The sequence below is a fragment of the Accipiter gentilis genome, chromosome 14 (genome assembly GCF_929443795.1).
Source record: "Accipiter gentilis chromosome 14, bAccGen1.1, whole genome shotgun sequence".
Taxonomy (NCBI): domain Eukaryota; kingdom Metazoa; phylum Chordata; class Aves; order Accipitriformes; family Accipitridae; genus Astur; species Astur gentilis.
Genome location: NC_064893.1, coordinates 33,925,535 through 34,048,665, shown reverse-complemented (window position 1 = coordinate 34,048,665; position 123,131 = coordinate 33,925,535). Strand labels below are relative to the sequence as shown.

The window sequence follows — 123,131 nt, the reverse complement described above, 5'->3', positions numbered from 1 at the left end:
AGCAACAGATTTCCAAGTAAGCAGACAGCACTTTGACTTGCTCCATGTGACAGAGCATAGATCTCTACTGGCAACTCTGGAATTCCCTGCCACTGATCACAGGTAAGATTGACCATACTTCTGTGCTCACACACGAACCCTGCAAAGCACAGACTGCACAGAAGCACCAAGAAAGCAGTGGCTTGAAAGCACTTCTTCCCTGAATTTTCCTGAAGTCCTTGTCTGCAGCTGCTGTACCACAAACAATGCTGGACCCTGCACGGAACACATGAGAAAGTGGTAAGAAAGAACTCCTTCTGGCAGCTGAGGGGGGCTGGTGACACATCAGCTGGGAGAGTTTGCCAGGTGTCTGCCATTTTTGCATGAAGGAGGAGCAGGGAGCAGCACTGGACAAGAGCCAGAGCATCTTTCCTGGTGTGACCAACCCTTCCCTCTGGCTAGCAGTCTGTGGTACAGCAGGAGTGACAAACCTGGCAGGAGCTGCTAGCGAGAGGGGAGGGGAGGGAGAGCAGGGCGGTCATGGCTACTTTCTGGCAGGAGGTGATGGGGAGCTCTCAGGCACCCCTGTGTCTACCCCTCCCAGCACCGAACTCACCAGGGAGGAGGATGAGGCCAGGAAGAGGAAATCTTGGTAAACAGTTTTTATGTTGTAATTACAGGAACTGTGGAGAGAGAACCTCAGTGCTAGTGAGCCAGGGAGAATTTTTCTTGGAGAAGGCAAATTTCTCTCCCATGTTGGGAGTCCTGTTTCTTTCTGATATTTCTTTAGTCGTTCATGTCATGGCTCTTCAGTCTGAGTAGTTTTACAAATGTGTTGTGGAGATGAAAGCACCAGGGAAAGCCGCTCAGGATCAAGTTGGAAAAGCTTTTAACTTTCAACTCCTTACAGACAAAGGCACACGGAGGGAGGGGGGGGAGTGCAAAGACTGGGAAAAGGAAGAGGAAGGAGCAAAAAGAGATAAGGAGAACAGATGAGTGAAAGGGACAGAGCAGGGAAGACAAATCACAAGAGAAGGAACAAGTCACTAGCAGAAAGAAAGGGAAAGATAGGGAGAGAACAAAGCAAAGGGGCCTGGAGCTCAACGAGATGGGGAGAGTATATCAGAATAAGGGAAGAGTGCTGCAAGTAGAGGAGAGCTAGGAAATACAAAAGAGCTATTTGAATGCTGGGATAAAGCAATGATGGGAATAAGAGGAAAGGAGAAGCCAGATGAGGACTAAATTCCCATGGAGATAAAGGGGATGGCAGCAAAGTCAAAGGATGACACATCCATCCTCCTGTCACTGAGAATACAAGACATGACATGAAAGTGACATGTCAACTTTTGAGAGCGGCTGCAGGATGGAGCTGTGGAGGCTGCGTTCAGTGCTGGCGCATGTGGGGAGTCGTGCTCACAAAGGGAGCGATCATGTCACAGGTGGTCCTCGTTCTCCTGCTTCGCATCCTCCGTCACCCCTTCCCCACAGTGCATGGGGCAGCTGCTGGCCTGTCCTACTGTGTGACCTGGGCATACCCTGAAGCACTGCCGACTTCAGGTCTCACGGAAGGACTGTCAGGACTGTCGTAATGTGCCTTGTTACAGTGCTCTCTGGGGCTCGTTTGGGAGCTGGGCTGGAGCAGGTCTGGCTGGCCTTACTGGCACCCTGCAGGGCAGCAGCAAGAGGGCATAGCATCAGAGGATCATGGAATCATAGAATGGTGTGGGCTGGAAGGGACCTCTAAAGGCCATCTAGTCCAACCCCCCTGCAATGAGCAGGGACATCTTCAACCAGATTAGGCCCGGACCAGCTGTGAGATGGGGATGGGGTGATGGAAGGAGAGACAAACCTTCCCTGGCTCCACGGTAAGGGGGTCTTAGCAAAAACAGATTGGAAAAGGGCACAACAAGCGCGGGAACCATCTCCACCCAGTACCACACCAGCTTATTGGATACTTTCTGCCAGGTGGGCTCAGCTCCATCTGCGCTGCCACCGCACTGTGAGAGACAGCCTCTTGGCTGTCCCAGGGAAAGGATCTGGGTGTTCCCAGTGCCTGTGTCAGTGTTGGCACAAGAGCCCAGCAGCTGTCCTAGGGCTAGATTGGCACTGAGCAAGGTCTCTGTTTGCAGACAGTGTTAGTGGTGGAGCAGCTGTACTCCAGGCTTTGCTCCTTTCCCTACAAGAGCAGCAGGGACAAGTGGGATCTACTTTGGCAGCAGTGCTTGCAGCTGGGAGGTTTCTCGCTCTCACACTGGGATTGAGGACATTTCTAGATGCTTCCATGTCTGAAGGGGCTGGTATGGAGTATTTCCTAGGTCTTCTTCAGGGCCCCATTGGCCTTTGAGGGTGGGAGTCATGCAGTTATATGAGGATGGGAAGCCTTGTACGAACCGGTGCAAATGTGGGGAGGAGAGCTGCCGGAGCCTGCTGCTGCTGGATCTGTGCCCTGTTCATCTCTTGGTCCTGGAAAGGAGTCGTCACTCCTGGATTCATGCTGTGATTATAAACCACTCTCTTTTGCTTTCCATCCGCCTCTCCCTGACCTGCAGGCCACCTGCCTGTGCAGGAAGCAGCAGACCCAGGTGGTCTGTGGGTAACCTGCTGCTGGGTTACCACTGGCTGTCGGCCCCTTACTGGCCAAGCAGAGGATTTGTTTGCCATGTGCAAGGTGCTGCACACGTGGAGCAACAGGGCATTCCCTTCTCCGGTGTTCCCTCGTGTTCCTTCCAGGGCCGAACTCCAAGGCCCAATACCAGAGATTGCTGTGGAAGCAGGAGAGCATTTTTCTCCAGGTAAGATGTGAGACCCTGGACAGTGGAGACTGGAAAATGTCCCACTGGGGGCTGTTTGCCCGAGTTGTGGCTAAACCACGATCAGATTTATCTGTCCCAAAATAATATTGCAGCCTCACCAGCCTTGAGCTTCTTCCCCGCTCCCACCTTCCACCTGTCCTGATCGTGCCCAGAGTGGTCTGTAAACGTGGCACTCTGCTGTGGATCCTGCTGGTATGTGACTTTCTACTGCAGGCGGCGAGCTGTGCGGCCGTTCCTGCCCCTGCAACCCCTGAGTGCTGCTGAGCCTGGATGGCGCCTGCCACACTTCAAGCAGGGCTCTGGAAGAAGCACCTGAGACCTGAGGTGGGTGCTGAGGATGCCGGCTGCCATGGCCGCCCCGGTGCACATCAGGAGGGGGTCGGCCAGCCCCAGCCCCAGCCCCAGCGGTGCCCAAAGCCCCTCCCGGAGCTCCTGCCAGGCGGCCACCGGGCCCTCGGGATCTGGCCCCATTCAGGGGCTGGGGAAGGGCGGGCTGGGGTCTCCCTGACCTGCCGGATGCCCCGGCCACCCCCGCCCAGTGCTGCGCTCCCATGCGCAGAGTTTGTGCGTCCTCAGCCCCGGGCGCCGCCCGGCGTTGGCGCTCGGAGGAGCCGGGCCGGGCCCCGGGGAGGCAAGGGCTGCCCCCCCGCCGCCAGCACCGCCGCTCGCTCCCTGCCGAGGGCCCCCGGGCAGGCACGGTACCGGGGTCGGCGGAGGCGACGCGGGTGCCCGGGGCGGGGCACCGTAGGGCCGCTGGCACCGCGGGGCGGGGGAGAGGGTCCGCGTTGCGGGCAGCGCCATCCCGCCCTCCCGGGGGGCCGCGGCGGCCCGCGGGGGGCCGGGGGCGGCAGCCGTCGCCGGGGCCGGGCGGGTCCCGAGGGCACGGGTGGGGCAGGGCCCTGGCGCCGGGTCCCGAGGCGCGGAGCGGGCCGGTCCCCGCGGCGGGGTCCCCCGGGCCGGCGACCGCGGCCGGTCTCCAGTGGAGGGTCCCCGGGGCCGGCCGCCCCGGGGCCGGCGGTCCCGGGCGGGGACCCGGCGCTGCATTCTCAGAGTCTCCAGCAGAGGCTGGGCTGGGCTGGGCTGGGCAGGGCTGGCGGGGAAGGAGGGAAGGCAGGGAGCGAAGGCAGCGAGGGGGAGGAAGGCGGCTCTCGCCGCACATGCATCCCCAGCCACACACCCCGCCGCCCGCGCCCCGCCTCGCGCCGTGCCCGCCCGGTGCCAGCAGCCGGCTCCGCTCGCCGCCGCCGCCGCCCGCCGCGCCGAGGCTGCGATCGGCTCCGGGCCGGGCTGCCGGAGCTGCGATCGGCTCCGGGCCGGGCTGCCGGGCGCCGCGATCCGCTCCGGGCCGGGCTGCCGGGCGCCGCGATCCCGCTCCCTGCCCGGCTGCCGGGGCTGCGATCGGCTCCGGGCCGCGCTGCCGGGGCGCTCCGCTCTCTGCCCGCGCCGCCGGGGCGCCCCGCTCCGGGCCGGGGCGCCGCGCTGCCCGGGTGCCGCGCAGGATGCCGCGGGAGGCCGAGCGCCCCGCGCGGGGGGGCCGCCGCGGCCGCCGCCCCAGGTAAGAGCCGGCGCGGGCGGCGGGGCGCGGCGGGGCGGGCGCGGCGGGGGAGCCCAACTTCGCCGTCCCTCGCCGCGCCGCAAACTTTGCTGCCGCTCGGCGGGGCCGCGGCCGGCGCTCCCCGCAGGTGAGTGCGGGCTCGGCCCTGCCTCCGGCCGCCCCGGGACCGCGGGGCTGCGGCCGGGGTCGCCGCCACCTCGGGCCGCGCAGCCCCGGCACGGCGGGGCGCCGCGGAACTCGCGCCGGGGCGGGAGCGCTGGGTCGCTTCGCGGCGCTGGGGGGGGCGGGTGGAGCCGGAGGTTTTGTGCCCCTTCGGGCATCGCTGCCAGGGCGCCCAGCGCGGTGGTCCCCGGGGCTCCGGCGCCGGCTCTGTCAGCAGCGGGGTTTCAGCGTAGCCTTCAGTGAAAGCGCTCGGGGGCTTCAGGAGCCGCAGCTCCTTTTTAAACCGGTGGTCTCGTGAAACATCTTCTTTGGGCTGCTTCCTAGCCAAGAGCCGTCTCCCCGCTTTTCTTGCTGAGACCGGAGCCCTTCGCGCTAGCTACCACGGGGGCTTTGCCTGGGGATGTGTGTGAACGTGCAGCCGAGACGCCCGAGGAGTCCTGCCCCAGTCCTTTTAGCAGGCAGGGTAACATCTCTCTTTACAGAGCCACGTTTTTCTAACAACAAACTAAAAATAACTGTGCTAAAACTAGCACTTTCCTCATTTAAAATGTGGTTCCCAAATGGCTGTGCACAGGCCGCCTGGGAGCAAGTGCTGCAGCCACGTCTGCTCCTTCTGCGTGCCCAGCTACAGCAGCTCGTCCAGGCCCAGAGCTGCCATGCCAAGTGCATCTTGCAGAGCGTCCTGGGAGCACATCCTGTGGCAGCCAGGCTCCTGCGGTCGCTCGCGGTGCCAGCAGGGGAAGGAGGGATGCAATAGGTGCCTCTTTTCTTTTTTTGTTTGATTTCTGACAGCTGTAACATCCCTTACAGTCTGCGGAGATCTATGTTGTCTTTTCTTCTAACCTCATTTTATGCGTGAACAAGACCAGTTACAGGGATGATGGTGTAGACAGCAGCAAGGAGAGACAGGCTCAAGAGTTCAGGCATAAGTTCATAAGACAGTGCAGTGCATCTCAGGGAAGACTTTGGACCTGAGAGACCTAAGAAGAGTCGCTCCACCAGAGCTCTGGTTCTCCACAGCTTGCTTGCATGGCCTGAGGAAATAAATGGAGAGATGTGCCTCTCTGTCCCTGCTATTAGGCTGGTACTATGCTGTTAAAATACCACAGTTTGCAACGACAGCCAATACCATAGTCTTGAACGCCACCAAGGAAATCTCAGATGATCACTGTTTCTTTGGGACCTGTTTCTATCTCTTCAGAGTACCTAATGTTCAAAGAATGGCTGAAGCCTGCAGTCTCTGTACTTGTAGATCTTGTGCCCAGCTCAGACAGAGCCCGGGCTTTGCCAGGTTTTCCCTTATGAGGCCGGTGGATGCTCTCCACCTCTCGCATGAGCACTGGGCAACGAGTATTTGCAGCAAACAATTATCGGGGTTGGAGGTCATGATCCTGGTACATCAGTTTTCAAATGCTGAAAATAAATTGGTTCTCTGGCTTTGGGTATCACATAGCAGGGGGAAATGGAAACAAGAATCTGAAAGGGTTTTCCTGTGCTGATACTATGTTTGTTTGTGTTCAAGGCCAAAGGGTGGTTCTGCTGCTCATTGATGAAATCCCTGAAAATGTTGACAGTACCCTGAGTGTAGCACAGGGTAGAGCCCACTGAAATCTGAATGAGCTGGCCCAGATTCTGTACTGACTTTTGTATCACGTACATATCTCTGCTCCCGTGAGGTGGGGGTCAGAGCAAATGAGGTTTGGTCTCTGTATGAAATGCTGGTTGCTGAATAATACAATGTTGAAATTGGTGGGCTTGTGAAAGAAAAAGTATGTGCTGTTTCATGGGTAAAAAGAGCCAGCTTTGTTCCTGCCTAAAAAAAAAAAAAAAAAAGATGCCCTTTGCTTTTTGGTGCATTGACACTTTATAATATGATATGGTGATTTCATACCTAGGACAGAGAAGTGGCTAGTGAAACAAGGTCGATTTTTAAACTCTTTTTCAAAAGAAGCTAGCAGGTCTCCAGAAAAAAAAAAATATGAAAAGGTTGTCAGTGCGTTAAAAATAACAGTTAAAATCCTATTTTTCCTAGCTCTGTATCAAATAATATGATATTTTCATGATTTAAAATGCAATATCATATTTGAAAAATCCATAGTTCCTTGCTTGTGTGTAAGGATTCTCAGAATAGGGTCATAATTTACTGTTTGTTGTATATATTGTCCAATAAGCTTTGGGGGGTTTTTGCACTTTGAAAATGATATTGAGCTAGCAGGCTTTTTTCCTAGCAAATTTTACTTTTGTGCTTCTAATCAGCGGCCCATAGTAGTAAAATTTGGTAGCAAATATTGTGGGGGACAGGTTTGTTTGCTTGAAACCCCTTTTGCTAACCATGGACTTTATTTTGTTAGAAGGATTAGATTGTTCGTGGAAGCTTTGAAATAAAACCGGACTTCAGGTGGGATTTGATCTGATGTTATATTCCTTTAAAGTATAATTACATATTTTTCAAATAATTCTTTTTATATTTTGAAAGCCCATATTTGGAAAGTAAAGAAAAACAGACTGAAGGAGAAATAGTGTGGTGATACTTGTGTTCTTTTGACATCATGTCGCTAAACAGTATTTGTACATAAGAACACAACCGTGTATGAATTTGTGTTGTTATCTTTTAACCATGTGGTTATGCAACTGTGTTTGGGTTTACAAGCAATGACACTTCTCTGCAGATAAGTCCATACATATCCTGAGGCACGGGCCATTTTGAGTGATCTGCTTTTTTGAAAAATTACATGTAAAGATTAGGTGGGCGTGAGTCCCAACAAGATTCCTTGCCTGAGGTGGTAGGTGGACATGGTGTACAGTGCCTTGCTGTTCACTGGATCTCTTTTGTCTCTACCACCAGTTTATTCCATGGCATTCCTTTGCAGGGAAGGATGGCCGATGGGGAGGGATGTAATCAGCTTTGCCTCAGACCGTTTGTAGCCCTGAGAGCATCCTGCCCTGCACCTTAGCACCTGCCAGCTGTTTGCTCTCCAGCTAGCAGGGCTCCCCCATTTTACCTTGTCCTTGGGTGATGTCTGCCTGTGGCCGTGCCCTGGGCTGCAGGTGGGGGTGCAGAGTTCTGCCCCTTGGATTTGGCTACTGAGCATTTGCAGGGCTCATGCCTGCATGTTCCTGTGAGCCATGTTGCTCATGAAGCACAGTCCCTGCCCAGCAGAAAAGCTGGGTCTTTGTGGCTGGGTCTGGGCAGCAATATTGCTGTCTATCAGCCTTCCCTGCTCCCGTGCAGACCTGGTATATGGGGAGCTCATTGCAGGGGTTTGGACTGGGACTCACCCGTGCCCAGTACCTGCTCAGCCTTGTGAGGCATCTGTGTCTGCAGTTGCATTCAGTTTGTGGGTTAGTTTCTGCTTCAGAGAGCTGTGGAGGGGCTTTCTGTTCCTGCCGGTAGCCACTGCAGAGACCCATCCTCCCAGTTCACAATTTCTTTTTCATTTAATCATCACTTTTTATTATTTGCAAAGTCCATAAAAAGAATACAGCACATTACAGTAATTTTAAGTCTTATCCTTTCCAACAACCCTGTTTTCAGAGACTAGTCCAGACTTTACTTTAGTCTGGCTCTGTCTCTCCTTCATTTTTCTTTCTTTTCATTGTCTTCTGTGCCGCAGCTGAGAGGAGGTAGCTGTGTTATACTGTTGGGGAAGGGTTGTTGGATAGCACTTTAGTGCTGATTCTACAGTGCAGTGGCTGGGTGGCAAAAGCAGATGTCTTCTTCAGCAATCTCTGCCTTTCCTAATCCCACAAAGCCAGCTGGGATACCTGCAGAGTGTGTAGGTTCTTTTCTTGTGGAAGCTGTGGGTCCTCTTCTTGGTGATGCTGTTCCTCTGATCCTCCTGCTGTGTGGTTGAGTTCTCCCTGCAAATGGATGTCTCCGCCTCCTTGACAGTATTACGACACCTTCTCTTTTTTCCTTTGAGGGCCTGTGGGACGCTGTGGGCATTGGCATGTGGTAGGTGGCAGCTGGGTGTAGAGCCCACTGCAGAGCTCCCTTTGCTATTAACATTACCTGGTGCACGTAAGGCAAATGGGCATAGACAACACTACTAGGAGGTGGGACTGTGAGGAGAGACCGTTCACAGTGCATGGGTTGGTCTGGGGCTGCCTGTGCCTCAGTGGGCTGGGCATGGCTTTTATCTCTAAACTTTGGGTTTCAGAGTGCCTGCTCTGCCGCCTCCTCGCCAAGCTGACCCAGCCTCCCTACCGGTGCCTGGCTGCCCTGCTCCAGCGCAGGGAAGGGCTGTGGTGGTCAGTGTGCGCACTGGTACCACCTGCGGATAGAGGCAGCCCCGGTGCTGTCAGGCAGTTCTCCCCAGAGGTCCTATAAGGCCTCTTTGAGCAAAAGGTGGAAGGCAGACCCCGCTAAGCTGAGGCCCCTGCATTGTTCTTCTTTAGAGTGGGGGTAGTTGTGCAGTTGGGTGTAGGAAAGGCAGCCAGCCCCAAGCTGGTCCATCTGTGTTCCAGCCCAAGGGCCAGGTTTGGACTGGATCATTCCCTGCTGCTAAACCTACAAGCAGTGCTGAAAATCAAGGTGCTTTTCAGGAAGTGTCTCCTTTCTCCCATCTCAGGATAGCTCACTAAACACAGGTGAAGGTTATAATACTCATTGCAACCTAATGACATTTTTTCAGCAAATGGCAGCACTTCTCTGGATTCCCAGTGCTGCCCTGCTTCTCTTGTCTGTGAGAAATCTGCACTTGCCTCCTCTCTGCCCCATTCTGCTGCCCTGCTTTTACTCACTTCCTTGCCCCTCACTGTGGCTCTGGCAGTCCCATCGATGAGCCTGGAACAATAAGACCAACAGAGCTCGTTCAGTTCCGACTCTCCTCAGTGCTACACTTCCTAATTTCAGATCTCTTGTGAGAGAGCTATGCCTTAGCTCACAGGCTGCAGGACTGAGACTCTGGGCAAAAGTGCCTATTAACACTACTATCAAACTGTTGTGTGCAGGGTCTGCTCCACAAACAGAGAGCAACCTTGCCTGTCTCACACACTCTGTCACTGCTGTCATCTGTGCTGAATTTGACCCCAACTAGCTGATGATAGAAGCTGTGGGTGCAATGGAAGTGATGCTGGGCCTGGTGTTTGTCAGCAACAGCCATGAATCCACAGCTGCCCTGTCGAAGCATTTAGTCAGGTGCTTACCAAGCAGAGCTGAGAGCATCCTGTCCCTGGTTTGGGAAGCAGCATGTCAGGGCCAGCCACTGCATAGGGTGAAGTGGTCCTGCACTCCGGCTACAGCAGTTGTGTGAGCCTTGCTGATTGGGAAGTCCTTCTAGGGAATCACGAAAGCAGAACTGTTTGTCTAGTACCCTTTTGCAGATACCCCATACCCCTCTTTGTTGCTCCTCCCTGGTGCAGTACTCCAGAAAATACCAAGGGAAAGGAGACAGGATCACTCCTCTTTACTTGCTGACATTGCCTCACTCAACATTGCCACTTCAGGTGGGTTTTTGTTAATCTCTTCCTAATTAACTGTAGCTGGTGGCATTAACAACTGCAGGTGACTTGAAGCTTGAGGCCCTCGACTCACCTGAAGCTGTTGATGGCCAGAAGCTTTCTGCAGCCAATGATGGGATGTGAAGGGAGTCGCCATAGAAACATCCTGGGCAATAAATGGAGCCTCAAAAGCTTTGAACTCCTTTTAGCAGAAGCCTATGTATGGATGTGGGTACAGACAGGTAGTGGTGTGCATGTGGATGGAGAAAGGTGCGTACACCCACCAGAGCAAGGATGTGCGGCAATTTGAAGCAGCGGCTGCAGGAGCAAGCACAGGCTTTAAACACTGCTTTGGTAAGCTAGTGTTTCCCTGAGGTTTTGATTGCAAAACTGAGTCGGAGCAGGAGTGTGTGATAGGGTTGTGGTACTGGTCTGGCAGGAGAGAGCTCATTCTTGCAGGTGAGCTGTATCCAGTACCTCACAGCACACAGTCCTTCTTGTACGCTGCAGCTGCAGGCTTGTGGCGGCAGCTAGGGAAGCCTTGTCCCTCAGCGCTGTGCGCAGCAGCACCTGGGAACCCAGCACAGCCTCTGCAGGCGGCAGCCATCCGTCTTTTGTCCTCCTTCTGGACCACTGCTGCCCTTCCTTGTGGTTTGGCACTTGGGAGCTGCGTGCAGGCAGACCCCAGCTTAGGGAGGCTCTGAGACCCCATGCCCGCTCAAGAGGCACTGGAGTCGGGTGCCCTGGGGTGCACATCCTCCACCCCCGGACCCCGTCCTGGGCCTGCTCCCCTCAGTACCCCCCCGCTGCCGTCCCTGGCAGAGCCTGGATTCCCCTTGCTGGCTGTTCACTCGCAGGTGGCTTGGGGGCTGCAAGCTGGTGGGGGAGACTGGACTTCCTGATCACAGGCTGCGGGGCAGATTGCTCCTCTGGGTCTAAGTCCCCACGCGGGGCAGAGTCAGGAAGGACAGGTAAAGGTTTGGCTGTTCCAGAGGCTTAGAAGCTCTTATGGTCTGGCCATCCCAGGACAGAAGGGTGCTGGGAGCCCTGGGCCCGGCTCCTGTTGCAGCAGCCTCCTCCTGCTGTAGGATGGCTGTTCCCCTTCTGTGGGGTGCCCTGTGTAAGACAGTAGTAGCTTCTCTGCATGCCTGGGGATGTTGTGCTCCCTTCTCCAGTCCTGCTTCCTTGCATCTCTCTCTGTCACAGTGGGATTATCTCCCTCGGCTCCTACTGCAGCTGCTTCCTGGAATCCCAAATCCCCAAAATGCTGTTTCTCCAGTAATCCTTGTCATTAAAAGTGGCTCCTAAGCTCAGAGCACCTCCTCCTCTCTGCAGCCAGCACCCTGTCACCCTCTCTGGAGAGGAACAGTTTGAGATGATCCCATACTAAAAGTGAGCAAATGAGCTTGGTAACTTGGGACAGGACACTGTTGTTGTCGCCCCCCCCCCCCCCCCCCCCGGCCCCCAAAACCTGGTACCAAACTCCAGAGTTACCCTTGGCCTTGAATCCTTCTGGATTTTCACTATTATTTTTTTTAACAGCATGAAAAAGCTTTTTCTCCTGTTGTTAGGGCCCTGACAAGGCACGTGGCTGTTGGTGACAGTGTTGTGTATGTGTGGGAGAGGGAATTGTTTCCCCTGTCACTGGAGAAGGTCGAGGACATGCAGGTGAGGAGTTCCTTCAGGAGTTGGACTTTACCAGCTTTCTGAGCTTGGCTGCCTTCCCACTTATGAAATACAGCTGAACCTTTTGATGGCAGGCGGGTAGGAATAGCTGAGCATCAGCAGAGTCCTTAAGAAATTACATCCCTGCTTAAACTTTTAAAAGTCAGCTGAACACCCGTTTGCTACAGCCCTCCTGGACTGTTCACCAATGGCATGATATTTTTTGCAATAGAACTCCTGCTCCAGTAATACCATCCAAAGTCAGGGCGCACCTTCACCCTCCCGACACGGGAGCTGGGGAATCTTCCCGTGCCAGATCTTGGACTCACCGCGGCGGTGCCCGCCGCCGAGGTCAGCTCTGCCCGCCGGCTGGTGCGCAGCCGGGCTGTGGACCCCAGGGCCTGGCCCCGAGCCCTGGGCGCCTGCAGCAGCCGTGGGCTGGCAGCCACTGGGCAGGGGTCCAGCTTCTCCCTCGGTTTTGGGTGTGGGGCTCCTCCTGGGGCCGCGTGCCGGCAGAGGGAGCCATGCATCCTCGTTTCATATGCACAGCCTGACATGCCAATTAACGAATTAATTTGAAAGGTGCTGTGAGAGATGAGATTAGAGCCGGGATCCTCCAGTGGGCAATGGCTCACCTAGCCTCACCGAGGCTGAGAAGTGACCGTGTCCTTCCCAAATCCCTCCTCTCTGCGTTGCCACCCAAGTTCATCTCTCGGGCGAGCCCTTGGGCGGGTTTGGTCTGGCCCAGCTTCTGGTGGCCGTGCAAGACACGAACAGCCTCTGTGGCAGGTATGGCGGAGGTTGATGCCAGTGCCTTGGTCCGCTGGGTGTGCGGGCAGCGGGCAAGCCGCAGGCACGCAATGGACCAGGGTTGCAACTGTGAGCCTCAGCGGACCGTGGGATGAGTGGCCAGGGACTGTGGCTGACCCCGCAGGTGTAGACGTGGCCTTGCTTTGCCTTGCCCAGGACTTGGCAATGCGTTAACTAAGGCAGACAAGAGGTTGTGAGCTGGAGCTGGCGTTGTGAAATCTGACATCATTAGTCCTGCCTAGAGGACTGACTGTTGTGCTGGCAGACGATGCTGCTCCCTTCCTTGGTGCCACAAAGCGACTGGGGCATGAAGTAAAATGCAAGCACTGAACCTTCCCCAGCTGGAGTAGCAACCACAGGTGAGCATTTATGGATTTTGTCTGAAAAAGCTGTTTACATTTTTGTGCAATGGGAGACTCGTGTCTGGCTGGGAAGGATGCTGGAACCATCAGTTCAGGCTTGAATTGGTTTTGCACCTAGAGTGCTGATGTGCTTTGGTGAATTGGAGATGGGTGGTGTGGTGCTCCACTGGGAGGTGATGGCTGGGTGAGCTGGTGGTGCTGGGCTGCTCCAGGACAAGAGATGTGAGCTAACATCATTGGACTGAGAGGCTCAAAGCACTGTGCAAGGAGAGTGGCAGCTTTTCACTGTGCCGTGGCTACTGCTTTCTGGTTAATGCATTCGGAACAGAGTCGGTCTGACTTCATCTGTTCTGGCAGTGAACACAGCAGCACCATGCTGCCGTGTGTTTTGGGACTTGTGGGTTAACCCTGTCAACCAGCTGAGCACCATGCAGCAACTTGCTCATTCCCTTACTCCCAAGTGGGGCAGGGGAAGAGGAAAGGAAGAGTAAAAGCAAGAAAACTTGTGTGTCGAGCTAAAGACAGTTTAATAAATGAAGGAGAAGTGGAAGAGAGAAAACAAAACAAGGGATGCAAAGGCAAACACTCACTGCCTTCCATGGGTAGACTGATGCCCAGCCAGTTCCTGAACAAAAGGTGGCTAACCCCCCCCAAGCTCCCTCCTCTCCCTTTTTATTGCTGAGCATGACGTTAGATGGCATGGGATATCTCTTCGGTTAGTTTGGGTCATCTGCCTGGTTGTGTCCCCTCCCAACCTCGTGTGCACCCCCAATCTATTTACTAGGGGGGCATAGTGAGAAACAGAGAAGGCCTTGATACCGTGCAAACACTGTTTGGCAATAGCTAAAACATTAGTGTGTTATCAGCGTTGTTTTGGTCACAAATCTAAAACACAGCACCATATGAGCTGCTATGAAGCAAATTAACTCTATCCCAGCCAGACACAGTACAGGGACTGTTAAACACCTTCTGTTGCTTGCCCCTTTGGGGTGCCTGCACTGTAGGAAGGTGCCTGGCGCCCTTTGCAAAAGAGCCCTTGTTACAGCTGGGCAGTGCAGTGGGAGATGTGGCCTCTGTTCTGTGGATCTGATGGCAAAGGCATGCTCAAACTGTCCTGGACAGAGGCATGCCACTCTGCGATGCTGCCAGGCATGTTTTTTGTTGTGAGAAGCTAGAGACTACTGAGTGCTGGAAAGCAAGCCTCATGGAGCAGGGCGGCATGTGTGCAGCGAGCTGCTAGCTCAGCTGGTGTAAATTAGCCTCAGTCCATCACAGTGGTGGAGTTGGCAGGACAGGATCTGACCTGTGACTGCTCTGGGGCTGTGGCTGCTGCTGACTATCTCCCTTCAGTTCCTGGGCACAGGCTGCAGTCAGATTTGTTGCTTCTAGGGAGGTCTTTTCCAAACCTTAGGCTGTCCCAGAACCAGAAAATCCTGCAGCTGAGTCTGTGTTGCTTAAACCAAGCACTGTCCTGGTTGAGAAAAGCTGCTGTGAAATAGAAATGAGAGGGCGGGACCATGAAGCACAAGGCTGGAAGGCCTTTTCTTTAAACCACAGTTGAGCTGGGCTTAGGCAGAGGTAGGACACAATGTCTGGTCCTGGCTTCCACAAGGCGGCACGTGCGTTTCCCTTGTGAGTGATCAAAGGCTGGTACTGAGACTCATCTCTATCTTTTTTTATATCTAGTCCATCACTGTGCTATCTGGTGCCTCCCAAGTATATTTAGAAATAGCAATGACAGTTTTTCTTTCTCCTTTTCTAGCTGGTGCGTGAAGTGTTTGATAAGTTTATATGTTTTATATGTTTTTGTGTGAGAGGTCTATCTGTGCCTCTGTGCACCAAGATGAAGAAAGCTGTCTCATGAGCTAATGCTTTTGGTGCACCCCACCATGGGGGCTGAGGACTGCAAAGACGCAGTGCTTGTGTCTGGCTCAGTCCTGCTCAGGGCAGCTGTGTCTTGTTATTCTGTTTCTGAATCACAGTGACTGCATGTTCAGGTGTGAATTTTGGTGTCAATTCACTGTGATGTCTGATGGGAGAGGTGAGTGGCAAGACGTGTACAGCTCTGAGTCCAGCATGGGGGAGAATGGCTTTTTGGCTGGACACCGCTTGTCTGTGGATACCCAAACTCTGCCTGAGGCTGCTGCCAGCCCAGCAGCCTGAGAAGGGTGGCTGTTTGGAGGGGAGGACACGAAGGAGCACGTTTGTCTGCATTGCAGTTCTACCAGTTGACTTCAGCCCAGTTGGATTCAGCCAGCCCAATGTTTACCTCCCGTGGTGTTAGGAGTGACGGGGGCCTGCAGCCTGGTGTGGCAGCATGCAGGGGAATAGCACAGCACGGCTGGAGTAAGGGTGCATGTGCAATTCGGGATTTCAGCGCTTTTGCATCTGGCTGCTTGGGTTGGGGATGGTGGACTCTGGATGGACGTGTTCCTGCTTGAGCACACACTAGGGACTTTGGGGCTACGTGCATGAGTTCTAATGTGATTGTCATCAAATGAGCTAGAGAGGAGTGTGGAGAGGGAGGAGGAAGTGAAACAGCCCAGCAAATAAGGGGAGAGACAGCCAAGGGTCTGCAATGTAGTGATAGAGCAGGTTGCAAATGGACAAGGTGTGTGAGGATGACAAAACCAGAGAAAGCCATGACTGCATGTGGGAAAGTGGGAGTTGTCTGTGTATGTATGTGCTGCCAGTTCTCCCCCTCTCAAGCATGGAATGGCTTTGGGGAAAGGGTGGGCAGTCCTGGTGGGGGTACTCGGAGCCAACTTCTTTCCATTTTTTTGGTAGTAAAGATCTTTCGCTGTCACCAATAGCGAGTGGCTGTTGGGCTGTGTGCTGGATGGAGAGAATTGGGTCACAGGAGTCCTGCGTGTGCATTGGGGCATTCTAGGGGAGGCCCCTTGCTGAAGCAGTGTGAGGCTGCAAACGTGCAGTGGGTCTGAAGGACTTGGAGCTGCAAGTGACTGCACCTGCCGGTGTGGGTTTCCGTGCCCCCTCCTGTGCGCACGCATACTCACGTGTTCCAGCACGATCCTACTTGCTCACGTGTATGCGTCTCTCTCCTTGGCTCTATTCTTTCACGTGCACTTTGTCCATTTGCTTTTCTGTCCTCCCTGTTGCTACTGTAATCTCTCTCTCTCTTCCTCCCTTTGTTCCCTGGGCTGCTTTGCTGCCTCTTACTTCACCATGTCCCTCTTTATTCCTTTTGATAATAGTAACATTAGAACCTACATACAAGGCCCCAAGGTCCCTGCTTTGTGCAGATACATCAGGAAAGACCCTTCAAAGCCTGTGTGCTGGAGAGAGAAGTTTCTCATAGTCTCGCTATTGCCAGGACTGGCAGAGGCAAAGGGCTTGATTGTGAAATATGACCTGTACAAAACCCCACACTGTGTCCTGTGTCCATCCTGGAATGTCAGAAGTGAAGATGCTAGTCTTGTTTGATGGAGTTTTACACCAAAGCCCTGAACCCTTATGTCTGATTGAGGAATGGGTCAATTAATCTCCCTTTATCGCTTGTGCTGAGCAGAGTGGTGTTCCCGGAGCTCCCAGTCTGTCCCTTCCTCATTGTGCCATTGGTTTGGTAGTAACATTAAAGTGAAGCTACTTGCCGATTCTGTTCTAGTCTGCTGTGTTCACGTGCTTCAAGCTTTCAGAAATGTTCTCCTCTTCAACTGCAATTTGCACATTTGGCCTCTGCTGAGAGCTGATGCTTCAATGGGATGCTGAAGTCTGGTGGTTGGAAAGCAGTGTTTCTAGAGACACACTGAAGCGGTCTTGTTTTGCTATGTGGTGCCAGCTACATTTCTGTTGCTTAAAGGTCCTATGTAGCTGCTGGATGCTGGTCCACAGTCTGCAAATACAACACTGGAGGGGGTGGAGGAGGAATCAAAATATTTTTTTTTTACCTGACAAAGTGGTTGGAGTTTCTTGCAGAGGGAAGGCTAGTACTGTATCTGGCTTGCAGAATCATATCAAGAAACCTGGGGTGATCTTGTTGATTTGTCATAAGGACATGGCTCTGCTGTGCTAGTCCATCATGATATCAACAATTCAGACTCTAGCTAGGGAAGGACTCTGAAATCAGGAGACAGATTTAACATTTTAATTTTTTTCCTCTTATAGTCCTCCAAGAAAAGTGCATCCTGTCTGTAGTGGTCTCTTTCAGCTTTGTTCAGCCACACTCCACGGTTTTCTGATGCTTGCTTCCACTTTGGTGCTCTCATCGGTGAACCTTTTGTTATGCCTGTGTCGGTGCGTGTGTCCTGAATCTCCTTGCTGAGAACTGGATTTGGGAAAGAGCAAGCAGCAGGCGGTAAAACCAAAAGCCATCACCTGCTCCTGGAGCTTGCTGCTGTCTGCAGCCCTTTTGATTTACACACGGCAAAGGTCACTGAAGCAACAGGCCATTTTGGCATGTTTGCTTACCCTGTGCATTGGTTTTGAGCAGCATGACCTGTATGTGGTGTCATTACTCAAGAACAGTAAAATGAAGCTGGGGGTGGGTTGTAGCAGCAGGACCCTCAGTTCTCATCTCTCTGCAGTAAAGGGCAGGAAGGCCATAAAGCCCATGCCAGCCTCTTCCTGGGCACTCTTGGCCACTGTGGAGCCTTTTTGCTTGCATTTATGTTGGTAGCTGTATTGGGACTGGCCACCAGCAGGACCATCTCCTCCTTTCTTTGGCCAAAGTGGCTCGGAGAGCCTGAACACCCTTTCCAAGGAGAAACTTGGTCTCTCTTTTGAGCCACAGACCTGGGGGATGATGTCATTTGCTGACACAGCAGCAGCATTGGCAACTCTGTGTCCTAGGCATGAAGATTTTGAGAATCCAGACTGGGAGCGCCTGTATGTCAGTGCTGGCAGCAGATGGCAAAGCAGGGGGCTCCCACAGTAGGAGGCCAAGGCCCCTCTTGATGAGGTGTCTAGTCCCATCCCAGGGTCATCACCCTGGGAATGGGTGGTTTGTCTTTCTGCACCGTTGGCTGTTGCTGCCCTTAGATCTGCTCATGGAATTTAGAGGTCTCATCTGCTCTGGGCTGCTATGTACCTGCCTGCAGCTCGCAGGACAGACCCCAATAGCTGAAGGTGGAGGACGACAGTGATTCCTCCCTGGACAAGGCATGCTAGTGAAAAATAAACTGGATCTGGCCAGGTAAAGTCTTTGAATGGCACCTACAAGTACTGACAGGGCTGCTCTGTGATGGCTGCATCTCCAAGGGTCTGTGTCCCTTTGGACTCAGCCAGGAGTTGTTTGCAATGTGGAGGAGAGCGGCAGGCATAATTCGGCTTGTGGGGAGTATGTGAGAAATGTGATGGAGCTGGCAGAGTAGGGAAAGCCTGTGTCTGGCTGGTACAGGCATATTCCCTGAGCAGACAGGACAGAAATGGAGCAGGGCCTTGTCACCTGTTGTAGCGTTTACTGGTGTGTGTGGGAAGAGCCAGGATCTGCCCTTCCTTAAGGGGAGGCAGAGGACCCGCAGCACTCCTCGCCTCTGTGCACAGGGGAAGGCAGTGGGGCTGGCGTGCCTCTCTTCAAACTGTCCCATCGCTCCTGGTCTGCAAACTCTCTTCCGCTTGCTAGTTAATATTAGTATTCAGTTTGTGGAACGGGCTATGCAATTAACACAAAGGTACAGTCATTCATTCTGACTGGAGGACTCAAGGGATCAGATGTACTGGGGATAGGAAGCGGAGGCTTTCTGCTGGGAAAGAATGTCACAGCACAGCGGACACAGAAATGAAAAGCTATTAATAATGATCCCGGAACTTCACTTCCATCAGCTGTTTATTTAAAGGTGCTCCGTATTCAAAGCCTCCTGATTTATGTGGGCAATAACACTCACAGTCCTGGGATCACTTTTTTAAGCAAGGCTAATGGGGTGAAACCATCATACTGCGACAGTAGAGATCAAGCTGGGAAAATGATACTGGAGAGAAAAATAAACTATTGCCTAGATTATCGAGGAGCTATGCTGGGCTGGGAGTTGGTGTGAGCTCCCTGCTCTTCCAGCATTTATTAAGGCTTTTACTTCCTTTCTTCTTGTTCTTTGTGAACAGAATTTACTGGGCATGGAAGGATATAAAAATTTGATTCTACCGGACAGGATGCTAAAAGCTTCTGGTTTTGCATTCAAGTGAAGTTTTGTCTGTAGTGCAGCCATGTGTAGCCGTTCTGTCACACAAGGTCCCGGAGCAGACAGCCTCCCTGTCCTTGTCTCCAGGGGTTCCCACCGTGACCCAGCCCTGCTCCTGAGGGACTGGGACCTCCAGGGAAAGGGGGTTCTGCCCTCTTCTGTCCCTTGCTTGGTTTTTGCTTGCCCAGCTGTGGTATCAGGGTACCTGCCTTCAGCTGTGTGCCTGGAGGGGTAGAGGTGAAATGTTCAGGGCTATGGCAAGGAGGGGGAGAAGGGGCCGCTCTCTTCTGGAGGAAGGCCGCTTTCCATGCGGATTCTCTTCACGGGACTGTTTGCCCCGGCACTGACAGCGAGGACTGCTTGGTGGGGCCATGAGAGCTGGGCAAGCACTGACCTGGCTGATTTGGCACAAGCTTGTGATGTTTACCTCTTTCTGCAGCAGGGAGGTTGGGTTGTGAGTGCAAGAAGGGCTTGGGGTGGGAGGAGTTGTGAGAATGCTGTGCCAGTTTCTTCTGAATCTGCCAAGCGAGCCTTTGGGAGACAGTAGTTGGTTTCCCCAGGTCGCTCTGGACACAGTGTGCAGAAGGAGTGCCAAAAGTTGGCCATCCGGAGTATACCTGATTTTGTGGTATCTGCAAGGGAGTGAGCAGCTTTTGACAAAACCTGCCTGTTTTTCCTGGGGAAGTGAAATAGCACTTAACGCTGCCAAGCTGTGGTGCTGGCAGTCGTGGTTTGTGTTGCTCTGGACAGGGTCTGACTCCTGGGACACGACTCCAAGTGCTGTGCATCATCAGAAGCTAGTAGTGGTGATGTAATTAGTAGAATGAAGCAAACGATTCCGAATTAATAATGCATCTGTCATTAATGATCAAATGTGACATTTAGCCTATTGCTGTTGTCTGCAAGTTGCCTACAAGGAGGTTGTAATCTTCTGGTCTGTCATAGGCTGGAGAAAGCCTTTTTTTCTACAGCTCATTGGTGAACAGCGTGCTATGGGAATTGCTCGCTTAGAGTCCTAGCCCATCTGCTCCAGCGTGTAGGTCTCTGGTCCAGCAAGAAGGTCACATTCCTCCTGGTAGTGCTTTGTGAGGCGGAGGTGGGCTTTGCTTTGAGTCTCTACCTGGCTGACCATCCAGAGAACCTTTTGGGTCTGTGAAGCTCTGGTGCCCTCTCTCAAGAGCACCTGCACGTTACTGGCCTGTTTCTGCCCAAACTGCATCCTTAGACACCCAAGGAGGGACCTAGCAGGGCTCTGATCGCCTGGGGCAGCCCCAAGGGGTGTGCAGTGGCTCAGTTCTTGCTGTGCTCCTCTTAGAGACGCAGACTTTCAAACAGACTTGGCCAAAATGTGCTACCTGTGTAGGAGACTCAGCTACCAGGGATTTCTGCCAATTGTGGTGGATTTTTCTGAGCAGCGCTGCATCTTAGCAAAGCATATTTGCTTCCTGTTTGGGGGATGAGGCTGTGCAACATTCAGCTTCAGGTTCCTGAATTTCTGTGGTATCAAGATTCCTTCCTTTCTCCGCAGAGTGTTTGCTCAGGAATTTCTGGAGAGCAGGAGGGCCTGTGTTTAGGCAGGACAGTATTGCTCAGGTGGTGGTGGTTGATGGTGATGACAGTGCATTTGGGAGTGATGTGTGCTGGTGTGGTGCGCTGGCTGCGGCATCGATGCTACAGGGGCAAGTCTGGTAGCCTGGGTGGCTGAGGAGTGCAGATGCAGAGCAGTGGTTTTTGGCAGGGTGTTGTTGCAGAAATAATTTTCTTATCCATTATACTATCTTGTTTCTAATTCCTATTTAATGAGCTCCTCTGAAAATAAGAAAATCATTGTAACAGTTTTCTTAAGTGTGAAAGATCAGTCTGAAATTGGCATTAAAGAGACTAATTACTCTCATTCTTCCACCTTTCTGACAGCTGTTTAGTGCTGCAGACCTTGTCCTGAAGTGCCAAGGAAGCCACTTGCCTCTTGAGGCTGCTTTTGGCCTAAGGTACCTGTAACAGAAAGTTGGTGCCTGCTTCTAATCTGGGCTGTGCACAACTTGATCATCCTGTTACAGAGGAAAAATACTGCTAAAGCTGCAGGTGTGAGACCTGTGGTGCAACTCCCCCAGGTCTTGCCCTGCTTTTCACTGCTCTCTTGTCCTCCCTCGTGACCTCCCCACTTCAGTGTGGGTCATCCTATGCTGACTTGGTCTTAGTCTCAAAATGAGTGTGCTGCCACAGGGAGAGACTTCCTTGGTCTCACACATTCTGTAAAGAGGGATAACACGCCTCCTATCATGAGGACTGAGAGATTTCTGGGAACAAAATTGCCAAATGTATAGGGAAGAAGAGTGAGCAGCAGCGAGACCTTCCTGAAAGTGACATGTGCCTGCGATAGTATTTATTTAACCAGAGGACTGAGTCTGAGCCTGACCTTGAACCCTGAGCAGCAAATTGAAGGAAGTTTCTTTGAACCCTTCTGGCTCAGTAGAATACCCACTTGTTATTCTCTGTAGGAGTTTGGGGAGACTTTCATGAGAGGTGGAAAGTTGCAGACAGGAAGCTGTGAACATCTTCAATTTTCCATTTAATCACACAATATTGAATGATAAATAATTCATGCATCTGCCAAACATTTGCTTAAAAGAACCCAATTCCCTCCACATTTGTCAAAGTGTAAGAATTCCATTTTGGTTTGGGTTTTTTTTTTTTTTTTTTTAATTTTAATCTATCCTTTGACTCCTATCCAGATGCCCACTCGTCTGGGCTATCAACTTTGATTCCACTTGCCCTGTTTTGGGCAGTCCAGTGCTCAAGCCTTTCCTTTCTTGTCACTTCTGCTGTCCTCCGAGGCCCAAAGAAGTGGCAGCTGGCAAGAGGGAGAGTGACGGTGGTCCCTGTGTGTCCCTGGGCTGTGCCACGGGGACCAGCGCTGGTGGTCATGGTGGAGGCTTGTGGGTGTTCTCTGCCCTGCTGTGTGGGAGCATTTCTGGCTCCTCATGAGGTAGTGGGGCATAAAAGATGCGAGGCTGTTGGGAATGCAACTTCTGACTGCACAGGGTGTTTGTCAGGGGCTGACTTTCAGATGGGGCTATCTATCCGGATCGTGAAATTAAAGACCTGCTCTGAGCTCTGGAGCTTTTTCTCCACAGCAGGAAGAGAACTCTGTCCATCCCAGCAGTTGTGACAGAGATGCTGTGATGGCTGCAGACATCTTCCCCGTAATCAGCACCGCTCACCCTTGGCCTGTGGGGGCAAAGGATCTCTGATGCTTGCTCTGCCAGTGGTGCCAAGCCTAGAGCAAGGCTGTGCAGGGAGCGTGGTGGCTGGGTCAATATCTGTTGCTGCAGGCAGGCATTGGAGGAGCAGCAATGTCGCCTTGTCCTTCTGCCCAGCTAGAGATAGGGTCTTCTTTATGTGCTCTCTTTCAGCTTCACATGGGTGTTAGTGCCAGCTTGGCACTGACTTCAGTTCCTGTTTGGCCAGTCCCCTGGCTCAGTCCAGTTCTTCAGAAGTTTCTCGCAATAGCCTTGACTAAGATAATCTCCTGTCATTTATGGATTTTGCTTCCTACATGGGGTCCCTTGTCATTTTCTGCCAGGTCATGGCTGAACTCATTGCTTGTTTTTTCCCTTTCAGTTTTTGTATCAGCTTTGGATTTGTGGCGATGGGTCTTCTCTTTTTTGTTTGGTTGGTTTTTTGTGTCTCCCGTCTCATTTTTTTGTCTCCCCTCAGCTGTTGAGAACTCTGATTCTTCTGCCTCTGTTAATGATTCTGTTCACAAGCCTTTGAGAAGCTGGACGGATATGTCGTGTTTCCTTTCTCTGCTGAAGCAATTGGTGGGTCCTAGGATGCACAGCGCTTAGCAGCGTACAGCTTTCTTATGCAAAGGAAAGACTAGCCATGCCCTGTCAGATCTGAGTGCTCAAGTGCTTTGTTTTGCTTTTTTTGCTAGCACTTCAGGCAGTTTGTCAGGTTCCCAGGAGAGAGTGACTCGTCTGCTATCCATTGAATCATCCCTTGGGATCAGCCTTCTCTCTCCCATTGGATCAGAGATGCCAGCACTCCTGATGTGTGGGGCTCAGTGGGATGGCAGCAGGGGTTTGTGCTGCAGGTGTTTTGCTCTACGCCAGCATGTGTCCAGCTGTGCCAGTGCTGATGGGTCTACCCTGAGCTGCTGGATACCCAGGCTTCAGTACTGCATCAAATCGGCAGAGAGGGATGAAGAGGCCAGTGCCTGCTGGTGCTGTGCTGTCGCTTGGGTGTCAGAGGTTCTGCCTCTGGACCTGACTGGGGATCCGTGAGGCTAGGGAGACTTCCCCTCTGGGGAGCAGGAGGGAAACACCTTCTGCTAGTGCTCCTTTGAAGCTGTGCTGAGTGTTGCATGCATAACTGCAGCAAGCAGGATCCTGAGGGGAGCAACGGGAATGTCGAAGGAGCAGGAGGGACTGGCGTGGGGCTAGCAGAGCTGGTGTGTAACGGATGGGCTGTGCAAGCACTTGCAGTCCCTCTGCTGAACGGCAGGAAGGGACCTGGTGCGTTCAAGAGCTCAGAGCGTGAAAGCTGGAAAGGGGAAACCACAAATGGCATAGAGCAGTGGCTGCTGTCTCTGGGGTCACGCAGTTCCTAGGCTCTGGATGTGGACAGCAATCCTCTCTGGGGCTGTGATTTCTCCCATCTATCTTACTTGCCTTCTTGGCACTCAGAGGCAGAGTTTGTGCAAGCTCAGCTGGGACAGCAGTTTGTCCTGGAGGCCGATTGTTCTGCCTGGTTAGTCAGAGCCTCCTGAGACCTGTGGTCAGCTGGCTCCTTGTCTGGGGATTGGTACAGATGTGCTGGCTTTGCTGGTGCAGCTTGCTTTGCCCGATGTGACTAGCTGCGCTGCAGCCTGCAGAGGTGTTAGGTGCAGAGCAGCTCCATGCTTTCTTGGCTTGGAGGTGGTTTCTCCCAGGCCTGGCAGAGGGAATAGCATATGTATTCAGGGCCACAGGAAGATGCCTTTGCTTCCACCTCCCCTCAGAGATTGTTTTTAAAGGCAAATTAAAAGTATTGTGTTCACGTAGACAAGGCATGAAAATTCCATATTTGGAAAAGAATTGCTGCAGAGCGAGACCGTTATGGCTGTAAAACCCTCTTCCCTAAGGCATGCTTTGAGATTTTCTTTGCAATTAAAATTTCTTTGAAACTTGGACCAAAGAAGATTTGGAGGAAAAAAATCTCCTGAACTTTGAAAATACTTTTTTCTAAACAATGCTTGTATGAGAGCTTTAACAAATACTGTTCCTCCCAGTGTGTCTGATAGCAGAAAGTAACTGAACATGAGAAGTCAAGAGGTTGTGAATAGCTCCTGCTCTGACAGTTGTTATACTCTTCTATTAGAATTTCTCAAGGCAGCATCAAAGGGGACAATAATTAAACTTAAAGCGACTTAAAAAGAAAGGATAAAATGGATGTTTAGTCATACAGTCCTGAGCATTGTGTAGGTAGAAATTCCTCTGGAAAAACTTTACCTGGACTGTGCGCAAGTTTATCTAAGAAGAAAAGCAGAGGAAGAAGTCCCCTGCTGGGAGAGTAATTCCAAGGAAACAGAAAAAAGAAACCCAGAGATTTACTTCAAGAACAAGCATGACTAAACTTTTGCTAAGTATAATGGGCTTTCTGCCCTGTCGTCAAAGCTGAGGCTAGGGTGACATTAGTGAGAAAACTTGATTTTATCATTATCTGCCTGTCTTCTGTGCTCTGTATCAGGGCTGAAGACTTGCTGAAAGGCAGATTGCTATCAAACATTGCTTTGCACAGTCTGGACCTGCACTTGGGATGTGTTCGTCCAGTAACTGTGGTTACACAAGCCTTTCACTGCATAAGTAAAAATAAAAGTAACTTAAATATCCTCTTTCAAAAGCCTCTACAGTTTTGAATCCCTTGGCCACTTATCACCAGCATTTGTACACACTGTGATGCTATGTGCCATCCAGGTCAATATCTCTAGCCCTCTCTCACTTGATTGGCAAAATGCATTTCAGCAGAGGGATGCTATGGGGTTTCCAGAGCTTGCAGTGGCGAAAATCTGTCTAGCTTGCAGTTGCTCTCTGTAGCATCACGGTTTTCTGACATGTTGTCCAGCTTTCTTTTATCTGAATGTTGGGCCTTAAATGCCACATCGCTGATGGGATCTGCTATGGAATGGGAACTTGCAGTGCAGTGGCTATGATGGTAATCTGTCTTGATGTGAGCAGGCATCCCACACCTTTGCTCTCGCCAGTGCTAACGTCCCTTACAGAATTAGCAGTGCGTGTTAACATATTCCAGCCAAAGGCACTTGTTTGTGGTGGCTGTGGGTACTGCAGGGGTGCAGAGGGAATTGGAGCAGCAGCCAGGTTGTGGTGTTGGTCCCTAGTGTTTTAAATGTGCAGAGCATTCCCTGTACGCCTGGGGCTGGATGCCCTGACTGTTCCATTGCCCAGCCAAAAGGGGTAATCATAAAATGCCTCTTGGATGCTAGGAAGGAGTTGTGGGAAGTTATGGGGATATAGGTGGGTGTTTGGCTGTGGTGCAGCGGTCCAGTGTTGGTGTGGTACTGAGGCGTGTTGTCAGAGGCAGCCTGTGGGATGCTGGATGCCTGCATGTGATATATTTGCCATGTGGCCTAGTCTGGAGTTGATAGTATTCTTACGTCCAGCAAGATTGCCTCCTCCCTCGTCTCTAGATTTCAAGGAGAAGTTCATAAAAGAAAAAAAAGTATCTTTGCCTCATCTTGTCTTACAATATCCAGTAGAGAAAGTGAGCTCCAGAGAGCCTGAGTTCATGTCTTAGCCCTAGGCCTGGAGATTATGAACCATCTTCAAGGTTTGCAGCAGCCTTGCCATGCTTGTATTACCTCCATACAGCAGATACTGGAAGCATGCTCTAGCCAGCCTGTTCCTTTTCCCAGGAAGGGGAGCATTAAGTGGATTTGAATTCTGTTTAACAGGAGGAGACGTGGTTACACACCGTGTGCTGCATTGTAGGCAGTATTAGAGAAGAATTGCTGTTGAAGTAATTGCAGGCTTTTTGCTGCCCCGTTTCGCAGCAAGGTCTGTCTGAGGCTGGGCTGTCATGCCGCCCACGCTCTTGGGTGCGAGGCAGGTGGGCTCCCTGTGGATGCAGACTCTAAGCTGGCGCTAGCGTGGTCCCCAGAGCTGCTGTTTTGCTTGCACGTGGCCTCAGCTGTTCCCTTACGGCTGATGCAGCTGGCACGTGTGGATGGTGTTTACCAGTTACTGGGTAAACCCAGTGTTTACCCTCTGAGCTCTCGGGTAAAGGCACATTGGGGTCAGGAGGTGCTAGGCAGAGAATGGAGGGGCCTGGCTGGTGCTAGAGGTCTGCCCTGCTATTCGGAGAGGGTCTCCAGGTAGACTTGCATGTTTGGGGAAGGAGCTGGTGTGAAGCTGTGCTCTTCTTGCTGCTCCAACAGCAAGGCATGTCTGGCTGCTTGCTGGGGAGCCTAGCAGGAGCTTTTGTCCATGTGACTGCTGTCCTGGGCCGTCTCCAAAGATGCTGTAGTCCTGCCTGTTGGAAGCAGCACTGCTAACTGCTGACAAGGTTGTGTCATACATCTCCAACCTGCCTCTTGCCTCTCCCCGTGCTCTTCTCTCCACCCTCCCTGTGTAGTAGCTACGCTCAGTGCCAAAGCTGACAGAACAGTGCTGGACCAACGTGGCTTCCTCATGACTGCGGTGAGAGATACCAGCTCCAGACCAACGAGGTAGATCTTGGGATGCAGGCACGCCACAGCTCTTCCCCAGCCCCCTTTGTCATTGCGTGGTCTGCCCTTGGGAAGCCAGGGGAGAGCGCAGTGTGAGGAGCAACTGTCCAGCAGCACGAGTCCACAAGCTCCCAGTTTTCAGCTGTGAGGTTGGGCTTCTGCATGCAAGTGCTGGAAGCGACTGCTAGCCCCTCCCTGGAGGCCATCCCTATTGTGCTGCTGTTTGCTCCTTCCTTGTCTTTGTTGGATAATGGGGCTGGAGCACGGTAACTGGTACTCCCAGTTTGAACTCATTCGGCAGATAGCTAACTGAGCAATGAGGGCCATGTCCAGGACCATGGGGGTCAGGACTGAGCCATTGTCTCTGGTCAGTGACCTTCCTGCAGCAGCCTCCATTTCCTTGTGTCCTTTGGGGTGTGGGTATGCCATGGAAAAGCAGGAGAAGGTCCAAGCTTTAGGGAGCTCCTGTCTTATGCTTGGTATGCCTTCTGTGGGTCTGCCTTCCCAAGGGTGGCACAAGCAGCGCCTTACTCTTGCCTTACTCCTCAGCAGCTTTTGTAGCATCCTTGTGGCCATTCCGAACAGACGGAGCAGTCCTGATGCTCATGCTGGTAGTTCATGTGACTCTGCTGGGAGGTGCTAAGAAACCAAGGCAGTGCATCCAGGCCTGCATTAGCTTGGGCGGCAAGCTGGGGTTGACAAGGGAGAGCTCTCCTGTTCTGTTGCATCTTTTGTAGCTGATGGGGAGCTCTGCATTTTCTGCTGATTATAAGGGCTTGTCTCAGAGGAACAGTACTGGCGTGGCAGTCCTCCCAATAGACCTGCAGGCACAGGGAGCGCTGCCTGAGCTCCCAGGGTGCTCGTCTGGCCTCTGGTTGGGTTCACCCCTCCCTGGTCTCCTGGGGTACCACTGCCCTGACTCTGGGACTGCAGCAGTGTTGGGCAATAGTATAGTCTGGAGGTATAGGACTGTAATGTATTGGGCAGTGCTATCTTTGTGTGCTGTTGCCTGCGTCTTCCCCCTCCCCCTTCCTGCTTTCTCCTGCATCAGCCTGCATTTGTAAAATGAAATAAATATTGACATGGACGGGATGCTATTCAATTTGTCCTGATCACTGGGCTGCGGTGAGTTCTGACAGAGCACAGTGTAAAACATAAGCTCAGGATGTAATTTCTACTGTCAACATGATGTACAGTATGGCTGTGCCAAACACACACCGACAAACTGCACAAGCTCTTGGGGGGGGTGGGGGCGAGTTGTACTGATAATTGGAAAGTGGGGATGACAGCCACAGGAGAGAGGGCATCACCCTGGACCTGGGGTTGTGTGAGAGTCTGGGGCTTCACTGAATGCATGAAAGCCTGCCTGGCACAGCAAGGGCCTGGGCACTCTGCCATGTGGGTGCATGCGTGCTGTGCACCTGCAGCAGCATGCTGTTGCCTGTTTGGGATGCTGTGCTGCAGGCTGGTTCTGGCTGCAACGGCAGCAGCTCCCACTAGTTATTTATGGCTCCGCTGCTCACGTGTGGCAGAGAGAAGTGGCGCTTCCAGCTGTTGCTGAAAGGTCTTCAATAACACAGGGAAATAAACGCTGTGCTAGTCTTGGTTCCTGTGCACGGGACATTCTGTGGTACTTTGCAGCCCTGGGGTACTTTGAACCCTGCTGCAGTGTGTGCAGGCTGCCGCAAGGGCACAAGCAGGACTTGGGTGGGGCTCTTGGGTCTGCTGCCTCTGGAAGAGGTCTGTGATGTGACAGCCAGAAACCGTGCACACCAAGATGAGACATGACGCTGACCCTAGCTGTGGCCTGAATCTGTGACAGAAGAGAAACAGGCTGAGAATTTATGGGTGGAGAAGAATCCAGACTGTGGCAATGAACCTTGCCACAGATGTGTCTCTGGGTCGGTGTTTCTAGGTCGCTCTGGGTACTAAAGGCTGGAGCTCGCAATAGGTTGTATGGATGGGCTTTGCAGTCTGGGACCCGAGTGTCTTAGAGGTGCATCGAGGCAAACTGGGTTACACCACCTCCATTGCTGCCCACAGAGCCAGAGCATGCAAACAGCTCAGCTGAGCGTAGCTGAACTTTGGACATGTGAGACAGCCACCAGCAAACCACATCAGTCCGGATGTAGCAGTAAGATGAGAAGTCTGTTAAATGTAAAAAGCAGCATAATGTCTGAGACTCTAAACACAAGGTTGTGGTTCCCACAGCAACGGCAGCCCAGCCCATGCGTGCTCAGCGGGACTCTCCTTTCCGTGGCAGTAGCTGCTCTGTGGAGTGCTCAGATGCAACAGGACTGAGCAAGTTGCCTTGGGAACTGTGGGCCAGCTTGCCTGCCAGCCGGGGAGCAGCTCTGCTGGAGCTGTGCTCGCCCACTGCGGCATCTTTTGCCCTTGCTTCCTCTTCTCTACCTTGCTTTAGTGTGTGCATTTAAATTGTTGCTTTTACCGGTTTATTGATACTGTTTAGGGTTTAGCTGCTTCTGTTTGTATGCTGTAACTCTAGCAAGACTGAAAGAGGCAGCACAGTGCCTGTCCATCCCTGCCTGCACGTAGGGCTAGCTCCAGTATGTGGCTTGGGTAGTCAGGTCATGGAGGAAATCGGCAGCTTGCAGCTGCCACTCATGTGAAATGGTGCGATGAGGGGAATGCGGATGGCTCCTACTGCCCTCACAGAGCCAGTGTCGGTGCTGTCTGCCAGCTGCGTGCCCTGAGCACTGTGCGCTGGGGACAGCCGGGGCCATGTGCTGCCATCCCGCCAGCTTGGTCAGGGCCCTTGGATGCTGATGTTACCTGTAGTGCCTGGACTTGCACCATTGGGCTGGCTTTCCTTCAGCCTCCCTACGCGTTCAGGAGGTCTTCAGTGGTTGCAGAACTGCTCTTTGGCAGTGGCATTGCTGCCTTGTCGGGTTGCTGGCAGGGCTTTATAAACCAGCGTGGAGTAGCCTGGATGGCAAGGAGAGGGTGCCGGGGTGGGTGGAGTGGGAGACGTTAGCAGCTGGTGACTGCCTCTCCCCAAGGCTCTGCTTATGTGGTAGTCTTTGAGAACATGTGCAAATGGACTATTTAAGTTCTCTTTCCAGCAGTTGCATTTACCAGGTACAACCCATTTGTACTCGGACTTTGGACACATGTGGAGGCATTGCCTGCAAAAGTGCTGCAGAGTGGCAAGGGCAGAGATGCTGGACAGAATGTTCTTCCCACAATTACTGTTTGCCCTGGGTGCTGGCCTGAAGCTCTTGCTCTGGCACAGCTTGTGCTGTTCAGTTTATTGACATCTGTCACTATGTGGGGAACTTACTCCAAAATAGCCACAAATTTCCCAGATGTGAGAAATTGGAGAGATGCTGTTTGTGGCAGTGGTGCGCTATATCTTGTTACACATCTTCTATATATCTATGTAAGCGTGATAAAACAGGTTTGTACGTGTCCTGTTATTGTCATCATGAGTGTCTTGCTCTGAAGTCTGCTGCAGGTGGGGCAGCCTCAGCTCTGCTGCTCCAGAGCAAGGACCTTTTATTTCTGTGTTTGATCAATGAAGGCTGCAGTTACCTTACCCTGTGAGATTCCTGACAGTGGGAAGGAACAACTCAGTCTGTCACCCATCTACAGGTCATCTCGCTTCCCTAGGTACAGTCCCTGATGTTAAATATTTTGATGTTTGATGATAGGGGTTCTCGCCAGATTGGCAAGAGTAGCTGGCCCTTCAGGAGCAGTGGCAGGAATGGCTTCTATGTGGGGAGGCCTGACTGCAAGAGGGAGTCATGCTATTGCCAACGACCTTACGTGGTTGGTGCGGAGATGTCTTAATGACAAATGGTCTGGCAGAGAAGACGGGTGGGGATCAATGTTAGTGCTTCTGTACCGTGATTGCTAACATAAAAATACACTGGAGACCCTGTGTTCCTTGGAGCATGAAGTGCACAGGACTTGCACACGTGACAGCTGACGTGCATGTGTGCATGGAATATAGCACGTGTATATTGAGAGGAAAACATAAGTGTACACCCAAATGAGGGACAAATATGGACAAAAGAGGGTGCCAGTGTGTATGAGTGCAGTTAGCTGTGCATGGGATGGAAAATGAGTGTGAGCCCTTGTGTGTGAGTAGATTTGTGCATGTTGCATGATGCACTACTTGTGAACCATAGGCAGTGTGGAATGATGCCTAGCACCAATGCCCCATGTTTCTCAGGAAATGTTTGTCCAGACAGGCAAATGCAGAAATGACAGTGCAGCTCACTGGATACTTTGGGAAACTGCCCCGTTGGTGCAGTCACACTGGGGGAATGGCAAGTGCAGGGAAGAGCTAGGGAAATACTTGCGAGCTGCCCCTGCTCTGAACTGCTGGGGCTATTTAGAATCATGCTGGGGGCTGTGCAGAGCACAGTCCAGCTCCCCTTCTTTAGGGAGTAGATGGATATCTAGTCCAGGATCGTCCTCCATTCCATTCATCCTCTTTCTCCCTCCTATTTAGAGTAACAGATGACAGGAGATTATTTCTGCAAACCGGTGAAGATGTGCATGTTTCATGAATAGTTCTGGCTGTGGCTGGTGTCGCAGAGCTCCGGTGGAAGCTCAGCATGTTGGTGCAGAGAGAGATGGATGCTGCATACCCCTCCCCACCTCCTGATCAGGCCTCTTCTCCCCAGGTGCTCACTGAATGCAGTCTACCCTTGGCCACAGGTCTCATGTGTTTATCCTTAGTGCCTTGCGGGTGGCTTGAAGCTTACTCCAGAGCCCTTTCGTAAACTGTTAGCTTTTAAAGTCAGCCAGGTGGTGAGTCCTTGAACAGATGCTTTTCTCCTAGCCCATGGCTGCAGAAGTGAGATGCCAGGAAAACTTCTGCCAGGAAGACCAGCACCAGTGGCTGGACAGCCAGCACATCCCACTGTCAGGCACTGGCATCCCCTGGCATGACTCTCGCCTGTGCATGCAGGACTGGTGCGGTCTGGCCCTCTGCAGGCAGCAACAGCTGTGCAGCGCCAGGGGTGCTGCCTACACATCTCCCACCAGCACTGGCAGCGATGACCCCCCCCAGCAGCATACCTCGCTCCCCTTGGCAACCAGGGCAGTGTGGAGAGGAGATGCCTTTGACAGCGGGGCTCCTTGGTCTCGGAGTCCCTGCTGGAGCAAATGTCCATAGTGAAGAGAGTGCTGCAGCTTGCTGCCCTCCCTTCTGGGGTACCTGCTCTAGCAGGACCTGCAGGACTGGGCTCTGCTGTGGGGAACCTGGGGCAGGACAGGGTGGGAGATACTGACCAAGGCTGCACGGGCAGCGTGGGGGGGCATGGAGCCCTGCTCTCACACCAGCACTGACACCTTGGCCTTTTCCAGGCTCCTGGGGATGCTGCCAGCTGCCCTGTACCTCCCTGCGTGAGCCAGCAGAGGATGGAAGTGACCGGCATCAGCTGGGCAAAGGACCCTTCGCCAGGTGCTGGGATGTCATCCCCCTGAAGATGGGAGTTACAAACGGGCTTGTGAACCGCACGTGCGGCACAGGCGCCTGTGCTGCCAGACCCTTTGCGCAGTAGTCCAGGGCCGCCGTGGGACAGGCAGACATTGGCCACAGCAGCTCGTCCTGTTAACTCCTCTGTGAAACCGCACGTGGAAAAGCTTCCCTTCTCTTCCCCCAGATGATGGTTGTGGGTGCCCGTGCCCTGCACACCGCTGTGGAGCTCCATGCCTGCTGGCAGGGTGGGCGGCAGGCTGTGCTTGACCCTGCTCCCCAGTGAGACCAGCGGCAGCTGAGCACGGAGCCGTGCAGCTCTGTCCCCAGGGACAAATGCCAGCTGCCAGACTCTTCTCCGGAGACCCAGGAACAGCCTGCGAGGCACCAGCACTGGCTGCTCCCGTGCTAGCAGCGGGCAGTCCGGGACGCCTGTTGTTACAGATGTGACTGGAGCCTGCTGGGACAGGAGTGCTCCAGCTGCAGGACACAGCGCTCAGCAGGGATGGGGATGCTCTGCATTGACCGGTGAGCCCCACGCTGCTGGTGTGGACTTTCCTCCTCCTTTTCCCTAAAGGATGCTAGCTGCCTATCCAAAAGCTACTGCTCATGCAGTCTCCTAGAGTGCCATGGCGAAGGATCTGCAGGGCTTCTCGTGGACCATGCTGCTGCTGTTCTGCGCCATCCAGGAGCTGGGGGCCTGGGCCATGCACACTGCAGTGGAGGGTGCTGGCCTAGGGCAGCCAGGGGACCCTGCGCTGCTGGCTGGCGGGCGAGTGAAGCGTGGCTGGGTCTGGAATCAATTCTTTGTGGTGGAGGAGTACACAGGCACGGAGCCGCTGTATGTGGGGAAGGTAAGGTAACCCTGTGTCTCCATGGGGCTGGCCAAGCCAGTGGCAGAGCAGGGCATGCTGGCAGCACGGTCGAGCCTGGTGGGGGGAAAGAGGGCCTGCATGAAGGTTGCTCATGGGGGCCTGGTTAGAGAAGTACTCTATGGACTGGGATGGCAGGAGCCCGGGCCCTCCTGGGGGGTTGTGAGGTTAATGTGCTCCCAGAGACTCTAGGGCAGGAGCACGCCAAAATTCACGTCTATGTTCTTCCAGTCGTGTGCTGGGTTCCCTTGGTGTTTGGGGAGCGTGCAAGAAGGGGTGCAGCTTTGGGTGTTGCAGAGGCTGTGGGGAGGGCTCAGCCCCATCTCTGTGGGGGAGGACCTGCTGGGCTGGAGCAGATGTGCAGGGCAGGCATCTGCTCGTGCTGGTCCCTGCCATGACTCGGGAGCCAAAGTGCTGCTGTAGCACCAAGGTCTCGACCCAGCAGTTGCTGCTGTAGGTGCAACCCCGACTTCCCGACGATGGTCCATCCCTGGCCTGTAGCCCTTTCAGCATGGGGATAACGTGGTGGGTTTTGTTTCCTGGCCCCTCCCTGTGGCTCCCTCCTGGTCCTGGAAGGACTGTGCTCTGTTGGACCCGCGGGCTACAGCGGCTGTTGCCAAGCTGATTATCTCTGGGGTTGGGGGCTGGCAGAGATGTCCTACTCTAGCGGTGGCACAGAAATCCTGCTCTTGTTTGTGGCCAGAGCGAGGTTGTTGCAGGATTTATGTATCTCAGGCTGGCCTGCATAGGGTGGTGTGGAAGGTCCTTGGTGTGGGTATGCAGGGCTTGGAGGGACCCTAAGGCCCAGCACTGGTGATAGAGCTTTCCTGGGGATTTCCAGGAGCTGTGCCCATCAGGCCAGTACTGTGGGCACTCCTGGGTGCCAGCTGGGAGCTGCACTGTGTTAGTAAGCTGCTCCCAGGGCCAGATCCTTGCTGGGCTTTGTAGAGGCAGCAGCACCAATGAACTTGCAGGGAGAGGTACTGGGAGGCTTCAGGCTTGTTGTAACCGGTGCATCCTGCTCTGCTGTGAGAAGGTATGATCGTGGTCACTGGAGCACGCTGGTCTCCCTGTGCTGGAAGAGCCCTGATCTCTCTCCGGCAGTCTCCCCTCTCTGCGAGGGGGTGGCTATCCGTGCTGTCCTGGCTCTTGCCATTGCTTGCGCACCCTGTGGAGAGGAGCGCCGGCAAACCTGGAGCTGCTGGCAGATAACAGTGCCTTGCTGGGCAGGACTGGGTCTGTCCTTGGGAACTTGCTGTTTTGCTGGTGTGTGACCTGGGGTGCAGGGAGGCTGGACGTGGACCTCTGCTCCCTCCACTCCTGGTGCCCTGAGGCTGAAGGAGCATTTCGCCTTGGGGTTGCTGGGCTTTGTCCTTTTCTGGGAGCTGTGGAGGAGATGCCCTGTGGCTCCCACGTGTCGGGAGGATGTGCTATTTGTATACCTATGAAGGCAGTGCTAGCTGTTGGGACCAGTCAAAGGAGTATGCTGTAAGCCAGCTAGAGCCGCTCCTGGGGCATGGGCTCTTCTCAAAGGAAAATGCCCAAGAGCTCATGCAGCAGGGCTGTCTGATGGCCTCAGCCGTCTGGTCATGAGCATAGAGGAGGCTTGAAAATGGGCTTCCTGGCTAGGGGCCAGCTGGGATTTCAGTGGTGATTTGTGTCCATTTCAGCAGACACTCGAAAGCCGCACTCCTCCGCCACGATGCTCAATGCAGTTACAGCTAATTCACAGCTCCCCTGGGAAGTGACTCGAAGCATCAGGCCCTGTCAAACTCCAGAGGTAGCCTAGCAACCGCCTCATCTCCAAAACGAACCCAGGAACCTACAACTAACCCATTTTACAGCCCCTTTCCACATCATTCACCGCATCACCCAGCCCGCTCAGAATAAACAGCCAGGCTGCGCTGAAATCCGTTCCCCACAAATATTGCTCCCGAGGGCTGAAAGGAACCTGGGGCCAGGCTTTTTCCCTGGGGCTGGGACAAGATGGGGTGCCCACCTGGAGCTGCCAGGGCTGGGGTGGCCCCCAGCTGCCCAGGGCAGTGTGCTGGCCCTCCTGGCACAGCCTGTGGGTCCGGGAGCCTTCCCACGCGGGGGACCCGTGGCTCCCTGTGGTGTAGCTGGGGCTTGCCCTCTGTGGATGCCTCTTACACACCTATGTGTGCTTTTTGAAGGGCCGATACCATTTCCATAAAATCTGGGTTCTCTAGCTAATCCTTCTTCTGAACTGTAATTTCCCCTGAGGCTGCTGTCAGTTTGATGTGGATTTCTTTGGGTTTTTTAAATAGAATTATGGGGTCAGCACTAGTTACAAACTTCTGCATGTGGACAGATCTATTTTAGATAGAGGAGAGGATTAAAGGGAAAAAAGCAGATTTAATTAAGTTGCTAATATTTAAAGAAAATTGATGAACTTGGGTTTTATGAGTTGGAGCAAACAGAGTGCGCCTTTATTATGGGCTAGTTTTTATTTGATTTTCTTTCTTTTCCAGCCCCAGAGTCATTTTTTATTTGTGTATCTGTGCTTTCTGTTTAATCACTTTTAATAAGGAATGTGCACCTCTGTTCACATTTAATTTTGATTTAATTATTAGTAAGTAATTAATGGTTTTGTAAAATTCCTGGTTGTAGCCTTTTAGGACAAGAAAACTATTTTCCTGTTTAACATGCTGAACATATCAGCCTTTTGTCCACCTTCTGGATGGCCCTGGCTGCTGTGGACCCTCTTGTCCCTGGCTGGAGGAACTGAGCTGCGGGTGGGGGATTCCCTCTGCTCTTGGGGTGCAGTGCTGCGGGTGGCCCCCCGGGCTGGTGGGAGCTGGGGGGAAGGTGCAGTGGGGCCCCAGGGCTGGCATAGGTCTGCGCTGTGCCAGGGTTGCCCAACTTTGCTTGCCTGCTGTGGCCGGTGGCAATGGGGGTCCCCAAACCTGCGTGGGAGCGTGGTGCTCCCTGAGCCTGCCTGCTGTCATGGCATGGCCGGGCAGGAGAGAGCATCCCTGGGATGTGGTCTGGGCCTGTGGCATCTCCCCTCAGATGTCTGTACTCTGTTATCCAGCCCTCCCCCATTAGTTGTTGTTTAGCCAAGCAGCACAGATTTAGCTCTTTTAATCTTCCCTTGTAAATCAATCTCTACAGCCCCTTGAGCCCAGGCTCCATTTTTCTTCCTAGCGTTCCAGTTTGCAGGGATGCTGGTGTCTGCTCCGAGCAGTCAGCGATGAGTAAATATGTAAAGAGGATGTGCTGAGAGCGCAGTGTGGTTCTGGGAAGAGGTGCTGGGTGGTTTATCTCTGGCCTAATTATTAATCATGAGTCTGGTGTTCAGCAGAAAAATGCAGGTTTCTGTTACCTGTGCTGAACAGACCAGGTGCACCTTTTTCGCTCTGAAAAGCTTGATCTCTAGCAGAGTAGTAGTGAACATTAGGGAGAGGATTATAAAGTGGAGGGGGCAGCAAGGTCTCCAGCAGCCAGTGGGGAGGGCTGGGGCAGGATCGCCAGGGCAGGATGCTCCTGCAGACCAGGGCAGACCACCCCTGCAGGCACTTTCGAAGAGGTGCTGCCCTAGCAGATCTGTGGCCAAGCCACTGCAGTGGTCTCGGAGCACTGCTGGGCTCACAGCCCAGCTTGCTAGCTGAGTAAAGGTCTCCTTCCCAGGCAAGCCTTGGGAGATGTTTCAACATGGGCAGTAATGTGTGAATGTTGTGTAAAATGCATTGAATTGTCTAACGTGTGGGCCCCTCACTCATGAAATAAATATATAAACTGTATCTAACAAGACAAATATAATGAAGGCGTCATAAAAAAGGGGCAGCTCTGGTATAAATTCTTGCTGGTAGAGCTGTATGTCTGAAAGGTGGATTATAGAACTGCAGTTTGGAAGATTGAATGGCCCATAAACATTTTCATATTTCATTAGCCGATTAATGGACGGCTTTTTTCTTTTTGGGGGGGACACACATGACTTTGCTGATTCTAAGCAGAAATTGTAGGAAGCAAATGAAAGCAGCTGATGAAACCTTTCCGGGGGCCTGTCCCGTTATGGATTGTCCCAATTAATGCCCGTGCTGCTCTCTGTCAAGATGCATTCTGCCTGTCCAGTTACTGTTAATAGATTTCTCATAAGTGGCTGGATTGTAAAAACCTCATAACTCAGTTTAATGCCACCGATAAAATTATCTCTGGACGTCTGGCCTGGATTCCAGTCAGCTCCTGATCTGTGGGGAGCTGCTGTTTACCCTTTCTTTTCCTAATTTCAAATAGTGTCTTAATTAGAAAATGAAGCGGAGATTGCCTACAAAAGCATCTTCCACAGGGTCTGTTTTTCATCCTGAACATGGGCCTGATTTGCCACATTCTCCTGCAGGCTTTGCTCAGGTTGGGGGCTCTGGGTGTGATGTTGTGGTGGGTTGACTCCCCTGTTACCTTGCTACATAAAGCCAATACAGATGTGCAGCGAGTACATGAGCTCTCGGGCAGGGAGACTTGCTAGCACCGACTGCCCAGAAAATGGAGGGTGGCTGTGGCTGGGACAGAGCAGGCAGATGAGGATGGGCTTTGGGCAGCTGGCTGGGTAGATGGGGACAGATGCTGGTGGTGAGCTGCCTTTACACCCCAGTCTGCTGTGCGGCTTGGGAGAGGTGATCCAACGCTGCCAGGGACCTGGGTCCTTGCCCACAGGGAAGCCTCTTTTTTTGGAGTGCTGTTGAATTGTCCTTCCCTTTTCCATCATCTCCTAACCTCGTAGTGGTGGGGTTTGTCCCTTGGTTTGTGGTGTGGGTGGGTGCTGGCAGGATTTGTGATCTGCCGAGCGTATGGTGGCATAGGCAGGACTGAAGTTCCAGTTTATTGGGCCTTCCTCCATGCACAGGTATTGTTCGGTAGTGCTCTGTGCCGCTCTCCGGTCCAGCAGTAGCAGAGGGAACAGATGGGCATCATGCAGTGTCCATGGGCACCTTGTGCAGGGGCTCCACAGCCATGCAGTCTCAGCCGTGGGGGCACAAGCATGGCCCCAGCCTGCTCCCACCCTCTCCCTCTTTCCCTGGCAGATCCACTCGGACTCGGATGAGGGGGACGGCTCCATCAAGTACACTATCTCCGGGGAGGGCGCAGGGACTATCTTCCTCATCGATGAGATCACAGGTGACATCCATGCCACCGAGCGCCTGGACCGGGAGCAGAAAACCTTCTACACGCTGCGGGCCCAGGCCCGCGACCGGCAGACGGACCAGCTGCTGGAGCCTGAGTCAGAGTTCATCATCAAGGTGCAGGACATCAACGACAGTGAGCCACGCTTCCTGGAGGGGCCCTACATCGGCAGTGTGGCTGAGCTGTCCCCCATCGGTAGGTCTCCTGGGTGGGAGGAGGTGGGTTGGGAAACCTGCGCCTCTCTCCTGTCAAACCTTGAGCCTGCTGTACCCTGCAAAACTGCCTGCAAATCCCAGGGATTCCAGCTGAGATCAGAGCTAGGGAGCCAAAAGGGAAAAATAAATAAGGTGGCTTAAGGAAAACAAGTGAATAAATCCTCTGAGCTGATTGCCAGCCTGTGGCTGAGCGCTCAGTCTCAGCCCTAAGCCGTGCCCTGGAGACAGGTCGTGGCGGTCCCAGCTGCCTGCTGTGCATTTACCCTGGTTTTGCACAGCCCCCTCGCTCCCAAATGCTGGGGGGGATGGACTGAGCCCTTGCATGCTGGGGGGCTCACGGCTGCCTGTGGTTCAGATTAGCTTGAGTGGTGTTTCCCTCTGGCTGCCTGTGCCCCAGCTCCTCCTCAGGCCATCCTCTGTGATTCTTTGCTGCTCTCCAGAGCCCTGTGGCTGCCCAGCCATCCCCCTGTGCATCTGCACGCAGCACTGCTGAGCCCCTCTCACCCGGCTTCTGGCCTTCCTGTGAGGGACCAGGCGTTGCTGGCTGAGATTGGGGAATTCACGTCCCCTGTGACAGGAGTATGGCATCCCTGAGTTACCGTTAGCCTGCCCATCCCCTTGCCACCAGGCATCTTTTAAGTCCATAGGTGATCAGCTTTGCTGAAGTGCTGATGGCCAGGCTGGGACGTGTGCCAGGAGGCTGCATGAGTCCATCCCCGCAGGCGTGGCAGAGCAGGGCAGTGAGCTTTGCGCTCACCTGAGCATCAGGAGGGGAACAGGGACGTGATGCGTGAGCTGCAGTATTGCTGCCCTCGCTCTCTGTGCTGGCCCAATGGTGGGTTGCCATGCTGCTGAGCACAGCTCGAGTCCAGGGAGAGTGGCTGGCTTGCTGCACTGCCCAGAATGTCACACCGTTCCTCATCTGCATTGGGCTATCTGTTATCCCCCATTGACTAGCCAGAGCGCGTAGCAGATTGCGCCTGCCGGCATGTGCTGCGAGCAGGGGACTATAAATCACTGTTCTCCAACGGCTGCATCAAGGTAGAAGACAGCCTGCAAAAGACTGACATCAAAGATAAGGCAGGTCCCCAACATTGTCAGCAAGGGATGAGTCAGCAAGGGGGAGAGTGACAGTGCCAGGAAGGCAGTGAGCTCCTGGAGGGAGAGCACCGGGGGCCGCAGGGGGGGTCCAGGGCTGGGGGACCAGGGCTGAGCTGCAGGAGGGGCTCGGCAGGTCAGGCGAAACACCGGGTGCTGCTGGGCTTGTGCAGGCTGAAGAGGCTGGCTGGCTGAAGAGGCATCCTGGAAGCGGAGTACAGGGGATGGTGCTCGGGTCTGTGCTGCCTCAGGACAGAGCTGTGGCTCTCCACGGTTAATGTGCAGTATATGGTGAGACTGGTGCATGGCCTCCAGCAGATACAGATGTGCAGGAACTGCCCACACCAGAGGAGCTGCTGCTGCCTGGATTTCTGTTGACGGATGGAGAACAAGCTCTCCTGAGGCATCCAAGCTCTCCTTCCTCTTCCATTTACCTGCACAAATCCTTTCCCGAGTCAGAGAGTGACCCCTTGAACTACAGCCATGTGCTCCTGGAGAAATGAAAGACAACACGTGGGCAGCAAAGCAGGAGGCATCCTGTTCCCAAAGGGAAGAAAGAAATTAAATTAATCTATTTTGCTTGAACAACATTTAAAAAGGAAGGAATTCTCGACTCTGAGTATTAGACAAGGATCCCAGTTCTTTGAAAATCACTAACAATTATGGAGCTGCCTGATCAGACTGATGTGAACAAGACATATCAAAGGAGACAGTTTCTATGAGAAATTGGAGATCAGAGGGAGAAAGAAACACTGTTTCACAACATGAAAGGAGGCGATTCCTGCAAATTAAAATACTCAGAAGTTTAAAGTAAAGAGAAGTGCTGTGAATGGCGTGGGCTGTGCTTCCAAGCTGCATGCTCAGAGTGGGGAGCTGGAGCCAAGAGCCTGTTCTGCTTCCCAGGCTGATGTCTCTCTGCCTGCGACAGCTTTGGAGCTTTCTGTAGCCTGGCCAGCCCAGGGAGCGTAAGGGCTCCTCTGTAGCAGCCTAGCCCCGGAGATGGCCCAGCTAACAGGGTAGGGAGAGCTCCACACAGCATCAAGCGGTACTGCCGCATGGTCCCCTGCAGTATGAATGCAGAGCTGGAGGGTACCCACATGCTGCTGCTGCTCCAAGTCCCCAGGTCCCTCCCAGTTCTCCCGCAGCTTACCAATGCTTTGCCCAGGAACAGATAGCACAAAGGACAGGATGGACACATCCTGGGAAAGCATAAGCAAGCAAGCCTGAGAAGTAGCTTTCCCCTCAACCCTCTGGGGTTCAGCAGCTGCCCTGCTCCTCCACTGTGGCCCTGGTGTGGACACAGAGGGAGATGGGGCTGGTCATAGACCCGGTGTGTGAAGTTCAGCTCCTGCTGCTGTAGGAAGGGCTGAGGATGCGGGACATGGGATGCTGCCTGGGCCAGGGAGGTGAAGTTCAGGACTTTCTTATGGGAAATACCCTGCCAGGGTATTTGTGTGGGAGTGCTCCTTTTGTGGCATCAAGGCGAGATGCAGCTGTGATCACGGCCTTTTCTGTGATTGCTGTTGGTAGTGATGTTTGCTGTCTCTGAGCTGGACAGATAATCTCCCCTAGACCTGAGGGGTATTTTTATGAGAGTGAATGGGGAGCATGCCTTGCTGCCTTCCTGAGTGTGGATGGAGGTGATCCTCTGTACTGGCCAAGCAGGGGCAGGAAGGCTGGGCAGCTTGGGGAGAACTTGGATTGGCTATTAATACATCAAGGTGAAGGTCAAAGCCTGGGGACCTGCTGGCAAACATGCCTGGTCTTGGCTCCATTTGGGTGCAGATGTTTTCCTGGATCACCAGTGTTTCGGTTCAGCTGTGCTCTCTGCTGGGGAAGGGGCTGGGTTGGGGCCACCCCAGGGGGCAAGGCTACTCTCCAGCTTGGAGCTTGTTTGTAGGGAGCTGCTCATTCCCTGTCTCTGCTGCTCTGCAGCCCAGCCTGAAAAATGAAGGGTGGCCTCCTCCTCCCTCCTCTCGTGCTCCTGCCTTCCCAGACCTTGCTGGGGTTTGTGCTTGGGGCCGCCCAAGTGGGTGGTTTTTCTTCTCACTCATGGCAGCTATCAGCTGCAGCTCTCCATTCCCTGCCAAAAGCATAGTCCCAGCTCCCGGAGGTGCGTACCTTCCTGGGGCATAAAGAGGAATAAAACAAATACGGTCAGATCCGCTCTGTGACAGCAGGAGCAGATCAAAGGACATTATTTGCATAATGAAGGAGTACTAATTGGGAGGGAAAGTCATTTGATTTCCTAGTGTCTAAGAGGGAATAACAAATGAGAGAACTGCACAAACTCTCACAGAGTAGCTGGGAGTGCTTTGCAACACACCTGCCCCTTGCTCTGAGCTGGGGCCAGGACAGCACATTTTGTAGTGTCAGCATACCTGCTGCTTGAGACTCTAAGACTAAGTTGGGATGGACTACAGGTCTCTTTGTTCCAGGATCTTGTCTTGACAGTGGCCAAAGTGGATGCTTACAGAAGAGGAGGAACAGCGCACACAGCATGTGAGATGCTCCTCTTAATATTCTCCTAGCCAGCAACCAGTTTCAGCTTGGGGATTTCTTCAGCTGTGGGTGGTTTCTGTGGGTTTAGCCAGCTTCAGCCTCTGTCTTCCATGCACTCATCCAGACTCACTGTAAACCTCTGCAAAGGGAAAGGAAAAGGGGTTGCTATTGCTATGTGATGGATCTAAAATGGCAGATGCAAGATGGTCAGGAAGGCCAGAGTCTGGGATTTGTAAGGGGCAGAGGTGGTGCTTGAGCGGAGGTGGCCCAGAGAGCCAGGCTGAGCATGTGCTATGCCCCTGGAGAAGTCTGTGTTTTCTACACACAGAGCACAGACCTGAGGCTGGCGCTGAGCTCCTGCACTTAGAGGAAGCACATCTGAAATGGAAGCTGACCCAACAGTTTTACCTGGGCCCCCTTGGCATGGCAGGACCAGCTGTGAGAGCAGACTTCACATGACTTATCTTTAGAAAGCTTATCTGGTCTGGGGCTGCTGGAGCATCAGGAGAAAGAGCACAGCTGCTAAGGACCGTTTTGCAGACCGCCGGGCTCAGAGCCATGGAATGGCGCTGTCGGGGCGCAGAGGAGGCAGGTTTGACCTGGTGCTGTGTGAGGCTGGCAGGGAGGGCAGCTGGAGCTGCAGCGGGGCAGAGGGCTCTCCCTGCTCAGCCCCGCGGAGGGAGCAGAGCCTTGTCCTGCCTCAGGGCTGGCAGCAGCTGCTGGGTGTGATGCGCTGGTTCCACCTGGGCTGAAGAAGGCAGGGGCTGGTGGTGCTGCCTGGGACTGTTTCTGCTAACTCTCCCTGTGCCTGCCACCAGCTCAGGACAGCCGACTGCCACGCATGCACGTGAGCTAGCCAAGGAGCAGTCCGTCTGCAGGACAGGGGCCTGAGCGGCAAACCCTGTTGCAGCCCCTCTGCTGTCCTGTCACCTCAAGAAGAAACTGGGGGCTAAGAGCTTGCAGGCTGCTCTCTGTTGGTACCTGAAGCTCGGCCTCTGTGAGTACCCTAGTGCAGATCGCTCCAAAATGCCTGAGTTGAGCAGAGTCTAGTACCAAAGGAAGAGACCTGCGGAAGAAGGTAGGGTGGGACCCAGCTAACTGCCTGGGAACTGCAGGAGCTTCACCTTGTAACAGGAGATGCTAAAATTAGCTGTATTTTGGGCTCCTTTCCTGAGCTCCCTGGGGTCTGCTTAACAGCTGTCTGCTGCGCACAGGCATGAGCCCAAATCCAGCACACAGTGCCTCCTGCAAGACAACTCTGTTGGTTGCACAGAGTGTGTGTTGCTGCCCAGAGCTTGCTTCTGGGCTGTTTGGGGAGCATGCAGAGCCTGGAGTGAGGGACATGCTGGGAAATGTGCATCCTTTCATCAGAACATCACTCCTTGGTGCATTTTGCACTCCTTCTTTCTCTGTGTAGTACCAAGTCCAGATTAGAGATGATTTGGCTGTAAAGACGGAAACTTGGGGTCAAGCCCTGACTCTAGCACAAAGCTGGCTGAATGCAGAAGTAATTATTGTGAAGAGAAATTGTTTAATCTCCACACTGGAAGCAGAGAAAAATACTTTAACATGCAGCCAGAACACTTGCAGGCAGTCTGATCTCTTTTTTTTTTTTTTTTTTTCCTTGATAGGAAGTGCTCAAAACACTTGTGTGCATCTGGAAGCTGTTGGGGCAGCAAGTAGCTGGGAGCTGGGGCTTGCCCTGCCTGTTGGTCCTCAGTAAGACCACCTCTTCCCCTTCCCCACTGCACTCTTGGTCGCTGTGCAAGCCCTGAGCCCTCTGCCCTGCACATCTGAGCACCTGCTACACCCTCTCATCCAGTCTGCATGTGCTAAGCCCCACAGGGAACCTGTGCCCCCTAATTTAATGCTTTGGTTTGCTCCCCAAGACACCACGTTCACCTGCTTGGCGCCAGGGGCTGGGGTGCAATGGGTTTCTCTGGCCAGACACCCTAAAGGATGTTTCCATAGTCGTGTTTGAACAATTCCACCACAGCCAGGTTAGCTCCCTCGGGCTTGTCCTGTGGGGCGAGGGCTGTGCAGTAAATCTCCTCTGGGTCGGATTTGGCTTTCTACCAACTCAGGATGTTTCTGAGATTGCAAGAAACTCACTTCTGCTCCAGTAATTTTCAAGCTCTGGTTTATTTTCTTCCCTGATGTCCTGCCTGCTTGTTTCTGGAGTGCATCAGCCACAGCGTGTGTTGGGGCAAGACGAAAGCTGTAAATTGCATTGTTTATAAAATCTTAGCTGCCCCCTGCCCCCACAGCAACCAGGTCCCTGAGATGGGAGTGCTGCACTCTGGCATCAGTCCAGGGCGTGTGGCTTTGCATGACAAAGCTCTCCTCTCGGGGTCCTTTATATTCTGCAGGGCTGAACTGACCATGTGCTGTCCTGGAGCTGGCTGGATCTCCACAGAAAGGTGCTCTAAGCAGGGGTAGAGAGTTGTCCTTTGGGCTCAGTCTGAGCTGGCGGTGCAGGCTGCATCCCCAGAGCTGGTCTGGAGAGCGGCTGGAAGCTCCTACCCCTACCAGGGAAGGATGAAGGCTGCCATGAGGATAGGCAAATTTAGCAAGCGTTGGCTTTTCCTGCTACCCGTTTGCCTCTTTGCAGGCCTGGAGCCTGGCTGTACTTCTGTCCCTGGGGAAGTGACAGGTCCTGTCGGCTTGCTTGTGGATTCAGCACAGGGCCTCTTTACTCTTGGATGTGTTTAGAGTTTGCCTGTCAACATTTCTTTTAGCTAAACGTGTTTGGAGCGAGTGGCATAGTAAGTGGTCTGGAGCCATTAGCTTTCTGTGTGCAGGCGGATGACGCCTCCCAGGATGGCTGAAACTGGCCCCAGAGGCTCTGGGTCCTGCAGGGAAGGTGGTGACGGATGCTAGGACAGGCCTGCATTAGTATTCCAGAGGCGTTCTGCAGAGCCCTGTCCATCCGAGCCAAGGCACTCGGGGCTGAGCTGCTGTTTGCCAGGCCAGCCGCGAGGACCGCTCTGCGTGGCAGCGTGCCGTGGCGAGGGCAGCTGCAGGGGGCTGCTCTCTGCGCTCACGGCCGCAGCAGGAAAGAACCTTGAGGAGAAACAGCTCCTTCGCCCCCCCCAGCTCTGGGGGGCATCGCCAGGTGCCTTTCGGTGCTGGGTGCCGGCGGCCACTCTCTGCGCTGCTGATCCCGGCTCCATGCTGGGCGCAGCAGAGACGGGATTAATCTCCCTGGCCTGCGGAGTGGAGGGCTGGCTGATGTCCCTGGCAGGTTTCCAGGACGGCTCAGGGTGCAGGATGGGGACAGCCCAGGCAGGGCTTGTGGAGCTGGAGGATGGCTGGTGGCCAAGGTCTGTGTCCCCTCCCGCACCCAGCCTGTGGGCACTGGGTCAGCTGGGTGCTCTGCGGCCCCAGCATGGGCTGTGGGGGAGGATAGCTCTGGAAGGGAGGGTCTTGGCCCCCCTTTCCTATAGGGGAAATGCAGTTCGTTTGATCTGCTGTGCCAGATCGCATCTTTGCAGCAGGAGAGTAAGAGATGGACTCGACTTGTTAATTTTTATGTAAAATTGTTGGTTTCCTCTGGTTCTGTGGGGTTAGCTGGCCTGGGGAGGAACTGAGGTCTTTATCTTGTTTTACATGTCTAATTATCTCTCTGGATATATAAGTTCAGGCTTCCTGGTTATGGGAGCTGGGTTATGCAGTATGTGATGGATGTTTACATTTTATTTATTGTATCTTTTATGGCTAAGGCACATGCCAGAAAACTAAACAAAAGCCATACATGCTGTAGTTGCTGTGAGCAGTGCCATGCTTGGAGAGAAGGTACTAATGTCAGAGCAGGGGTGGGAGCCGGTGTTCCTAGGCTTGTCTCCGCAGGAAGGAGGGGATCAGGTTTAGCTAGAATTCAAGACAGAGAGGGGGAGGGAGGGGTGGAAAAGTGGTGAGTGGGGGTTAAGAGAAGATGCTGGAAAGTTGGACTCCTAGGTTCCTGATATCCTATAGGTGACCTTGAGCAGGCTGCTTGCATCTTTGCAGACTAGAAGTCAAGGCACAAAGCGGGGTTCACGTTCCCTAGCTGCCTGTTGTTGCTCTTCTGTTAATGAGATGCTATGGGAGCAGGTGAGGACAGGCAGAACCTTCATCACCTTCAGGGTTGCTGGCTGCAGCATAAGGGCAATATGCCATGATCCTGCTGCCTCTGAGCTGAAGGTGCCTTGCTGCAGTGCTGCTCATGCTGCTTGGTTTCCTCCTGCACTAGTGGAAAGTGCTGGCCCCAAACGTAAGGCTCATGTCTGGGACCTGGCAGCCTGGATCTGCCACCCCACAGTCCTGTTCCTCCAGCGCTTGGGAGCACCCAGCAGCCGGAGGCAGCCCTGTGGGCCAGGAGTCCTCTGTGCTGCCTCTGGAAAACTGAGAGCAGCAACCCACCTGGCTTGTCCAGGGCTTGGCTTAAAATGGAGAAACAAAACCCACCTCTGGGTGGGCATGGATCCTGTCTTCCCATTAGACACTGGCACTGATGCAGTTTTGCAATGTTTGGGTAAATTCTGGAACACAAGGAGTATAGCTGTTTGTCTGAGAGAGATGGATTAGCTTGTGAATTATACAATTGAGTGAATGCATCTGGGGAGAAGCAGCATCAGATGCAGAGCCTGATGCAAACTTTTACTGGCTAGCCCCCCTCTTTAATGATCACTGGGCTGGCACCTGTGGGGTGACAGCACTGAGATGGCTGGGATGGAGGGTCATGGCATAGTCCTTGGGGCACCAGCTCTGTCTGCATGCATGCAGTCCTGACACAGGTTATACTGTATACAGGGCAAGTGCAGGCAAATAACTCTGGGTTCGTGTACATGTGGGTGACTTCTTGATCTCCTAACCCTTTGCCTCTGAGGTGCCTAGGCAAGACCGAGTGGTTCTTGGAGTGTGGGGTGTTTGTGCAAGGTCAACAGGTTCTGCCTGTGGTGATAATGGGTGCAGAAGTGGGTGCTGCTGTGGACACTGGGCATGGACTCTCAGCTGGTTGCTGCCAGGCTGGGCACAGAAGGAGCCCTACCTGTTGCCAGGGAAAGGTGCTGCTCTTTGTGATTCTCGGGCTTTGGCACCTCTAGCATCCCTAGCAGGGCTTCTCTGCTGCAGCTGGGAGAGGGATGCTTGGAGACCCCGGTGCCATGTACTTTGACTTCTCTGATCACTTCCTTCTCAGCTTTCTGAGCAGAAGCTTCCCAAGGGAACATGCCAGAGTGCCCAAGGGGATGTGCAGGTGCTAGTGTGGGGTGATCTCCTTTGGTCATATGTGGTGAAAGAGTTGTGTGATGGCACGCAGGGGCAGGAGGAGGCAGGACAGACCCTTTCAAAGAAACACAGCAATAGTATTTCTTAAACAGTTGTTTGTGAGGCAGGGAGGCACTGTCGCTGTGGTGTAATCTGGACATGGCTGGCAGGGATGCACCTTAACTTCACTGGAGACAGCAAAGCATAAATAAGTCGACTTGAACTAGCTTGTTGCTGAAGACCGATGAGGGGGATTCTCATGTTATCAGCAGAACTGCAGCTCTAAGAAGACGGCCAGGGAGAATGAAAAGCAACCATGGTAACTGCTCATTTTCTTCAGTGAACACCCTTTCCAGGAGATCAGAAGCAAACTGGACTGGGGGGAGCACGTGCATCCTAGCTGCTCACAGCAGCATTGCTATTTCTGCTGTCTTGTCTTCTGCCTGAATCCAGGCTGGGTTGGTGCAGAAGCACCCTGGCTGCATGGCGTGCCTGCAAGCTGTGGGCTTGTGGTCTTCTGACAAGGGAAGAGGAAGGCACCATGGAGTGGAGCTCCTCATCCTCGATCAGGATGGTTCCAGCTCCATTTCTGCCCACTGTGATGTGGGAACAGAGGCTGCTTCTGGCTTTGTGTGTACCTCTGTTTAGGAATGTAATGGGTCTAGACTCAGATGCTGACAGCTAGCAGTAAGCCTGGCTCTGGGTTATTTCCTGACATGGGTCTAGCCAAGACCACCCTGTGAGATTGTCTTTGCAGCATGTGGATGGATGCGCTGCAGAACAGAAGGGTTTCTGGACCAGAGTGTGGTACCTCTCGTCCTCGGCTGGTGGCACAGCAGCCCTAAAGAGGTGTGCGAAGCAGAGCAGAACTGCTGGATGCAGCAGTGTGAGCTGTGAAATGCTCTCTCCTGGCCCTTTCGGTTTGGGCTGGTCTTGTGCCCTGGAGTCACCTCTGAAGCAAAACCTACCTTTTAAGTGTGTATTGGGTTTGCATTGCAAGGTTTTGGTGGCAGGGGGGGCTACAGGGGTGGCTTCTGTGAGGAGCTGCTAGAAGCTTCCTCTGTGTCTGATAAGAGCCAGTGCCAGCTGGCTCCAAGACAGACCCGCCACTGGCCAAGGCCAAGCCAAGCAGCGACGGTGGTAGTGCCTCTGGGATAACATTAAGAAGAAGAAAAAGTTGCTGTGCAACAAGAAAACTGCAGCCAGAGAGAGGAGTGAGAATATGTGAGAGAAACAACTCTGCAGACACCAAGGTCAGTGAAGAAGGACGGGGAGGACATGCTCCAGGCGTCGGAGCAGAGGTTCCCCTGCAGCCCGTGGTGAGCTGTCCCCCTGCAGCCCATGGAGGTCCACGGTGGAGCAGGCATCCAACTGCAGCCCTGAGGAGATAGATGCCCAAAGGAAGCTGTGACCCCATGGGAAGCCTGCACTGGAGCAGGCTCCTGGCAGGACCTGTGGACCCATGGAGAGAGGAGCCCACACTGGAGCAGGTTTGCTGGCAGGACTTGTGACCCCATGGGGGAACCCACATTGGAGCAGTCTGTGCCTGAAGGACTGCAGCCCATGGAAGGGACCCACGCTGGAGCAGTTTGTGAAGAACTGCAGCCTGTGAGAAGGACCCAAAGGCGGGGGAGGAGTGATAGAGTGGCTTTGGTGGGCACCTGGCATCCAGCCAGGGTCAACCCACCACAGACTGCAATCATTGCTGAGGGATCTTGTCCATTATAAAGGCTTCTCTACCACCCTTGTCAGCTCTTGGCCCTGGCAGTATCTTGCAGCAGGGAGTTTCCCATTTGGTTTGATTTTTCCTATGAACAACTCAGGGCTCTTCTCCCCATCCTGCACTTCATCCCACCAGAGAGGTGACTCGTGCCAAGAACAGGGTAGCCTGTCCTCACAGGTCTTTGGTCACACCATCTCCTTTCTCAGAGGTGTCTGTAGGTAGGATTAGGCTTCCCCTCCTTCCTCTCTTCTGTTGTCCCTGTAGATCTAAGTCCCTTTGCTCCTGGCCCCATTCTCATCTCCTGGGTCCTGCTTTTGTCAAATTGAACATGATGTCAAATTAAAACCATCACAGGGACAGTTGGAGTGAAGCACCCAGTTTAATGAGGCAGCGTTGAGAATCAATAACTTAATTGCAGATGTTTGATGGACTTTTATCCAATTTATAGTCCTTCTGCCCTGCTACGTGTAGAGCATGAGGACACAGTGCTGTGTCTGGCTCTGAGCAAGTGAAAGCCTCTCCTCTCCCATGGTCGTTGTCCCTTTGCCGGTCTGTCTGCTGCAGAGATATGGTGCTGCAGTGTGGATCAGGCCCTGGCTGGGAGGTCCCTCTACGGGCTGGAGGTGACTGTGTCGCTCACTGCTGACAGGAAGGGGGCAGCTGTGGTGGTAACATCTTGTCCCCAGCTCCTTCCCAGATGGTCCAGCAGAAGTCTGCTGGGAGAAAAGCTCCCAGCTGTTCAGATTAGTGATCTCCTGGAGAGCAAGTCCTGTCTAGACAGCAGCCCTGAGGCAGCCCAAGGTCCAGTGCCTTCTGCCACTCTGCAGGACAAAAGGGGCATTTGCAGCAGTGTCTGGAGTCTTGGCTTTTGCAGGAGGCAATGCTGCATTTGCACCCAACTGTTCTTGTTTCCATCAGCATGTGTGAGTGATCAGTGTTGGCCCCTGCTCTCCTGTTCTGCCAGCCCCTGGCCTTGAGGTTTGGGTTGCTCTTCTCGCCTCCTCCCTAACTTTTTGTTTTCCTCCTTGTCCCTGCTGCAGGCACCTCTGTGATGCAGGTGATGGCATCTGATGCTGATGACCCCACGTATGGTAGCAGTGCCCGGGTAGTCTACAGCGTGCTGGAGGGCGAGCAGCACTTTACTGTGGACAGTAAAACAGGTGAGCAGCACCCAGCTGGGCTGGGGCATTCCGTGCGGGGTGTCAGGAGACCAGACCGTGGCCATGCATCCCGCCTCTGTTCGGCGCACGGCTGTGTGTCAGCAGGCCTGTACCTCCATGCTGGCCATTGATGCTGGGGTACCCGTGCCATGGGCATTCCTGCGTGTTGGAGAGGAAGCTCGACAGCTGCTGCCCAGCTCCGTGCAGTGCCTGCAGCAGGCAGCACTGTGGAGCAAGACTGGCAGCTGCCAGCCTGAGTGTCCTGCCTGTGCCTGCAGTGGCCACAGCTCCTCTGTGTGCTCTATGCCCAGGGCAGGAGTGCACCTGCAGGCGCATAAAACATCAGTGTGAAAGGTTTAAGTACTACCAGAGGGGCCTTACCAAAGGCTGCATTGTTATCACCAGGGCTTTGATTAAAGGTAACACTTTAAATTAAGGATCGGTTTATAAATGTTCTATTAATATTTAATGAAAGAACAGTAGAAGCTGCTCCATTCCTTAATAACTTATAATAGAGCCTGTTGTAAAATGCCTCTGTAATAAATCCCTAGCAGATGATGCTCTGACATACTGGTTAGAGTAGACCATAACCAGGAGATGTCGGGGTATATATTCTCCTTGCCTCCCAGGAGTGTGACTCTCATTACCCTTAATGGGAGCCTTGCAAGCTTTCTAAGGAGGGAAGACACTCAAATGCTAATAAGAGGTATTTAAGGCACAAAGCATGCAGTAAAGTACCCACAGTTTAATGAAAAATTGTCAAAGGACAAGCAGGATGGGTAGCTGCAGCTCTTGTTGGAAAGCTGGACAGCAAAGTGTTTCCTCTCCCTCCACTGCTGAAGCACAGTGACCCAGGCTGAGATCAACCCCTGGACTTGAAGTTCCAAGTCTGTCAGGCTAACGTGTCTGTGCTAATTGATATTTTCTAAGGCTGTTTTTATGTAAGAGTGAAATTTGTTTGGAGGCTCTGGTCCAAGGAGAGTATAAGGAAGGTATGTGTGCCTGAGCCTCTGCATCTGCGTGAAACCATGCACCTCCTGAAAACTGGTCTGGTGCAGATGGGCAAGCCAGTCACAGCCCTGTCTGTGCCACCACCCCTGGTGAAAAATTTGGTAGCTCCTAAGCACACCTGACAGCAGAGCTGGGGTACACAGTGGAAAATGCCATTGTCTGGACAGAGGCTGGTATGCTGGGGAGAGTGCACAAGAAGCAGCTTGGGGCTGTACCCACTCCTGGCCCAGAAGCTGTTGCACCTGGGCTTTCTTCTCTCCCACATTTGCTTTGTTTTACTGTGGGGGGACCAAGGTGGGGGAGATGGATGAACAATGGCTTAAACACTGAAAATTCAGGTGAATGTGGGATTCTGTTGATCTGAGACAGTTTTGTGTGAGTGGAAGCCTGACTACTAGAATGAAGAGGGACCACTGGGAGCAAAATGCACAAGCCAGGACGTGCAGAGGCTCAGCTTCCTGCAACAACATTAATGCTCTGTATTAAGGCATAAACTAAAATGTGCCCTGTGGGACTGTGGTGAGAATTAATGTCACTCTGGGAATGCAAGCTTCTTGATTCCTTGACTTTTTGTGTCTTAATTCTCAAGCTGGCTGTTTCATATGCTGGGGGGGTTGATTTACTGTTCTACTTGCTTGTGATTCATAAAACCAGAACTGCTGACGGTCTGCAGAAGAGCCCTTGGCCCCTCTTGAGCGTGTCTGTTTCCAGAATATCTGACCACTAAAGCAGGTATTAGGGCTGACTCTTCGGTGATGTCTGAGCTGCGAATAGCCTTTCGTAGCTGCCTTGCCTGGGCTCCGGGAATGTGCTGTGTAGCTCTGCCTGTTGGGCCACTTAAGATGCAGCTGCAGTCTGTCCTGCACCGCGTGTGGCTTCATGCCTGGCACGAGCTGCGTGCCCCGCTGTCAGCGCTAGCCCGCATGGACGCACTGCTGGGGACAGCAGGTACAGGGCCGGTGGTGCCGAGGGGGGATGTTGTTTCATCGTGTCTCTTTGGTACTGGCCAGGAGCCAGCACATCAACCCAAGCAAATCCCATCCCACTCCCGCTCTGTGCTTGAATAGGTTTTTAGTGCTCCACATGGGAGTCCTGGTCTGACTGCCCTGGGTGGCCCAGCTTCTGGCCTGAGCATAAGATTTAATTATCCATAGCAGCAACATAACTCTCAGAGCCACCATTGTTATTAATGGCCATAAAAAGAACCATAAAACCCTGGCATGTTACATTTCTTATAATATATGGTAATGAAGAACAATTTGTTTTCCCTTTTTGGTTTTGACCTCCTTCTCCGCCTTTTCTTGCAGGTCCATACATGCATGTGCTGCCTTGCGCACCACCTAAGCCCATGACTCCTTCCAGAGCGGGTTCTCTCTTCCTTGCCTTTACGACCAGCTCTTTCCACACTGTGCTTCATAGCATAGGTGTTGCATGTGGTTTTCACACTTGAGTACAGGATATGGACCATGTGTAGGTTGCTTAGTTTGTCTCCTGTTCTTGGATGTTACTAGCTGTGGTATTTGGCTGGGATTTCGGATTCAATGGACCTTTCAAAGGCAGACCCAAACCATCTGGATGCCATGCTATACCAAGTCCTACCACTCCACAAGCCCTGAATCCCCATAGTGTCTCAGACACCTTTTTGGAGGGAGACAGGCATTTAGGCCCCACCAGAACAGTGGGAGCTGCAGTATGGTATTTGCTGGTGTCCACAAAGCTGTGGAGAATGATTCCAGTTTCTGCAGTGTTGAATGATGGTGAAGAAAAAGCACAGCTAATGCATATGAGCTTTTCTTTATTTCATATACACCAGCCACTATGTCTCGTGCTTTGAGAACTAAGTCTCAGACACTGAAACTGTGAGTGGGTTTGTGTTATGTACCTCAAATCAGGTCCCAGAACTTGCCCTGCACATGTTGAAGGTCTAGGCTGGTGCTTTTGGTGTATGAGTGGGGAGCTTTGTATGCACAAACTTTGGAGGCATGATTTTTTCTGTTAGCTGTGAGAATATCCCCTAGGCTTCTTGCAAGAGCCTGCAGGCATTAGCCATATTTAGGCTTTGTGCTGCCTTCCTCATTCATTCACCATTTGCAGATAGGGTGCAGCTGATCTTTGTCTGCTCTTTGTAACAGGTGAGCTGCATTGCACTGTTTTGTGGCTGCCCTGTTGCTGCCGGAGGAGGCTGTGCTTTTACAGTAGTCAGCAGGTATGTGTGCTTCACTGCTTCTGTTGGGAAGCAGCCACTTCTGTCTTTAGCTCTGGGTGAGAGCGCTTCAGTCTGACCGCAGAGAGCCCCTCTCTCACCCTGCAGCAGGCTGCTGACTGGCTGTGGGGCAGGCTTGCCACTGCACGGGCTGTGAGCCCCGGCTTTGCCCAGCATGATGTGGGTCAGGCGGTTTAGTGCTAGTTCCTGTTCTAGCTCCAGGAAGCCTGTCCTCACCAAGATCCTTCTAACTTACACTTTTCAGATGCTGAGATGGGTACAGAGAGTCCGCGACTCCCAGTGCATTTACATGAGAGGAGAAATCAGTGTGCATTTAAATTTGCAGGCCAAATTTTCATGTTGCTTTATATCACCCTGCACTCTCTGTACCTCTGCAGGTTATTTACCTATATAGAGGCAAATTTCTTCTTTGGCAGGCAGCTGTGCCTGCCTGCTCACATCCATTCCTGTGTTCTTTGCAATGCCCTTTCTCATCTCTGGCCAGCATGGCTGGAGACTTGCTGCTACCTGCAATCCCTGCTCACAGCCTCAGGAGGAAACCTGAAAATACTCAACACTCAGAAGGGGGGTGCAACCTGGTGCTCTGGGCTCCAGCAGTCTTGTTCATCCCTTTGCAGGGATATTGACTGCTACAGAACAGTCATAGCAGGTAATATCATAGGCCTTGTGATATTTGGTGCTTTCCTTAAAAGCCCAGCTTGTCAGTTTGGGAGCATGGGAATCTTGCTTTTTATTGTAAAGGAAGAGGTTGTTCTTAAAATCTGTCATTCCGCTGTATGCAGGGAAAAGACAGAAGGACTCAGAAGGTTAATTGAAATGCAGTCTGGCGTTTATGATTACTTAAAACAGCTCCTGAGTTCTAGAGCCTGTCTCCTGATTTGGAGACTTAGCCGGTGAGGGCTTAGAGGTACTTGTGCCAGGGAGAGCAGGACAAGAAATACTGGCCTGCTGGGATGAAGTTGATGGTTATTTGAGTGCAGTCATTAGTTGTTTCATCCTTACCTGTCAGCCTTGTCCTGTTTGGAGACTGTCCACAGCCCTAGTCCTGGGGTAGTAATGGTGCACTGGGAGAGGAGTTGTTGCTGGGATCATGCTGCATGCTGAATTGGGTTGATGAACTGTTGCACTTGTGTGATGCAGTGGTGGGAGGCAGAACGTGTGTTTTTTTTGCTGCTCTTGCCAGTTTGTTAAAAACGCTTCTAGGTGCCTGGAAACACAGATACCGGTATGTGCGTGTTTGTGTGCTCGTGGGTTTATGCACGTCTGTGCTCCACCCCAGAAGCTTATTCACCAGAGCTGTGCATAGGGACAAGGGACTCTGAGCGTGGGTGATAAGAGTCTGCAGAGAAGCCACGCTTATTTAAGGTGATTGCTCTTATTAGCAAGACTGAATGTTAACAGTCCTTTCCAGAGACTGGTGCAGGAACTTCAATTGGTTTGGGACCAAATTGTATGTTTGGTCATCTTGAGGAAATTAAGGTGTATCTACTAATGTGCAGTGGGAATTAATATTAAATGATGAGGGATTTGGCTGCTAAAAGGGACAAAGGGAAGGGTAAGTGTGCTGGCCCATCTGTCGGAGCTCACTGAGGGGTGCCTCCCTCCAGGGCACTGCTGCCTCTGTGCTGGCATGGGCAAGGCTGATTCCAGCCAGGAATGAGGCTCTGCTAGGTGCTTCTTTCTGAGCAGTGGCAGTAGCTCTGTCTCTCCAGGTGCTATCCTAGGAGCTGTGGGGCACCCTGGTTTGAAAAGGACTTGGCCACCCACTATGAAAGGTACCGTGTTAGAAATCTGCAGGCTTACAGCATCCCTCAGCTACAACAGTTGTGTGATTCTGTGCCCTTCCAGTTAACTTTGCTTGGTTATGCTGATGCAACCATAATGTTTCCATTTCTGCATCTCAGCTCTGTACCTTATTTGCTGAAGAGCCCTGAACCTTGTGTCTAGTATCTTGCTCAGACTGCCTGTAGCTTCTGCCTCCCCGATTGTCCTGAGCTGAAGGATAGGAAGGGGGGCTGTGCATGTAGGGTGGATGAAGTGCTGGTTCTTGGGGCTAAGATCCCATCTGCAGTGGGCTGACCTCCTCCAGGATGTATGCCTCAAGCAACACTTGTGTCTTGGCAGATATGTTGGTATTCCTATGTCTCTGCAGGCAGGTGTGGGCATAGGTGAGGAATCTGCAGTCTATTTGTAGGTGCCTTGCCACCCCTGGGCTGAGGCAGAGATCTGTTTGCTTTAACTGACCAAGGTACTGGGAGGAGTGAATCTGTTTTATCCAGCTCAATAGGAGGGGACAGAGAAGACAGATTCAGACTCTTCTCAGGCATGCACAGTAAAAAGACACAAATGGCAGGAAGAGAAAACTTGTCGCCATGAAGGTGGCATTTCCATCTTTGGAGATACTCAAAACCTGACTGGACATGGCCCTGAGTAATCTCATCTGCCTTTGAAAACCACCTGCTTTGAGCTGTAGTTGGACCAGGGACCTCCTGAGGATATGTCCATGTACATCACTCCACAAGTTTCTGGCTTTGTGGCAGGGAGCATGTTGCTCCTGACTGCCCTCAGCTGGAAGGTGCCTTCTCCAGAGGGTCTTTGAGGATGTGGACATCTGAGCTAGAAGTATCTGAGAGCAGAGCAAAGCCCATAATGATGGGATTCCTGGAAGGAAGTTACCTGCTGAGTGCTTTGTCCTGCTTTGTTTTTATCACCCAAAGAGTGTCTGCTGTTTGAGCAGATTTGATGGTATTTATGTGATGCCGTAAGTGTCCCCTTGCCTGGTAATTATACTGATTAGTCTGGATCATGCTGGAAAGCCACATGTGCCTTGTACCAGAGGGTATGCCACCATGCGTCTGTATTATTCAGCTATAACAGATGCTGACAAGAACTAGGGAGATGAGTCTGAGCTGGAGGTTGTTCTTGCGTTAGCAGTGTCTGGGAAGGACAAAGTTTGGCAGTTTTTCATCCCAAGGTGAACCTTGGGAGATGATAGTGAGGACTTTTCCATGTTCTACGTACAGCAGCGGAGGTCCCTGCCTCTTCTGTCTCTGTGTCCTGAGAACAGGTCTGCCACCATCACTTGCTGCTGCTTTTGCAGAGCACCTGGGGCTCAGATTTTTGGAGCAGAGGCTATCCTGGCTCTACAAGATGGGGCCACGCAAGTTTGCTGCTGGTGGTTGTTTATGACGGCACTTATACTGCCATATTCAAGGAACTGGTACGGAGTGTGTCAGGAGACCCTGATTTGTCAAGGCCACTGGTAAATTGTAAGTGGTGCCTCAGCCTGAAAGACAAAACCAGCCTGATGTTTGGGGTGGTAGCCTGGCATGGTCCATGCAACTTTAGGGAGAACAGCTTTCTCAGTGACAATCCTGCTGGGGCTCTTAAGAGGCCTGGGGCATGGGGGGGTTTATCTGCATCAGACCCCCACTTTTCCAGGATGGACTTGGACAAACAGCATCTCGGCAGGAGGTGGTTCCTGTTCAGTCTGCACCCCCGCCAAAGACAAGGATTTTGTCTGCCTTGTGGCACTAGAAGAACCAGAGCCGGCTGGGGCTGTTTGTCTGCCCTGCTCTGCACATGCCAAACGGCCTGGACTTGATCCCCGCTGGGACGGGTGACCTTGGAGGTGTTCTGGGAAGAGCCTGAGCACTTTCCTCCCATCTTGCATGGCATATTATGAGCTATATCATTACGAGCAGCTCAGTTAAGTCATTACAGCCTTGGTGAATGCATGAGCTTTTTCCCTCTCATCCCAATTCATCACTATTGTGCTGACATGAATCATTTTCATTATAAAATGCTTCAGACCCTGTTAATTAACAGGATTGCTTAAATTCCAATGAGATAGTGCTTGCCCAGAAATAACAGTTTTGTATTCATAGTGGAGTGGCAGGAGAAGCCTATAAGCACAACCAGCTGAGGCCAGTCCCATGCAGCCCTGGGCGCTTGTGCAAGGCCAGTCCCGCCTGCTCTCAGGTGGGAGGCTGCGGTTCTCGGTGGGATGTTCATCGCTCCCTTGTGGGTGCTCCCTCAGCCCCTTTGGGTGAGGTGGGGTGGGACTCCTGGTCAAACAGCTTCCTCTGAACAGACCCGGGACGAACGAGGGAGCTGGTTTGGACCCCAGGCCCCATCACAGGGTGAACACCCGCTGTCTTCCTGCGGAGGGGTTGGGATGCTCCCTGGCAGAAAATCTGCAGTGTTCTGAGCTGCGTCTCACCTGCGTGCTGGCCAGGAGCGTGGACCTTGGTGATCAAGCGATAGAAGGGCTGAGAGTTACCCGAGTGTGTAAACAGGCAGATGCTGGAAGTGCTTGAGAGATAGTGGGTGAGACAGAGCCTCCTCTCAATTCGTGGGACTGAAGGCAGTGGGAGTCCAGGTAATTACAGAACTGAAATGACAGAGGGACAAGGGAAGCTGGGTAAAACTGTGCCTATCCGTGAGAGCTGGGGGACTGCAAGGATCTGAAACGGTGGTTATATCTTTATTATAAATCCTAACAATGATAATCGTTGGAATAATTACTAGTTTCAGAAAGCAAGGAGAAATAAATGTCTCCCGAAGAGTGTTGCCAGCTCCTGCTGCACCTGTAATGTCATGCAAGGCTGGGGGGTGGGTGGGGTGAGGCGCAAATTTCCTTCTCCCACCTCAGTGGCATTTCTGACTGCCTTTGGGCCACAGCACCAGTGGCTCCTTGGTGCAAGCCGTCCACCCACAGCCTTTTTCAGGAGGTGCCCAAGGTCATGCCAGACGCATGAACAGGGAAACTGTGGCAGCCCGCTGGCTGTGGAGAGCTGATGCCTGGAAGCCTTGGGGTATTCCCCTGAAGCCACATCTTGTCTCCTTACAGCTGCTGGCACCCAGCTCTCCCCTCTGCTGTGCTCAGGTTGTGTTGAAGCTTCCCAGAAGTATCTGCCTTGAGCCAGGTGGCTTGGATGGCTGTGATGCTCTGCCATTGCTCTCTTTGTTGCGTGTCAGCAAATGTCTTGCAAGTTGCTGAGAGCAACTGGATGATTCTCTGCTGTTCGCTTGACAAGGGAGGAGCTCCTTGTTCCCTCCAGGTTGGACCCCCTCACTGGAGAGACACACCACACAGGCAGGCAACCCCCCTCCAGCATCCTCCCTAACACCAGGCAGGATTACTGGTGAAACAAAGCAAAGATGGATTTTGCAGTTCACAGTAGGAGGAGGTAAAGCTAATGGTTAAACAGAAAAGCCTGGAAGAGAGAGCAATTACAGAAACAGAAACGTAAACCAACGTCTAAATGTGTGGGAATGTTAAGAAACTGAGCTGGAGGGGATTTTAAGCTGATTCCTAGCTGTTCTGTGGTGTTGCTGGTATAGTGGGACTGTGCTGCTAATGACCTTGTATCCATGTATGTACTCATGGGTGCCCCTGGTGCCACCTCAGGGCAGAATCGTTTCTTTCTTTCATTCTCAAAATATTTCTTATCTGCTTTGTTTCCATGTAAATGAAAGACTCCTGAGTGACATAGGAAGTCGGGACTTCTGCCATTCACAGTGTTTTCTGGGGTTTACTACTCTTTGTTTCTTGTTTTACATTCCTTTAGATTTTAGTTCTTGTCACTTCCCCCAAACCCAGATGACTACTGAAGACCTATAAATACTTCTTTTTAAGAGACTTCATTTCATAAGAAGTACTAACATACCATAGATTTTGTTAAGCTTTATGGTCTCTAGTGCATTCTCAGCCCCTGACACAGGACATGTGTATCATCTCTGGTCCCCTTAACTTAGAGGGACAGTTGAAAATGAGGGATTTTGTGCAGACAGACTTTTGGAAATACACTGACACCCCTCATTCTCCAGATCAAATAGGGGGGGGGCCTCCAGGCATGCTTGGGCCAGGAGGCACCTGTGAAATGGAGCTTGGGCTCGGAGCACCCGCACCCTATGTTCTGTTAGGAACACTGCAGCAAGCCTGGCTCCTGCTTGAGCAGATAAGGATAAGTGGGCTGTTGCAGATTTGTGCCAAAGGGGTTTCGTGACTCAGCCTGGGTTTTTACACAGCCTTTCTGTGCAACCCTCAAGGCTGGCCCCAGTGCAGCCCCCGCATCTGGGTGAGTCCTCTTGCTCCTGTGCCTCTGGCTCCCACCAACCCTTCACCCCGCTCCTGGTCTCCCTGGAGAGAACAAACCTCCTCTGAGCTGGAGTTTAACCCTGTCAGAGCTACTGGCAGCCTGCAGTAGAAGCAGCAGTCGGGAACCTTCCATGCAACATGCCCATGAATCGGCTGCAGAGACTTGCTGGGATCAGGTTGGGCCTGTGGCCATTCCTGGGCTCAGGGGATTTTCAGGATGTTTCTGCCTGGCTGACAACCCCCTGGGCTGCTGCTTCTCTCCAGAGCTCTTTTCTCCACTCAGTCGGCTTTTGCTTATGTGATCTCTGTAAGGCTGCAAAAGGCTTTGCTCCTTTTTGCACCGGGGCCCAGATGATGTTGTTTGTTGTTGCCAGAAACGTGCTCCTATGGCAAAGGTGGCCAACGGCACCTAGGGCTGCGTTAGGAAGAGCGTCGCCAGCAGCCGAGGGAGGTGACCTGTCCCTTGGACTCGGCACTGGTGAGATGATGTGAGTGCTGTGCCTTGTTCTGGGCTGCCAGACATGAGAGAGACACGGGCATATCAGAGTGAGTCCAGGGAAGGGCCGTGAAGATTGGTGCAGTATTGGAGCATCTGTCATATGCAGAGAGGTTTGGGAGATCTGGCTGATGCTGTTTAGAGCTAGGGCTTGGACGAGGTAATCTCCAGCAGCCCCTTCCAGCCTCACCCTGTCTGTGACTCTGCGACCTGCCTGTGCTCACACTGTCCTGCTGGTTTCCAGGTGTGATCCGGACAGCCGTGGCTGACCTGGACCGTGAGACGCAGGACCGGTATGAGGTGGTGATCCGTGCAACAGACATGGCAGGACAGCTGGGTGGCCTGTCTGGATCCACGACAGTCACTATCGTAGTCACCGATGTCAATGACAACCCACCGCGCTTCCCTCAGAGTAAGTCCTGACAGCAGTGGGGGGTGAGCACTGGTCCTGGCCCCTTGTGGGTGCTGGGACAGACGGTCAGCTCCCAGCACAGCCTGGCACATGTCTGCAGGGTGAGCCACCCCGGCTGCTCATGCCGCTTGCAGGGCGGCAGCACCGAGGTACCATAGGATGCTCAGCTCCTTGCCTGGGTCTGAATGCATCCCTGCCTGGCAGGACGGAGGGGCAGCTGCCTTGGCTGAGCCTGCCCAGGGCCCCGGATGAGACCCCTGCTCCCAGTGCTGGTCCTGGGAGTGAGCAGGGGTGTGTGGTGGAGAGAGCAGAGCTGGCCCTTTCCTGACCCTCTCTGAGCAGTGCTGGGGGAGAAGGCAGCCTGGTCTGCTGTGCTGCTGTCTCCTGGGAGCTCGGGCAGGGACTCAGCTGTCTGCTGCTGGCCTGGCCCCTCCTGGCTGCTGTGTCAGAGCTTGGCATGCTCTGCCCCAACGTGAGGCACAGTGATACTGCCCACCTCACAGACAGCAGTCTTGTCACAGGACAGCTCTGTTTTCCAGGTCACTGCTAGTGGCCTGTGGCTCGTGCTTGTCTAATCTAAAACTCTCCACAAATGAGGAGGGTGGGCGATCGTGCTGTGAAGAGTGGGCTGTGCAGTCTCTGCAGTGCACACCAGCTGCAAAGACCAGCAGCGTGTGGCTGTCAGACCAGAAAAGGTGCTGCAGCTGGAGGAGGCTCAGGTCTTTAGCTGCATCTCTTAGAAGTCAGAAATGGTAAAGTTTGCAAAGAATCAGAGAACACTGATTGCAGTGTTACCGAAATCCATCAGGGCAGCGTCCATACAGAGGAATCGGACCAGCACCTTGAAACATCAGTGCTCCGCAATTATCTTCTCTCAGCCCTTGTTTTTGGCTGGGATGTGTGTTTCTCCTGGTAGGGCATTCTGGACTATAGACACTGGTAGAGTTTGGACAGCCCTCGTAGTCCAAGGGTGCCCCCAGGGAGGTATGCAACGGGCTGTATCAGGCTGGAGGGGGTTCAAAAGCAGAAGCAGTGACCCTGGTACCTTTTTCTCCTCCAGAGATGTATCAGTTCAGCATCGTTGAAACTGCCCCTGTGGGCACTGCCATCGGGAGGGTGAAGGCAGAGGACTCTGACGTCGGGGAGAATACGGACATGACATATCAGGTGAAGGATGAGGAAGGGGTGGAGATGTTCAAAGTCACCACGGACAGCAATACCCAAGAGGCTGTCATCACAGTACAGAAGGTGAGAGAGGAGGAAAGCTGGTGGGGTAGGGCGGGTACAGATCTCCTGGGTCCTTTCCTTTGGGGATTCCCTCTGCTGCATTTGAGTTAAAATAAATGCTCCTCTGAGCACTGCTCCAGCAGTAGCAGTTGCGTTTTTGTGCCTGCAGGTGCAGGGAGAGACCTGCCTCTGTTCTGCCTGGATGGCAAAATGCAGACTTGTGTCTGGGAGGAAAGGCTGAAAAGGAGCAGCAGCACAGTGTCTGCTGGAGCCTGCACAGGGTGGCTCCCTGGGTGGCAGGGAAGAAGCCAGCTGTGCCTAGGGCTATGGAGATGAGTGTTTACAGTTGTTATTAATAGCACCTGTTAGGGGAGAAATATGCCCACCTAATTCCCATACCTGTCCAACAGCACTTTGACTGTATCTGCTTTTGGTGGCAAAAATGATCAAGCAAGCACTTGGTGCAGGCAAGAAACAATGACTGTTCACCAAGGCCACGGCGTTTAGCTTGCGTCCCTTGTAGAAATAATAGCAGGGTGATTAATGATCAAAACCCACTCACTTGCAGCACACCGTGTGCTGTCTTCCCAGGGAATCCTGGCTGCCTGCACCCTGCACAGGCTGGATGCCCTGTTGGGGGCCCTGGGGGGAGCCGGCTGGAGGCCTCCTCTTCCTCCTGCCCCCCTCAGTGTGGGTGCTGCTGGCCGGAGGGCAGAGCACAAGCTCCCAGCCTACTCTGGAGGCACTGTCTGGGGAGCAGGTGGCTTTAGCGCTGCCCCTGATGTCTCCGGTGAAGGAAGGGGCAGCAGGGGGGTTCCTCAGGCTGGGTATGGCTAACCCTCTCCTGTTGTCCCAGCCTCTTGACTACGAGTCGAAAAAAGTGCACACTGTCGTGGTGGAGGCCCTCAACAAGTTTGTAGACCCACGGTTTGTGGACCTGGGCACCTTCCGGGACCAGACCATCGTGCGGGTCTCAGTGCTGGACGTCGATGAGCCCCCCGAGTTCCGTCCCCCCTCCAACCTGATGGAGGTCCAGGAAGACGCGGACGTTGGCTCTGTCGTGGGGGTGGTCACCGCCCTTGATCCGGACACAGCGAACCATCCTGTCCGGTAAAGCAGCTGCCTAAACCTCACATCATCTTTCTCACAGCGGTGGGCGTGGGGTCACCTGCGAGGGACACATGTGGCCCCGGGGGGGCTTGTGGCCGTGGCTGGGGCAGCGGAGAGGTGACAGCAGAGGAGGAGGAGGGGCAGTGCAGGCGAAGGTGACAAGTGCTGCACACGTGGCCGAGCGTGCGAGGGTGTCCGATGGGACAGGCAGCTGGCGGGTGAGTGGCAGCCTGTGCACAAGCAACTGGCAAGCAAGAGCAGCCATCTCACAGGTGACGGATACGTCACTGGCAAGCGGTGGGTCTGTGAGTGGCAAGGGAGTGTTGGGGAAGGTGGCTGGGTGGTGCCTGCACGTCCTTGGTGCTGACAATGAGGCATCCGCAATTGTGCCTGACGCAGGCCAGATGAGTGACCAGAAATGGCAGGAGGGCAGTGATGAAGGACAAGAAATGAGGTGAGGCTTAGGAGGTGCAGAGCCGCAGCTTGGCTCTGTGTGCGTGTGTGTGCATGTGTGCACAGGGATCAAAGATCAGAGGAGTTTATATTTGGGCAGGGGACATAATCCAGGCAGCAGCTTATCTGCACAGGACATTTCCCATTTCCATTTAATTTGTGGCTAAAGAGATTGTTACCTTGTTAAATTGTTATTACCTAAGGCACAAAGCAGCCTTCTGGCTCTGCCAACTGGCCTGAGTCACAAGCAGTTGGGTTGGAAAGCTGGTGTTCAGAAAACATCCTCAATGTGTGGAAAATTTCCTTGAAATGTGTGTTCTCATGCCAGGTGACGGCAGGGCTGCAGGCACCCTGTTGCATACCCGCTCGCTTCAGATGAGCAGCAGTGGCTTTGCATTTGAGAGCTCTATAGGGAGCCCATCCCAGACAGCGCTAAACTGGGATGCAGCAGGGACAGGGACGTGGGATGGAGGAGGATGTGGCCAGGGAGGGCTCGGTTACAGTACTGATCCCATTCGATGATGTCCCTGCTGGCTGCTTGGGGGGCTGAGCTCCAGCGCTGTGCAGCCATGGGGAACGCACTGGTTCACGGTGGGGTGAGGGTATCTCCTGATCTTCGTGGAAATGAAGATTGAGATGTTTAGAAAGCTCAGAAAAGAATTTACACATGGAAAGCTGCCATCTGCAGATGCCTGGCAGCTAGCAGAGACTACTATGTCACAAAGCTGGATGCTGGAAGTTGTCTTTGGGGCGAATGTGAATGAAATCAGACTTGGCATGCCAGGAACTACGTATGTGAGTGTTGCACCGCTTGCAGTAGTTGGTGCTGTCTGTTGGCCATGTTCTCAAAGTAACTCTGCTCACCTTGTCATGTGGCTACCCTCTCCATTCAGGCTACATGTCTGATATCTATCTTTGTGGCCCACCCCAAGCATGTGGCTGTTAGCTTGCACTCTTCAGATGTGTGCAGTCTTTCTAAACACCTGTGTGTGTGTACATGTGTGCATCTGCTTTTTCACTTGACTGTTTCTAGCAGTGCTGCAGAACATAGATCTTATTTTCTGATCTGTAATTGTAGGAAAAGGACCTTGGGGACAGAACTATTCTTATTCTCATTTTTTCTTGTTCTTTCTGCTGCTTCCCTGTGGAGCTTGTTGCATTGTTTGCAGACAGAACAAAAGAAAGCAGTGGAGGGAGGCTTTCTACTGCTGTGCAGAAGGTGATGGGGACCTCAAGCAGAGAGAGGCAGATTCAAGTACTCTGCAGGAGCAAGAGGGTTAGAGGCTGAACTTTGCTATATGAGTGTCTCTCTTATAGCGAGCTTAGTGCCAGACAAGGCAATGCCTCGTGCACAGGCACGAGGGCCCAGCCAACAGGACTCCCAGGCATCTGCTGCAGCTTGGGAATTGCAACGTGTTTTCCCTTGTCAGGCTTGATGCATTCAAATATGTGTCCTCCCTCCAGCTATCCCCAGGCAGGTAGCTCATCCTGCGTCCCCCATGCTCCCTTGTGGCATTTGGTCTCTATCGGTCCATCTCTTACTCCCCTCTGTTCTTGCAGTGCCTGCTGTCATGAGCAGTGGCAGCTCCATACCCTTGTGACGCTCCCTTGGCACTTGTCTGAGGAGTGTGAGTGGGTGAGCCTTCCCTGCCATTTTAACATGTACCAAGTGGAGATGCAGGTTTATATTGGTCACGCCAATGTGGCACCAGTGCAGGCGGAAGGTGCTGTTGGATCTCTCCTGCTTTCCTGTCCTCTGGGTAGCCAGGTAATTTAATAAAGTACTTCGCCACATAGGTAGCTGTTCACAGCTTCAAAGTGGTGCACAAACATTAACGCAAGCATCCTGCAGCACCCTGCCGGGATGTGACACTAACCCATCAGCAGGAGACAGCAGTAAGTCACCTCACATTTCAAGTGAGCTACTCCAAAGTACAGTCACAAGAAGCCAGCACTTGTACTTCACCTCTGATACATTAGAGAGCAACTGGTCCTGACAGCATGACCAGTATTTGATCCTCAGCTCCTTGAAGTCGGTATGAACCCTTTCAAGTCGCTGCAGTTCAGTGGATCCCTTTAACTTCCTGATTCTCGTCTGCCAGAGGTGGGAGCAAAGACATGCCTGTGTTTCTGCAGTGGCTGCTGTCTCCTGGACTCTGGTCTGTGTGTTGGCTCTGCCCTGTAAATAGGGGAGAGCCACAGCCTTCTATCATGACAAGATGCACTCTCCCCTTGAGGCAGGAAAGAACAAGGATTGCCAGAGACAGCAGAGCCAAAATCGGCTCTGTCAGCGTTTCCAGGTCCTGCTGACACCAGGCTGCCAGTAACGAGGTTTGGGAAGTATTTTTAGCCAAATGGGAAAGGAGGTGCCCTTGGCTCTTTGTTTTCATCCCCAGGCCAGCACAAACAGGGCTGTGGGGCTCCTGCTGCACCATACAGCCTAAAGCAGGGTCGCAAGTGACCTGTTAAGAAGACACGAGGGTTGAAGGGGCATCCAGCTCCCCTGTTGTTGGGAGGTATCCCTGAGGCACTGCTCACTGCCCCTCTCCCAGCTGCATATGGATGTAGAGCCCCTGGCAGCCGCTTGCCTGGGTGGGAGGAAAGCTGGGACTTAGGGTGCCTGAAGAGCACCCCATCTCTCTGGGTGAGCAACCCCAGCTTATGGCTGCTCAGAGAGGGACACCCTCCCTCTGGTGCCGATGCTGTGAAGCAGGGAGTTGTACTGAAGTTCAGCATGGCAGAGGAGCTGCATGCATTCTCAGGGCGGCAGGGGGAAACACAAAAACCCACCATGGTACAGGCAGTAAATACCTTTCTAAAGGGCTGGTGCTTTTTATTTTATTGCATCCTTGTTTGTTGCCTAACAAAACCTGGAACCACTCTTTTTCAGAAAGAATTTCATTTCCAGTTGGCTTTTTGGCTTTAGCTGTACATTTCCTGGGCGTAGTGCAATTTTTCTCCGCTAAGCTGTTGTGTGAGGTAATACAGTGATAGACTGTCTGTGTATGTGAGGCTGTTTGTATGGGAGCCTTTTGTTTTTCTCTCTGCAGTGGGAGCCTGTGCTCTGGTTGTGTGCATTCCAGGCTTTATCAGCACTGGGAAGATGTTGCTTGGGATTTAAGGTTCTCAGAGATATTCTTGTTTGGCATTCGCCAAATCTGGAGACACGTGTTGGACATGGGCATTTTATAGACTCCAACAGCACAGCAAGAGCTACAACCTGCTTCAACACAAAAGAGAGAGGAGGAAAAAACAAACACAACAAAAAGCTTTTCACACAGTGTTTGAAAAGCTCCCTATTAACAAAACACATGGCATAAAATGTGCTCCTTGTTGCATTCAGGGGGAGAAGTGAAACAAACTGCTTGAGAAATGCATTCACAAGAAAGATGAGCACCAAGAAAGCTGTCTAAATTAAACAGTCACTTGTAACATCCAAACCAACAGGCAGTGCCAGCAGAAAGAGAGGAAAATGGATTACAAGGTCCGCATCCCAATCAGAGCTGGGGACTGCAGCTCCAGATATGGAGCGCCAGCCAGCTTTAGGAGGAATGAGCATATGCTCTATCTCTGAGTGCCTGGAGGACCCAGGGATTAACTGCTACCTCTTCCCAGGTGAAAAGCACCGTTTGACTTCAGTGGGACATACGAATATGAAGCTGGACTACTAGAGGTGGAGAGGCTTGTGATGGTCAGCACAGACTTTGGTTGGTAAAGATTGTGTTGCACAAAATTATGTAAGCTGAGCGCAGTGGATAGCTTCTCGTTCTAGCTGCTCTAGCACAGGGTTAGCCATAAGCTCTTGGAAGGGGAGGTCTGTTGCGGTGTAGACAGTGTGGAGCAGGTTGATCCGCAGCTCTGAGCGGGTTATGGCTGTGGCTTTGTGGGGACAGATGGACATCCCTGTGCCCACTCAGTCCCCAGCTCCAATACCAGCCTAGTGCTCCAGAGCCTCCACAGCACTCTGAGCAGATGGAGAGCTACAGACCCACCTGGACTGGCCACCTCCAAAATTGCAGTCCGTAGAAGAAAACTTTCGTGGCAAAAGCAGGCAATGCTTAGAGCTCTGTCGTCTTCCCCTGGCACAGTGTTGGGAAGGTGGTGGCTCTGTAGCAGTGGTGACAACGGGATCAGATTTCTGGTTTGGTTTGTGTCCTGCCATAGGGTATGGGCAGTCAGTCCTCAGCAGACAATTCGGAAGTGACAGAAGACAACCTCAGCAGCGAAACAATTAGAAGCATAAGAAAAGGTTACCAGTGGCATGACACAGAGCACTCCCTACCAGCCTCCTGCCCTCTGGCCATGCAGGCAGCCGGTGTCAGATGTTTCCAGGCTCAGTGATGTCTCCCATCGCTAACTGGGTTTTTCTATGTAGCTATTTTTTGCGGACATCTCTGTTTACGCAGCAATGACATGAGTGTGAACAAAACAGGCATGTGCTTACGTGAGAAACGGGGAAGGCATATGGAGAGTGAAGTACCATCTTGAACTCTAACAGTATTAAAAAGCGGAATGGAAGACAGGATGTGTTCGAGGTCAGGTGATGTGGCATAACAATGGAAACCGTTATGCAAATGCATCAATTATGCTATTGGAAAGATATAAGGTGTCGTCGTCCTGGTTTCTGTTCCGCCTTCCAGCAGTACATTGGTCTGATGTGTACAAGTCAGAGCGGCCAGACCTCTCCTTTCCCTTTGCAGTGAGTGAGCACAGAGTGGATGAGAGGCTGCAGTACATGCCAAGACAGTGTCACTGTCCCTTCTGGAGCTGGCTACGTGCCTGTAGAGGCTCTGTTTCCAGCTGGGAGTTAGGGCAGAAAATGCAGGTTGGCTAGGAAGTCCCTGGCAGTTGGTTCAGAGATGCCTAGGCTTGTACTCGGCTTTGTGTGGCAGATCCCCATCACCTCTAGATGCAAGGAGCGGGGAGGAAGCCAGCCATATAGGTGCAGAATATGCTAGATCATGCATGTGTGCGGCTGCAATATAGATAGTGATTTTTGAACGTTTTTTCATTAACTACAGGCAAGTGCTGTTGTATTTTTTTTCTCTCATCCCCCTGTCTGTCTGAAAGGGAGAGAGCTAAGGAATGTAATTTGGTACTGTATAACACTTTAAATGGCATAGAAATGCCTTCGTGCCTCCATCAGAGCGAGCGAGCTGCTGGGCTGTGTGGATAGGTGCCCCTCAGGAGGCACTCTGGTCTGCAGCTGGTTCCCCCACCCCAGGGCATGGGTCAGAAAGGCATGGAGGCCACTGATTCCTCTGTGCAGAGTGGTCGTCTGCATGCAGAAGGAGAGCTGGTGTTCCTCGGCTGTGAGCTATGTGGCTGTTAGACCCACAGACCACGGCTGGACTGTGCCAGGCGAGATGCAAGCACTTGGGAAAGCCGCCCTGCAGTGTGCAGAGCGCCTACACCATCCTGAACGTGCTTCTAGCCTAGAGCCGCTCCTGCTCTGCTCCTCTTATGTGACGTGGCCTCTCAGTACTGTCCTGTCTCGTCAGCTTTCCAGCTTGCTTTGTCCCTACATTTATCTTCCTTCTGTTGTTGGACATGTGACTGAAGGCTTTAATTTATTCACAGCCCTCCTTTTGGTAATTTATCTTTTGTACTCTTTGCTGTCTTGTATTATTTAATTCTGTAAAGCACTCTGGGATGCAGCGTGTATGAAAGATGCTGTACACAATAACATTATGCTATATTGTTTGTGATTTGTAGGCCTTCTGGATTTTTAATTCTGATTGCAGTGTGGTGTTTGTTATTTGTGTTACGGCTGTGCTCAAGGGCCTCAGCTGGATTGGGCTTCCCTTCCAGTCCCTTCCTCAAGCGACACACATCTAATTGTGCCCTGATTTAGCATTAGCTTGCTTTATTCCACGTGTGAGGTGTGTAATGGTTGGAAATGCAGGACGTGCCACTGGGACTGATTGCGTGGGCTGTGGTGTCACGGCTAAGGCACAGGACTAAACCCAGGTGTCTGACTCTTGTTGTGAGCTGTGGGTTGCCCTTTGGGAAGAGCTGGGAGTCAATGCTTTCCAGAGGGGACACAGGGAGCGGGTGGGCTGTTGATGGGGTGCCCAGGGAGGGGGCTGTTTGAGGCAGCACTGGAACAGCTGAAGGAGAAGAATGAGAGCTGCATGTGAAGGGTCTCTGCTGAGCAGCTGGAGCCAGCTGGAGGTTGAGGAGCTCTTCAGCCTGCTCCTGTGAAACTGGGAAGCCCAAACTAGGGCAAATCTCAAGGCTGCTGGGGTTGATGTGCTGTGTTGATTGTGGGGATGCTGGCCATTGCCCACTTCTCTGCTGCCAGGCTTCTTGCTTCAGTTGCACAGGTTCAGTCTGGATTCGGAGGAGACCTTGCCTTTTGTAACTGCTGTAGCTGCAGTTCAGGTTCTCTGCAGGTCTGGCTCGGAGCCTGCCTGTGTGCTGCTGTGCTGTCCTCCAGGTCTCTCACTTGGGCGGGTGCTGTGACAGGATCAGGAGAGAGGGTGGTAGGTAAAGTGGGCTCCTCGAGAAGGGGTGCCTTCCTTCGGTTTGGGTTGGTGTTTTTCCTGAACATTTAGCTCAGAAGCTTCCCAGAGTCACGAGCGTAGTTATAGCCCATGATATCTATATCGCTCTATCCTGAGCATAAGGTTCCCATCAGAGCAGGTTTCTCCCCTTGTCCACAGTCTGTGCTTAGTTCCACTTTATGCACTGAAAGCCACACTTTAATTTTACTTGAGGGCTCTGGGCTTGCAGCCTGGTAGAAACATGGCCTTCGTGTACCATGCTGCAGCAAAGCAGCAAAGGAAAAGTGAGAGTCATGATATAGGGCCTGTTGCATTAGATCCCTATACTCCTGGGGCTGATGGTGAGGTTGGGCTTGGCACATCCAACTGTTCACAGTTTCCCCTTTTGCCTGATCTCAGGTACGCCATCGACCGCAGCACAGATGCAGAGAGGATCTTTGACATCGATGCCAACACAGGTGCCATTGTGACAGGAAAGGTCCTGGACCGGGAGACGGCAGGGTGGCACAACATCACCGTCCTGGCGATGGAAGCAGGTGAGATGGAGGAGTGCTGTGTGGAGCAGTCTGTGCTGGACTGGAGTGGGGGAGAGGGGGAAATATGGGTTGCGTTCACTGCAGAGGTGACCAAGGTGCAAGTGTTGATTAAGACTGAAGTGGAAAAAAAAAATAAAAATGCAGCAGCACTAAGTCTGACATCTCCCTAGACAACCTAAAAATACTCTTCCTGACTTGAGCATTAATAAGGGAACATGGTCGAACAGTATATTTGATGAACGCTAATCAAATTTGCGTTATCTATGCGCCAGCTCTGCCAGTCATCCCTGTGCAGCTCGCTCCCTGCATTCACACCTGCTGAGCAGTTCTGAGGGCTCCCGGGGGTCTGTGTTCACATCACCTGCAGCCGCCCCCCGTTCAGCCACGTGCTGTGGGTTGATGCCCCATCAACTGGAGCCCTGTGGCACAGATGGTTGCCAGCACTCGCTTCTGCTGGGGGCTCATGGTGGCTGGGATTTGCAGGCTGTACCTGCACACTGGGTTTGTGGCTCTGGATGCCTTTCCTCCTTGGTCTCCCTGCCCTTGGTGTAGCTGCAGGCTTGGCAAGGCACAACAAGGAGTGGATGGGAGGTCCTGGCACTGCAGCAGTGGGAAGGGACTGTGGGGGCAGAGTGTCCCTGAGCCCCCGTCCTGGGGACAGAGAGCAGCGGCGCTGCCAGGTTTGATACCACCAGGCTGCTTCGGCTCTGGCCACAGTGCTTGGCTTCACCCTGCGGCCCACCAGGAAAAGTCTTGGGCAGAGGGTGAGGTTGAAGCTCTTTTGTCCTCTTCTGAAATTAGCTCCTTTCTGACCCTCCCATGAGAGCCCTGGTGATGGTCTCTTCCTTCCCTTATAGCTGTGCTATCCTTTAGCCTGTATTTACAGTAACTGCCAAATCTGCTCACACCCAGTTGGGAGAGCTGGGAGGGAACAGCTTAGTGGCTCTGCAGGTTTTGTTATTTTATCTTCCCTCCACGTGATGGGGGTGGCGGAGCCTGGCATGGATGCTTCCAGCAGAAGTTCTGTTTGTCTTTTCATCTCCAGTTAAGAAAGAAAAGAACAAGCCTGGGTCCTGCTGCTCAAAGAAGCTCTGAATAAACTCCTCTTGGATGAAAAGAAAATAATAGCAGCAAAGAGCAGGCTTTGCTTCCCCGCAGGTGCTCCGCTGTGGGTAGGAAGCTGCCCTGGGCATCCTGCTGCCCTCCGTCATGTTTGCACGGTGCCGTGGGTCATGGGCTCTGCAGGTCCTGTGTGTGATGGTGTATCTGGCGCTGTGGGCCCCAGGGAGTGCTCTGTGTTCTGCCCTTTTTCTGAGCCTGAACATGGAGAAGAGGCTTCAATCCCAGGCACCGTGCTGGGAAGCAGAAAGGCATTGCCATATTCTTCAGAGTTTTCCACATTTTGGATGCACAAGTCACCAGGGCAGCCTGGGACCTGCCATGCTCTGCCACCCCACAGCAGCTGGTACCAGGGAGCTGCTTTGGCTGCAAAGCACCTTCTGACATCTGCAGACATGTGCCAAGACCCATCTGTCTGTGGGCAGGAGCCTTCCCCAGGCTTCCCTCCGAAAGACTCCTCAGGAGTTCTGTGTCTTGTTTCTTTGCTTGTTCTTGAGCAGGAAGATGCTGTTCATATTCAAGGACCTGGGTTGGAGCCTGACTTGGAGCCCAGAGATCGATTCCTGCTGCAGGACCACCCTGCTGTGACGGCAGCCATCCGCTCTGGCCAGGCAAGGGTGCAGGACCTGCTGCCCCAGGAGAGGAGGGGGCAGCGGCCCTGGTCAGACCCCCATTGTCCTGGGGGGATGTCTCTGGCTCCGCTGGGGGGTTCCAAGCCCATCTCTGCACTGATGCTTTGTGCCTGCTGGCTGGGGTGACCTCTGCGCTGTCTGGCTGCAGTGCTGTCGTGAGCCCTGCCCGGTGTCAGGCAGCGATGGGCAGGCGTGCCAGCACTGCCCGGCTGCACCGGAGGGACGGTAGCCCACTGCAGAGCCATGGCATATCTGGGGGACTCCACGGGGAGGGTCTGCCTGTGGTCGCCAAGGAGGAGGGGACCACAGCATTGCAGCACAACTTGGCATCCAGAGAAAACGTGAGGTGACAAGAATCAGAAGGAAAATATTTACACGCAGCGGCTAGGATTTCAGAACAAGTCAGTAAATGCTGTGGCTCCCCTCCGGCGGGGAAGCCTGTCAGGCTGGACCGCTTCAAAAGCTGGGGAGAGTCTTCAGCGCTCTGACTTCTCCCGTGGTGAGCTCTGACTCATCCGTTTTAACTGCCCAGACATTCCTCCCAGTGACATTATCCTTAACGTTTTGTAATCATGAAATATTAATGACTGATATTGAATTTAAAGTACAATTTATGTCTGAATCCTCTGGCGGAAAGGGCAGTTGTAAAGGTACAGCCTTCCAAGTGATAGAGGGGTTTTGGAGCGGGGCTGTGCAGCAGCTGTCAGGCCGTGTCCGGCGCAGCAGGATCAGCCACGGCAGCGTCAGTGCAGAGCACGAGGCGGCTGGGAGCCTCCATGCTGGCGTTGGCGCATCCAGTGTGGCAGTTCCCAGCACGCGGGTGTCTGGGGCCGGGGAGAGCTGGCAGGGCTCCACGGTGTTCGCTGCGGGCATGCAGGTTGCAGCTGGCTGCCGCAGGGTCTGCTGCACAGCTGGGTTGGATGTTATCAACTCCAGTGGAGGCAAGCGGTAAAATAGTCTTCCTCTTTCCTCGGTGAGATGTAAACTTTGCAGAAGGAATGGAGTGAGCCCACCAGGCATCTTACTGCTTGGGCTCGTGCCTGGTGCCCCAGCTCGTCAGGGCTGGTGGGAAGCCATGCCCACTCGATTCCTGCGGTGCACGGGCACGTGGCCTGGAGCACACTGCACCAAGGTCTTGCCTCCCTGCAGCCTCCTCGAGCTGCCCTCCCTGCCTGCTGGCAGGACTGTCCTGAGAAGGGTTTAACAAGCTGGCAGCTGATGGAAAGCTCGCCCGCTGACAGCTCCCGCAGGCAGCCTGTCTGTGAGGTTCGAGCAGCCCCATACAAGAGTTGTCCTCCCAGCTTTGAGAGCCCTCTCTGGGACCTGGTGCTGCTGCAGCAGAGACGGTGTCCAGGGGTGCGCGCCCCACCTGCGGATAACCAAAGAGAGCGTGTTCCTGTTGAGGAGCAGTCAGAAAAGCTGCAGAAGGTGCCTGGCTGCGTCTGTGAGGTTGGCTGGGCTGCCTGCTGCTGGCGGGAGCAGAGGAGGGGCAGGTCTCCCCCCGCGGAACAGGCGCTCCCCAGCATGAGCTGCCTCGGCCGGCTGGTGGCCAGCAGAATATTTGGCCTTGCAATGTGGCAGCCAGCAGGAAGCACGGGGGCTGTTCAGTAAATCTGGCCTGGGACCAGGCCAAGCGTTTCCAGAGATAAATCTTCATCTTGCTCGCAAGCTGTTTACCTTCCTTGGGCTAATATTAGTGATTCTCTTCCTGCTTTCCTCTTTGCTCATGTAAAATGATGAGGCCTTGACTGCTGTGTCCACTGCTGGTAATTGAGATGATAAATCTTCCTGCTGGAGACTGGCTTTAATCAGAGCATTGTGTTTGGATGCGATTTAATGACTCTCATGCTGCTGAGTTTGGGCAGGACTCAGGAGAGGTGAGAGCCATTTATATGTTACTTGGCTTTAACTGCTGCTTCCGCTTTGCTTCCCCTCAGCTGGGAGCCACGTTTTCAGCTCCAGCCTCTGATGTAGCCGCCTGTGTCCGACAAGCCATACCCCTGGCATGCCCCTGCTTTGTCCTTGCCATCAGCACTCTGCTTTGCAGTCAGGCAGCTGCACCAACATCTACAAAACCACCCTGTGCTTCACAGCTGTGGCATGAGTGCTGGAAAGCAGAGTAGCCCATCCCGGTCTTCTATTCTGCATTTTGTTCTCCTAATTTGCTGAGATAGGGAGGAATAAATTCCATGTCTGCCTCTTCTGGCTTCCCAACTAATGTAAGAATTTTGAATTCAGTAGTGTATCAATTTGGTATTGACGCAGAAGAGTGGGTCATACGCTGTGCCCAACAGCATCCGTGAGCTGTGTTTCCCCAGGTGCTGCAGCCACGAACAGCAGCCCACGGTCCTCTGGGCTTTCCTCAGACTGTGCTTCAGACCCCAGGAAAGCTCCAGAGTGCCTTTCTGCGTGTGCTATCGCTACATGGCTATGTGTGCAGGCAGGAGTGCAAATAGTACGTGTGCTTCAGCAATGGTTGGCTTTGGAGCTTCACAGTAGAGGTTTGGGTGTAAAAATGCGAAGTGCTTTATTGTGAGTTTGTGTGAGGGTCTGGAGGAATAAGGACTGGCTCCCAGTGCAGCAGTAACCACTGATCCCCTCCTTTCCTGCCATGGCAAGGTGGCTGAGCCTCTCGGCAATCCCTTCCCACCACTGTGAGCTTCTGCTGCAAAGCTTCCAGCGTTTGAGAGCCATTGCCCAGAGCTGCTCAGCGTCAGTCCTGCAGGCAGTTGGCTGACTGGAACCTGGGGAGAGGGCAAATTGTTGGTGTTTTGCATCTGAATGTTTAAGGCAAGAATATTGTCCTGTTCAGATTACTTTCATGATTAATTAAATTAAGAAAAAATACTTTGGGATGTGGCTGGAGGTTCAGCCGGAGCATTTGAGTCTCTGCCTCAGTGTTGCCACGCAGCAGGGCTGTGGCTTTCTCCTGCTCCAAAGCCAGGGTGCTGCCTGCTGAGTGGCATGTCGGCACGGGGGTCCGGGCAGCGCCTGCTGCTCATCCCGAGCTGTGCTGTTTGGAGCATTGAGGAAAGTGCAGATGCTGCATCATGGAAGCGATGGGCAGAACTCTGTCCCCCACCCCCTGGCAGGCTCCAGCAGCTCTGAAATAATTCAGCCCATGTTGGCAAAGGCAGCTGCCAGTCATCAGCCTGGAGCTCCTGTACTGCACTGCTGTGTTTCCAGCATCTCCCCCTTGTTCTGTGTATTTTCCATGTCTCTTTCCTCAGTCTTTTCAGATTAATAGCATTCCAACTCCTGAAGGAAATGCAGAAAAATGGCATGTTTAATTTTAATTTAGGAAAGCGTTTAGGTAGCAGCCTAGTTTCCTCGCTGCTGTCAATCAGGTTTTCTCAAGGCTGACATCAATTAGTTTAAAAATATTGAATGTAATTTTGCCTGACACAACATATTGCAGCCACTGCAAAATATAATTTATTTTAGAAGAAGAAATAATTAAACTAATTTGCATGTCAGTCAGCTGAGCTGGAATACCAAGGAGAGACGCAGCAATGGAAGATGACTTTTTTTCCTCTCCAGTCGCGCTCAGCCTGGCACGTGCAACCCCCTGCCCTGTCCACTGGCCAGGTGCTGCTTGGCAGAGCCCTTCAAGGGCACGTTCCTGTACCTTCCTGCAGCCCTCATCCACCCAGTCTGCTGTTCTTCCTAGCAGTGGTACATGCCTGCTGAGCATTTGCTTCTGTGTGCCGGAGCGTGTGTAGTGGTGCGTGTATGCATTTTTCTGCATGTAGGGGAAGCACAGGTCAGAGCTTTTGGCCTTGCAGATGTGAAGTCTGCATTAGTTAGGCGCATCATGCCTTTCATCATAGATATACTCCAACAATCTTAATCATGCTTCTGACCATCATAAATTCAGTTTATGCCCCACAGTTACAGGAAACATATTTCAGAGATGTTTTGGAGATAACTTTTTTCAAATACATCCAACTATTTTTCATATTTTTCACCTGTAAATCCAGGTACTGGCTCAAAGGAAGAGGGAGGTTGATAAAGCATTTGAGGAGCCTTCAAATAGATCATGGTACAGCCAAAATAAAAAGAAGCTGATGCGTGCCTCACTGGAAGAGTAGACAACAATGCAATGGTTGCATTTCTAACCTTGATGTTCCTGGAGATGTCAAATTTTAACGCTGTCACTGAGCCAGGAGTAAGCATGAGCCTCAGGCTTCAGCAACTTCAGAAGGGGCGAAAGGAGAGCTTTTTTATGACAGGGTGCATTTAGAAAGGACAACTGTGCTTTGAGCTGTGCTCAGGGGAGCGGGATGTTAGTTATGGCTCTGGCAGAAGGGTCGGCACGGGTCTGCGGCACTGTGCCGTGGCGCATGGATGACCCCACTCACGTGCACGGCATAAAACACTCCTGGCAGCTGCTTGCTGATGCTGTGGAAGTGGACAGACCCATGGTTGTGCCCAGCTCCAAATACACTGATCGCATCCCTCCTGATGAGGCTGAGAGGTGATCTCGAAGAGAAGCTGCTGTGCTCAGGCTCACCCAGGTGTCCTGACCTGGCCCCACAGAGTGTCTGTGGCACATGCTGTGCCAAGAGGTCCTGGGAACAGTTTGGCATAATTGGGCTCGGCTCCTGCTCACGGCCAGTTTGGGTACTGTGGGACACTGGGGGAAGAATGGTGCCTCTGGATCACAGTCAGGAAGGGGAAGAGATGGGGTCCCAGGCTCTTCTTCCTCCCTTCTCTTTTTGCCTTTCCGCACCTTTCTGTCTGCCTTGAGGGCAATGTCCGCTTGCTTCAGAGCTGAGCAGCAGGGACAGTTATCCATCTTCCTGTGGGCTGAGGAGGGGGTGATGAGATGCTGTTGTCCTTCTTGCAGGAATTGAACCTCTTTCCTCCTGCTCATTTGTGGCCCTGGTGAGCATCAGGTGCACCCCTCTGCCTCCCCCGGGCTCCCTTCCCACCCCGCTGCCTCCCCCTTCCTCTCTCTCCCCAAAAGCAATTGCAGTTTATTTCACTGCACCAACACGCCTTTTAAAATAACACACAGTTCCAGGCTTTTAGTCACGACTTCTGCCTCCCTCCCCTGAAAACAACCATCTAATCACCAGAGCAGCTGGTCTGGGTGAGAGGGAGTGATAACACGAGAACAGGGTGAAGGCAGCTCTGGGGAGGGGGCTTAGGTTCCTGGCTAATTATGGAGCAGCGCTAAATCTCCTCTCCCCTGGGTCCTCCCCCACCTGATCTGCGGGGGCCAGCATTAATTTTATAGACTAACAGGCAGCAGAGCTCCTGCCCGAGCGTGGAGAGAGGCATCGGGTCTGTCACAGTTGCAACCTCTGGCTAAAACAGAGGAGATGGAGTATGAGGGAGTTTGCATTTCTGGAAGCGCATGAGGTGCTTCAGAAAACATTAGGCCCTCTGGAGTGATTTATAATCTTATTGCGAGGGCTCAATGTACCTTTGCGGTGCGTGTGTGGGGTAGAGCGGCACTGCAGTGAATGGAGCTGCAAATGTAATCCCCATCCCGTGTGTGGAGCGAGCCTGGACCAGCACCAGCGGGTGCAGCCCTGGCCCAGCCAGCAGCTCCCTGCACCCCAACAAGGGGAGCGGGCTGCGAGCCCCCCAGGACCGCTGCCCGCGAGAGGCACGGGCCGGCGAGTGCAGGGACGAAGGGGCTGCCCGACATCTTGCTGCGTGACCACCTCCCCACCCAGTGCCCGCTGGCAGACGGCGCTAGGTTCTGGTTCGAGCTGCTGATAGTAGTGCAAAATCCGGTGTCGGTGTGCAAGGCCTGGGCCCCAGGGCAGGAGCCTCACGCCTTGACAGGGAGCGTTCGACCCCGGATCACCTGGGTGCAGCGGAGGTGCACGTGACGGATTTCACTGCTGTCCTGTGCTCTTAGCTGAGCCCCGCTGTTTCGTGTCCCGGCTCTGCTTGCCAACCTCTCAGCCGTTGTTGCTAGCTCCTGGGGTGTACGTAAGGGTCAGGATCCGAGTCGGGGTACGATGTTCTCGCATCTGAATTTGCCTGTTCCCTCTCAGTGCTGCCTGGCTGCAGCACAGATGCTCATCAGTGGTGACTGACCCTTATCGCAGGGACGTGCTCGGAGCTGCTCAGCTTTTCCAGGGGTAGATCAGGCCAACGGCAGCGTTTTGGGAGTCCTTGGTACGCAGCCCAGGGGTTGGGTTTCTTTACTGGAAAACGTGTGTAGCGAGGCCGAGCGATGCTCTGCGGGCACCACTGGCCCACGGAGACGGTCAGTGCGGTGGGCGGGGGGACGTGCGGTGCTGTGCGACCCTCTGTGCTGGCAGCAGCTGCGCGGCTGCACTGGCCTCTGGATGGATGGAGATGAGGAGGGTTTGCTCCCTACTAGCAGCAGATGGCCCCTCCTACTCAAGCTGCTTTTCTTTTTTTGTTTCAGATAATCACTCACAGGTATCGAGGGCCTCTCTCCGTATCCGTATCCTGGATGTGAACGACAATCCGCCCGAGCTTGCCACCCCCTATGAAGCTGCTGTGTGTGAGGATGCCAAGCCAGGCCAGGTAGCGAGCGTCCCCCAGCCCTTCTCCTGGGTCTCCATCAGCGACTGCAGTGGTCTCGCGCTGTGAGCAGTGCTCTGGACCAGTGCCAGTCTGCCCATCCTTCCCCTTCTGCCTGAACGTCTTCCCGTGCAGCTGTTGTCATGCTGGGAACCACTTTGTTGGTGTCCTACAGCTAAGTCCGTCTGCAGGGCAAAGGCTCATCCCTCACTGTGGCAGAAGCCGGTGATGCTCTGCTGGGCCGGACCCTGTGAGTGGGGCCCATGGGAGAGGCTGCGGAGGCAGCACCGATTCTCGCCTCTGCTTTCTCCCCACAGCTGATCCAGACAATAAGTGTTGTGGACCGTGATGAGCCTCAGAGCGGCCATCGTTTCTACTTCACACTGGCACCTGAAGCCACCAACAACCACCATTTTTCTCTGCTGGATATTAAGGGTAAGCCCTGCTGCACCCTTCCCAGTCCTGCAGTCTCCAGACTGAGTGGCGCAGCTGGCCATGGGGAGGGAGACGGGGCCGCTGGCTTACAGTCCATCTGTGCCTGATGGAGCTCAGGATGCTTTGGGCACTCAGCAAGGCTCCTCGCCAACCTTAAAGTGGTGGGACTGGTCACTTAGCAGTTTGGATTTCCTCAATCCTAGCCCTGCTAGGTTTCTTCTCTGCTGCAGATTGGTCCAAAGCTCCTCTTGTGCCGTCTGGTTAGCCTTCAGCGTTTTCAGGGTGCTCAGTCCCTTTCTTGATGTGAAATCTCCAACCTGCCTGCAGGCAAGGAGATGATGTGGATTTACAGATAAACACGCTTCCGTTTTGAGTATTATGATTTATCCCTCTCCAAGGTAAATCCTGGAGCATGGGTCATCCTGGGGCCGCCGTGCGGGTGGGCAGCCCCTGTGCCCTTGACAAACAGGAGCAGCTCAGGAGTCCTGGGAGGCAGCGGGGCTGTGCAGCAGCCAGCCCTTGGCTGCTGCAGGTTGTCTGGGATGCAGCCAGCAGAGCTGAATTCCCCATTAGGTGGTGGCTCAGGAGTGTGGTTCTTTTGCATTTCCTGAGGCTCATCCTGTCCTTTGGGAAACACAGCTGGGCAGGGCCCATTTGTTCCTCTGGGAAACTCTGGGCTTCTTTGCGCCTGTGGGCTCAGTGGCCCCCGATGACTCGGTCCTTGCCTGCTGCTGTAACCAGTGCGGTGCGATGCAGGTTTTGCTGGCTGAGCCCCTGGCTGCCATTTGGCTTTGCGAACTGCAAGGTCAGGCTGCGTTTGTGTGGATGACAGCAATCCAGAAAGGTAGTTATCAGGCTGTTTCCTATTTTTGACTGGTGTTTTGGGTTAATTTAGGCACTGATTACAGCAGTAAGTACAGGAGGGACCCTTGCAGATACTGGGGTCTTCTCCAGCCAGATGTGCACTTCCTTGTCAAAGAGGCCAGCCCAGATGGAAGCCAGCAGACCACATTGAAATGCTTCTTTGTTTTTGTTTTACTTTTTTTAAACCTTTTTTTTTCTTCTGTTTTTGCAGCTTCATCTGTCAAAAGCCTGATTTAGTTTGTTCTGAGCTTATCAGAGGAGCCTTCTGCTGATGTAAGATCCTGCTTGCTCAGTTTGGTTCAGCATTATTAGGGATAGTCAAAATGGAACTTGCAGCAAAAAAAGCTTCAGACATAATCATAGAAGGACTGATACTGCTTTGTGTCCTAAAAAGTGCAGCTGTCCCTGACCTGAGTCCCTGCACTCACAGGGCAGCTGTTCACAAGACCTTTGCTTCTTATCATGTAAGCAAGCTTTAATCCTCTGCAAGATTTTGCCCCACGCCCAGCGATTAACTTCCTTCACTTACTCTGAAGGACCTTATGAAAACATGCTTGGGCGTGCCGAGTTACACTGTGGTGTCCGTCCCTACCCAGACCCCTCCAGAAGCTCTGAGGGGCCCAGGGCCGCGCTCCTTGCTCCGAGCTGGGATGTTTGCCATGGCTGGGTTGCAATCCCAGAGCCATCACTGCTGTGTTCTGCCTGTCTGGCAGGAGGGACCTGGCCAGGGGCGACAGGAGCTCAGTGGGGGCTGCTTTGCTGCCCAGCGCTGTGTGGGGATTGCCCGCGGTTCGTGCAGCCAGGGTCCACCAGCAGCAACCCAAGAGCCGAGGTTGCAGAAGGGTGCAGGACACAGGCTCGTGTGCCGCTGCCTCCTCCAGAGCGGCTGCTCTCTTGAGTGGGACGAGGCTGTCGTTGCACAGGGTAATCCTTTGTGCTAAATGATCCCACAAACTTTGCGTGTGGTGCAACACTGCATAAAATGAGTAAAAGCTGGCATCACCTCCCGCCTTCTGCTCTCGGGAAAACAAATGCTGTTGCTGCAGGGTTACTCCCAGGGTGTTTGGAGACGCTCCCAATTGCCAAGCAATGCTGTCTTCCACAGCAAGAGGAGGCGGCTGCCTGTGCAGATGGAGGCACCCCTCATTTCTAACCTGTGTGTGTTTTAGTGCCATCTCCCTTCCTTTGATTTCTCCCCCCACCCTTTCTCCAGTCCATGGAGTGCCCTGGGTTCACTCACCTTCGCACTCTGCTCTCGTGGGTTCCCTTGCTGTATCCTCCTTTGTCCCCCTTTTTGCCTCCCTCTCGTGTGTTCACCCCTCTTGTACTTGTGTCTACTCCTCCATATAAATATCAGTGGTGACAAACTGCTACCACCAGCCCATCTGTTTCTTTGTACAAATTTGTAGCCAGTTTTGAAACGTGATTTATAAATATTGCTTTTGCAGCCAAGGAGTGACACTGATGGATGTCAGCACAGATGGATTCGCTAAGCTCTTGCTTAAATCCTTCTCTCTTTTGCTTTGCACCTCCTTCCCTCGGCTCCTGCAAGGCAGCAGAAAGCCACCTCGGGAGGGTGGCTTGTCCTCAGCACGGCAGGGACCAGCATCCACTCGGTAACGCTCCCATTAGAGTTCATGAGGCAGGGCAAGAGCACCTGGCTGCAGCACGGCTGGCAGGTGGGGAGCCTGGGTGGCTTTGGCCAGCAGCGAGTTCGCTGCGAGCTGCCGGAGAGGTGTCCGAGGCTCCGAGCGGCCGCAGCATGGAGGGGCTCCCTCGGGGGGGGGGCTGCCGGGAGCACGAGGGGCGGCTGCTCGGGCAGGCACCTTGCTGGCAAAACTGACCCGGCAGGAGGCTGGGGAAGCAGAACGGGTGAGGGTCCATTAAAGGTTAAAGCGCAGAGCCCCATCACATAGGTGGAAGCAGAGCCAGGCGGGGTAGCACAGGAGGGCAGGAGAGGATGCTGAGCACTGCCTAGGCTCTTCTAGAGCTCCTTGTGGGCAGCGTCGAGGAAGCCTGCGAGCGTTTTAAGGAAAGCCCAGGGTGATTGATGGGGCAGCCTGTCCATCAGATGAAGAGCTTGTGGGGTACCCACTAGAAAGCGGGCATATGGCAGCGGTCATAGGACAGGTCTGCTGCAGCCTTGTACTGCCATGATACAGTCATGACACTGCCGCGTGCCCGAACCCTGCTGGGTCAGGGCCCACTGCAGCCAAAACTGCACAGTAGGGATGGCCCTTGTAAAGTGCCTGCAGCCCTGCTCGTCCACTCCCAGCAGCACACAGAGCTGCCTTGGCTCTGATGGTCTGGGTCAAAGCTACAAGAGCAAAAAGTGACTCTGCAGGAGACTGCGTTAGCTGAATTATAAGCTGGTTTGCAGGAGTCAGGCTTTTAGAAACTGTGTCGTTTCCTACTGGTGTCTCTCTTTTCCTCGCTTTTGCTCTGTCTAAGGGGGTGCTCAAGCACTTCCTAATTCATCAGACAAGGAATAAATGTCATGTGTGGTAACAATGTCCATGATCCAAAAGGAAAATGCCCAGCAAATGAAGTGTCTAAAGGAAGAGAGAGAATTGGAAAAGCTGACCTCACCCAGGTCCAACTGGTGCCATTCCAAAGGCATTCACTATCCTCTGCCTCCTAACTCGCCTTTTGCTGGGTCTTTCCGGCCTGAGAAAATTGATTACAGAAGGATCAAAGGCAATTAAAGCCTGAAATCACGCTCTCCAAGAAATACTAATTGCGTTGGAAGGGATGGTAGAAAGCATCCAAGCCCAGTAACCTGGAAGGGGTACTAGATAATATGGAGTGACACATGGAGCTACTGACTCCAGAGCTCAAGGGCTAGGCAAGCAGATGTCTGAACTCTCTGCAGGTCTCATTAAGAGCATGTAATGGGTGATAGAAGATCTGAAAATCATAACAATCAAAAGCAAAATGTTAGGATTCAAGGATTGCCTCAGGATAGAGGAAGCCTCCTCCAGCCCCGCAGGGATGCTGTTCTCAGCACGAGCAGCGCAGATGCTGATCTGACGGGGAGGTGAAAAAGAGCATTGAATCTCCACAGGGGCTGAGCAAAAGGCAAACGAGCAGCAGTGGGGCTGTGGCCTGGCACCCAGAGAACTTGGGAGAAGGAAGAGGCAAAAGGGAGAAATTGGATTTTTCTCCTATCAGCTGCACCCGCCTGGGGCTACTGGGGGGGGGGGGGGTCTGCTCCTTTTGGGCAGCTCTGGTGGCCACGGATCCAGCCAGGAACTGTGTGCATCTCCCCGGAGCTGGCATGCCTGGGCACCAGAGCTGCAGAACAGCTGCCAGAGAAGGGGAAGGCAGACACTCTCAGGGCCCTGGGAGTGCGGGCAGGGATGTTGAAATCCAAACTGAGGGTAGCTTGCTCCCTTCTGCTCTCCTAACGCTGTTTGAGATTGAGTTATGAGAAGGATTTATTAGTTCTGTCTTTGAAGCTGCCAAGAGCCTCTTTGGAGAGGGAGTCTGAGAGACTTAATTATTTTATTATTCCTAGTGATGTTATGTTACCACCAGAGTATATTGCGTTCCTAAACTTTCCTCTTACAGCAGTATTGACGGGTCCCTGCACGCTCGACTCACGTTTGTTTCTGCCTTGTCTGGTGACTTGCTCCTCAAGCTGGCAGAGGTGTCATCTCCTGTCCGTCGCACAAGGCGATACTGTGCAACCTGGGATAACATCACTGTGTGGTCAGAGAGAAGGTGGCATAGGAAACCTGCGGAGGACATGTCAGTTTGTGTAGACAGATGGCAATGATAGTAAATGGTTTGGCTTGGGGCTTCAGAGAACACCTGGAACAACCTTTAGGGTGATGTGACCGTAGCACAAACTGCAACTTCGTGAGGACTGGGCAGGAAAACATGAGTGTGGAGATCCAAACTCATCTGTGCAGGAAAGCTGTGATTAATGTCTGCTCAAATTTCAGTACCACCTCCTAGGAAACACTACTCCTCAACCTCGTGACCCCAAAAATGGACTTAGCAGAAAGCTGCTACAGAGGAAGAGACACAAGAGGCTGCAGCGCCGGGTCTGCCCAGCTTTTCTTTGCAACTACTCGAGCTGTGCCAATACAAACAAATCTACACCAAGACACGCATCCTGAAGCAACTGCCTTGGGTCAGCTGCATGTAGAGATACAACCGTAGCAAGAGAAATTATATTGTTTTGTAGGAGGTTGCCTCGGATGCATTTTCCAGGGTATGTTTTCCCAGATCTGGGCAAAATTTTCTTCATTTCTACGGTCAAATAGTCTACGTTGTATGGCAGCAGCACTGCTTTTTCTGGAGTATCTCGGAAGGGAACACAGAAGAAGTTTGCAAGTAACACGGGTGTAAACACCTAACAGAGAAAACAGTTGTCCAGGGTGCCTGGGGAACCATGGGTGCAGTGGGTGGGCAGCAGGGAGGTGGCTGGAGCCCTCACAGTGCCTGGAGGGCGCTCTGGCTGGGGTCTGGCTGTCCAGCCTTGTTGAGCAATGTCGTAGGTGTAGATGTGAAATTTCTGTAGGTCTCCTTCCTGTAGGAAGTGCTCATGTCACCCTGTTTGAGAGAGAAAATGTAGTTTCATGATGTTTGAAATAGTGTTTTGTAGTTGTGATTTTTGTCTCTCCATAGCACCAAGTTTTGGATTACAGAGCAAGACCTCAGCCCTTTTCTGAGCTGAGGTTTCTCAGAGCAGAGCTGTCTGTTATGCTGCTGATATATTTAAGTACTGGCTGCTTTATTTTGACTTTGTGGGTTCAGCAATGAAAATATTTCTCCTTCCTGTACCTGGAGGTGAGGGGGCTCAGCGGTGCAATGTGCTGTCTGAGCAGTCTCAGCTGAGCTGAGGTTAGTGGCTGCCTCTCTGCAACTTGCACATGTATTTCCCCTTGATTTCTAGAGACTGTTTCTAAAAATACAGTGTGCCTTGTGGCAGGTCCCTAACAGGAGCTGGAGCTGGCTGTAAACAGAAGGGGAATCGCCAGCCTTCTGCTGCATTTCCAGAGAGGTGAGGAGTTGGTGCTATGCCTGCATTTACGCAGCACTGAAGGGGTGCTCGCCCGGGTGGCTGGGAGAGCTCCCAAGCACAGCATTTTATCGCACCTGGGCCAGAGATGGGCTGAGCAGCACGTGGAGGTACAGGGCGGTGTGTACGGGGATCCTCTGAGCCAGGGTCTGGCCACAAGCTCAGGCTGGTTACTTGACTGCTGTGATGGTGCCAGCAAAGGTGACCTTCCTGGGCTGAGGGCCAGAGCCTTGCTCGATCACAGCAAGTTGGTCTGTCCCCTTTGTCCTGTGGCTTCATCTCCACTGGATCCAGATGCCCGAGGCTTATGTTTAGCTGGGCTAGCTAGGAGTTAGTCCTGGCCTTTTGCTGAGATGGTGCCATTAATGTTATTTATACCTCCCTGCTCTGCTGCAGCAAGCTGAGGGAGCAGCACCAAATGAGATCTTGTTACCTTTGTGCAAATGATTAGCATAACAATAATTTTTTTTCCTAGCTCATCCTTGGTAGGCAATAGGCAGCTTCTCAATAGACTCAGCTGCCGGCAGGCTGCCACACTTGCTTCAGCCTCCCTGCTGCCCGAGGGGCTGGTGCTTCTCTGCTCCTCCTGACAGCTCTGCCAGGTTGCCTCCGTGCTGGTGCCACATGCTGCTCCAGGAGTCTCAGCCCCAGTGGCAGATGTCCTGCAGGACCAGGTGGCTGCCCAGGCAGAGGGTCGGTGGTCCCTGCCTCATGGACAGAGAAGCCGGGCAATGCGTGTGGTGCAGAAAGATCGTGCTGTCCGCTGTGGGCAATCCCCTCCATTGGCTGGGGATGCCGCAGCACTCGAATCATGTCTGACTCGAAGCATAGGTCGGTGCTGGGTGCTGCAGCCTTGCAGGCAGAGTGCTGACACTGCATGCAGTATCTCCCTTCTGAGGCAAACTGTCCCCAGATCAACTCGTACAAGCATTTGGCTTATTGCTGTCTTCTGCTCTGTGCTCCTGAGGATGTTGCCTGCCTGAAGTCAGCTGCTGTGAGCAGGGATGAGTGTGGTTACCTGGAAAATTCCCTTAATGGATAAAAGATGCTACATCCAAAGGAAGAGGTTTTTTCTAGTGACCTGCAGCACAGTTCTGTATGCATGAATAAGATCTGGTTTTGAGTATCACCCTTGTGGCACTCAGTGCAGCCTCCAAACATTGGCTGGTGTGGTCTTCTCTCCAGTGTCCTTGCCTTTCCCGTGTTGAGATCTTCAAGGCAGACCTGTGTTCTCAGGTGAACTGGAAGAGATTACTTTTTTCCTGTCTCCTTTATGCTGGAATCCCAGCCCTCCCCAGCTAGGGTGCCCAAGGCTTTGCTCACCCCAGCAACACGGCTGTATTGTGGCAACACAGAAAATTCTGGTGGGCTGAGTCCAGAAACCTGATGCTAGGAAGCAGCAATCTGGTATTTAGCACCATGACAGCTGAGCGCTCTTCTGGGCACAAGCCCGTGCACTGCTGCCTCCCCTCTGGGCACAGACAGCCTATCTTCCTCGCTCTTGCTGTACCTCGCCATGCTCGCCTCCAGCACACTCTGGGTGGGCTTTGCCTCTGCACCTGCGTGTCAGCACGGGGTGGGGGGTGCAGATTGCCCCAGCTCCTCCTCTCCCAGACTGCCCTGAAGCAGAGACCAGCCTTGCCCTCTCTTGCCCTTTGCTGGGGGTGGTTGCATCAGTCCAGCAGGTCATCTGTGCCTCTGCTGGCAGAGCTGGCTGAGGGCTCAGCACTGGGATCCTGGCAGGCTCTGCCCAAACTGCTTTGCCTCCAGCCCCAGGGGGGAGATGGGCTCTGCGCTCTGCTTTACCCTGGCTGCTGCGCAGTGCCCCCAGGATCTGCCCTGCTTCCCGTCTGGCCAGTGGATCTTCCCTGTCCCGCGGCTCAGCGTGTGCCTGCCCCTCTGCTCAGCTCTTGGCTCACCTCCTGTCCCCGCCGTGCCCCGTGTGCTCCCATGCAGCACCCAATCCATACAGCAATTTCCTTGGTGGCAGGCAGCCCAAGAGCCAGAATTAGAATAGATGTCTTTTCCGATCGAAGAGCTGATTGATACAGAAAGGGGCTAGTCCGGCATAAATCAGGTGCAATGAGGAGAGAGTCTGTAGACAGCAGCACCTTGCTGTGAGCAGGCCAATCTATGTTTTATTAGATAAAGACTGCAGACAGTCAGTAGCAACTTCTGACATCTGGCCACAATTGTTCAGCTACTATTCAATCCCTTCCTGCCTGCTCTGCTGCTGGCTGGCAGTGAGTAGCACACATGAGCAGGGAGCCAAGCTGATTTTCGGTCCCTGTTCGTACCTTCCCTGCTCCAGGTCATCTGGGCGCAGCTGCTGCTTGGGTTCATCTCTGGCACCGGGGCCCTGGAGGGTCCCGTGAAGTGGCTGTGTTAATGGGATCGTAATGGGTTATGCTGTGCCGGCTGAGCCCCTGAAACAGTAGGGTTTGAGCAGATGGGGAGGAGGACGGCTGGCTCGGCTGGGAGGCTTGGAAGGAGCTCTGCCTGCTCCTTCAGGAGTCACAAAGGATCCTAGGGGTATTTGGCCCTCCAGCTGAGGCAGGACCCTTCACCTGCAGCTCTCAGGTTTGGAAGCAGTAACTGCTTTTGCAGGTTCGGTGCCACCTGCAGAGCCCCATCCACTCTGGTCTCCATGTCAGCAACTGATTTTTATCCTGATTCCTTCTCTGTACCGCTCTCAGAGGTCTTCTGGAAGGTTTTTTCCCTCTCTCTGCTCCAACTTCATTGTTTGTCAGCGTGGCTCAGACACCCATGTGCTGTTGCTCCTGTGTTGGGTTTGCCACGCCCTGGGCACACTGGCAGGTGAGACGCCGAGCTGGCCGCCTCCAGCTGCTTGGGCTGCTGAGGGGCTGTGGTGCAGGGGACCCACGAGCTGGGTCTCTTCTCCCCCGTGATGGAGAGGAGGGAGGCCCTGTCCCCTCTTTGGGCAGTTGCTGGAGTTGGCGCACGAGCAACCACTGTTCGTCTTGAGCACAGAGGAGCTCACAGTGAGTCCCTCTGGCAGTGCCATGGGACTGACTTTGCTGTGGGTTTTCTTGTTCCCTGCAGACAACACGGCTGCGGTGCACACGCAGAGAATGGGTTTCAATCGCCAGGAGCAGGACGTCTACTTGCTCCCCATTTTGGTGGTGGACAGCGGCCCCCCAGCCCTCAGCAGCACGGGGACTCTGACCATCCGCGTCTGCGGATGTGACAGCAATGGGGCCATCCAGTCCTGCAACAGCACAGCCTACGTCGTGTCAGCGACGCTGAGCCCCGGCGCCCTCATCGCGCTGCTGGTGTGCATCCTCATTCTGGTTGGTGAGTGCCCGCCTGTCCCCCGGCCTCCTCCTGTCCTGTCCCGTCTCCTCTCCATCCAGCATCACGCAAACGAGCCCAGGCGGTTGCTGTAGGCATGGTGCAGGCTCCTCTGCCGCCTGTCTCCCTGCGTGGGGGGCAGAAAGCCCGGCCCCTGCCCGTGGGGGACCGTCGGGGAAGCTGCCGTTGTTTGCCCCTTGGCTGAGCAGGGCAGCCAGAGCAGGGCTCCCTGTGTACAGGCAGGCATGCTGCCACCCGGCAGAAGCTGGAGAGCCGCCGGCTTGCTCCCCACCTCAACGAGCAGGAGCCGAGAGCTGCTCGCTGGCTGCCGTGCGGTGCCTGCAGCAGGTGTCTCGCAGCAGATGGGGCGCGTGTGCATCCCAGCGCGGTGGCCACAGGCAGCAGGTGTGGGGCGCATGGTCGCGCTCTTACCTGGGAGCGCCGGCAGGGTCAGCGTTAGAGCGTGTGTGAGCGCGTGGGCAGGATGGGGAGCTGGGGTGCACGCAAAGCAGAGCGTTGCCTGGGTCGGGACCTGCATCCTGGGAATGCTGCTGGCTGCCACTGACACACTGGCATGAGCTTGTGCTGGGGCACCACGGCACAGCACGAAGGTGCAGGGGAAGCGTGGTCTTGCGTGCGTGTGGGAAGGGGCTCTGGGAGAGGGGTGTTGCAGCGCCCTCGGGTTTAGCATGGGGCGGCTGATGGACGCTGCTGCTGAAAGCCCTCCGACATCGGTGCTGGCTCCCAGCTGGCTTCTGAGGGCTGTCTGGACATCTGCAGAAGCCAGCATGTTGTTCGGTGAAGTCTCTTCTTGGCACGTCTCTGCTCCCCGTCTCCCGCTGTGTCTCCGTTTAGAAAACCCTTTCCCACAGGGTGCACTTTACACTGGTTTCATTTTCCAACGCAGCGCAAACAAATTTCTGCCTAATTGCCCAAACGAATAAAGTGCACATCGGTGCTTTAAAGGTGATGGGATGAATGGATGATGATCCAGGACACAGCTGTGGCTCGTTGCTCAGGCTCTGTGCCATCTGCTCCACATTCACCCTCCCAACATTTGGCTGCTGCTGTGATTCATGCACCCCCTTTTCCTACTCATCTTCTGCAGAATCCATCCGTTTGTCTGTCCAGCCGTGCGTTCATCCATCTGTCCCTCCTGTCTCAGCGGTCGCGCTGCATGGGAAAGGAAGTTCCCGGTCTGCACTGGAGCCTGGTGCAACAAACCTCTCTCCAAGCCAGTGACACAGCACAGCTGCTACTTGATGAGCCTGGCTGATAGGAACCGGCTGGCATGCTGGCAGTCTTGGCTGCGGGGGTCCCTGTGCCGGAGGGTGCTGTGTCTCTGCACCCTGCTGCCGAGCACGGGCTGTCCTCGCCCCCATGGGAGCACAGCTTGCACGAGCCCCTGCGCCCATCTGACCGTCTCTTCCTTTCCCAGTGCTGGTCCTTCTGATCCTCACGCTGAAGCGACACCACAAAAGCCACCTGACATCCGAGGATGACGAGGACATGAGGGACAATGTCATCAAATACAACGACGAAGGGGGTGGTGAGCAGGACACAGAGGCCTATGACATGTCAGCCCTGCGCAGTCTCTACGACTTCAGTGAGATCAAAGGCGGTGACGGAGGTGGCGGGCCAGGAGAGGGGGGCCCGAGCGGCAACCCAACTTCCGAGCTCCATGCCCTCCCGCAGTGGGTGCAGAGTCCAGACCTGGACTTCTCCGTGTTCAGAGACTACATCTGCAGGAAGGTGGAGCAGGCAGATGAGGACCTCTCTGTGCCGCCCTACGACTCGTTCCAGACCTACGCCTTTGAGGGCTCGGACTCCCCCGTGCCCTCCCTGAGCTCCATCAATACCTGGTCCAGCGGCTCGGAGCAGGACTTCTCCTACCTGGGGGGCTGGGGGCCGCGTTTCCGGCAGCTGGCCGTGCTGTATGCTGGGCGCAGGGGCGAGGAGGACAGCGAGGAGTCCTAGCCGTCCCACCGACTCCCCACGAGGCTCCAGGAGGTGGACCGGGGCTCCATGCCACGAGGTGACCGCGCGTGCCTCCGGCCAGGCTCCGCAGCTGCCGGAGAGGGGCTGTGCCGCGGGGCCGGGGAGCGCTGGGCGACGTGCTCCTTGGCAGCCGCCTCCTGTTCGGGGCACGTCTGCACCGCACGGTGAGGCTGGAGCGCCCAAAGGAGCCACTGTGGCCGTCATCTCCTTAACACCAGTCTCCATTAAAGCACTACGCATTAATTGAAGCAAGAGAAAAATCTAATTCAAGAGAGTTTGGAGGGGGCTTCTCCCCCACAAATTATCATTTAAATAGATCTGTTGAGTGAGCCCAGTTCAGGAGAGGAAGAGCAAACCGGGAGCCTTTTGTTGTCTAAATTGTTTTTGTCACTTGAGTCAGAGCATTTGAAGTGCTTTGATTTCTCTAAGAGCTTTCCTTGCAGAGAGAAACAAGCTTTTAACTTCTGTTCATCTTTTCCCCCCCACCTTATGTTTGCTCGCTTTCTGGAGTCGTCCTTCTCTCTGTGCGTGGGCTTCTCGGCAGCACCTGGCTGCTGGCACGGCGTTGGAGGGAGAGTGCCACGCTGGTGATGCACGTGCTGGATGTGGGCTCCAAGGCCACATCCTGCACTGAGCGACGGCTGCGCTTGAGTTCACTTCAAAACACACTTCTCCTCCAAGCTGCAATTGCTTTGCCTCTCAGTTCTTAGACCTTGTGGTTATCAAAGATGCTTGTGATTTGAAGGGCCTCACTGCCTCCCTGCACAGCGGGCATTGTCTACAAGGTCCTGATGTGCCCCACAGCCCCGGTGACAGAGGGGGACGTCCCGCCTGCTGCCGAGGCACGGTGCTGTGGCCTGAGCCGCAGAGCAGCTGCGGTGCTGGGGAGCGCCGTTGGAGGGGCACGGAGTGGCATTCCCTGGGTCGGCTCTGCCAGCCCCTCAGGGCAGGCTGGGCCGAGGTCTGCAGGGCTCTCGGCCAAGCCGTAGCTTTCTACCAGATGGCGTGGGCTGCGCAGAGCAGGACGTCGGTGCACCCTGGCCTTCAGTGGTGGGGGAGAGCTGCATCCTGGCTAGCGGACCATGCTGTAGGGTGCAAGAGAACCCCAGGCCCCTGGTTTGGAGGGATAATTCCTGCTTATGCCCAGCTGACAGCAAAGCATCACCATTGGTGATAGAAAAACCATCCCCAGGACACGTGTATGAGGGCAGATCCTGCTAGCGCTGCTTGCGTGGCCAAGCTTGTTGCTGCAGGCTGGGCAGTGGGTCTGTGACACCTCGGGGTACCCAGCCCTGCAAGAAACTGGCATGAGCTCCCGCAGCAGGGCCGCGTTTGCACGAAATCTTTGGTTTTGGGAGGCAGGTCAGGAGGAGGCCGGTGGGATGTGCTGTTTCTCCTCAGGCTGCAGATGATGCTGGAGGAAACCACTCACTGCCCTGCACCATTCTAGCCTGCTGACTTCCCCTGGGGTAAATTGAGCAGCGCGTTGATCAACACGCTCAGGCAGCTTCTCAGGCCATGCTGGCTAGTGCAGCTCCTTACCTGTTCATGTTGGGAAAAATAGTCAATTATATCATTGATAGGTAACTGATAAGGTCTCCCAAGGCCTGACACATCCTGGGCTTGTCATTGGGTTTGTCCTTTTAGTTTAGCCACAGACAGTGTTTTCTCTCCTTGGAGAAGGTTTAACTGTAAATGTACATGCGTGTTCATTTTTTTACTGTGTTTTGCTTCCCGGCTGCTGGTGTTGGTCCTTTGGCTGCAGCGCGAGACCTGACAGCAGAGAGGGGCAGGATGCGGCTTTGTCCTGGCTCCTGCCCTCAGCTGCTCCTGGCCACTGCCGCCACGTCTGCCCACACGGGAGCCGCAGCTTGGCTTTTGTGCTGGGACCAGGAGCTGCTCGCTTCTCAGGGTCTCTCTGGTCCCGTCCCCCCCCACAAGGAGGCGGCGGGCACCCACTGCTGGCACCCACGCCCCGGCAGGCTGCTCATTCACTGTGAAGATGCTGGGGAGGCAGCGGGGCCGATTGGCTGCTTCACACTGGCCCGTGAGTGCCGGCTCTGGCCACGTTGCCTCAGGCAGGTGATGCCCCGCACCCCGGAGCAAGAGAATGAAGAAAGCCCTCTCTTTCCTCAGGAACGTGTTTGTGTTTTCCCTCCGGGCTGAAGAGCTGTGCCCGAGCCCCTCCAGAGCTGGCCCTTCCTCTAGCAAAAGTGTTGTGCAATAGCAGGGCTCTGTCCGTAGGAGATGGGGTCTGACAGGGTATGTATTTAGCAACCCTCCCACCGGGTTATTCCCCATCCCCGACCAGCCAGTCCTCCCCAGCGCGCATGCACGCACGCTTGCATTTTAATTTCTATCCCACATGTAGATACGGGGGGAGCGTGGTGCCAAGCAAGCCGGCCGCTCCGCACAGTGCTGCCCTGCACTCCCTGCCCACCTGCACCCGGCAGGAGGAGCTGGCAGCTGCCACAATGTCTGATGGAGTCACTTTGGTTTTCTTTCTCTACCCAAATGAAATTAGGAGGTTGATTTCCTCACCCTTGTTATTTTTTCAAGGTCTTTCTAGGACCTGGAAATAAATTATTTCCTTGTCGTCTAGCCTGAGTCTTATTTGCTTATTTTGTCTTGTTTTGTTTCCTCATGTTGCACTGTCAACGTGGTCCCATCAGCGCCTTTCCAGAGGGACCAGACTGGCTGTTCTGCCGGCAGGACAGGCCGTGGCACAGCCCAGCGCGGCGTGTTCCCTGCCGTGAGCCAGCAGCTGAACCGCCTGCCTCCCGCAGCACGTTCCCACTGGCAGGATGCCGCTTCTCTGACTTCTTCCCATTTTTCATTGAAATACTCATCAGAAAAAACCTTCTTCAAGAGAAGGGTCAGTTTTTCAGTCTGAATTTGAAGGAAATGAAAAAAATTGCCCTTGGCTTTTTCCATCTCTTCAGGAAGAAAAAGTCGGGTTGTGCTTTGAGTGGCCCGAGGTGCTGGGTGCGTGCTTCAGGCTGGCTGTGGTGCCTGCCTGCTCTGTCTGTGCCCAACAGGAGCCACCCCAGCAGCAGGGTCCGGGGTCTGAGCCACCGCAGCCAGGCACAAGCTCGTCGGCGTGGTCCCAGAAGCACTGCCCCTGTGGGAGAGCGGCAGCAGCTGGTCTCATCCTGCAGAGCAATGGCAGAAAGAACAAGAGGCAAGCTACACGCCAAGTGACAAAAGAAAGTCTGGTGATGCATCCTCGTGATCTTCCTTTCTCAGCCAACAGAGTTCCTTAATGGTCTTTAAAAAGTGCATCTTTAGTGTTGTTCTCTTGAAGCCACGGACAGCCTCATAGCTGACTAGCCTACCACTCACAAGCATGGATCCCGGTCATGCACTTCTTCCCAGCTTCAGTACAACTGGGCATTGTTAACGGGATTTATTACCATGACCTGTTCTCATGTTGGTAATGGCATGTATTATGGCAGTGTTCAGTTACTGGCTGCAGCAAAAAAAAATCCCCTTCATACTCAGTTTTAATACTGAAATGATGCAAATAAATTACACTCTAGCCTGACCACAGATAAATCAATCGCTGATGGCTTTCTTGATGGCAAGGGACTGGGGAACGATCAACGTGCTAATGGCAAACAAGCGTGAACCTCCCTGGGCCCAGGAAGCCTCATCAAGGCACGCAGCTGCAAATCCTCCGGCACCCATCGGTGGTGATGGCACGCTGCAGAGGGCTGGATGCAGCACACAGCAGCTGGCCGGCACAGAGAGAGGGGGACATGTGCTAAACTCTGTGGTGGCATAATGTAGGTCAGCAGATAGCACAGGTGGAATTTAAACCTCTCCATAAAGCGACAGTCATTTAAATAGCATCTTGCAGTCCTTGCTCCAAAACAGGCTTATTGATCCCTGAGGTCTTTAAGCATTTCCGTATCCTTCACCATCCCTGTGCCTCCACTCCCATCCTGCTCCTTTGATTATTCACTAAATGTTATGGAAGAAGCATCTGGTGGCCTTTGACAACAGCAGTTAGTGGGATGCTCTAACCGACGGGAGGAGTCTTGAGGCTGGAGGGTTTTTCAGATGCTGAAGGTGTGCTGCCAGACCTCAATGTATGCACTATTTTTCTTTTCACAGTTGCAGCGAATGCCTCTATAGCTGCCAGCCTTGAGGAGGCCTTTTGGCAAGCAGCATCGTTAATTGCCCACACACAGCACGCGTGTCAGCGGTGCACTCACAGCTGTATGCTCCAGCAGTTCTGGAGTTGGCCAGTTGCTGTTTGTAGAGAGCTACTGATGGTTGCTGTGTGTTTGCACCCTGGGTTTTCAGCCCAGGACCTTAGAAACAAGAGCTCTCGTGTTCCAGCTGCAGCCAGCACAGAGATGTGCTCTCTTTGAACCCTGCTGTCCAACTTCAGGCTCCCAAACAAGCAGCCTAGTTATCTTGGGACTGTGAGGATCAGGTGGGCTGGATTGTCCTAGGAACTCCCCATTGACAGAGGAAGCGCCTGCAGTTAGTGAGCTCCTCACAAAGGAGGTAACAAGTGCCTAGCATTCAGCGTGAGGAGCCTGGGCCATGCAGAAGGATCTGCTGCTTGATATTGTGGAGGAATGGAGAGAGCTCAAAGCAACAAATTGCCAGCCAGAACCATACCCTCAACTACAAAGAGGAGGATTATTGAGAGCTCTGATTGCCGAAGCATCTGTGAAGATGTTTTAAGAGCTCCATGCCCCCTCAACACAGCACCTTTTGAGGAAATTTTTCTACAGCAACTTCTCTCTCTTCAGCAGTTGCACAGCAGCCTCTGGCTCCTTGCAGGGCAGTGCAAGGGCAGGTTGATCTCCTCCTTGCTCCTGCAGGAGACGAAGCCAGTCCTGCTCTGCAGACTGGTGTCCAGTGACAGGACTTTCTCAGATCCAGGGGCTGAGCTGGCTGGCTGGGCAAATCCAGGGGCTGCTCTCCTGGCGAATGTGGAGCGAAGATGCTTCTTCCAGGTCAGTTTTCTCACATCAGAGGCAGCCCCGGGGTGTGGAGCACGCAGAACCATGGGTCAAGGGCTCCCAGCTCGTTAACGATGCCCATGTTTGTCTGCGTGGAGCAGGGCAGTGAGTGCACAGAGTGGGCAGTGAGTGCACAGAGTAGGCAGTTGCTGGGCAGAGCGGGCTCCTGTAGGAGCAAAGCAGGTGCATGTGGAGGCAACTGCTGCGCGCTCAGAAGGTGATGGTGGCGGTCGGAACGTGGCCGTGCTGTGCCCTGCGTGCTGACATCTGCAGCTTTGGGTGTTTCTTTGCCTGAGGGAAGTCTGCTGTGGCCAGCTGCTTTGCAGGAGCAGAGCGTGGCAGCTCCAGTGGTGCTGCTTTGTCCGGTGTTTTTGCTAAAGAGCGGCTACTCCCCGAGTGCCCTGGCTTCCATGGTGCTCCATGTCCTTCCACAGGGCTCCCGGCACCTGCACGAGTCCACCTCACTCCGAGGCTGAGGCATGACCCTCGCCACACGGGATGTAGCCTGCGGCGGCTGTCTGCTGGTGGAGGACGGTGGCATTTGCCGCTATCACATGCTGAATGAATCCTGCAAAGTTTGTGTCCCTGTGCTACGGTGGCAGCTGGTTGCTGCAGCTCCGCTCCCAGCCCCAGCACAGAGACGCTGCAGCGGTCACCTCTAACGCCTTCGCTCTGAGCCATGGCAAGCTCCAGAAGGCAAGGTGTCCAAGCCTCCTCCAGAGAGTTATTTACAAAAGATGGATGTGATCCACTGGGATCATTAAGGGGAAATGAAAAAAGGGCAGTGATATCTGCACCCCCAGGAGAAAAATACATCTCTGGTAACTGAGTGCAAGCAAGGCCATGTAAGCCTCCGCCTCCTGCTCGCGTTGGCAATATGCTGCTTAGGAAGGTGATCACTTTTTCCCCCATATCCTCCGAGGAAGCTGCCCTGTCACTAGAAAGCTGACTCCTTTAACCACCTCTGCCACAGTTAATATCACAGTTCCCTGCATCCTTTCAATTACCAAGCCCTTGAGTTTCCTTTAGGGTTGGTATCAGAATCTCGCGGCTCAGCGTAATCTCAGTTTTGCATCTCTGCTCTTTGTGCTCAGTGCAAAGACAGCAGCTGTGTCTTGTTAGGGGTTTCGTGCTGTGCTGCCGTGCTCCAGTTTGTGCTTTCTCCTGCTGTGGCTCCGCTGCCTCCCAGCCCATCCTGGGACTGTTTCCAGCATCCCAGAGGTGACCTAGGCTTGTGGTCTGCAGCAGCAGGTATTCCTCCCCTCTCACTGGCACGGATGGGAGCTGAGTTTCCAGGTAGCTGTCGTGGCTATGTATTGCCACAGCCAGAGGAGTTAGAGAGAAACAAACCCATTGACTTTTACTTGGCCTTGCAATCTTGCTCCTAGGCAGTCAGTCAGTGGGGCTGAAATCTCCCCCTCGTCTTGCTGAGCACACCAGTGCACTGAGGTGGAGAACGGGCATTCCTGCTCCCTGCCAGGACTGCTTCCCACTCAGGACGCCGGTGCCGTGTGGTGCGGCCAGGCTGGCTATCAGCTACTCAAGCATCCCAGCCTGGGCTTTCTCCCGGCCTCATGATTCTTTTGAGGATGAGCATGGATTTAATGACTATTCTCCAAATTCTTAGGGAAAGACCTTGGGCTTTTTGCAAAGCTGGATCCAACACAGGCGGGCAGAGCCTGAGGCAGTTGGGACATGCAGCCATTGTAGCAAGACAGCAAAGCAAAACCAGCCCGCGCAGTAGTCGCACAGCCCCAGCTTTACAAAGGGCCTCAGTCCAGCCTGCCCTTGCCGTTGCCCTCACTGGTGCTGGAACCCAGGTGTGGGGGCTCAGCATCTGGCGTTTAATGTCACGACATTGGGCAGCAAGGAAGGGTAAAAATGGGAGCAGGAGCCAAGTGCCTCAGCATTTGCCTCTTCTGGGTTGTGCAGTGTGGCGTGCTGCCCATCCGCCTCTTCTGCTACTGCGTTTGCCAGTCATTTGTGGTTAGGATGCCAAGCGGTTGTTCTTAGACATCCCTCATCTATTGCCAGCGACAGCGAGTGTTTGTGCCTTGGGGATTGTTAACTGCCCTGTCCAGCTACACTGAGGTTTTATGGACATATATTTTTCATCTGTCTGAATTGCTGCTGTAGAGGAGCTGCTCAGGTGAGCATGAATTAGTCCAGCTGTTCGCTGGGGGAGCAGACACCAGCCATTTCTAAGCAGAATGCATCCCCTTAGCTAGTGTTTTAACCACGGTAATTGGAGAAGTTTTAATCCCTCTTCTGCTGCGGGAAGCACGCACTGCTAACAGAAACGATCCACCCCGACTTATCCCCAGCTGAGTCAGCCTACAGCAGCTTCCTCCGCGGTCAGAAGTCACTCACCTTTAGCCAGGAACCAGGCAGCTGTTGAAATCCCTTCACATTGCACGCAAATTAGGCATTGAAAATACTCATTACAGCCAACATGACACGCCTTCATTATTCCAGAATAATTGTCTGAAAGGCTCAGCTCGCAGCACAAGCTTCACTTGGTGCAGAAATGTGATAAAAAGAAAACAGGAAGTGCAATCAATGCTTGTAATCCTTTTAAATAAAAAGGTACTTGCTAGTAGCTGCCAACATCTTTAAAAAGCTGTGATTTCCCTGGAGAGAGCCCTTATCGGCTATGACTGCGTGTCATTCTGGCTGTCTGTCAATCCATCAGACTTCAGTGCCACTGACATTAAGAAGCCAGGCGTTAAGATTATCACATTTAGCCGTAATGTAGCACAGATTGTGTTGACATTTGGAAAGTATTCCACCACAGGAGCCATTTGACTTCACTACTTTCTTCCCAAAGAAAAAAATGCTTTGAAATATTTCAGGGAGGGCGCCTGCTCTGCCTGCAGGGTGCTGGATAGCCTTGCCCCCCTGCAGTCGTGGTGAGCTGGAGGAGGGTGAAGACGCACGGGTGCGATGACCATGAGCAGGAGGGACCGCGGCACACACCGTCGGTGCAGAGGGCAGGCCCTGGCTCCGAGGCAGCTGCCAGGCAGCAAAAAGCTGCACTCTGCTGCTTGCAGCTTTCTCCAGAGCCCTTCTGTGCAGCTCTGCAAGGCCTCTCAGCCCGCACGCATCCAGTCCGGGCATGGCTTGCTTTGGAGGTTCAGCTCCCAGAGCTGCTACCCAGCCCTGGTCTGCGGCAGGGACTGCTTCCCAGAAACCCGGCTCCCCAATTCCTTTGCTGCACCTGGTGCAAAGCTCACTTGTGCTTTCGTTAGCTGAGGAGGGGTCCCCTGTGCACGCCCTGAGCAGCACTTGCTTTGCCAGGAGGGACCGGGAGAGCAGCACCCTGTGCACACACCATGGGGACAAGGGCTCCTTCCCTCCTCCTGCAACACCTCCTCCCGGGAACGCCTCAGCTCTTCCCACAACGGAGAGGGGGATATTCCAGGCCATGCACTGGGGGGAGGCTAGGCCATAGAAACAATGGCAAATGACCTGAAATGAACTGATTAATCTCTTTAAATAACTGTGAAACCATTTTCCAGAAAAAGTTAATCTACTCTAAATGGCTCTGGTGCTTTTCCTGGGCTCCAATCAATATGTGGTCGCTTGCTTTTCATGTGTAATTCACAGTAATTGCAAAAGAGCATTTTCTGAAGAAAATGACATTCTGCAAGCAGAAATGCAAAGAGACACTAGGACCAATTAGCTTTAAATCCCAGAACAAGGCGTGCTGTTGGATGCACGGGCGAGCTGGAGATGCTGCAGACAGCTCAGTGACCTGGGTTCCTCTCCAGGAAGCCGCTGGAGGTGCTGGAGCGTGTTATGCGCCGCCGGCTTGGTCAGGAGCCTCTGCTACTTCCAGGTCTGGCTGCCGGGACCCTGTCCCACCCCTTGCGCCTCCCATCTCCTACTTAGGTTTGCATTTGCCAGGTTTGCCCCCGTCTGCTAGCACCTGCCCACAAAACCGGCTCCTGGTCTGCACCACCCCGGGGGCTGAGAAGGACTGGCGCGGGGCGGACAGGGAGGCAGGTGGATGGCTGGGTGGATGGACAGATGTCCCCAGCCCGGCAGAGCTTCCCCAAGGCTGCCCAACGTGGGGTGCTGAGGTGCTGCCCAGCCTCGAGCTATGGCTGCCTGACAGGAGGACAGGCACCCCCTTCCAAGGAGTCCATTGCTTTTCTGACATCTGCTGTAAAACCAGAGCATAATTTTCCAGGATGTCATTCTAATTCTACTGGGAAAGCTTATTACTTGTGATTTACCCATAAAAAAGCCTGGTGACTTATGACTGTGTGTCTGTGGGTTTGCCCATCAATCCATCATGGGGGCTGCGGGTGGGGTCTCCGCAGGGCAGGGAGAGCACGATATAGGGACTGAGGTGAGCATGCCACTGTGATTGACATGCTGCTTTTACCATCTGTAAAGCCTCTGACATGTTCCTTTGGCTCAGTGCAGATCTGCACTGCTGAGCTCCAGCACAAATGTCATTAAAACTTGTTCTACCCATGGTACCTATAAATAATTGAGGCAGCAGGTCTGCACTAAGCTTTGTGCTGCAGCTTTCTGCTCCTCCAGTGAGGGGGCCCAGGAAGATGACCTTTCCTTCTCCCATTTACTATCTTTGAAATGAAGGGGTGCCTGGCACTTCGCCCCACACTCATTTCTCTGCTGTATCCCCCAGGGCATGCAGAATGCTCCCAGGGCTTGGGGGTCTGGTGTGCTCCCTGCAGGGAGGTGAGCGCAGACCGGTCGGGCTCCAGACCTTGCCCTTAAGGGCAGCCAAATGGAGGGTGGTGCAGAAAGCTGTAAGTGGTGCCTGGCTCCTGCCCCGGGCACTGCTGCTCATGGATGGGTGGGGAGTGCCTGGCACCCAGGCAGCGGGGTCTGGTGGTCTCAGCGACCGAGGTCTCCTGGGGTCGGCAGAGCCGCAGCCCCTGTGCCGTCACAGCCTGCAGTTCCCGGCTGCTGATGCCCACCGGTCCCCCATCTGCACGAGGTGCCCAGAGCTGCCCAGGGCAGCGCCTGCAGGGCTCGCTGCACGATGTGTGACCTGCACAGGTGTTGGTGCATAGTAAATACCATCTGAAAGAGCTTAATGCACTCGGATGCATTTCCAATATTGTCACTAAATATGTGGGAAATTCACAAGCCTGGCAGGGAAATCCAGGGCTGAGAATGTTTGTCACTGCTGTGGCCTTGGCAGTGCCTGACATGAAGCAATCAGTCCGTAAGCACAGCTTTCCTTGCCCGGCCAAGGCTGATGGGAGCATCCCATCTCTGTGCGAGACCCACCAGGGTGCTGGCACTGTGGGATGGTGCAGCGCCTGCCACCCATCCCGTTTATGGGACAGACTGCCTCGGCCCTTCTGCATGTCCTGGCACAAAGGGCAAGTACTGTCCTTGATCTGGGCTCCTGCAGGCCGGCAGGCACGGACCATGGACTGGCAGATGAGCTTGCAGACAAGGCAGCAGCTTGGGACACCGGCGTGGGACACTAGCAGGCTGCTCATCCTCCGCGAGCAAGTGCCTGTCTCTGGTGAGAGGGGTGAGCTCACGCCTTCAGCATCAGCCCCCCCGCACCTCCCGTCATGCAGGTGCTGGCTCCCTCCATGCCCACGACCAAGTTGCTTTTTTCCTCCCTTCTCATGACAGCCACCAGCTCCCCCGTGTCAGTGGGAGTCATTAGCAAGCATCACGTTGGGAACATGCAGTATAAATACCGAGTGCTAATATCACCGCTTCGCAGTGCTGGCAGCAGTAATCCCAGCGTGACGCTGTCTCCCCCCAGAAGCCTGTGCCCTGCTGCCCCTCAGCTCCGCCAGCCTGCAGCCAGGCTTCTTCCAGCTGTCTCCCGGCTCCCTGGAGTTCAGGTAAGCACACATGTGGGAGCTCACACGGCCGCATCGGGGCACATCCCCATTGCCCAGCACAAAGGCACGCAGAGAGCCATACCAAGGTGTTCTGGGGATGGAGGAACATCCTCCTGCCCCGGCGGCAGACCTGTACCACCGTCCTGGGCCAGGCTGGCAGCACCAGAAAGCAGGGCTGAGCGTGGCTGTCCGCCCCCCCCGCACGCAGGCTTGCACAGCAGTCATGCCTGCACAGCGGTGGGCACGTGCAGAGGCAGGTGCTGCTGTCTGCATGTGGAGGCGTGCAGCCATGCAGAAGCATGCGTGTGCTGATGCACAGATGCTAGGCTGCGCAGCATGCATATGCCCTGACAGATCATGAAGGTATATTAAATAGCAGCTGTTGGGCTCTTTCTGAGCACAGCGGTAACACAGTTGGGACCATTGTGATGTCTTCTTAATTTAAACTCGTGTTGTCTTTCAGCCACGTGCTAATGAGGGCTAATGGGGAGATCAGCTTGCTGTTTGCCAGCGTCGCTGTGTGCTTTGCCATGGCCCTGTCACTCCTGCAACCTGGCTGTCCTCACTAGCTGATGCCTTTCCCTGCTTTGCTGCCCCAGTGGGGAGGAGGACTTGGGGTCTGCTCCCCAGGGAGTGAGCTCCAGCTCGGCGTGTCAAAACCTGCTCCACTGAGCTGTCTTCTCTGACCATGGAGGAGCAGGATCGATTCAGGGAGTTAAGCCTCCTTGTGCTGTTCATGGGCAGCCCCCCGTGGTCTCTAGGGCTCCCTTGTATCGCAGCATCAACAGCCCCAAAAGCCCTGATCAGACCCTCTGGCTGGGATGCCCGTGGTGCTGGGATGGCCCCTTCTGCCCCTGGAGCCCCAGGACAGCTGCACCCTTGGGACCCTCCTCACAGAGAAGGGGCAGCCAAATGCTCGTGCAGCCCGTGTCAGCCTCTCATAGTGCCCCACCGTGCCTTGGGGTCTGCACAGGGCGCAGCATTCTCTGGTACCCAGAGGAGGGATAGCCCTGGCTGGTTTGGCCACGACTCAGTAACTTTTTGTCATGTGCGTGCCTGTCCTGGCTTGCCTTGCTGTGGTGCTTGTGCTTGGGGATGGAGCAGCTCTGCATGGGAAAGCTTTGCTTTGCAGGGCTGCTGTGGGCTTCACATGAAGGATGGAGCTCTGGAAGCAACCCCAGGGGCCCATCATCCCTCTCCCTGCCTGTCCCATGCTCCAGAACTGCCTGCTCTCCCCTCTCCGCAGCCGCAGGTGCCAGGTACGCGGCAAAACCTTGCCCCAGGGGCTGCAGCAGGGACCCGGCAGTGCTGTCAGGCACAGCTGGTGGACGGGCAGCTGAATGGGTGCCCGCACTGGCCAGCGGGAGCAGGGCACTGGAAGCTTTGTGGTGGCAGCATCCCTGGAGCTTCTTCTCCCAGCCCAGTGTACCCAGCCCCGGTAGCACTAATCCACATATTTATCAGGATTAATGAAGCATGCAACAAATGTATAGGCGAGGCAAAGCAAGCAGCAGAAAGACAGAGACAATGGATGACAGCAGGCGAGGAGGAAGATAATGCAGTGTATTGTGCAGACCTGGGGAGCAGTTTGAAGCCACATGTGCACTCGCTGGCCGGGGCTGCACGTGAGCAATGTGCGCTCCCAGTGTACATGCTCCCAAATACCTGCACGGACACGCAGAAATGCTCGTTTGCTCACCGTCATGTCTCTGCGCACACAGGCATAAAGAGAGATAGACTTACCAGAGATCAGCCATCAATGTTTAAAAAAAGCCATTGAATACTAACACAGCCACTTACGCCATATTTGCATACTTGCTTAATAAAAAATTATGGCTGTTCAAAGCCCAATCATTAATTACCCAGCATATTTTCTTTTAACTCCCTCCCTTTTTTATTACAGACTAAGCTGTTTTCCTGCTTATTCAGCAAAACCTCCTCACTATTCCACCAGGACGAGACGTGCAATAAATATGTACTTATTAAGTGTGCATTACAACTACACAAGCTGGGAGAAGTAATAACAGGCCCAACATAAAGCTGAAGTATTTATGCATGTACCTAGGGCCACTTTAGCTATTTATTTTCACAAAGAAATTAAATTAGATAGTTTGATAGCTCTCAGTGTGATTATGGTGGGAATTTATGAAGGGCCCAGCCTGTCAGGCGGAGTTGCGTGCAAAGGAACAAGCTTACGCCAAGGATGGGCTGCGGACATCCTGCCGAGGCGCGTGCACAGGGCAGGCCGCTCTGCCAGGACAGCGGGCTCCTCACAGGGCGCGATGCTCCTCGGTGCGGGCAACTGCCCCGCAGTGCCCGGCCAACCCACCCTGCCTCCCACCCCCGCACCCGGCGCAGACAGCGGGCAGCGAGGGTGCGGCCACAGGCACCCTCACAGCGGGAACCACGCCGCAACGCTTGGTGCAGAACGCGGCCCTTGGAGAAAAATTCTTGGGCCATGGAAAAGGAGCAAGTTCTCTCGGAAAAGTTGCCTTCGGAAACCATTTTCGGTTGCAAGAATCGCAGCGTCTTTGTGGGTTTCTAGCGCTCGCTCTTTCTAAATGCTTTGGGACCAAAGACACGGCATCTGCCCCGGAGGAGAAGCGGCGAGGATGCGCAGGGAAAGGCGGCCGGTGCGGCGGCCCCGACCCCGGCCCCGACCCCGGCCCCTGCCCCAGCCGGGGCCGCCCCACCGCCCGCCTGCTGCAGCCGCGCCGCCGGGCGCCCTCCAGCCATCACCGCCCCGCAGGAGGCCCGGCAATTAGCGAGCTACCTGATTAGTGCTGATTGCACACCCCGCCGCCCCGCAGCGGCGGGAGCACCCCCCGCCCCCCGGGCCCGGCGCTGCCGGCGCTGCCCCGCAGCGACCACGCACCGGCCCCGGGGGACCCCAGGGCGCAGCGGGGGGCACCGAGCCCGGGGGGGCACCGAGCCCGGGGGCCGCCCGCTTGGGCGCTCGGGGCTGGGGCCGCCTGCAGCCCCCCCTGCTCTCCGGCATCCCCTTGCGCTTGTGCCCGTGGTGCCCGATGTCCCCCTGCGCCTGCCCTGCAGGTGCCCGATGTCTCCGCGTTATTAAAGACGGGATTTTTAAATAGCACGGAGGATGTACAAGTTTTGCGGCGTCAGCACGGGGAAGTGACGGGGAGCTGCTGGGAACCAGCCCAGCTCCTCCAGTGACAGTGTCCTTTAATAGCAATGGATAACCTGGCATCTGCCCGCCTTAGCGCTCAGCAGCGCATCACCTTGCAGCGGGACAGTGGGCACCCCAGGGCCCACCCTGCCGGTCCCCCGGACTCCGGCGCAGTCTGCTCTGCTCCCCACTTTGCACAAATTTTATCTGATCAAAACGAAACATTGGCAAGACGCCCTCCAAGGAGGCAGAGGCTTCTCTTGGAGAAGTGCCCTGTGCCTGCCCATCTGCGCATCCAGTGGCATGGAGGTGCCTGGTCACCCTGTGCCCTCTGGCAACCGCTTCCAGTGGGGGCTCCTAGAGGGACCGGCAGCGTCCGGGCACGGGAGGTGGTGTTTGCTGGCAGAGGGAGTGAAAGGAAAACTGCCTCTGCCTGGGGCACGGCTGGGGTGGGAGCAAGTGGGCTCATTGTTGAGGCTGACCACAGGATGTGCTGGCTTGCCAAGAGGAGTGTAAGAACCGCCGCTCTCTGGTGAAACAGGAGGGAGCACAGCTCAGCAATTACAGCACAATTAGCTCAAACAGCAGGTTGATTGTAAATTGCAGCTCTGTGCCAGCTACAAGTACGGAGCAAACAGCAGGCGGGAGCTCTCCCACAGCCCTGCTGTCTCTGCCTGGGGTCCCTGCCAAGATGGAGGTGTAGGGCCATGGCCCCCAGCATCCCCCGTGGGGTCTCCTGGCACCCGGCCCCACTCCCCCACCCGTCTGGCCGCTGCAGACGCAGGAGACGTGGTAAGGAGCCCCATAGGCTTGCTGTGGCGCGGTTCCTCTGCGGGAGGGCTGCCAGGAGCGGCTCTGCAGGCACCCGGCGCAGCTGCCATGGTGGGTGTTGTTGCCCCTTCCTGGGACTCCGGGGGACGGGAGCCACACTGCTTGCCTGGGAGCATCCTGGGCCCGGGGCAGAGCTCCTGGGCAGCCCCCGCTCCCTGCTGGGGCTCTGGGGCTTGGCCCACGGCACCAGGACTGCCTCTGGCTCGGGGCCCAGGATGAGTGGTGCCACCGACTGCCTCTGCCACCGAGCCCAAAACCAGGTTTGCGGGGTGCAGCAGCCTTACTGGGAAGCTGATAGTTGTAACACTCTCCTGCACTCAGGGTGGGGAGCAGCTGGCGGGGGGGAGAGCACCTCACAGTGAGGGGACACCCTCTGACCGGTGCCTGTGGTGGCAGGGAGGGACAGGGCTGAGCGTGGGCTCGCCTTGCAGGAGCTGCCGCGGCAGAGCAGAGGAGTGCGAGTGTTTTGCTGCCAAGGGGATGAGTGGCAACTAATGTTTGCCCTTTTCCTGGGAATGACCCTGCCTCAAAGCAGCCTGCTCCCTGCCACCATCCCAGGGATCTGTGGGTCTGCAAGGTGCCAGTGCTGATCTGCCTGGCGTAAACAGGACAGCCATGGCCAGGTGACAGAGAGGGGGTCCCGGGGCGGGTTGTCCCTCATGCGCAAGCAGGCGTCCACCCAGCTCCTTGTGCAGAGTGCGTGTCGGCCAGCTGCTCCGTCCTGTGGTGGGGATGTGGCAGGGCTCCTGTGCAGCCCTGAGGAGGGGGAGGCTTCTGGGGACCCTGCACTGGAGCCCCCCGCACTCTGCTGTGCAGGGAGAACCCATGGCACAGGTGCAGGAGGGCACAGCGCTGCCCATGGGGCTTGCAGCAGCCCCTGTCCCCAGGGACAGCAGCCCTCTCAGGGATGGCTGGGGTGCTGCTCCCAGACGGCTCTGGGGACGGCCGTGCCTTCACCGGAGTGTCCCATGGGCTCTGTCCCACAGATTGTGCCGGCGGTGAGGCTGGCGTGTGTGGAGCCATGTGCTCGGCAGGAGTCAGCAGACAGTCACCATGTCTGTGCCGGGGAGGGGCTCCTGTACCCTGGCTGCCCCTTCTGCGTGGGATGCGGAGGGGCCTGGGGCTGGTGGGGGGCAGCGCCTGTCAGCCTGCTGAGGCTGATGCCTTTCATCTCTGAGTTACTGGCTCGTGTCAGGGCAGAGCTGGAAATGTCAGGGACTGCTGCAGGGTGACCGTGCAGAGTGGCAGATGGTCAATGATGGATTTGTCACTTCAGATTCAGGCGGTTTTTAAATATTCAGCAGAATCGGAGGTGACAGCTCATGGCAGCAGGCAGAATTTCTGTACGTCTCGGTAAGACCTCCTGGCCCCCTGGGAGGGGGAGCACAGCAGGACAAACTCTGGCACCTCGAGGCAGTGGCTGGCGACAGCACAGCCTGGGACTGCACCACGCTTGGCCAGGGCTCTCTGTGCTCCCATTGCTGGTGACCCGATGGCTGTGCGGGCGCGAGGCCAGCGTTGTGCCTGCTCTGCCCTTGGCTGCTCTCTGCGAGCCCAGGGGCTGCAGCATCCATGCAGCACCCGTGCTGCCTGTGGCTGCCATGCTTTGTGAGCTGAGCACTAGCCAGGCCTGGGTTTGCCTCGAGGGCGCTGGGGGCTCTCACCGGCTCCACGCGGGGGGGCGTTGACATGCCCCAGCCCTTTGGTGATGGCGATGGCAGCCGCATCCCAAGGAGAGATCCAGCAAGGCTCCTGGGCCCAGAGGAACGAGGGGCCCAGGGAGGCCAGCAGTGCCGGGAGCACGGGCAGAGCCAGCCGCGGGCTCGGCTGGGCGTGCGGAGTAGCCTGGTCAGCAGGGAAGAGTGATGTGGCACAGCACAGCCTGCAAAGCCACCCTCCGGAGAGACGTGCCTCCGGACAGGGAACCTGGCGACCTGTCACGGCACACATGGAGGGTCTGCAAATTCACGGTGGCAGCAGCATTAAGGCAGGAGCCAGTGCTACCGCGGTGCCGTGCAGCTGTCGGCAGGGCTGCTCAGGGGCCGGCGAGGAGCAGGCTGTCAAGAGAGATTCTCCTTCCAGAGCTGCTGGCAGCAGCCCTGATCCCACTGATGGTTATGGGGGAGCAGTCACCAGCCGCTTCTCTCATGAGCTTAGGAGAGCCCAGCGGCACACACTGTTGTGCAAGACTGCTTTGTGCCCAACTGGGGTCCTTGTGGGGTTTGGGGAAGGACGTAGCCCTGCAGAGGGACACACGAGCCAGGGAAACGTTGCCTGTTGCAGGAGAAGAAGAGCCAGGACGGAGTGTGGGCCCTGGCTGATGCGAGGCGTGTGGGGCTTCCCCTCCCTGGGGAGATGTGTGGCTGTGGCTGTGCTATAGATGCTGGCAGGAGAGGGAGGCAGCAAGGTCAATGCACTAACGAACACGCTGGCCTTTGAGGGCAGGCGATGTATTATTCACTGCGTCCCGTGCGCCTGCTGCCTAGCAGAGAGCTCTTGCTCATGCCAGCTTGATTGGCTCGGCTGTCCTCGTGCCGCAGCTCATCAGGTGGAGGCCCTGACTGCAGGGCACTGCCGACCGTGCGCATTTTCATCAAACTTTGCTAACAGTGCGAGTCCTCCTCCGGTGCTCATGTCTGCCACGTGCACAGAGGTGCCTTCGCCGCACAGCCTGGCTGGGGGAGATGAGTGAGGGTGGACGGCATGGTCTCCCTGGCCCTCCTCTGCTGCAGGCAGGTCCATGGTGCATGGACCTTATGCAGCCCCGGGGGGGACACTGCCAGTGCAGCTGCCAAAGTCTGGTGCAACGAGTGACACCACGCCCCCCCCCCCCCCCCCCAACAAGGCAAGACTGCACTTGCTGGCAGGGCAGGTGCAGGGCACAGGACAGTCTGCACCCCTGTGAGCACCACTGGCCGTGACACAGACTAGCCAGTCCCGGCAAGCCTTTCCCTGGGTGCCAGCTCAGTCCAGGCAGGACACAGGCTTGTCCTCATCCTCAGCAGGCTGGGTTCAAGCTTCCTCTGCCTCTTGGTGCTGAGGAGCCTTCCCACAAGGCTGGTTGCATTCTCTGTGTAACTGGGGCAGCTGAACTCCACCAGCCCCTGCTCGTGGCATGCTGCAAGGAGACCTCGCCGAGCAGGCAGCCCCCGTGCTGGGGACTGATGAAGGACAGTAACATCTCTGCCTCCTCTCCAGCGCAGGCCAGCTCACGCCCTTGCCGTGCAGAGCTGCCAGGTGGGCTGCCCACACGACCCCCCCTGGGGTGGGCTGCGCTGTGCCGGGACTGCCCCAGCGTGCAGGGCTGTCGCCCCACGTGCAGTGCAGCACCCTGCCCTGGCAAGGCAATGCTGACAACCTGGCCAGCCTTCCCCCAGCCCGGCCCAGGGAGAGCGGGGTGCAGTGGGAGCACCTCGGGTCGGGAGGTGGGACAGGCAGCACGCTGCCAAGCCTGCCGGACCTGGCTCTGCTGCCAGGGGCAGAACTGTAGCCCCTTCCTACTGCTGCCTCTTCCCTGCCAGGACCATGATAGACAGTCAGTGATTAATGCTCAAGTAAAGTCAAAGCCAGTGGTACCAGCCCTTCCCACCCTCTCCAACCTTGAAAGGGCTGTGCAGCAGCACTGCAGCCAAAACTAATGACTCCCCAGGAGCCAGCGTGTTCACAGACCACCCCAAATACACCCCAGCTGTCTGCAGCACTCTGTAGCTTTGCAGAGCTGAGTCCTCTTCATTACTGTTGTCTGTTGTCAACAGCTTGTGCCTGTCTTCTGCACAGCCTGTGTGATCACAGCAGCTTCCAGCAGGGCCAGTTCTCTGCAGCCCAGTGCCAAACTCCTCTTCCTCCATTAGGTGCTTCTCTGATCAGCAAGCAGAAGGCAACTGCTGGCCAAACTCTCCTGGAAGAGCTGAGCTTGGCTCTGGCTCTAGCCTGTGCTTAGAGCAGTTTAATAGCAGCAGCAGGAGAGGATGGGGAATTAATTTTGGTTGCTGCCACCCCTTTGGGCCACACCTACAGGTGCACAGGTAGCGCCACGCACAGCTTCCTCTGCTCTCACAGCTGCTTGAATTTCCTCACCCTGCCTTCATCACTCCTTGCATTAACTGTTTCTTGGCCGTCAAACACTCAAAGGACTGCAGTCTGCTCTGCCCAACAGGCTTTTCCCTTCTGGTGATGGAAAAAGCATGAAGCTCTCAAGGAAACCACAGGCTATAAATCAAGGGCAGCATCAGCCTCAGGCAGCTCTTGGCTCTGAAGAGGCCATGCAGGACTCGCTAGCAGAGCTCAGGTGCTTGGTGGTAACCATCCACTCCGGGGCATTCGAAGTCCTGAGGGATGCAGGAGGAAATTGCTGTGGAACTCTCACTCGGGTGCAAAGTCAAGGCTTTACCGCAGAGCCAGGCAGCGTAAAAGCCAGGCTCTGTGAAGCGGAATGGCTGGCCAGCGGCGTGCCCAGCCCATTACAGCCCTGCCTGCACACGTGCCAGCATCTCTCAGGAGAGGATGGGGCAGGCAGGGCTGCCTGCCGTGCTTTGGGCAGGCCGAGCTTGCCAGTGGAGGTGGCTCGGTGCAGCAGCAGAGTGTCAGGCCAGCGCTGCATCACGCACTGCATCCCCCTCCCCAAGAGGCAGTGCAGGATGTGCCCCAGCCTGGGGCTGGGGGTGGTGGGGCTGTGGGGGGGGCTGCTGTGCGAGGCAGTGGGTCTGAGCACTCACCCCACAGAGGGGTACACGGCTCCGGCTGGCTCTGAAGAGGTTAAATCTTTCTAATCACTCAGTAAGACCTTCTCTAAGAATTTATCTACTTTCTGCCTTCCAAGAACATATGGATAAAATCCCCCTGAGCGGGACTTACATTTATAGCATCTATTACTGAGATCAAGGTTAATCCAGAGTAATCTAATGGGGTGAAAAGGACTTTATATAAATCTGTTTTAATCTACAGGACATGATAGCCTGACAAGGCCATCAGAAAATTCATGCGCCGTGGCTGGGGCAGGGAGAGGTGCCAGGGTTGCTTGGGGATGCATGAGGGAGAGTTGGCTTGTCAAGCGCCTGCATCTCCGTGGGGCAGTGTCGGGCAGCCAGCAGGGCTGGGACATGGCTCACGGGGCCAGAGCCGTGCTGGCTGTCCCAGTGTGCAGCTGCTGCTGGTGGCTTCGGAGAGATTTAGTGGCTCTGTCCCTGTTGGTGTTGTGCCACGGGACAAGGAGGCTGTAAATGCTCTTCCCTCTAAGTTATGAGACATCTCTGCCAAGTGTAATGTATCTGCGCTTAGAAAAAGGGGATGTTCAGCAGGGAGAGACAGAAGGTGAACTTCTCACGGCTTCCAGCACTGTGGCTACATCCTGCACGTGTGCCCCATGCTGAGGACCGGTGCTCCGCCGGGGCCCAGTGCCTGCAGAACTGTGCATGGGGTGCTGCCAGGCAGGCAGAGCAGAAGGACTTCTCCTGCCTGGATATCACATTGTGGTCCTTGCCGCACCCCGTGTCCCCCATGGCCAGGCCAGTGTGCCTCTCTAAGCTGTCTGGTGCCAAGCGCTGCTCCCGCTGCTCCCGCTGCTCCCCCTGCCCTCTGTCCTGCCACCTCTGGACTTGCTCCGGCTGCTCCCTGTGCAAATCCTGCAGCGCCATGCCCAGCACCTGGGGATGCGCTGAGCCCCGTCCGGGCCCAGCGCCAGCAGGCAGCCTCACATGGCGCTGCCTGCCCGGGCCAGCCAGGTGCAGGAGTGAGTCCCACGGACACGGGAGGCCAAATAAGACAGTTCTCCAGAGCACGGCGTGTCGTTTTACATCTGCTCAGATGGAGACTGAGCTATCCAGGTCCCTGAGTCCCAGACCCGCCAGAAGACAGTATCTCAGCTAAACGATGCAAAAATGATTTAATGGAGGGAACTAATCAAGGAATCCAAGAGAGACTGCTCACCAAGGGCTGATGCAAGATTCAATTAAACTGCAGCCTTTGTGGGCTCACCATTTTAATTTTCCACAAATTAGCTTAAAAAAGGTATGGAAATGAAGATATTAGATTTTTTTTTAAGTCGAAAGGAAAAATCCTTTGAGGATTATATTAGCTATTTCGCTTTAACAAACATAATTTCTATACTCATTTTCTTGTTTTAATCTCAGCTGTTGAGATGCTGTTTCCGTTTCAGCTCCAGTGTCAGTGTTTTGAGCAAGGTGGGGAAGGCTGTTAACTCTTCCAGGAGCAGGCCCTGCAGCCCAGCTGCCGCAGGTCCCCAGGCTCCCACGCCAGCCCACGGTGCTGCAGCGAGGGGGAGTGCTGTGGCACAGGCAGCCCTGCCCACCCCCTCCTGGGGCAGCTGGGTGCTGATGCGGGAGCACTTGCTGCACCTCCGCAGGAAGCTTTGCAGCACCGGCAGGTACAGCTCAGCTCTGCAGTGGTGCAGCTGGCGGCGGCACGGCTGTGCAGGACCAGCGCGGCAGCCAGGCGCCCCCCGCTCTGCTTGGGACCTGCAAAGCAAGCCCGTCCTCGCAAACACTGTCCCCCATGTGCAGCTGCATCCCTGGGGGGCACCCCCCTGGCTCGTTAGCAGCAGCCGGTCCTGCCCCAATGGTAGCGATGGAGGTGCCAGCCCAGTGCAAGGGCAAAGCTCTGCTCCGTCCCTGCCTGCAGCTGGCTGGCTGGGCAGAGGCTGGTGGTGAGGGAGCCCAGTGCTGGGGCAGGATGGGCCCGTGGATCCGCTCGGGGCTGTGGCAGTTCTCTGCTCCAGCCGTCCCACGTCTGTCTCCCGTAACTTCCCACGTCTGTCTCCTGTAACTTCACCCGCTCTTGCCCTCAGGCAGCTGGAGATAAACACAGAGCAACAGTGTTGTGTGTCGGCTGCAATTTGTCTTCTGCGAGAGTGTGTCTTGCGCTAAGGATCTCCCGTGAATAGCAACAGCTGCCGTTACGGCCGTGCCTCCGCTGGCATCCACTGGCCTGGCGCGGCCGTCATCTCCCTGCCCGGTATGGTGCAGCCCTTTGCGCTGGCTCCCGCTCCGCCGGGGAGCTGCAGCACCAGGCTTGGCTGGAGGCTGCTCTCCAGCAGGAATGGTTCCTCAAAAGCGGTAGGGCTGGTGGCCGGTTGACCGGGCTTTGCCTGGGCGGACAGCCTGCTTCCCACCCCAAGGAACTGTGTTCCCGTCCCTGGGTTCACTGCTCATCAGTGGGAAATGAGTCCCTGGCAGCATCGCTTACCAGCGTGGGGGCTCGGGTCTGGCAGGGCTGCCCTGGGCAGGACTGGCATGGCCAGGCCACGGCACTTACCATGGTGCTCCGGAGCATCATCCACAGGCCCCCTGCTTCCTGCCTGTCCTCTCCGGGGGTGGGGATGGCTCCCGCTCCCCCTCTTCTTGCACCACTGCCTGCACCTCCGGCATCACCCACCCGGGTCCCGCATCCACCGTCCTGCCCTGCTCGCACCCTCCCTGCACCGTCCCCTCCCAGCCCCATGGCAGCACCGTCTGGGTCCTGGGTGACCTTCAGCTCGTGGCTCCTGGAAGCGCTTCCCTGCCCCCTTCCACCGCGCCTCGAGCTGGAAGGAAGCTTCATTTGTCACTGTCTCTTTTAAAAGGTCCAATCTCTTCCGCGGGGTCACCTGGCTGCTCTGCCAGCAGCTCCTCGTGCTGGCACAGCTCTGCTGCAGCCACCGCAGCTGCCAGCCCAGTACACGTCATCCCTGTCCCCTTGTCCTTGGGGTCCTGCCACGGTCCCCCTCTCCCCGTGGGTAGAGGAGCGCTCGGAGCCAGGGACCGGGGGGTGCCCAGGGGTGGCTGCAGCCCCCACCGGGCCCTGCAGCCCGTGGTCGGGGCCCGGGGCAGCCCCTACCCTCCACCAGCCGTGGAGAGGGGCCGCAGAGCCGGAGTGCGGCTCCCAGCCAAGGGCAGCCTCCGGAGACGCGGGGTCTCTCCTGCGCCGCCCTCCAGGAGACGGTCCCGGAGCAACAGGCTGTGAAGTCCCGGCTTTGCCCCACGGACTCTGCCGCTCCACCGGTCCCTCCCCGCCTTGCATACGCTGAATGGAGCTCAATGCAGAATTAATTTGTCATATTGACACTGATCGTTTATTACGGAGCAGAGTGGAGCCCATTCATTTGAACAGAAAACATTTCATCTTATCTCCTGCCTTTTCATGCCTGAGCTCTCACTCTTTAACCTTGGACAACGAGACATTCATAATTTCCTCACTGGCTCTATGGCTCCTTTAGATAAGAAACTTATTTTTTAATCTTTCTTTCTATTGAATTTTAAACATGTTCCATTACAAAACCTGATGCACATAACAACATATTCTGCCCAGCATTAATGTGGCCGCGTTGTGCCGCAGCCTGCGCTCTGAGCCAGGCTCCAGGCCCCGCTGTGCCCCACGGGGTCCGAGGACCAGCACTGCTTTCCCAAATGGCCGTAGGGGCTGCCTGCAGCGCTGCGTGGGTGCAGGCGCCGCGCGGGCAGCAGCCTGGCTCAGCTGTGCTGGGGCCCAGCAAGCACCAGCTCTGGAGGACAGTGCGTACATGGGCGTCCTGCCAGCAGCCCCGGGGAGGGTGCGGGGGGCTGTGGGGCTGGCTCGGCCCGTGCCAGGGATTGCAGCCCACTGGGGCTGCCTGAGAGCGGGCGGCCAGGACCGCCACGAGAGGAAGATGCTGTCACCAGCTGATCGGTTTCAGTGGTTCCCATTTGCTCGAACATAGTCTGAGCGTGGGGGAGTGTTTGTTGTTCGGGGACAGTCACTGGGGAACGACTGCGTGACCGGGAGCCTTTGCAGCCCCACGCATGAGCCCTGCTGCAGCCTTAGGCGCAGCAGTGCAGTGTCTGGCTCGCCCCAGGGCCACATGCAGCCGCGGAGGGACCGATCACATCTCCAGGCCACGTAGCCACTGCTCCGACAGTAAATAGCCCCGTCAGGGCCCCTACAAGGAGAGGCCACGATTGCTTTCCGTGTGCAGGAGAGCCACATAGATAAGGCTTTCACCTCCAAGGCTCTGCTGAAAAATTAGGGATGGGAGGTGGGAGGGAGCAAATTGAGATAAATGAGTGTGCTGCATGGCATCCTGCCCACAGGATGCTGAAATAAAAAAATCAGTAAATAAAAAATCACCAGTCTTTATCTGGTCAGAGCCTGAATGGGCTGTGTGATAAGTATAACGGATGAGCCTGCCGTGAGGGCCTGAGAGAGGGACCTGCCGTCCCTCACTGCCGTGTGGGAAGGCACCTACTGGTGCTGGTTTGCTGGGGGAATGGCTGCGGTGTGTGTGAAGGGCCGGGGTGGGCAGCCCTGCTGCGGCACGCCGGGTCCTGTCCCTCCGAGTGTGCCGCACTGGCTGCCGTGCCGGTCCCAGGCAGCTCTGGGAAGGGCTTGGATCCTTCCTCAGCGTGAAATGCACTTTTCCAAGTCGTCCTTCACAGCGAGGGAAAAGGCAGATCAGATGCCGAATTAGCCTGCGAGAGCCGTGTTCCCGTCTCTCTTATCTAACTCACTGTAACAAGCTCTTTGCATTTATTCTACCAAATGTGCTGCAGAATTGCGTTACAGCTCATGGCTGCGAGCCATCTGTGGAGAGAAATCCAGTTATACCTTGTATAATAAGTTCCTGACAATCTTACAGAGGACTCCGGGTCATAAAAGTCTCCCAGTTTTATCGCCAGTAACAGACACGGAGAGAAATTAAGTTGTCTTATCAAATTTAGATAATATATATCCCTCTGGAGTGGAAGGTTTCTGATGGATCTTTTACAGTATTAGAACATTTAGAGGGGTGAATAGAAATGCACAGCAAGGGTGGGAGAGCACTGGGGAGCAGAACGCCCTGGGGGCACCCAGGGAACAGCAGTTCGGTAGCCGCTGGGCAGAGACAGGTCTCGGGGAGCCCTTGAAATGCAAGATGAGGCAAAGGCTGTTTGCGAGCAGGAGCCACGCTGAGACATGGGCTCTCCTCCTGCCTTGCTCACCTCAAGCGCTTGCATCCCATCTATTTACGAAAGCAATAACCTCCAGCAGTCCTGATATGCAAACTCCTTCCCCGCTGCCTCCTGTGCTAGTCGTTGCAGGAAGAGCGAGCCACGGGATGTTTGCCGAGTTTCTAGGTCCCGGGGTCTGATGAAATCGGCAGCCAAGCCCTGCAGGGAGGCTGGATACGGGATGGCTCTACGACATATCCCCATCCCTGGCGTGCGTCTGCTTTGGGCCAGTGCACCGAGTGCTCTGCAGGTTCCCTGCCGCAGGCAGGCACAGCAAAACGGCCGACACAGGGGAAGAGGATTCGCGGTGCTAGGAAGAGTCCCGCTCCTGCAGCCTTTGCAGGGCTGGTCAGCGCAGGATGAGGCCTCGGCTGGGCTCTCCCTGCCTCTGCTGGTAGGGAAAGAAGCTCTGCTCCGCTCAGGCAGTAATTTTAAGCTCCTTGGAGAAGGGTCTCCTGCTGATCCCGTCACCCAGGGCTTGGCCTGGTCCCTGCCCCCTTGGCTCGGGTGCGAAGGCTCCTGCAGCCAGGGCTGTGGGACGGGGACGCTCGCTGCCTTGCCCAGCCTGCAGCCCTGCAGCCGAGCGCTCCCTCCCAGGGGACGCGCTGATGGCTTGGGAGGGCTGGGATCCTCCACGCACCTGCTCTCTGTTCAATATTTAGTTTTCTGCAAAAGCAGAGTGCAGTAGTCATGGTAATGAAGCGGGCAGGCCCAGCATCGCTGGCGTGCCATTTATTAAGAGCTGTGCAGTCTCAGGCACTGGGGATGCAGACGCATGTCTCCCCTGAGATCCCTGGACTAATAAAAAAAAGAATCCTCACTTACTGATCTCTGTATTTTTAAAGACTGGTTACACCGTCTTTTCCTTTTTTTATTCACTTTTTAAAAATCTATCTGGCCCTTCAGTGCAGAATTATCTGTTTAGCACCATCGTTACTTTAATCACAATTAGCTTTCCCACTCCATTAATAAGACTCTAAATGGTGGTAGGTCATGGGAATGGGCCTTCACAGCCATCCCAGCATTTTGCTGGGTCTGACGCCCAGGGTTTGCTCTCCTGCCAGAGCCAGCAGTCAGTGCTCCCTGTGCTGTGCTGTGCATTCCTCCCCGGTCCCTCTGGTCTCTGAGAGGTGCTGAGCCTTGCGGCTGGGCAGGCTCAGGGATGGGCAGGCGCTGGCAGTGCTTCCCTGGCAGGCTGTGCCGCTGGGCTGGAGTTGTTCCCGCTCCTTGTGGCGGGAGCAGAGAGGCTGGGAATTAGGATTTAACCAGAAGAGTGGGTCAAGAGCCTGCCTCGCCTCCCCACATCTTTTCTTCAGAGCATTTGGTGAACAATGCATGCAGAAGGCTTTTTATTTTTGTGTAGAAACGTGTGTCTAATGAATTAGCCACGGATTGGAGCCTAACATGGGTAATTTACACTGAACATTCGCTCGCTCAGAATCATCCATCAATTTCTTACCACATTAAAACGAACGTCCCGCCCTGGGAGTGCGCGGCTGGTGCTGCACCCCATGGCTCCTTCCCAGCGCACCCCTTGGCACGGCGCGACCACCCGGGTCCCCTCCGTGGAGATGGGGACCGGCATGCCACAGCCCGCAGTCACTCCGCTCCGGCCCCTGCCCAGCTCCATGGGCAATGGGCCGTGATGTGCCCAGGACCTGTCGGCACGAGGTGGGCAGATGTGAGGACGGGCACAGGCTCCCTGTCCTGCAGCCACAGGGTGCCAGCGGGTTTGGGGGGGAAGGGGGATTTGCTGCTCCAGCAGGCTGGGAGTGGGGCTGGGCACTGCAGCAGGGTCTGGGGTGGCCAGCACGGCCCTTGGCACCCACTGCCCAGGTGTGGTAGAGGGCCACGGAGTGCTGGCCACGGGAAGCAAAGCCCCTGCCCCAAGGCTGGGCACCAACTGCTGGAGCCGGTGGGAAGCCCTGACATGTGCTGAGCCTCCCCCGAAAGCACAGACAGCTTTTTGGCTGGGACCTGTGTCCTCTCAACGCATGGTGTGGCATGAGCCTAATTTCCTTGCCTGGGGACCAGCACCAGACCCAGGGGAGGATGCCACCACCAGAAGCCACTGCAGCCAGAGCAAGGCATCTGCAGCAGGGCAGGCGGTGGGTGGCGGGAGCGCACCCGTGCAGCCACTGGTGGGGGGCACAGGTGGGGCTCGTGCGTGGCCGTGCCCAGGGTGCAGTGGGTCAGCTCACCCCTCTGCTTGGCAGCACCGGGGTCCCTCCTCCTGCTCACCACTGCAGGGACACCCCCAGGGGAGGGATTTCACGGGGCAATCGTTGGCGCAGACGTAATTGCTGAGATGACTGCTGATTGTGGAGTTTGCAGACAAAAAATGGAGTGGCCAGGGTCAGTCATAATTGGTAAATATTTGTCTAGCTAATCAAAAGGCCTTTTAATTAACAATTTTGTTCTTGCAACTGGTTTAATTTTTTTTAAGAACTTCTGCAGGAAGTCAATTAGACCCAACAGATGGTGAAGAACATCCCAGCATCAGCACATCCTGCCATCTGCCACCGCTGGAGAGCGGCACGGCCCTGCCAGACCTACGCGCCCCATGGCAGCCCCTCCCCGGGACAGGGCAGCCGTAGACCCTCACCTCCACCACGGGGCCGCGGACAGGCGGGTTCCCCTCAACAGGAGCCACGTGCAGCCGGCACCGCTGCAGGCACAGAGGGCGAGCGGAGGGGCCAGCACTGCCTGAGCCACACGCACTGGGCGCTTTTGGGGCTGCCGCTCTGCCCGGGGCAGTTTCGCCTCTCCCTGGGCAGCTCTCGCCAGCCCCAGCCCCGAGCGAGCGGCAGGTGGAAGGCGCAGCTCTGTGCTCTGCCGTGCCTCGGGGCTGGCTCCCCGGCAGCGCCAGCAGCTGGCACAGCTCGGGGCAGGCACAGCTTGCCCTGCCGACAGGCTCTGCTCCCTCAGCTGGTGCCCCTGCCCTCTCCTCCCCATGGAGCTGCCTGGCACCTGGTCTCCGGGTGGTCTATCCCTCCGTGGCTGGAGCAGAGCTGCCCAGCACTCAGGAGAGAAATGCCTGCAGGGACACAGGGCACTGCCGCGCAGGTATACAGGGCACACGCCGTGCAGGGACACAGGGCATTGACATGCAGGGGCACAGGGCACTGTTGTGCAGGGACAGAGGTGCACGCTGTGCAGGGATGCAGGGGACACGCTGTGCCACATCCCCCCTGCCTTCACGCTGCCCTTCCTTCCACCTCTGCAGGCAGGGCTGCGTCTCCGCAGGTGAGCTGGCAGCGCCCGCACCTGCTGCTCTCCACAATCAGGAGATTGCTTTGCACAAGAGGCATCTGACGTGTCTCTTCCTCAATCAGCGGCTCTTCACGCCCAGCTCCGTGCCACTCGCTGCTGATTGCCCTTTGTCTCCTGCAAGGCCACGCTCTGTGGCAGCGCAGGCGGCAGGGCCGCGGTGCTCCCGTGGCAGGCAGGCAAAGCGCTGCTCCCAGGGCAGCTCTGCCTTCCTCTCCCCAAGTTCCCTGTGGCCCCTGCAGCTCCTGGTGGGGGAAGATGCTGGGGGTCTCCCAGCTCCGGGGGCTTATCCCAGCGTGGGCTGGAGGGGAGCCCCTGGTTTGGGCTCTCTGCCGGGTGCTGGCTTTGGGCCCACATGGGTGCAGGACCCTGCTGCTCCTGCCCTGGTCCTTATCTGCGGGAAGGTGGCCGCAGAGCACATGGCCAGCCTTGCCTCCGGGTCTGTCTGGCGATCAGGCGTGGGGTAAGCAGCCGGTCCTGCAGCTGGCAGGGCAGGAGGAGGCACGGGCGAGCAGAAGGCTGGACTGGGCACTGGGCAGAGCTCCCATGCCTTGGGGCTGAGCCGGGAGCAGGGCAGGAGGGGGCATGGCCACCCTGAACATCGCTACTCAGCCGCGCCGCTGGAACGTGTCCAAGGCGCCCAGGAGCAAAGCACCTAAATCTCTCCTGTCAGGCCCTCCAGAGATGTCCCCCTTTATTCACAACTGCTTTTTAATTGCCTTTTGTCAATTACAGTGAGATGGATCGGGTTCCTCGGGGAGGCAGTAATTAGCGCGGGGATGAATGCCGAGGCAGCCAAGCTCCCTCTTCACACAGCAATGGTGATTTGTAAACCTGTCACCCAGACACTGAGCTTGGCTCCCCCCTCACCGCCGCACGGCCTCGCAGGGGTAGCGGGAGCATGGCGCACAGCACAAGGAGGAGTGAGCAGGACCTGGGCACCCACCCCAGCCTCTCCCTGCAAAAAGCCTCGTCATGCCCCCCCGGCATGCAGGGAGCAGAGCGTGGCTTTGCAGAGTGGGGGGCTGGCTGGTTGGTGTTCCCCTACCAACGGGCAAAGGCTGCGTGTGTGGGGCAGGAGGGGTGAGGACGGGGGCACAGCGCGGGCAGCTGGGCAGAGGAGCTGCTCTGGGGAGAGTGGGGTGCCGGAGCCCCTCTGAACAGGGTACCGCTCCCACCAGAAAGAATTAACACCTACAGTTTCCAGCTAGCTGTGGCCAGCCTCCTAATTAGGTTTGGTGACAACGGCAATTAGTCATCCAGGTTCCGGGTGCAGTGCCTGGGACCTTCAGGAAGCTCTGACCAGGTCGCTGCTCTCCACACAGCGATGCCAGGTGTCTGCCCACGGCTCAGCCTGCATGGACGCCGTGCCTGCTGCTGCCTGGCCTCCACAGCCAACTGTCCTTGAGCTCGGGATGCTCTCACTCTTGTTGCCAAAATTCATCCCTCCAGACAACCTGGTCAGTCATGGGAGAACCTGGACAGTGGCTGGCTTGGCTGCACCCAGAGACGCAGCCTGCCAGGGGCTTGCTCTTGCTCAGCCCCGTCTCCTCCTGATGCTCACTGACATCTCCCACAATCCTGGTCCCAGCTCTGCAGGGCTTGGGGCACCCGGGGGATGTGGCCACCAGCCACGGGCCGTGGCCAGGCTGCAAGGACGAGGCAGCGCGCTGGCCTGGCCTGGCTCGGATGAGCCCAAAGTATGCTGCAGACAGCAGCATTGCTTGGCCAGCGCTGAGATGAGGCCAGCTTGCAGCTGTGCTCCTGCCAAGTGGGAGCTGTGCAACCCCTGCCATGCTCAGCGGCACTGCAACGCACGGCGCTTCGGCCTCAGCAAGTGCAAGTCACATCCCCAACCCCATCTTCCCAGAGTGAGGTTGGGGCAGCGCAGACGAACGTCCTGCACCCCTCGCAAGTGACAGTACCAGGGGGACAGCCGTGAGTGCTGTCCGCCCCACAGCCTGCGGAGCCGGGGAGAGCCCTGGCAGCTTATGGCGCTGCAGAGGCTTCCTGCGGCAGCAGCGCTGGGGCAGGAGGGAGGGGAGCAGCCGAGGAGCCCCCGGCGCAGGCTGCACGGTGCTGGCTCTGGGAGGGTGGAGGATGCTGGAAGGTCCGGCTGGAAAGAGGGCAGTCGAGCTCTTCCCACCGTGGGGCTCTGCCCTGGCTGCAGCATCAGCCGTACCCGTGCTGGGGCTGCCGTCGGCCACCGCCTGCCCTCTCCAACTCCCCCCCACCCTCCCTCTCTGCTTCGTGGCTTTTGTCTAATTCCCTACGCCCCTCTCCTATTTTTCTTCTTGACAGAAGAAGCAGGCTCATGCATCTAGAGACTCCACAGCCCTTTCTTGTAGCTGTAGATTAAATTTCCCAGCTCAGCGTCTGCTGGCCTCTGGCTGAGTCGGTGTGCACAGGTGTCCTCCCTATCCTCGGGAGCTGAGCGCAGTCCTGGCAGTGCCGGGTCCTTGGGAGAGGGTCTGTGCAGAGGCACGGGGCGATCGCTGCCAGCCGAGCCGAGCCAAGCCCAAGCGAGCCGAGCCAAGCCCTGCCAGCCCTCCAGGCCATGGCTTTGGGCAAAGAGCGGGGTAAGTCTTGTGTGGGCCCAGCAGCCAAACTTTGCTGAGCATCCACCAGCTCCTGCTTCCCTTGCTCTGCTCTGTCCTTGACCCTGGGGAGGGTGCCGCGTGTGGAGGGAGCCCGGCTGCTCTAATTAAACCATGTTTGCAAATTCCCATGGTAAGCATCACTAATTATAATTAGGGAGAGCAGATCTGCCTTCCCTGCCTCTTGGAGACGTGAACAAGCTCCCTGCATGCCGACCAGGCTCGGAGGGCGCTGAGGGCTGGCACGTGGCACTGCTCAGCATCCCCAGGACTGGGCACGTGCCCCGGAATAGCCCCCATGGGGCAACGGCCCCATCAAGGGCCCTTGGGCTGGGGGTGCCAGGCCGGGGACAGGGCACCGCTGTGCAGCTGGCATCCACCCCTCCACCCGTGCATGGCGTGACTGCCGCCCCGCTCCCTCAGCACGCTCTCTTCATGCTTGAACCATTGGCCTAACGATTTCAGGTTTTTCCCCATTTTCCTGTATTATTATTTGTCGTTGTTCCTGTTGCAGTTCAGTGACCATGAATTATTGAACGTCTGCTTGCTCAGTAACTCCTTACTTCCACCTCGGCACACTGCTGCCTTGCCGCCTGTGCGGGACGGCCGCCAGCTCCTGCCCCTGGCCTCCTGCCGCAGGACCCCTCGCCGTGCCGTGGCACGTGCGGCACAGCCCCGCTCGCTGGCAAGGCTGCGGGCGAGGGGCTGTGGAGGCTTCTGGGTCCAGCAAAGCGCCTTTTCCTGGCTCCGCTTCATCGGCCATAGGGGCTGGGGAAGGCCAGGAGCTGCTCAACTGCGGGAGCCCTGGGTGAGACGTGGGATGCACTGGAATGCACTGGGAGGCTGTGCAAGCAGCAGGAGCAGATAGCTGGAACTCACTTGTGCCCTGAGTGGGTGTGACCCAGGCCATTAGGTGCACATGGGGCTGATTTAGGGCAGTGCTCACCAGGTCCCTGCCAGGTGATAAGAGGAGAGGGGGGCACTGCCTTCCTGCCCAGCCTGGGGTGGGGGTGGTGGGAGGAATCCCAGCCTGCTCCTCCAGGGGGGCTAACGGTGCGCTGCAGGCAAGGAGGGTGCACGCAGACATGGTCTGGCCCTGGGATGCCATGAGCCTGTGCCACTTCTGAGGACTGCCGTGGGTACCCAGGCCACCGGCTCTCCGCAGCTGCCCCCGTGTGTGCCGTGTGGATGCTGTGTGCTGCTGCTGCCGTACCTGCGCAGGTGAGTCTGCTCTTGCTGGGCTCCACCTCTGCTTGCTCAGGGCCAGGAGGGCTGGATCCCTCTCTCGCTGTGCTGCAGAGGCCCCAGGTGCTGGGACAACCCTTCCCAACAACCTGGCCAGCTTGCCCTGGCAGGGCCAGGGGCTTTGCAGTGAGCGCTTGCTGGGCGTGAGGGGGGCTTGCCCGGCATCCCATCCCTGCTCTCAGGAGCTCTGTGTTCATCCGTGGGCTGGGATGCGTTGGTGCTTACTGAACTGCCCTGGTGCTGGTGGCAGGACAGGGGCTGGAGCTGGGGCTGTGCGGCAGTGTTTGCAGGAGCGGGGAGGCTCTTGGTGGATGACAGCGTCTGGCCAGGCCATCAAAACAGGGGGAAGGCTCTGGCAGAGCCTCCAGGTGCCCTGGGGCTGCCCAGGGTGATGGCACAGGTGGCTGGGGATGAGTAAGGGAGGTTTTTGCCAGCACCCAGCCCTGCCTGGGAGGACAGGGCTTTCCTGGGGCTGTGGAATGCTTCCCTCCCCTGTGCCGTGCTTGGAGTGCATTTGCTGGGGGCAGAGGGGAGGCACTGGGTTTAACAGGCCCTGTGAGTGGCCCTGGGTGGGGGCGAGGACGCAGGTATGCCCGGTGCTGGGCTGAGCTGTGCCAGCGGGAGCCGGCCCCACCAGCGCTGGGGCAGCCGGGATGTGCTGTGGCTGGAAGCTGGCTGGCATCTTGGCCCTGCAGAGCTGCTGCTTTCTCCACACTGCTTTTGTGCTTAGGGCAGAGCTGAGAAATCTCTACTGGTATTGTGGGATTTCACAGAATTGAAGAATAAAGTCTCTGAATTCCCTACAGCTGCATTTTCTGAGCACTGCAACACTCTGATACCTCTGAAACACTATTAAGCACCTGGTGCTGGGTTGTCTTTGCAACCATGTGTCCTAAATAAATCCCTTCCCCATGCTGAGCCGTGCTAATGGCCTATTGTTAAATGGCCAGCCAACACAGTATAAGATGAAGTCATTATTTTTTCCAATCGGCTCGGAGGGGAAAAAAAAAACCCCACCAAACAACTCTCCAGCATCTTTCTTGTAGGACGAGACTGAAACTGGGAGGCTGCAAATCCCTGGGCAGTGCACTGTGGGGCTGGGCAGCCCTCAGTGACGCCAGGGCTGGGGAACAGCAACCGCTCTGCTGTCTTGCCGCACCATGTCAGCTCCTCCGTCGGGGTGGGCTGACAGCACCCACAGGGATGCCCGGCCTCCTCGGGCTGTCCTGGATCCACAGGTC

At 54.9% G+C, this 123,131-nt stretch overlaps 1 protein-coding gene across 9 annotated transcripts; it reads left to right on the top strand.

Annotated features, from left to right (window-relative positions):
• Window positions 1-2,681: 2,681 nt before the first annotated feature.
• Window positions 2,682-92,796, top strand: CDH22 (cadherin 22). 9 transcript variants are annotated; one of them, XM_049817011.1, is made up of 15 exons: window positions 2,682-2,771; window positions 2,885-3,116; window positions 31,126-31,300; window positions 31,986-32,951; window positions 38,012-38,306; window positions 49,937-50,056; window positions 60,135-60,302; window positions 61,363-61,550; window positions 62,386-62,639; window positions 69,998-70,134; window positions 78,280-78,401; window positions 78,716-78,833; window positions 87,790-88,041; window positions 92,173-92,298; window positions 92,709-92,796. In XM_049817011.1, exons 4-14 carry the CDS (start codon window positions 32,727-32,729, stop codon window positions 92,292-92,294), a joined length of 2,001 nt encoding a protein of 666 aa, XP_049672968.1. In that variant the 5' UTR covers window positions 2,682-2,771; window positions 2,885-3,116; window positions 31,126-31,300; window positions 31,986-32,726; the 3' UTR covers window positions 92,295-92,298; window positions 92,709-92,796. The 9 variants fall into 9 exon arrangements, with proteins under 9 accessions (XP_049672968.1, XP_049672967.1, XP_049672964.1 ...); XM_049817010.1 differs by lacking the exon at window positions 92,709-92,796 and having other exon boundaries at window positions 92,173-92,637; XM_049817007.1 differs by lacking the exon at window positions 92,709-92,796 and having other exon boundaries at window positions 89,477-92,282.
• Window positions 92,797-123,131: the final 30,335 nt, after the last annotated feature.

Coding starts and splice junctions, on each gene's coding strand:
- CDH22 (XM_049817007.1), top strand. CDS start 32,727: ATGGCGAAGGATCTGCAGGGCTTCTCGTGGACCATGCTGCTGCTGTTC. Junction 60,303..61,362: donor CCCACCGCGCTTCCCTCAGA/GTAAGTCCTGAC, acceptor TTTCTCCTCCAG/AGATGTATCAGTTCAGCATC. Junction 78,834..87,789: donor TTCTCTGCTGGATATTAAGG/GTAAGCCCTGCT, acceptor TGTTCCCTGCAG/ACAACACGGCTGCGGTGCAC.